This window comes from Hippoglossus stenolepis, chromosome 11, assembly GCF_022539355.2.
Source record: "Hippoglossus stenolepis isolate QCI-W04-F060 chromosome 11, HSTE1.2, whole genome shotgun sequence".
NCBI lineage: Eukaryota > Metazoa > Chordata > Actinopteri > Pleuronectiformes > Pleuronectidae > Hippoglossus > Hippoglossus stenolepis.
The window spans coordinates 20,728,591-20,869,630 of NC_061493.1; the positions used below are offsets into that span (position 1 = coordinate 20,728,591).

The 141,040-nt window shown below is 41.5% G+C and overlaps 10 protein-coding genes, 7 non-coding genes and 2 pseudogenes across 32 annotated transcripts in view; 1 reads left to right on the forward strand and 18 right to left on the reverse strand.

Moving 5' to 3' along the window:
* Positions 1-10,113: 10,113 nt before the first annotated feature.
* Positions 10,114-17,104, reverse strand: rabggtb (Rab geranylgeranyltransferase subunit beta). Its single transcript, XM_035169973.2, has 9 exons — positions 17,003-17,104; positions 16,532-16,639; positions 14,756-14,953; positions 14,525-14,630; positions 14,296-14,348; positions 14,099-14,209; positions 13,650-13,775; positions 12,935-13,084; positions 10,114-12,144 (listed from the first exon to the last, which is right to left on the reverse strand). Exons 1-9 carry the CDS (start codon positions 17,003-17,005, stop codon positions 12,004-12,006), a joined length of 996 nt encoding a protein of 331 aa, XP_035025864.1. The 5' UTR covers positions 17,006-17,104; the 3' UTR covers positions 10,114-12,003.
* Positions 17,105-17,918: 814 nt separating this feature from the next.
* On the reverse strand, positions 17,919-25,872 carry acadm (acyl-CoA dehydrogenase medium chain). The gene is made up of 13 exons (XM_035169971.2): positions 25,845-25,872; positions 25,528-25,730; positions 24,078-24,177; positions 23,440-23,537; positions 22,904-22,973; positions 22,637-22,737; positions 21,885-21,965; positions 21,481-21,611; positions 20,892-21,000; positions 20,310-20,450; positions 19,397-19,492; positions 18,919-19,167; positions 17,919-18,838 (listed from the first exon to the last, which is right to left on the reverse strand). Exons 1-13 carry the CDS (start codon positions 25,870-25,872, stop codon positions 18,767-18,769), a joined length of 1,479 nt encoding a protein of 492 aa, XP_035025862.2. The 3' UTR covers positions 17,919-18,766.
* A 1,351-nt stretch (positions 25,873-27,223) lies between these two features.
* LOC118117394 lies at positions 27,224-28,108 on the reverse strand (annotated as a pseudogene).
* On the reverse strand, positions 28,077-28,145 carry LOC118118499. The gene has a single exon (XR_004697968.1). It is a non-coding gene; the product is annotated as a small nucleolar RNA SNORD38 (small nucleolar RNA).
* Positions 28,146-28,236: 91 nt separating this feature from the next.
* Positions 28,237-29,933, reverse strand: LOC118117395 (annotated as a pseudogene).
* Positions 28,538-28,606, reverse strand: LOC118118502. Its single transcript, XR_004697971.1, has one exon. It is a non-coding gene; the product is annotated as a small nucleolar RNA SNORD38 (small nucleolar RNA).
* LOC118118505 lies at positions 28,873-28,981 on the reverse strand. Its single transcript, XR_004697974.2, has one exon. It is a non-coding gene; the product is annotated as a small nucleolar RNA SNORD46 (small nucleolar RNA).
* A 2,022-nt stretch (positions 29,934-31,955) lies between the features above and the next one.
* LOC118118037 (40S ribosomal protein S8) lies at positions 31,956-35,022 on the reverse strand. Its single transcript, XM_035170814.2, has 6 exons — positions 34,956-35,022; positions 33,761-33,867; positions 33,394-33,493; positions 32,997-33,172; positions 32,545-32,674; positions 31,956-32,107 (listed from the first exon to the last, which is right to left on the reverse strand). Exons 1-6 carry the CDS (start codon positions 34,957-34,959, stop codon positions 31,998-32,000), a joined length of 627 nt encoding a protein of 208 aa, XP_035026705.1. The 5' UTR covers positions 34,960-35,022; the 3' UTR covers positions 31,956-31,997.
* LOC118118501 lies at positions 32,804-32,872 on the reverse strand. Its single transcript, XR_004697970.1, has one exon. It is a non-coding gene; the product is annotated as a small nucleolar RNA SNORD38 (small nucleolar RNA).
* Positions 33,267-33,335, reverse strand: LOC118118503. The gene has a single exon (XR_004697972.1). It is a non-coding gene; the product is annotated as a small nucleolar RNA SNORD38 (small nucleolar RNA).
* Positions 33,602-33,710, reverse strand: LOC118118504. Its single transcript, XR_004697973.1, has one exon. It is a non-coding gene; the product is annotated as a small nucleolar RNA SNORD46 (small nucleolar RNA).
* A 2,812-nt stretch (positions 35,023-37,834) lies between the features above and the next one.
* hectd3 (HECT domain containing 3) lies at positions 37,835-44,207 on the reverse strand. Its single transcript, XM_035171324.2, has 20 exons — positions 44,091-44,207; positions 43,282-43,752; positions 42,531-42,784; positions 42,297-42,432; positions 41,977-42,098; positions 41,680-41,793; positions 41,504-41,586; positions 41,235-41,400; positions 40,948-41,029; positions 40,430-40,612; positions 40,195-40,247; positions 39,939-40,107; positions 39,744-39,857; positions 39,559-39,648; positions 39,152-39,358; positions 38,936-39,065; positions 38,657-38,731; positions 38,374-38,455; positions 38,185-38,256; positions 37,835-38,064 (listed from the first exon to the last, which is right to left on the reverse strand). The coding sequence occupies exons 2-20, from the start codon at positions 43,633-43,635 to the stop codon at positions 37,980-37,982; spliced, it is 2,571 nt and encodes an 856-aa protein (XP_035027215.1). The 5' UTR covers positions 43,636-43,752; positions 44,091-44,207; the 3' UTR covers positions 37,835-37,979.
* A 673-nt stretch (positions 44,208-44,880) lies between these two features.
* best4 (bestrophin 4) lies at positions 44,881-47,624 on the reverse strand. The gene is made up of 9 exons (XM_035169592.1): positions 47,473-47,624; positions 47,273-47,373; positions 46,949-47,182; positions 46,206-46,360; positions 46,000-46,077; positions 45,673-45,825; positions 45,502-45,582; positions 45,249-45,403; positions 44,881-45,157 (listed from the first exon to the last, which is right to left on the reverse strand). The coding sequence occupies exons 1-9, from the start codon at positions 47,622-47,624 to the stop codon at positions 44,881-44,883; spliced, it is 1,386 nt and encodes a 461-aa protein (XP_035025483.1).
* Positions 47,625-49,893: 2,269 nt separating this feature from the next.
* si:ch211-106k21.5 (SLIT and NTRK-like protein 4) lies at positions 49,894-57,898 on the reverse strand. The gene is made up of 3 exons (XM_035170978.2): positions 57,612-57,898; positions 53,675-53,822; positions 49,894-53,605 (listed from the first exon to the last, which is right to left on the reverse strand). Exon 3 carries the CDS (start codon positions 53,601-53,603, stop codon positions 52,389-52,391), a length of 1,215 nt encoding a protein of 404 aa, XP_035026869.1. The 5' UTR covers positions 53,604-53,605; positions 53,675-53,822; positions 57,612-57,898; the 3' UTR covers positions 49,894-52,388.
* A 665-nt stretch (positions 57,899-58,563) lies between these two features.
* On the reverse strand, positions 58,564-102,074 carry LOC118117554 (zinc finger protein GLIS1). 2 transcript variants are annotated; one of them, XM_035169869.2, is made up of 10 exons: positions 102,015-102,074; positions 97,714-97,872; positions 79,699-80,829; positions 75,773-75,934; positions 71,164-71,277; positions 69,025-69,139; positions 67,057-67,213; positions 62,036-62,169; positions 61,846-61,944; positions 58,564-60,740 (listed from the first exon to the last, which is right to left on the reverse strand). In XM_035169869.2, the coding sequence occupies exons 3-10, from the start codon at positions 80,602-80,604 to the stop codon at positions 60,598-60,600; spliced, it is 1,830 nt and encodes a 609-aa protein (XP_035025760.1). In that variant the 5' UTR covers positions 80,605-80,829; positions 97,714-97,872; positions 102,015-102,074; the 3' UTR covers positions 58,564-60,597. The 2 variants fall into 2 exon arrangements, with proteins under 2 accessions (XP_035025760.1, XP_035025761.1); XM_035169870.2 differs by lacking the exons at positions 97,714-97,872; positions 102,015-102,074 and adding an exon at positions 89,185-89,978.
* Positions 102,075-102,121: 47 nt separating this feature from the next.
* Positions 102,122-109,196, forward strand: LOC118117555 (heterogeneous nuclear ribonucleoprotein C). Of its 7 annotated transcripts, none has more exons than XM_035169872.1 (9): positions 102,122-102,280; positions 104,648-104,760; positions 106,331-106,599; positions 106,841-106,913; positions 107,096-107,146; positions 107,233-107,402; positions 107,539-107,655; positions 107,930-108,093; positions 108,589-109,196. In XM_035169872.1, exons 2-9 carry the CDS (start codon positions 104,756-104,758, stop codon positions 108,688-108,690), a joined length of 951 nt encoding a protein of 316 aa, XP_035025763.1. In that variant the 5' UTR covers positions 102,122-102,280; positions 104,648-104,755; the 3' UTR covers positions 108,691-109,196. The 7 variants fall into 7 exon arrangements, with proteins under 7 accessions (XP_035025763.1, XP_035025765.1, XP_035025766.1 ...); XM_035169874.1 differs by having other exon boundaries at positions 107,542-107,655; XM_035169875.1 differs by having other exon boundaries at positions 107,099-107,146.
* A 98-nt stretch (positions 109,197-109,294) lies between these two features.
* Positions 109,295-110,509, reverse strand: LOC118117557. The gene is made up of 2 exons (XR_007034693.1): positions 110,420-110,509; positions 109,295-109,960 (listed from the first exon to the last, which is right to left on the reverse strand). It is a non-coding gene; the product is annotated as an uncharacterized LOC118117557 (transcript).
* A 7,352-nt stretch (positions 110,510-117,861) lies between these two features.
* On the reverse strand, positions 117,862-133,295 carry LOC118118202. 3 transcript variants are annotated; one of them, XM_047342098.1, is made up of 45 exons: positions 133,239-133,295; positions 132,281-132,357; positions 132,151-132,201; positions 131,232-131,342; positions 131,041-131,103; positions 130,891-130,956; positions 130,526-130,594; positions 130,261-130,323; positions 130,083-130,154; positions 129,941-129,994; positions 129,784-129,858; positions 129,544-129,612; positions 129,363-129,425; positions 129,152-129,202; positions 128,936-129,004; positions 128,350-128,409; positions 128,182-128,253; positions 127,902-127,961; positions 127,692-127,748; positions 126,760-126,828; positions 126,577-126,645; positions 126,365-126,415; positions 126,209-126,280; positions 125,814-125,873; positions 125,650-125,724; positions 125,501-125,563; positions 125,351-125,419; positions 125,194-125,265; positions 124,901-124,966; positions 124,621-124,686; positions 124,463-124,528; positions 124,234-124,299; positions 124,070-124,141; positions 123,893-123,964; positions 123,741-123,803; positions 123,315-123,377; positions 123,182-123,241; positions 122,874-122,945; positions 122,699-122,752; positions 122,343-122,405; positions 122,172-122,246; positions 122,040-122,079; positions 121,802-121,853; positions 120,972-121,386; positions 117,862-120,735 (listed from the first exon to the last, which is right to left on the reverse strand). In XM_047342098.1, the coding sequence occupies exons 3-45, from the start codon at positions 132,181-132,183 to the stop codon at positions 119,074-119,076; spliced, it is 4,734 nt and encodes a 1,577-aa protein (XP_047198054.1). In that variant the 5' UTR covers positions 132,184-132,201; positions 132,281-132,357; positions 133,239-133,295; the 3' UTR covers positions 117,862-119,073. The 3 variants fall into 3 exon arrangements, with proteins under 3 accessions (XP_047198054.1, XP_047198055.1, XP_035027075.2); XM_047342099.1 differs by having other exon boundaries at positions 129,784-129,855; positions 130,891-130,959; XM_035171184.2 differs by having other exon boundaries at positions 130,891-130,959.
* A 5,423-nt stretch (positions 133,296-138,718) lies between these two features.
* LOC118118172 (WASH complex subunit 2) overlaps positions 138,719-141,040 on the reverse strand; it is a 14,001-nt gene continuing 11,679 nt past the window's right edge. For all 7 annotated transcript variants that reach the window (XM_035171123.2, XM_035171128.2, XM_035171127.2 and 4 more), the window contains 2 exons: positions 141,021-141,040; positions 138,719-140,780 (listed from right to left, as the gene is read on the reverse strand). The exon at positions 141,021-141,040 is cut by the window's right edge and continues 32 nt beyond it. In XM_035171123.2, the coding sequence (XP_035027014.2) occupies positions 139,823-140,780; positions 141,021-141,040 (978 nt within the window). In that variant the 3' untranslated portion in view covers positions 138,719-139,822. The remainder of the gene's footprint in view (positions 140,781-141,020) is intronic.

Below are 141,040 nucleotides of genomic sequence, written 5' to 3' on the forward strand. Positions count from 1 at the left end.
CTCTTCAGTTGAGGAAGTTTACAAATATTTGTATTATAATAATAGTCTTCATCATCATCATCATAACTTTATTGGTATGGCACTTTTCAATACAAGTAACAAAAATGCGTTTCTACAAACAATATGAAACTCAAACAATCATAATAATGATAATGATAAAAGTAAAATCAAATAGACATAACACGATAAAAAGCTTTTTAATAAAGACGTGATAGATAAAACTGATTCTGCTGATTCTGCTCGTCTAAACTCCTCTGACAGATTTTATCTTTTTTAATATATATTTGAATTAGGAGAAAACATTCAACCGATGATACTTTTTGTACTTTTTCTAAATAATTGTGTGTTGGGCTGGGCACAAAAAACTTTAGGACACCATCAATCAAAATCCATCAATCAAAATAGATTGTAAACTTCTTTTTAGCAAACTCACAGATTCAGCATTAACTTATCAGCATTATCATTGATTGTGAAAAGACGATAGTCTGGTAGTGTAGCCACCTGGTGAGCTTATTACTTTCTTTAGCTCAGTGTTTGGTCTCCACCAACTCCTGAAGGACATGTCTGTCTCTTTAGAAGCTGAATGCTCCTCTTGTACATCAGCTGGTTGCTAACGGTGTCACTCTGCTGCTGGTCACAAGCAGGTTTTATATAACAGGTTGGAAATTACATGTGAGAGGATTAAGAATGAACAGAAAATTGGAGCAGAGTGATTAAATGATAAGAACTTAATATTTGCTGTATAATCCTAAACAATGAGCACTGTGTATTTATAAATCAGTAAATCATACACAATGTTTGTGCAGACCACAAATAAAACAACAACCCCATAACCCAACATAACATATGACTATAGTACAGTTACCATAGTACCAGTGAAGTAACCTTATAAGTTTATAAAAGTCACAGTCTCTCATCTTTTCTCTCAGTATAATACTTTTCTTCTGAGACGTCAGCTCTGTTTTTATTAATGAATCCTGTCGGAGAATATTGATGTTATCTGCTCCTGTGGGGAGACGGTGTGCAGAGATATGAATTCAGCTCAGATATGCTGTCTGATTCCTCCCAGTGCCGGAGTCAACTGAATACAGAAGAGTGAACAGAACAGAAACCGAAAAAAAAAAAATGTTTTCGCTCAAACAGTTGAATTCTGGGCTGGAATTGGGAGACTATAATAAATAATGAAATGAGCCAAATTAGTTATTTCTATCAGTCAATTGGATCTCAGTAATTACATTAATAAAAAAAAAATTTTTGATTCCTGTACAAATTTAATTGTTTTAATGTTTCTGTTTATATCTGGGCTTGTCCTGTGTTTATCAAACTGGTTTAGGTTTAATTTAAAAATAAATCAAATAAAAATTAGCTCCATATGGTCTCATATGCTGCATAAGGATATGTTTTTTATGTTCAGTAAAGAAAAAGAGCCAATAACAAATACTAATACTAAGACCAATATTACATTAGCTGAAGTACTTAATCAAGTACTGTAAAGCCCAAATAGAGCAGTGTTAGTCTATTATTCTTCATTCGAACACGTGTGAGGATGTTAACATTTATCTGTGGTGCAAATAATAAGGAATAAATATGAAACAGATTTTTTTTATTGACTTGTCGGCGTTGTGTTAAATTTCACTTTCACATAGTTTGCTTTAATATATTATATATTATTCAATTCCTACTTTTATATATTTATTCCTTATGAATATATAAATGTGATTCTAATGTTATAATAAGATTGTTGTTCATTTCAGCTGCTATTTCCAGAAATTCAAAGATTTCACACAAATTAATCTATTATGTCACCTGATGTCTGTAAGAAGGAGTAAATAAAGTTTATTGTTCACACTCAGTGACAAACTTGTCTACTCTTCCATTAGTTTTGCTGCTGTAAACGTCTCCTCAGTGTGATTCTCAGACGCTTGATGAATACGGGCCTGGGACTAGAGGCCACCTTCAGGGTGAGAGCAGGGATTTAGCCTTTGTCTCTCGCTCTGTGTAGAAAATCACATTCTGACGACTGAATCCAATCCACCATTCACACCGTGTGTCTTTGGATTGTGTCAGAAACTGGAGCACCCAGAGGAAACTGGAGCCGTTGCAGTTTGGACGTCCAAGCACGACACAGGGAGAATCCAGGGGAGAGGATCAGGTTCAAAGAAGCTGTAAAGTGTGGAGGAAACCGTGGAGCCAGTGTGAGCTGAGTTTTAATGACTTTGTTGTACTTTATAATATTTTATCGCCCCTCGTATAATATTCCCATAACACTCCTGAAGAGAATACTACAGATCCCATAATGTGCCTTTACTATCTGCTTTACTGCAGCCGAGAGTAGTTTCTCTCCACGATTTATAACAGGGCTGCAAAAGTTATTTTTCGAAGCAATAACACACAAAAACACGATTTGAAATATATTTTAAATCTAATTCTTATGATCCACGTGTTTATACAGAGAAGCTGCAGCACATTCAATTAGCCGATGAAATATGAAGAGACCTGGTCATTGTTATTGTTCTGAGTTTATTGGTCAAATGCCATATTGCAGTTGCATTAAAAGTTAATACTCGTAAAGTTCAACTAGTTCTACATGGACAAAGGGAAGTGAACTCTCTGAAGCAGATTTATGTTTTTCCATCCATCCATCCAAATATACATTCATCCATTCATCACCACCTCTAGCTCTGACTCTAACCACTCAAGCAAATTAGAATGAAAGTAATTTGATTGTGATCAGAGGAACAGACTTCGACTCTTGGACCCCAGTGGGGAGAAGAACACAGTGGAAGCAGTCCGATGAAGAATCGATTCAAATGTGTGAGATTAGGACACAACAGAAAGTCTGAGTCCGACCACACACACACAACCACACGGCGTATTTCAGTTTGACCTGCTTCTATCGCAGGTATTTGGAGAAATTACTTAGTTTTATGATCTTGATTGTCAGAGTATTTCTACAGAAACTTTTGGAGAAGAAAAACGTGCAAACATCCCGTCTGTGTTCTTGTCGTTTTCCCGGCGCTGCTGTGCTGCCTGAGCGAGAAGCTGTGATTGAGTTGAGCTGTCGCCAGGTGACACGGCACCTTGTGTCAATAGGAATTTCCCAAGACGTCAGTCATGTTTGCAAATGAAAGAAACCAAATGAAAATTTGATATTAAAAAAATATTTGATGTACACCAACTGTAATTACTGAGGTGCCAACACGTGCAGGTGGAGGAGAGGCACACACACACACACACACACACACAGTAAACAGGTAACCACAGGCTGCTGGCACACCTCACTCCTTCTGATTGGCTGTCGGCTCATTGACTCGACTCTTTCAGTTTTCTTCTCTTGGATCTTGCCATGTGGGAAACGGGTCCTCTCGCCAAACAATAGCTCTTTTTGGGGTTATCACCAAATCTCCCTCTTTCTCTCTCGCCCTCCCTCTGACTCTCTTCTTTTAAAGCTTTTCAGAAAAAGACTAATCCTCAAACTCCGAGCAGGGATTAAACTCTCGGTGGAGCGTTGAAAGTCAAGGTCATCTGCGGAGCGTGCATCTGGAATGACCTCGGGATGATTAAGAGCCTGTGGAGGAGGCTCTCTAACCTTTTGGGATCTGATAAGGTGAAATCCTGAGGAGAGAAGAAAAAGGAAACACGACGCCTGTGAGATAAAAACACGGTTCTTGTTCGTGAGTCAGATGGAAGATCTGATGACGGACAGGTTTACATCAGGTACATCCATCAATCAGCACAATCTGAGAGGTTTTCTTTCAAAAGTCAGACGCCAATCTGGAAACAAGATTCATACTAAACACTAATGATTTTCAATAAATACATTTATACTAGTGTTTAATTAGATTAACTATAGTTAACTTATAGATTTGGGAGCAGGGCGACGCCATGACCACACCCCTGATCACCTGTGATTTTCTGATCCTCCCCCTTCATCCTCTCACCTTCCTCCTCCCTCCCTCTATTCATCCCAACCCTCATCCCCTCGTCCTCTTTTCCCTCCGTCCTTCATTCCTCGGTGCAAACGTCCATCACGTCTCATCAGGCGACGTCTGGGGCCCTGGACTCACGTCTGAGACGGTTCCATCACACTGAATCTGCCTTCATCTTCAGTATGTCCGCACGGAGCAGCCAATCAGACGACTTCCTTCACCTTCACCCGTCCCCCTCCACATCCTTTCATCTGTCCTCTGCACCCAATGCGTCCACCTCAATTAAAACCTGTAAATTACTTTTTCATTGCAAGTGAAAGCGAATTTTAAATCCTCTTACATGTGCCGCTGCATGTCGATCATTCACCTTGAATCGTCAGGAGCAACTTCACAGAACTAATTTTAACACCAGAATGTTTTTCCAAAGATTTTGCATTTAATTAAACTTACAAGGATTTTGTCTGATTAAAATCTTTAGTGTCCATTAGATACAAAGATGAGAAAACTTACATGTAAAAAATGCATAAAAACAGTAAAGTAAGAAAGTGATTAAAAATATATAAGAGCAGCTGTTCAATAATTATCCAAATATTTCAATCAAAGAAAAATGTCAACATCACAGAGGCACTGGAGGAAAAGTCACAGAGATTCATCCTCAGGGAACAATGAATGTCTGCCTGTAGTTTCATATCAGTTCATGCAGCGTTTGACTGATGGATTTTTATTTATGGATTAGCAGAAAAACTGAGATATTTCTGTTTCCACTAAAAGCTGGTGCAGCTACAACACTTAATAATCCACAGTCACTTTTTCACACGCACACTTTGAGACGGTTTTGTCGACATTTCTGCAAAACCCAGAAGAACCTTCACGGGAAGAGCAAATGAACTCATCAGACATTTCTCTGCTTCTTCATTTCACCGAGCCGCCGCTGAACGACTGATGAATAATTACCTGCAGAGATGAGAGGCAGCAGATCTGAACACGGCGCTGAGGAAGAAACGTTCCCATAGAAACTTTTTATCCCCCTCCGATGAAAAGTGTGAAAACCAAACAGCTCCAAGACCAAGAGTTCAAACCGTAATTGCATTTTTTTTACAACTGCTGTGTCTTTTTTGGGGATGTTAACGATGTGAGTGAAGACAGAAACACAGAGACTGTTTATAATACATCAGGCTGCTCGGAGGAACACGGACTTCCAGGCTCACCTCATTTATCACAGCGCTTGTTAAAGAATGGTGCAGAGCAGCGAGGATTCAGCTCAGACGTTTTTACCTCTGGGCCTTTGTCCAGAAACCCTGGACGCCACGCTGAGAGGCAGGGCTCTGATTCCAGGTTCAGAGAAGCTGGACGCCTTTGTTTGATGGTCAGCGTTGGTCTGGTTCCCAGGCCTGAGACATGATGTCCTCTCTGCTCCCTGAAACCTTCCTCCTGCGCTGACAGACGCCGACACAAAGACGCCGGTGAAGGCTCCCAGCTGACGGAGGAACGTGGATTCTCACAGTCTGTGAGAGGGGGTTTGAAGATGGGGAAAATATATTCATCTGAATTGATCAGAATCATCTATATTGTATAAATTCTTGTTTTCTTTACCCTTCATTTCAGGAGTGGGTCCTCTCTACGGAGGCCGCCATGTTTTTTACAGTAGCCCAGACTGGACAAACTAAACACCTTTTGAGTTTTTATGACAAGTGAAGGCTACCTATCCAGCTGCAACATGCAACTTCACCACTAGATGTCACTAAATCCCACACCCTGCACCTTTAATATGCAATATGAACCTTAACATCTGTGTCAATTGGACGTTTGAGCAGTGTGAACCATAACTGGCCTCGGGAAACTTCAGATTTCACAGTCACAAGTGAGGGTGCGGTGCAGTGATGGAGTCCTTAATGATGAGGGCAGCAGCAGGCGGGAGAATACTGTCCTCATGGCGTGAAGGTTTGGTCCCGAGGGAGCTGACTGGGAGAGTTTGTGTGGAGCTGTCGGAAGCAGCTCACAACTCACATGAAGTTATTTCACAGGGGAATTCAAATGTTTAACTTTTACGTATTTCTCTGTTAAAAGATGAGTGAGATGTGATGTGATGACACTGGGAGGATTTAAAACAACACTAATTAATACCAGTTTAAGTTAATCTTAAATAAACCTGCAGGAATCATATTTAAAAAGTGTAACCCACAGATTATTTGAATGTGACTCCTGTTAATGAATTCATTGATCATCTGTTAATGAATCATTCAGGGTTTAGCTGTGTAGTGTTGCTGGGACACAGGGATCCTCTCACTGCACTCGTCACATCCCATCGCCTCCAGCTACAGAAGCAGCGGCTGAGCTCCTGTCCCATGATCCTCTCTGCTTCCCGGGGAGGCTCACGAGGATGAATCATCCCGACTCCATGTGACAGATGTGTCTCCCCTGCTGCTGAGAAGAAGCATAAATGAAAATCTAATTACCACATGTCCTTGGACGTGGTGTCATTTTGTTAATGCGTGTAAGGGCTCGTGTTAAAACACACGATTCATTTATATTCATATTGTAAGTTGAACTACGACTGAAATAAATAACCTGCCGCAGTGTCGGTCCTCGGGTTAAAAATCTCATTTTCCACTTCCATTCGCCCTCAGGGAGCTTCGAGGTCATTTGATTCTCTCTCTCTGACAGAACGTCTGTTAACCAGAAACAACCTCTGATCAGCACGTGCTGGGAAATAGTCTAGAATCTGTGCTTTACTACTTTTCAGTGATTATCACAGAGTTGATGGGAGACAAAGAAGTGTCACATGATCAGGTGTCACTTTTATTTAATAGAAAAAGGTGAATATCTTAAGGTGAATTGAGTTGGAATGTGTAACTTTTCCTTTTAAAGCAGCTTTTGTTTTTATTCAGCTATAAACTATTGCTATAACTTTTTTTATAGAGTTGGATGTGAGATTAAAGACCCCAGTATATATTTGTATTCCTTTTTTACTTCATTCTATTTTTATATTTAGATATTTATTGACGGAACTAGAATTTAATTTCATTGATAACTTGTGATTTTTACATATGACAATAAAGCCTTTGAATCTTTAAATTAACTTAATTGAATTTATGCTAGTCTATGTTACTTTATTTTACTCTTTTCGTGTATTTTGTCTTCTTTCATCGTGCAGCACTTTTCTCTGTCGTCCATTTTAAAAGTGCGATAAATAAACTTGACTAAAAATCGATATTTTCTTTGTGCCAGGTTTGTCAGAGGAAATCATAACATTTGACCAAAGCCTCCGCCGCAGCAGCAGCAACCGCCCCGTCAGCAGAAAGTGGAGAAAGCTGATGGATGAAACCGTCTCCACGGTGACGGGAGGTAGATAATGAATTCACTGGAAACAAACTTTTTCTCCAAACCAGAGTTGGGCTGAAAAATCTCCACCGCGGCTGCAGGAGGTGAAAAATAACAAAAAGTGATAATAACCACAAACTGGGTGAAAAGTTGAACTCTTGTGTGGACTTTTATATAAAAAACAAACAAATAAACTATTTTTTCCACCAAACTCATGAGTCATCTCCACATTCTCACTCGGCCCTGCGGTGGTTGAGTGAAACATTTATTAAGTGATTGTCTGCCTGTGGTTTGGCTGCAGCCCCCGTGGCCGGGACTAATCCCCTGTATTTTGTGCTGAGAGATAACAAGAGGGTGACAGGACGGAGGAGAGGAGAGGAGGAGGAGGAGGAGGAGGAGGAAGAGGAGGAGGAGAAATGGGTTGAGGCTTTTCCTCACAAACAAACAGGACTGGGAGGTGGAAGCTGCGATCTGTCCGTCTGTCTTTCGGCTTCTATTTCTCTTTCTGGTTTTCTCGCTCTCCGCCTTTATCTCTCGTTCACACCTCCCTTTTTCTTCCTCTCCTCCACCTTCTGTCCTCCTCGTCATCTTCCTCACTAATGAGAGCCGGTGGGGTTTCTCAGCGGGCCCCCCCCCCACAACCAGCGTGTTTGTCTCTGCCCAGACATCAGGGCCCCACAGATTACTGCTCCTACATAAATAGACAAATTAATACTAAATTCATAGAGCTGCTCGGGCTGATCGGAGAATATCACATGACGCTGACTTCCCCCCCCACCTCAGCCCAAGGAGCGTGTCAAGGGACTTCAGGGGCCTCAGGCAAAAGAGACCTGGGGGAGTCTGACTTTGAACCCCCGTCAATCCAGTTTCCGATCTTCAAACGACTCTTTTATCATCATCTCTTTATGTCCTCACATCACCGACACTCATTTAGACACTGTCAACCTCAACGAGACCCCGACCAGGCTGTGATGGAGAGTTTCTGACCACGGTGTCGCTGAGGTCTCCTCTACGTGGACAATCATTTAATGGGCTTCTCATAAAACTGCTGTTGCTGTGGATTAACGTAATCAGCTGTTCTTGGGGGGGGCCCTCTCAGCTCAGGCCCAAGGCAATTACTTGCTTTGCCTACGCCCCTGCCCACCTCTCCCATTAACCGCTATCTGAAGGTGGTGGCTTTGTTTCTATCACGGATGCATTTAGAGGAGCAAGGGCCCCTGAGCCGCTGTCAATTAAGAGACTAGAAAGACACAACATGAACACAAGGACACATGGAAAGCCCACAAAGACAAAAGCTAATTAAAAAAGTCACAAAATTACCAAAAAAGATGCAAAACAACTGCAATTCAAAACCAAACTAACTCCTGAAAGAGACAAAAAGATGCAGAAAGACGACAAAGAGATGCGAACTAACTACAATGATGCAAAGAGACACACAACGACAACTGAAAGATGCAAAATGGTGACAAAGAGACACAGAAAAGACCCCAAACAGAAGCAAAAGGATAAATCGATGCGAAACCAACGACAAAGCAGCAAAGCGAACACAAAGACACCTGCATCATTTGCAGTTGTGCGTCTCTTTTAGCCTCTGGGCGTCTTGCTGCTGTGAAGGAGAGCTGGAATCCCACCGTCTCAAACTCCCTCCATGCCTGCAGGCTAATGTGTGCAGGTCCAGAGAGCAGCTATTTATTCATATGATTTTGTAAATGGATTGTAACTGGTTTTTTGTTCCCATTTTATTGCCACAAATAAACAAAATACTTTATTCTTATTAAAAACTTGCCTGTTGTCTTTCTAAAAGTTTCTCAACCCACCCAGAGGAACTCCCCTAAATAAAGTGCCTCCACTATCATGATGCAGTAATTAGTGCAGAGATCATAATGTTCCACGAAGTTATTATCACTTCATCACGAGTCTTGACACTTTATGAAAAGCAGTTGCTCAAGTTGTTCCAGGTAAAGTGTCATTTTCCTATCAGGCTGTGCTGTAGAGAAAGTCCTTATCTTTATTACACGCAGGGAAAACAGGTAGAGGAGAATTATCTGCCTCTAATTACTCAGACAGAACGCATCAATCTTCAGGCTGCGGTGTTATTACAGTCTGCCGCAGCGATGACACGTCGTTTCTCACTCGCCATCAGTCGTGGCATTTCTGGGGAGCGTGGAGGGATTATTACCTCAGCCTCCGAGGCAGGAATCTATGCAGATGTGATGTTTAAGTTCTTACAAGACACACAAGAGTTTAGTCCTTCCTTCTCTTCAGACCACAAACTGTTTAAATAACAAAAAGATATGTAAAATACAGAGAATATTAAATAAATAAATCATGAATTGATTAGATTTAAATCAATATGCCTTAAATTCAGTAGTTCCAGCTTCATACTCGTCATCTTGACTTGAACGACTTGTGAGAGACATTTTATTCATTACATTTGACTATTAATGACGTTTAAAATACATAATAATCAATTAAGTCATTGGGAAAATAATTTACAGACATTAGAAGTGACTGTTTCCTACAGAACAGTGTTAAATAATAAAAAAAATACATATGAGGCTAGTACTTTCCATTTATCACTATTTTGCTTTCAATCCCATAAACACTCATCTTCACTATGATCAGTTTTTTTGCTTTTAAATGAAGGTGAATGAATTTTAAAGGGTAACGCTGCCCTCTAGTGCTGGTTCGCCTGTTCTTTGAAATGTTTAAAGCCACAAACCTTGAATTATTGTGAAAAGAAAAGCAACTTTGAACAAAAACATGTCAATAAATACACAAAAATATAAAATAAAATAGGTTTAGTTAGTGTTTGTCAAACGCTCTTTAACCTCTTACTGCAAAAAAAACAAACAGAATCCGGTTGTAGAGGAAATCAAACCTTTATTGCCAAACAAGGAGAAAAATAACTTACATTAATATTCACATATGTGGATGTGCAGGAGTCGGAGCTGCAGAAGCACGAAGACGAGACCTGGTTCAACAAGATGTTCAGGACACACTTGTGGTTTTTTTTAGTTGTTTTTAAAAAATCATTTTTTTAATGATTTCTGCATAGCAACGACAACACAATAATATTTATCAGTTACGTCAATACGCGTTTCAAAAATTGTTTATAACACTTTAGATGTATGATTGTTAGTAATAAACACAACATGTATAACTTCTCCTATGAAGACATTTTATGTTATTACACCTGTGTTTAACCGTGTTGTCATTTATTATCCTGTAAACCTCCACTGATTGGTGTTAATGTATAAACCCACAACCTCATAATGTGATTAAATCATTACTTAAATGTTTACACAAGGCTTAGAAATGTTAAATAGGGGAACTGAAGCTTTAATATCGGATTAATTTCCTGTCCGTAACAACAGAGACGTCCGAGTGCAAATTAACAAGTTTAACAAAGCTAATAAATGTTAAATATTTCAAAAGCCATTTTCACAGAATCTGTTTAGTTTGATCTGAACATAAGACTGGAAATCCTCTACACACAGAGTGAAGACAGACGCAACCTTCTGCCCACAGCGGCAGCACAACCCTGCACTGATCAACATGGATTTAAATAAGCTGAGCCTGTGGATAAGACATTAAACGAACCGATGATGAGACACCATCATGTGTTCCACCTCCTCCTGTCTCCTTCCTCCAACGCTTTCCTAAATAACAATCTCTCTGTTCTGTAGAGTTTCTTTTTTTAAATCACAGTGACATAAACAGAACTGTTTTTATTTGCAACGTGTCCCGTTGTGTATTTCCAGCCGTGATTATCTCCGCCATGACAGGATGACAGATCAAAATCTACTGAGCCGGTTTCCATGAGATTCTGTGGTGTGGCGACTGACTCAAGGAAGAATCCATTAAAATTTGGGGCACATTGTTGATTTGACTGCTCTACAATAAGGATAAGAAAGTTAATAGTTCGCCCAGGTTGTTTAATTAGGAACAGGTTGTCCTGGGGAAAAGAGATGATGACGCCTTTAATCCAAAACACAACAGAAAACCTAACTTGAACCTTTCAGCTGAACTCGTCTGATCTGTCCCGCTCATGATCCGTCAACTCCCTCAAGGTTAAATGTGCAAAACTGTCCAGTAAAACTGAATCTACCTCAGTCCAAGCAGAACAAAAAGAGGAAGGAGAAGCAGCGTCTCTTCTTCTGGTCAGATAAAAAATAATGACAGTAAGAACCTCCTTGGTTTGCTGAAAAGGTGACGAGAGCAAGAAAGAGGCTGAAACATTCCCACCACTGTTTCCTGGGCCACAGATAAGTTTTCATTCAAACTGACATAATGAGCAAAAGTTAAGGAATGTTGTTTTAATGAGTTCTGGGCCTTTTCATAACAAAAGGTTACATCTCTGTCTAAGACCATTTCTCAAATTCATCCTTTTCTTGCAGCGAACCCGAGAACCCCGACATGAATAGATAACGAGCGGTTGAGGGTTTAAAGACAGAAAAGCTCCGAGACTTTCACACCTTTTCCTTAGTGAGCGGAGTCAGAAGCCTGCGTGTGAAATGTGTCTGTGGACTAAAACTAGGATGTGTGGTGGTCCTCTCTCTGCTCCTGACATCCAGCAGTGGTGGTGGCTGTGCTCAGCAGGGCAGTGTGTGTGTGTGTGTGTGTGTGTGTGTGTGTGTGTGTGTGTGTGTGTGTGTGTGTGTGTGTGTGTGTGTGTGTGTGTGTGTGTGTGTGTGTGTGTGTGTGTGTGTGTGTGTGTGTGTGTGTGTGTCTGTGATGCTGGGAAGCTGTGCTAGCTCAGGAGGTCAGGCTGCAGGCCGACTCTCTGCAGCACGTCCTCGGGCATACACAGCACTGGATTCACCGGCTTTATCTGCTCGTCTCCGAGGAGGGAGAGACCTGCGACTCCGAACAAAGTGTGGAAAGGATCCACCTGCAGAGAGGACGACGCTTGATGAGAAGAAAGGACGACGTCTGTGGCCGTTATTACAAAATGTAAGAAAAGATTGTGACACAAATTTGCAGGATGCAAAAACTAGATGATGTGCATCATGGATCCAGAAAGAAGAGATTTAATTTAAGCGATTTCTTATTAAGAGATGACAAAAAAGAAAAGATTTGATATGAAATCTGGTACTAAAGAGCTTCCTAGTTTCATATTCTTAAATGTGAATGTGAGCTGTTCTATGAGAGTAAACTGAATACAGGTTTTGGATGGTTGGTCTGATGAAAAATAATTTACATTTTGACTATTTTCTGTAATTTAGGAGAAGTTTACATGTTCTCCCCGTGTCTATCCAGGTTCTACAAGATCTGGTTATTTGGAGACTTGAAATAATCTATAGATGAAGTTTGAGTTTAATTTTCATTATTAAAAACTAAAAACACTAATTCTAAAGAACAGTATGTTACAAAATATTGAAAACGGATCAAACACATCCAGTCCTGAGGAAGTTCCCTGTGTAACTTCTGTCAGAGAACTTTCAACTCGCGCCTCTCCACTGGAAAAAAGTCTCCAGTATATGAGACAGATGGACAGAGGATAGCATCTGTGTGACGGGTGAGGAATAATAAAGAGGACATGGGGAGGATGAGTAATACTCGATGGACGGTGGAGGTGACTACAGATGAAACAGGAGACAGGATTCTGAGAGACGACAGGTTGAACGTATTTCCTCTTTTCCATTGCAGCACATGGACTGAAGTTGTGTCTGGCAGCTCACCATGTCTCCTGGTCTATCAGCAAACCCCCCCGTCTCCTCGTCCTGGCAGGCCAGGATAAACGCTCGCAGCTTGGCCTTGTCGATCCAGTGAATCCTGCCGATGATCTTCAGTGATGCCAGCACCCACCATGAGTAGCACACGTCAGGAAGCTGAGTGGGACAGTTGTAATGGTAGAAATATGTTTTACAGTGGTTGGGTGTAATAACTGAAACTTAATTAGAAAGTTTGTCGTGTTTGACGACTTTAAAGTCAAATATACACAACAATTACCACCTACAGTACATAACCTGCATTGTATTGTGAACATTAAGCCTCGTTGAGAATAACTGGTGCTGATAAATACACATTAATGAGAGATTAAGTTCTATCGGTTGCAAAAATCAACAAGGAAAAACCAAAGTGTAGAAAATCTGATCATTAAAGTTTGAAATGTGAAGTGATGATTCTCTTGTGTGTCTTTCCTTCTACGCCTTTAATTTAAGAAATGCATCATGTGTTTTCTTTGACGTGCTACATGTTTTCTATTTATAACCGTGAACGATGGTGAAAGGAAAATACTTGTCCTATTTCAAAATACTTAATTTCCCCTGTGACCACATGCTTGCAAAATGAATTCCCAACACTCGAGACGCATCAAAGCAGCCGAACGTAATCAGGAACCTGAACGCTGCTGTTTCAGTAAACATTAGGCACCGACATCTGTGCAGCACAGACCTTCTCAGGTCGTCCGTTAAGGCCTCCGGACTTCAGCTGCCTCTCGCAGAGCCACCAGCCCAGCAGGTCGGCGTTCACCTGGTGCAGCTGCCCGGTGAGCGACAGGAAGCCGGTGCAGCAGTAAATCTGACAGACACAAGGAACAAGAACAGACATTTGATTTGACAATGATTTTTACATATGACACCACTCAAGAGGAGTGGAAATGTAAAACCAGCCACGTTCCAGAGTGAGAACATTTCCACCTGTTACTGTCGGTGATTTACTCTTAGTGGAGTCAGACTCCAACGAGACCAAGCTGCAGCCTCATATTTGTGAATAATAACTCATAAAACTGACACTAAGGGGAAGCAGCAGCATTCCCTTGTTAGTTAGAACTTGTTCCTTGTGTTTAAAACGAGCTGAGACAGTAAATCTCTCACTGTCCTGTCTCACACTGCATGACTCACCTGACCAGCGTGAGACTCTGAACCAGGTCTGCAGCCAAAACCTCCATCAAAGTTCATACAGGTTAAGACGAACTCAACGGCTTTGTCCACGTTTATTTTGTCCATCTTGCCCTGAGAAAGAACAGAGGAGCGTTATTGTGTTAAAGTGTTGTTGTTGTATTGTGTATGCACCTAATGATAAAACGTAATTTACATACCAGTAATGCCAGTGTAGCAACGGCACAGAAGGAAAACCTTGTGTCGATTTCTCCTGTTAAGACAAAGAACTTTTATTATACTAAAAACTTTTATACTATTGTATTAAAAGCAAACTTTTATAGATACATGGTAACTGATGTACTATCTTTACTGATATGGACTATAATATTTCTTAAAGCAACTTTTAAGTTACATGAGATCACCAAAGTCAGACTAAACCCTGCTCACCCCATTTGTCTCCTGCAAATGAGCCGTCTTCCTGCTGCAGCCCTTTCACATATTCCACCACTTTGTCCACATCGATCGCGTCCACGTTATCGTATAGAGACAAGATCTGAGGTCATCAAAGCAAAAAGCAAAATCAAAAACCAGAAAAGACAAAACACAAGGGATCAACCAGGTGATATTATAAACCTGATGCTAACAGACAAAATCTGTTCAAGTGATCATTTGAATCACCTGGACGGCGCTGAGTGTGTAGAGCAGGTGGGGGTCGTGTCCGATGCTGGCGCTGATGCCTCCGCACTCGTGCTGACAGGACTTGATGAAGTCTGTGATCTCCTCCTGGTTCATGCGGGGCAGCTGACCCATCAGGTCCATCACCGTCAGACCCCAGTAGATACCGCTCATCCTCAGGTACTCCGACAGCGTGTACTCCTTGATGAGGGACATGACAGTAAATTAAATAGTTTCAGGTTTTAAGCCAAAACAAGACATCATCTGAAGAACTGAAGCTGTTGTCATGTGCTGTTTTTCCATTTTCTGACATTTTAGAGACTAAATGGTTAATAAAGCTGCCCTGCTTGGGAGTATTTATCAAGATGTGCCACTGCACTAGGACTTGTTTTCTGTCTTTGTCGAAATTACATTACCTTGTGTTTCTTTTACAAATCATCTTGAGGCGTTTCCCTCATGTTTACTTTGAGTTGCCTTCTTAGTTTACAGTTTTATTTGTCATATGCAGTTAAAACAGGATCAACAGAACAATGAAAGATGTTGGACGAGAAGAAACCGCTCAGCTCAGCAGTGCAATAGTTCAATTCAAATAAAAGCAGGGTAGAAAGAGCTTCCTCTAAAAAACACAACACAGAACTAAAACTATATACATTCAAAGGTGCAGTGTGACATTCGTTGCAAATGAAGTAACTACTTTAACTGTATGGAGTGTGTGTAAATAGTTATTGCACATGTGTGTGTAGTTATTGCACGTGTATGTACAGTTATTGCACGTATGTGTGTATAGTTATTGCACGTGTGTGTATAGTTATTGAACATGTGTGTGTATAGTTATTGCACGTGTGTATAGTTACTGTCCATGTGTATGTATAGTTATTGCACATGTGTATGTATAGTTATTGCACATGTGTATGTATAGTTATTGCACATGTGTGTATAGTTACTGCACATGTGTATGTACAGTTATTGCACATGTGTGTGTATAGTTATTGCACATGTGTATGTAGTTATTGCACATATGTGTGTATAGTTATTGAACATGTGTGTGTATAGTTACTGCACATGTATGTATAGTTATTGAACATGTGTATGTATAGTTATTGCACGTGTGTGTATAGTTATTGCACGTGTGTGTACAGTTATTGCACATGTGTGTGTGTATAGTTACTGCACATGTGTATGTACAGTTATTGCACATGTATATGTACAGTTATTGCACATGTGTGTATAGTTACTGCACATGTGTATGTACAGTTATTGCACATGTGTGTATAGTTACTGCACATGTGTATGTACAGTTATTGCACATGTGTGTGTATAGATATTGCACATGTGTGTATAGTTACTGCACATGTGTATGTACAGTTATTGCACATGTGTGTGTATAGATATTGCACGTGTGTGTATAGTTACTGCACATGTGTATGTACAGTTATTGCACATGTGTATGTACAGTTATTGCACATGTGTATGTACAGTTATTGCACATGTATATGTACAGTTATTGCACATGTGTGTGTATAGATATTGCACGTGTGTGTATAGTTACTGCACATGTGTATGTACAGTTATTGCACATGTGTGTGTATAGTTATTGCACATGTGTGTGTATCAGTTGTTTAACATTTTTCCAAATAAACAGGCAGGAATCCAGATGTTAGTTGTCAGTGATGAGTTGACTGTGAGTTTAGGAACCTGATTTCCAACCAAACTCGGACCCTGACAACTGTCCAGATGTTGAGCAGTGTCCATGTTTACGCAGCTGGGACCAACACTCACATAGTCGTCCTTCTTGGCGCCGTAGGCAGCGATGTAGTCCGCGTGCTTGTCCAGCATCAGGGAGCTGGGAGCGTCCGGCTTCACGACGACATCCTTCACTTGGGTTCCCTGACGTGACAGAAACACGCGACAACAATGACAACAACACACAAACTCCGACTGGCGTCATCACAACAGGACAAACTGCTGAAGCACGCGCTGCCACTGGAGAAACGAGCTCCTGCTTTAATCTCTAATGTGTGTGAAGGCTGCTTGTTGACAGCTTCAAGCTAACTGGGGGCTACATGCTAACAGCAATGCTAGTAACAGCTCAGCCTCTTTGCTAACAGCTAGCACAGATTAGCAGCTCAATTTGGACATGACGGACACAACGTTTCACTCCGCGTCCGCCATAAAGTCTCTTTGATAATAATTAACTGCAGGATAAGTTAGTATAAGTGAAATAAAGACGTAAACACAGGAGCTGCCTACCATCCTCACGCTGCTAGCATTATCCACTTCTTGTGTTTAACAGCGGCTGCAGATCAGGAAATGATGCGAAGTACTGCCCCCTTCTGTTTGGAGGGTGAACATACAGCTAGCTATCATAGGGGAGGCGGTGAAAATATAAAATCTGCTAATTTATTTTCTCTGGTCAAACTAGAGACACATTTATTCATGTTTTAATATAACGTTACAGCCTTTGAAATAAACCACAAGGTCATATAAAGGTAAGTTAAGATAGAATTTAATTAGATTAGACTAAACAAGATAAGATCTGTGTTATAGCAGCAAAGACGACACTCAGAAAAAGACATCAGTAGGTAGTTTCAAGTGGTTAGGTAATCATTAGATGTTATTTATTAAATTTGGATAAGAGGAAGTAAATATAGAAATGAGGCCTACATCAAAGCATGGACTAATAAAGTAAATGTTCTTGCAAGAAGTAGGAGTTGATTTTTATTTATTGGTACAGATTTTTATTTCCGTTATTGTTTCACAAAAAAATAACAAACGTCACAAAATCATTATCACTTCTGGACTGAATGGAGCTATAGCTGGCAAACTTTTTTAAAAAATTAGTAATTTAATAACTGGATGATTCACAGGCTGAAAATCTTCAGTTCAAATCTTCAAATCCTTGTTATGATTGTTGCCAAAAAGTGATGCTACAGTGACAAACCCATTCACAGTTAAATATTACACACTTAGTACATCTGCAGATGGTTACGTGTAAAGCTGGAGCATCTAAATATTTAATATTGGACGCTGCTGAAATGTAGAATTGCAACTGTTGAGGATTCATTAGAAAAACATTTTCAGAAAACATGCTGTTTTACATAAAATCCCAAGACACACATTCCTATGTCTCTAACAGTTTCTGATGACAAATAGATCTGCAAAGAACAAGATTGAATTGGTTTTTATTGCATGAAAAATGTGCACTGCATCCACTACGTTAGATTTCCTTCACAGACGCAGAATGACAGAAACACACAAGACACTTGATGGGATGACAGACACATAATAGAGAAATGAACGTGACGTTATCTCTGATTTTACTGCCCGTCTGAATGGAGGAGATATGTTACATGAATAAATCTTAACTGTACTAGTGATGCATTAGTGTGACCAACTGAACCTGCACCTACACCCCCGCAATGAGACAATCTCACCTCACAAAAAAAAAAAAAACAGTTGGCAGCTTCATCAACTTATTAAGTCAACTATGTCGAAGTTTATCATCAGCAACTCGTCCTCAAACAACTATAAATGATTGTATAGATTAACAATGATGGTCAAGTGACTGTGTACCGGTCTAATGCGAAATAAATACAGTATGTTTTCTGTAAAAAACACCATATTCACTTTGTTCTTGGCTGCCATTATTTACAATCTACAGAGGAGTTTTCCAACAGTTTCCATAATGTTATATATTTACATGTGATCATCTGAACGCAGGCACCTGGTAACCTGGACATGATGGTGTGGTATTCCATGACTTGATAAGTTGATGAGGATCACCCGACATCTCAATAAAACCATTAACTAAAAGGTTGTTCAAACGGCCGTCTCTACCGATACAGTCTGGATGAGGCTGAAGAAGCAAGGCAGGATGAAATAGTATTAAGGCAAACAACATTTTGCTCTGCATCCGGAGTTTAAGCGAGCAGATCTACTTCCAGGAACACGTGTTCGTATAGAAAAGTTACGACAAAAAAAAACATTCGAATGAGGACGTCAGGCGTGCAGAGTTCATTTCTTATATCTTCCCAGATGTTCTCTGGAAATAATGAGTCTTTGGATTTGAGCCGTTCCCTCGTAGATCTAAAAAGAAAGAAGAGAAATTAAAAAGGAGAGTTTTGCCAATTAACATCTGCCAACAGCGATTATGAACCATCACCCACCTGGTAGATCTTAGCGTCTCTCATCAGCTTCTCCACCGGGTATTCGCTGTTGAACCCGTTGCCTCCAAACACCTGAACAGCATCACTGGCCACCTGATTGGCGATGTCTCCGGCGAAGGCCTTGGCGATGGAAGCGTAGTAGGTGTTTCTGCGGCCCTGGTCCACTTCCCAGGCTGAGCGCTGGTACGCCATGCGGGCCAGCTCCACCTTCATCGCCATCTCAGCCAGAAGGAACGCCACGGCCTGGTGCTGCAAGACGGGAGCAGACAGAAAGCTCATCTTTGGACTTTTAACACTATAGTCACCTAATATTTAGTGGGCATGATAGCTACAGTAAAGACATAAAGGTCACAACTAATAAGCTGTTTTAAAACAGCATTCTGGAGTCACTCAAAACGAGGTGTATCTGCTCATGAAGGTCTGTGGTGTGGTTTTCTGCAGATGACTCATAAAAACATGAAGATCTGTGTGAACAAACCTCAGCGATCACTTTGCCGAAGGTCTTCCTCTCCAGAGCGTAGTTAGTGGCTTCATCCAGAGCCCTCTGTGCCAGGCCTGTTGCTCCTGCTGCCACCTGCCATGCAATTCAGATTGATTAGTCCCAAAACAGGGGAAATCGCCAGATTACAGCAACAAAAGGGAAAGTAGAAATAAGAAATAACAGTAAAAAGAAAAGAATAAGTAAATGTACATTATAAACATATAGAAATATAAAAAAAATTGTGTTAATTAGTAAACATTCATAGGCACGAATCTTCTGTCACTAAGAAGTAATCAAACTTGAGAATTTCATTTGCAAAAATTATGATGATGGTGATGAAAAGAGTTGGTGTTATTAGTCTGTATATAAGGAACATTGTTTTTCTTTAAATCTAAATATCTTTATAGAAAAGTACTTTATATTTTATTTCCACAAAAATCTTAATGTTGCTATTTCTGCTGCAAATTATGCTGTATATTAAAAGATGATCATCATGATTCCCAAGATCAATGTTTGTCTGTTGCTTTATTTGTTAGCAGGATTATGAATAAGATTATTAACAACTAAACAGATTTCTACAAAACATGACGGAAGGATGGGTCGTGGGCAAAGAAAGAACCTATTAAGTTTTGTTTCCTGTATTTTCTTCACTTTCTGTAACTTTGTGAATAATTCATGGATCATGATGAAAACAATCAGACATATTCTGGGGACAGACAGAGATGAGTGTGTGTAATTTGGTGCAGCTTGATTTTAATGGGGCTGTTTGGCTTTGGCAGCGGTATGTGCTCTACGGAGTCATTCTACTGAGGAAGAGAAAAGCTCTTACACCCAACCTGTTGGCAGAGTTTCTCTGCGATACCATTAAGAAGAGGAGGATCCTCATCACTGCTACAGATCAAAGACTTACTGGAGGCCTCGTGTTGTCAAAAGCTCCCATGGCGATTTTGAAGCCAGCTCCCTCTCCGACCAGGACGTTCTCCTTTGGTATCCTGACGTCCTCAAAGGTGATGCCTCTGGTGTCAGAACATCTCTGGCCCATGTTCATCTCCTACAAACACCACACACCTTTTTGTTTAGTATGTTTTCTGTGAGCGTAAATGACTGATACATTTTCCTATATATGCTCTTCAAAACCTACAAAACAACACCTGTATCATGTGTCCAGTGTGGAACTACGGGGGTTTTGCTCTACGCAGGTTTAACAAGTTTATCTGGATCGATTCTCTGAGGTAAGAACATTTCCTCAGTTCCTGATGATATCTGAGAGCAAATGTTAACTGATGACTAAATGAATCCGCTTCATAGAACAAGCCCCAGGAAAACTCCATTTACACGTACTGACTTCACTTTCATGTAAATATGTATATGCAGCACTGTTCAAAACCATATTGTCTGTCGTCGTCTACTCGATCTGTACATTCTCTTGCTAAACTAAATTTCACAATGATTTAAACCGTAATACGATACCAGATCATGTGGCTCATCTCACCTTCCTTCCAATCTGAACTCCTGGAGTGTCAGCATCTAAGATGAAGCCAGTGAAGGCCTTGCCGGCTGGACATTTAGGGTCTGGGTTAGTACGAGCCAGGAGGAAGTACCTGGGGAAATAAAAGATGGAGCCATGGTTAAATAACCTTCAGAGTAACACACAGATGCTTTTTGGTTTGTTATCTTTGGGGACATATACACAGTTGTGTGAAAGTGTTAGGGCACCTCTAGTCTTTGCAGAAAACCAACACTAAAACAACCTTTTCTTCAAATGTTGGTGCACTCTTATTTTATATTTTCATGAACATTAAAAACTTTAAAAAATAAGTGTGACCTGTGGAAGAATATAGGCAAATGCTTAACCAGTGCTCCCAGTTTCTATCAATGCCACCATTCTATAACATCAGGTTTATCTACAAACCAACCTGTGGTGAGATCATTGCCAGATGTTAAGTTCAATTAAGCAACATCACAATCTACATCTAGGTTTTTTTAGAGGGCCGTTGTATTATACTGTATTTGTTTATTCAAACTGCCAAGTGACTGTATATTCTTAGAATATTTCAATGGCAATATAAGTGATTACATACCAGTTAGCTTTCCCACCGTTTGTGATCCACATCTTCTGCCCGTTAACAACATACTCATCGCCCGTCTTCACAGCTCGCGTCTTGATGGCGGACACGTCGGAGCCTGCCCCCGGCTCAGTGACGCAGTACGCCTGCAGAGAACAAACCACACAGGAGCTCAGCACTGTCTGATCTGATGGAAGACAGAGTCCTACCTCTTCGCTGGAGTCACGACACAACAGCAAAATAGCACTATAACATGTGAGGGTTTATAGTTCTCCAAACACAAGAAGCTGTTTGTTAATGTCATTGTAGAACGGGTGTTAAAAACAAACTTGCCCACAGCAGAACAGTTGCAGCCCTCCTGGATACAGAAACTACAATAAAAGAAAATATATAATGATGTTCTAAAATTAAATACTTACACACATAAGAGGCTCCTCAGCCATCCTGCCCAGGTATTTACTCTTCTGTGCTTCATTGCCAGCAATAATAACAGGCATTTGCTGTGTGGGAGAAAGAAGATGTTATTGAATCACCTAAATTATGTTGGTCCCCAGTGTGGTCAAATGTGTTTCTTTTACGTGTGTGGTCTTTTTATAAATTTTAATAATCTATGCTTTTTTTATTTGTACTTCTTGCTGAGCTGGTATGTAAACAATACTCTTTATTGTTGTGCAATAAAAAGGGAATACATTCAATGTAATGCATTATACCTAATGTATATAAAAAGCCACTATATAAACTCAACAAGTAAAAAACAAAACACTGGAGTTTGATAGGAAAAGGAATTGAGTCTGTCCCTCGTTCATCCTGACCTCTGTCATCTTCCCTCTTCGTGCTCATTGATTTCCTGTCCGTCCGGTACCGTGAAAAGATAGTGGAGGAGACTGCTCTCTGATAGGTTTACAGCTATTTACCATTATTCAGGAAAAGTGGCTGATGAGGCTGCAGATAATCAGCTTTTTCTTTGGCTTGTCCATAGATATTTGCATCTGGCTAAAGTGTGTTCTGTGGCTAAGACGTACCCATATTGAGCAGGACCCACATTAAAACAGGTATCGCTGCTCTGAGAGCTTGTTAAAAAGACATTTTGATGACTCATGGTCTTTGTCTTTTTTAGCTGCAAAATGTTTGGGGGCAATGATGTTATAAATTGTAGTAAAACTCAACTTACTCCCAGAGAGTTTGCCTCGATAGCGGTCTGCACTCCTGTGCAGCCGTAAGCCAACTCCTCTGTGATGAGGCAGCTGTCGAAGATCGACAAGCCCATTCCACCTGACCACAGAGAGACAGAACACAGCAGGATGTCTCACTGTGTTTTCAAACAGACGTTTACCTGAAATAAAACAACTCCACTGACATGATTAAACAAATTAACAAACTTGAAGAGGTGTTATATCACCAGGTTTGTACATATTTGTTGAGCAAGAGAACAACATACCATAGTCCTGAGGAATGTGACTGTTCATGAGACCAAGCTCCCATGCTTTCTTGATGATGGGGAAAGGATACTGAAAAATGACACAACATGTAGGAGTTGCAGTTTATTCACATTGTGATAAATGACAAGACACCATTGATCCCCGGGAGGAAGTTAACACGATACAGCAGCACAGAGGTGGGAGGTAAAATAAACTAGAAGAAATATATTAATGAAATTAATAGAAACTAAAACAAAAAAGATGAATATGCAGCATACAGTATACCTTACATTATACAGTGTATGTGACCTGTGCAGATCTTTGTGCTAGGGCTGCAACTAATGAATATTTTATTCATTCAATTACCCAATTATTAATTAAGTAATGATTGTGGCTTTAATTTGTGCAACTTTTGAAGTATGTACTCTGCATGTATATTTTGTAGACTTTTCCATAACAACCTGCGGCTCTTAAGCATTACAGCAAATACAAAACACCCAGTAACAAAACAACAGGAAACACATTCACTGCAGCCGAACCCTTAGGATGTACTTACTTCACCGCTCTTGTCATAAGCAGCTGCGGCGGGGACGATCTCTTCACGTGCAAACCTCCTCGCCAGCTGCTGGAACTCCTTCTGCTGATCTGTCATCTCTGTGAGCCAAAGAGGAACAAGAAGATCAAAAGTGAGCAGCTTCAACGCACTTAGAAGAATGTTCTTAAAGTCCCTGATCAGTCATAGTCTTCCAGAGGATCATACTGTAACTTTGACCGTGTCTTTGGGTACATCTTCATTTTACAGTCAAAACCATCCAATATCAAAAACGTGTTGCACCAAGGTGCTGCCCCATCATGTCACTCTGACATTGAGCTAATATTAATTAACTTCATTATTATTGTGTCTGTATTAAATCATAGTAACTGTGAGAAAACTGTGCAACAAAAAAGCAAAGTTCTTATACAGGTACATATACAATGGAGCCATCTGTCCTAGTTGGACAGGTCCACACTGTTGAATCCTGCTGCATCAGTGGCATAAAGAAATCTATAAGGTTTTTACTGTCCCCTACCGGCAGGCAGTGACTATTTCAGTGTAGATAAGTACACGTGAGCATTGTTTATAAGACATTTTTGATAAATGTGAGTTTACAGTTGGGTTTACAATGAAGTAAAGGTTCAACAGCCTACACCTACCAAATGAGAACCCGAGGGATGGGGAAGGTGCTGTAGAACTGGCTGCAGAAGCACCGGAGCTCTGCAGCCGGATCCCGGACCGCACGCCGGCTCTGAGTACCTGTGAGTGTGTGGAGGGAGACATGAGCAATACATAGTTTAGGACATGTCCACTCTTTTAGTTATTTTAGTAACAAGCTCGTCAATAATTAGTTAGCCCTACTTTCAGCCTCTAATGTATAACCAATACATTTGTGAAACATAGCCAAGCAACTGTTTTCTTTAAACACTCAGCGTTCCACATACTTATTCTGTTGCATGATAAAAGATTTTAACACATTTCTCATGCTGGAGCTGTATTTCCTGTTCAGCAACCAGGACATGACAAACAATATGTTCTATTGTTATCCTTTCTGTAAAGCGGCTTTGGGCACCTTGAAAGGTGCAACACAGAGACGTTCACAATCAAATAAATAGTCACAAAAATCCTGAAAAACATCAGACAACAAAGATTAAAAACCACCATGGGGAAAGCAAGACGTAAGTTGTAGGACAGGTCATTTAAAAAAGGTGCAGAACACCTGAAACCAGTTCCACCAACACTGGTGGGAGTGTTGGGGAAATCTAAGGTGATGTAGATACTGGGATGTGAACTGCAGTGACTTGTTTTAAATGAGAAGAGATGTGAAGTGTTTCATCAGCAGAGCTTTAGAAATGACGCATGTGTTTAGACACATATTAACCTGTTATACATTTGGTTTGGTTTACATTATTACTTTGTTAGCTGCACCTAATTCCCACGGCTTTACACCTCACACTAAACCAATAGGGTTTTACAGTCTGTTCATCTTACAGCTCAGGGGCCTGATGAGATGTTACAATACTCAATACTTATGTTCAGGCATTAAAATAAACAATTGTACACTTTGTTATATGCTGGTGAATGTGTTGTGTTGTACAGTAAAAGAATCCCACTGTCCCTCTGCTTCCTGTTCAAAAGACACTGCTTGGTTTTCACACTCAACAGGTTCAACTAATCCCAAAGAACTGGGAGACCAAACCAAAGCCCTGGTCCCAGGAGGATAAACCAGGTCTGGGGTGGATGGACCCATTTGGGCCACATCAGCCCCACCAGTCCACCCAGTAGAGTTCAACCAGGACTGAATCAAACTTAAGACCATAACTAGCTAATTAATAACAGAAACAACAAAAACAATGATCCATGAGGCTGCAGTTTCTTCCTTAAAAAGGCCCTGAAGCAGATTTTAAATCATCCACCTCCACAAGAAAACACAACATTAGCTTGGTAGCTAAGTAACGTTAGCTTGTTAGTTAGTATGTAGCATCGTTTACTATGAAGGTGAACGCAGGTCACAGACACAGACAGCTGCAGTATCACCGACCACATCTATACAAACACCTTCACATGCAGTAAATAACACTGTACATCATTTAATACGGAGTCACATACCTTGTTGAACAGCATCGCTTCAACACGTCGGGTGCTCAGGAGCAGAAGTGACGGATCTCCGTGTCCTGCAGCCACATGAAGCTCCGCTCGGCCAATCACAGCAGCGGGATGGGACCACGTGACAGGTCCGTGGTGTACGTGATATGACTTTTGCCCCACTTCAGTTATCCAAGGTCCTGACGGAGTTACATGAGAGTTTACAGCTCAGTGACAGATCCCAGCACAAAACTCCACTGGGTCATCTGTGGTTACAGAGACCACACCTTTAATATTTATGTATAAATTCATGTGTAAATGTAAATTAAGTTGCTTTTTACATGGGATGATCAGGGACTTCACTGACATTACACTCAATCAACAATGGAAAATGTTCCTGTGTGTGTTCAGATTGATTTCTATATTGTTATCAATTCAATTATTTTCTTAACTATCAATATTGACATTTGTCTAAAAATGAGATAAAGACATTTGGTCCAGTAAATACTCAAACAGTTAACATTGTTAAATGACTAATCACTGACTTTTTCAAGGGTCATTTCAATTATTCATAAAGCATAGACAAATTCCCATCTGAAAGTGGTGCCCAGGTTTTTGGGGGATTCTCGATGGTTTACATCATTTGGGTGACCTTTGAGTTTCAACTTTCTGCTGCTTCTATTTAAGATTTTTTTCTGTAATACATTTGACAACTTAGATTAAAATGATACAACCAGTTTATAAATTACGACCCACTGCATCACTAAAGTAGGTACACAATGTGCTAGAGAGGTACTTGTTTACAGTAGCCAAGGACTCTGGAAGTACAGGGTGTTGAGGGTATGTAGTACTCTCTACTGACCAGGGGCTGTAACTGCATGGCAAAAATAACACCAAAAAACCCTTACAATTTCACTTGAAAGAATAACAGTAGGTGTAACAGTTTTTTCCATTTCATTTGAGAAAATTCTGTATATTTTCTGTGTACCCAATGTGAAGCACCAGTGTTAAATGGGATTGTAAATGTTACGAACCTAGGTCTGATCAACCTGTGGTGGGCCTGCCTTAGAAAAGGGTGTGTTAACATTAACTGGTTGTAGGCATTAAGTGGTTAAGGGTTATTTTCCATCTTGTCCTATGTTCTCAAAGGAGACAGTGTTTGGTTTAAAAAAGGCACAGAGGTAATAATGTCTGAACTACTGAGCAGGACAAGCCAGTCAGATTCACCTTTAGTCTCAAGTACACCCGTTATCGTTGATTACAAGGGCAAAACACTAGATGACGCTAAGGTGCACAACTGAGGTTATGTCTCTAACATCCACTGGTGGCCACCAACACCTGCTAACATACTGGTAGTTGGTAACCTAACTTGTGCAGAAGACCTTCAAAATCTGTATTCTAATATGAGTCAGATATCTTTAAGAAATTACCCTACAGCCAAGTCTGCTGTGTTGTAGTAAAATGCTCTAAAACTGGTATGAACTGTAGGCCATTCAAATTAATACCAATCATTAATGTTGCATGTGATGTTAAATTCTCTCTGCATGCCAGAATTCTTTGAAAAACGTTGAAGACCCCTGTTTTAGTCTATATTTTACACCCAGCCTCTGAAATGAATCAGACGTCCACACAGACCTTGACACATTGGTGACCGCACAGTCACAACTCAGTAAGAGTTTCAACAACAACTAAATAAAAGTAAAGCGCTGACAGCAGACAGTTTGGTGGAAAGAATTTATTGACGAATCAAAGAGCTGTACATCTATTTGCCTTTCTTGGCCTTGATCTTCCTCAAGTAGAACTCCAGCTCTTTGCCTTCCAGGAGGTAACTGTCCGCCCTACCGCACTGGCCGGGTCTGGAGGCGATGCAGGCTGCAGGAGAGAGAGAAAGACCGTCAGTGATGGATAAAGTACTTTCAACAGGCAGGTAACTGTACTCTAGACTGATGATGATTTCATCTTCTATCAAACAGGTTTTCAAGTGGAAGTTTTCCAGTACACTTTCTCCTACTCATAGCTATGTACTTATCTAGAGGCACCACAAAGTGCAAGTACAGATATTTAATTAAAGTTAGATTTATCCCAAATACGATTTGTTGGATGTCACATCCCTAAAATAATATATTCTCAATTAAAATATGTATCTTAAACATTCCCTTAAGGTAATATAAAAAAAAACAGTTATTGTGCCCTGTGCCAAATACAGAAATAAATTAGCACATGACTTGTAAAATTAGGTACAACTTCCATTCAAGATAAAAACAGGACACATCAACCAATGGGTGGCTTTCAGAAACAGGAACATTCAGGGCAACACGTATGTTTGACTCACCGAGCAGCTTTCCTTGCTGGAACTGCTCCTCCAAGAGGGGGCTGATCTTGCAGCCTTTTTACGCTCGTCGTATTTCTTCTGAGTCCTTTTTGACCTCTTCCTACTCAGGGGTCTACAGGAGAAGAGGATATGAATTAGATGGACGTGAAATACCTGCAAAGTTTACACTAATGTTGGTATCAAGTGCTGGGGGATAATGTGTATTCAAATCTGTTTCAGGTTGTCATTGTAGCACCAGGTCTTTCTCAGAGTCACTATTATCATCACTTTCATTCAGTAGCAGAACTGGACAAAGTTATCTTCATGGAAAGACGTGTGAGCAGAACGTATCAAGTAAAATTTCAATTTCCACGAAGACTTATTATTCTAGTTTAAGCTCATTGGCACAGATGCTATACAAATACTTAATATCACCAGTCTTCCCACTTACCAGCTTGGCCCTTCTTGCGTCCAAGAGGAGTGGTGTAGTGGGCCTCATACCACTGCCTGTAGGGAAGGCTGTCAACGAGGACGATGCAGTTCTTCACCAGGGTCTTGGTTCTGACCAGCTCGTTGTTGGAGGCGTTGTAGACAACATCAATAATTCTGGTCTTGCGTGTGCAGCCTGGGTACAAAAATAAAGAACTTAGGCAAATGCAGACTCACCATTGATTTTCAACTGAGTTTTGTCAAATCTCCTTAAATTCATAACTTGTAACGGTCTTTCTCAGAGTCACTGATATCATCACTTTCATTCAGTAGCAGAACTGGACAAAGTTATCTTCATGGAAAGATATGTACAGCATCAAGGAATCTGACTAATTCAAAGTAGCATTAGATGTAAACTTACATTCAGAGCCCCAGGAGAAGTTTCCAACATCTAACCTCAGAGCACGGTACTTCTTGTTCCCACCACGGACTCTCACTGTGTGGATACGGCGAGGTCCGATCTGCAGAAACAGACATATTTAATACTAGTACTATGATAAAACCTTACTGGATGTGTAGAGCATGCATTCTGAAGGCTCATGGAAAACAGTAGCACAAATAAACTTTAACGCGTGTCAGAGTAACTATGACAAGTCCTAACATTGATAGGCCTTATGATTTGAACCAAAACGATCCAAAAAAAGACCTACCTAAGGTCGGATTTTCTTCACCCACGCTATATCACATTATGAACACTTCTGTAGGTAGAAACACAGGTTTTTATTCACCTTTGTGTTTGCAGGAGGACGACCGAGCTCATACTTCCTCTTCTTGTGGTAGGGCTTGCGTTTACCGCCGGTTTAGCGGCGTTTATGCCAGTTGTCCCTGGAGATACCTGGGTGAATGAAACATAACATCAATCAGGAGGTAGATCAGCACACAATTCACAAGGTGGTCACCACATCATGATGGTTCATGCTTGAGTAATCAGTTCTCCAAGGTAGGTTTGTCCCGCAATTATAATTAGGAATCAGCTAGTAGTTTTCATCATGTTACTCAAGCAAAAAACCATTAATCATAACTTCTTTCTCCAAGAATATAAACACTTCAAGACTTGAGCTGAACTAACATGACTTGGCTGCAGGACTAAATAAACATATTATAAATTCAGTTTATATTCTCTTCTCAAATGAGGACACCAACCTTATTGATTAAACTAAGAAACCTGCCAGCAAAATAAGAGTAGCCACTAATTACAGCTTAATAGTGATGCACATCCTGGTTTTCAACTTGTGAGCCTATTGGCTAAGAAGGCCAACCACATTGCTCCTCCATGTCTTTAGCTTAAGATAAACACATTTAAAAAGCCACGTGCACCTGAAGGGAAGAAACTCTTTTACTAACCTGCGATAATATTGATCTAAATCATGTTTAACGCATAACTCCCCTTTCTTTGAGTATAACTCAGTGCAGCAGCATGACACGAGCACGACCAGTCTTGCTAGCACATGCTAACACTAGCTCTCCGTTAACTTAACGCTGATTGAACCACAACCACAGATTATCGATAAAAGGTTCGACAGCAGCGGGTTAACTGTGTTGAAATGTCCCTGGAGCTCACCAGCCTGCAAACTGGGCCCGTGTTACCGCCATACGTCCACCAGTGATCCGCTAACTCGAACAAGGCCATCGTGCCCCACATGTATCGCTAGCTTGTTAGTTAGCATGTAGCATCGTGTACTACGAAGGGGAAAGCAGGTCACAGACACAGACAGCTGCAGTATCACCGACCACATCTATACAAACACCTTCACATGCAGTAAATAACACTGTACAACATGTAATACGGAGTCACATACCTTGTTGAACAGCATAGCTTCAGCTCGTCGAGTGCTCAGGAGCAGAAGAGGCGGATCTCTGTGTCCTGCAGCCATATGTAGCTCGGCTCAGCCAATCACAGCAGCGGGATGGGACCACGTGACAGGCCGTGGTGTACGGACATTCAACACTCAATCAACTATGGAACTTTTTTTCTGTGTTTAGATTGATTTCAATAATTTTATCAATTCAAAAATGTTCTTAAATATCAATATCGACATTTGTCTGAAAATGAGATAAGTAATAAAAACATTTGGTCCAGTAAACAGTCAAACAGTTAACATTGTTAAATGACTAATCACTGACAACAGATTTTTCCAGGGTTATTTAAATTATTCATAAAGCATAGACAAATTCCCATCTGAAAGTGGTGCCCAGGTTTTTTGGGGGATTCTCAATGGTTTACATTGTTTAGGTGACCTTTGAGTTTCAATTTAATATTTTGTTTCTCTAGCACATTTGACAACTTACTTAGATTAAAATGATATAACCAGTTTATAAATTGCGACCCACTGCATCACTAAAGTAGGTCTACAACCGTAACTTGCTGTATAAGTACTTGTTTACAGTAGCCAAGGACTCTGGTGTTAAAAGGATATGTAGTACTCTACTGACTAGGGGCTGTAACTGCATGGCAAAAATAACTACACAAAACCCTAACAATTTCACTTGAAAGAATAACAGTTCTTGCATTCTTTCATTTCATTTGAGAAAATTGTGTATATTTTCCTGTGTACCAAATCTGAAGCACCAGGGTTAAATGGGATGTAGATGTAACGAACAAACGTGGCTGGAAAGCAAGTCTGCCCTGTAAGGTTTGGCTGCACGAGTTTCATTGCAACATCCACCATCAGGTTGCTCAAAGATCTGGGGATCCACAGACGAGCCCTGCAGCATCAGACCATAAAAGAAACAGCACACAGCTGCAGCTAATGGCTCTGGATCATGAGAGATCCCAACTGGACCCCAAGATGCTAGGGACCTGAACCCAGGTCTGATCAACCTATGGTGGGCCTGCTTTAGAAAAGGGTGTCCTAACATTAACTGTTTGTAGGCATTAATAAGTGCGGTAGAACATATAAGGGATATTCTCCATCTTGTCCTTAGTTCTAAAAGGAGTGTTTAGTTTAAAAAGGCACAGAGGTAATGATGTCTGAACTACTGAGCGGGACAGTCAGATTTACCTTCAGCCTCAAGTTTGGCCGTTATTGTTGATTACAAAGGCAAAACACTTGATGACGCTAAGGTGCACAACTGAGGTTATGTCTCTAACATCCACTGGTGGCCACTAACATACTGGTAGTTGGTAACCTAACTTGTGCAGAAGACCTTCAAAATCTATATTCTAGAAAGAGTTAGATATCTTTAAAAAAATTACCCTACAGCCAAGTTTGCTGCGTTGTAGTAAAATGCTCTAAATGATCTGGTATGAACTGTAGGCCATTCAAATTAATACAAATCGTGAATGTTGCATTCGATTTCAGATTGTTTCACGCTAGTATCCTTTACCTGAGAAATCCTGTGTGAATTGCATACCAGCTCAAGCGAAAAACTTTAGATCGGGTAAACTTTGATACTTTGCATTTAAGAGCCATTCATTGTTCATATACTAGTGAATGTGATATTGAGATAAGGTCAATTACTGCACCGTTTTGTTTACTTTATCACCATCGACCTAAATCAAACCCTTGAATGTTTTAGTCTATATTTTACACCCAGCCTCTGAAATGAGTCAGACATCCACACTTCCTTAACACAATGGTGACCGCACAGTCACAACCCAGTAACAGTTTCATCAACAACAAAATAAAAGTAAAGCACTGACTGCAGACAGTTTGGTGGAAAGAATTTATTGACGAATCAAAGAGCTGTACATCTATTTGCCTTTCTTGGCCTTGATCTTCCTCAAGTAGAACTCAAGCTCTTTGCCTTCCAGGAGGTAACCGTCCGCCCTACCGCACTGGCCGGGTCTGGAGGCGATGCAAGCTGCAGGAGAGAGAGAGAGAGAAACACCGTCAGTGATGAATAAAGTACTTTCAAAAAGGCAGTTAACTAAACAAACAGGTTTTCAATTGGAAGTTTTCCAGGTCACATTATCTTACTCATATCTATGTACTTATCTAGAGGCACCACAAAGTGCAAGTACAGATATTAATTTATCAAAGTTACAGATTTATCCCACATACGATGTTTGATTTCACACCCCTAAAATAATATATTTTCAACTAAAATATGCATCTTAGACATTCCCTTAAGGTAATATGAAAACCATGTATTGTGCCCTGTGCCAAATACAGAAAAAAATTTGAATATTTTAGTAAAATTAGGTAACAGAGCAACAACTTCCATTCAAGATAAAACAGATAATTTAGGGTGGCTCTCAAGAACAGGAACATTCAGGACAACACTAATATTTGACTCACCGAGCAGCTTTCCTTGCTGGAACTGCTCCTCCAAGAGGGGGCTGATCTTGGCCGTCTTTTTACGCTCGTCGTATTTCTTCTGAGTCCTTTTTGACCTCTTCTTGTTCAGGACCTCTTCCTCCTCTGGAGTCTACAGGAGAAGAGGATATGGATTAGATGGACGTGAAATACCTGCAAAGTTTACACTAATGTTGGTATCAAGTGCTGGGGGATAATGTGTATTCAAATCTGTTTCAGGTTGTCATTGTAGCACCAGGTCTTTCTCAGAGTCACTATTATCATCACTTTCATTCAGTAGCAGAACTGGACAAAGTTATCTTCATGGAAAGACGTGTGAGCAGAACGTATCAAGTAAAATTTCAATTTCCACTTAAGACTTATTATTGTAGTTTAAGCTTATTGACACAGATGCTGTACAAGTACTTAATAATATCACCAGTCTTCCCACTTACCAGCTTGGCTCCCTTCTTGCGTCCAAGAGGAGTGGTGTAGTGGGCCTCATACCACTGCCTGTAGGGAAGGCTGTCAACGAGGACGATGCAGTTCTTCACCAGGGTCTTGGTTCTGACCAGCTCGTTGTTGGAGGCGTTGTAGACAACATCAATAATTCTGGTCTTGCGTGTGCAGCCTGGGTACAAAAATAAAGAACTTAGGCAAATGCAGACTCACCATTGATTTTCAACTGAGTTTTGTCAAATCTCGTAATCTAACTTGTAAGGTTCTTTCTCAGAGTCACTGATATCATCACTTTCATTCAGTAGCAGAACTGGACAAAGTTATCTTCATGGAAAGATATGTACAGCATCAAGGAATCTGACTAATTCAAAGTAGCATTAGATGTAAACTTACATTCAGAGCCCCAGGAGAAGTTTCCAACATCTAACCTCAGAGCACGGTACTTCTTGTTCCCACCACGGACTCTCACTGTGTGGATACGGCGAGGTCCGATCTGCAGAAACAGACATATTTAATACTAGTACTATGATAACACGTTGCTGGAAGTGTAGAGCATGCATTCTGAAGGCTCATGGAAAACAGTAACACTAATAAACTTTAACGCGTGTCAGAGTAACTATGACAAGTCCTAACATTGATAGGCCTTATGATTTGAACCAAAACGATCCAAAAAAAGACCTACCTAAGGTCGGATTTTCTTCACCCACGCTATATCACATTATGAACACTTCTGTAGGTAGAACCACTGGTTTTTATTCACCTTTGTGTTTGCAGGAGGACGACCGAGCTCATACTTCCTCTTCTTGTGGTAGGGCTTGCGTTTACCGCCGGTCTTGCGGCGTTTATGCCAGTTGTCCCTGGAGATACCTGGGTGAATGAAACAAAACATCAATCAGGAGGTAGATCAGCACACAATTCACAAGGTGGTCACCACATCATGATGGTTGATGCTTGAGTAATCAGTTCTCCAAGGTAGGTTTGTCCCGCAATTATAATTAGGAATCAGCTAGTAGTTTTCATCATGTTACTCAAGCAAATAACCACCAATCATAACTTCGTTCTCCAAGAATATAAACACTTCAAGACTTGAGCTGAACTAACATGACTTGGCTGCAGGGACTAAACAAAAACAAAACATTATAAATTCAGTTTATATGCTCTTCTCAAATGAGGACATTCTTGTTTTTGTTGATTTGGCAAAAGACCTGTGTCCAGGACTATTTACCAGAAACACAAGACACCTGAATAAATCAATCATGACTTGATAAATCTAAAAACCTGCCAACAAAATAAGAGTAGCCACTAATTACAGCTTAATAGTGATGCACATCCTGGTTTTCAACTTGTGAGCCTATTGGCTAAGAAGGCCAACCACATTGCTCCTCCACGTCTTTAGCCTACAGATAAAAACACACATTTAAAAAGCCACGTGCACCTGAAGGGAAGAAACTCTTCTACTAACCTGCGATAATATTGATCTAAAATCATGTTTAACGCATAACTCCCCTTTCTTTGAGTATAACTCAGTGCAGCAGCATGACACGAGCACGACCAGTCTTGCTAGCACATGCTAACGCTAGCTCCTCGTTAGCTTAACGCTGACTGAACCACCAACACAGCCACATGCTCAGTTAAAAACCCGATAAAAGGTTCGACAGCAGCGGGTTAACTCTGCTGAAATGTCCCTGGAGCTCACCAGGCCTGCGAACTGGGAGTGAGCCAGCGAGCCGCTAACTCTTAACACGGCCGATACGCGCCGCCATCTTGCCTCAGACGTCCACAGGAGAAGAAGTTAAATTAGATAAAACCCAACAGGCCGCAGCCGAACAAGACGGAGCTAGAACAGTGTGAACAGCGTTCGGCTTTAACACAGGCGGCCATCGTCGGATTATTCCTTCGATAAAACAGCAGATGGACAAAGATTCTCCCTCCGACCCGAGCATGACAACACGTACCCATTCTCAGGCGCCGGCTAGAAAGAGGACCCGCAAAGGCTCATGGGCCGGTTTGAAGACACGTGCTCTCGCGAGAGCTGAACACACACACCCGCCCGCGCGAACGAGGTTTCGGAAACAACGTGGTGTTTAAATGATTAGGATTCAACACTGGGACTTTTTATTTCATTATAATTTAGTTATTTGTATGTTTGTTTTGTGTCTTGAACACATCGGAGGAATGTTTTTGTATTTTATTGTATTCGTTGATATCATTTCATTCGCAGTTATTGTACTTCACATTTAAATAAATACGAATAGATCTACCTTTATTAAAGAAAATACTACCCACTAAGTACTTATGCATTACCATCTAGAAATATTAATATCTTTAGCTACATTTTCGTTTTAATTGTGATAAATTAATAACACGTTGTTGTAAAGAAAAATCAATTTTCTTAAACACACATTTATGATATGATTTACATTTTGCTCAATGTTAATTTTTACAACAAATTAGTTCCTATTCATCCACATGTACATATAGATATCTAGCTATGCATACATATGTACTTACATATAAATCTACATACATTTATTTCATCTATAAAATGAAGAACCTAATTTATCCTCACATTTAAATAAATACGAATAGATCTACCTTTATTAAAGAAAATACTACCCACAAAGTACTTATGCATTACCATCTAGAAATATTAATATCTTTGACTACATTTTCGTTTTTATTGTGATAAATTAATAACACGTTGTTGTAAAGATAAATCCATTTTCTTAAACACACATTTATGATATGATTTACATATTGCTCAATGTAAATTTTACAACAAATTCATCCCTCATCCACATGTACATATAGATATCTAGCTATGCATACATACACTACCGTTCAAAAGTTTGGGGTCACAGAGAAATTTCCTTATTTTTCAAAGAAAAGCACTGTTTTTTTTAATGAAGATGACATTAAATTAATCAGAAATACACTCTATACATTGTTAATGTGGTAAATGACTATTCTAGGTGGAAACGTCTGGTTTTTAATGAAATATCTACATAGGTGTATAGAGGCCCATTTCCAGCAACTATCACTCCAGTGATCTAATGGTACATTGTGTTTGCTAATCGCCTGAGAAGACTAATGGATGATTAGAAAACCCTTGAAAACCCTTGTGCAATTATGTTAGCACAGCTGAAAACTGTTTTGCTGGTGAGAGAAGCTATAAAACTGGCCTTCCTTTGAGCTAGTTGAGTATCTGGAGCATCACATGTGTGGGTTCGATTATACTCTCAAAATGGCCAGAAAAGAGAACTTTCATGTGAAACTGCCAGGTCTATTCTTGTTCTTAGAAATGAAGCCTCTTCCATGCGAGAAATTGCGAAGAAACTGAAAATTTCCTACAACGGTGTGTACTACTCCTTCAGAGAACAGCACAAACGGGCTCTAACCAGAGTAGAAAGAGAAGTGGGAGGCCCAGTGCACAACTCAGCAAGAAGACAAGTATATTAGAGTCTCTAGTTTGAGAAATAGACGCCTCACAGGTCCTCAACTGGCAGCTTCTTTAAATGGTACCCGCAAAACGCCAGTGTCAACGTCTACAGTGAAGAGGCGACTCCGGGATGCTGGCCTTCGAGGCAGAGTGGCAAAGAAAAGCCATATCTGAGACTGGCCAATAAAAGAAAAGATTGATATGGGCAAAAGAACACAGACATTGGACAGAGGAAGATTGGAAAAAGTGTTATGGACAGACGAATCAAAGTTTGAGGTGTTTGGATCACACAGAAGAACATTTGTGAGACGCAGAACAGGTGAAAAGATGCTGGAAGAGTGCCTGACGCCATCTGTCAAGCATGGTGGAGGTCATGTGATGGTCTGGGGCTGCTTTGGTGCTGGTAAAGTGGGAGATTTGTACAAGGTAAAAGGGATTTTAAATAAGGAAGGCTATCACTCCATTTTGCAACGCCATGCCATACCCTGTGGACAGCCTGCATTGGAGCCAATTTCCTCCTACAACAGGACAATGACCCAAAGCACACCTCCAAATTATGCTAAAGAACTATTTAGGGAAGAAGCAGGCAGCTGGTATGCTGTCTGTAATGGAGTGGCCAGCGCAGTCACCAGATCTCAACCCCATTGAGCTGTTGTGGGAGCAGCTTGACCGTATGGTACGCAAGAAGTGCCCATCAAGCCAATCCAACTTGTGGGAGGTGCTTCAGGAAGCGGGGGTGACATTTCTACAGATTACCTCAACAAATTAACAGCTAGAATGCCAAAGGTCTGCAATGCTGAATTGCTGCAAATGGAGCATTCTTTGACGAAAGCAAAGTTTGAAGAACAAAATTAATATTTCAAATAAAAATCATTATTTCTAACCTTGTCAATGTCTTGACTATATTTTCTATTCATTTTGCAACTCGTGATAAATAAAAGTGAGTTTTCATGGAAAACACGAAATTGTCTGGGTGACCCCAAACTTTTGAACGGTAGTGTATGTTCTCACATATAAATCTACATACTTTTTTTCATCTATAAAATAAAGAACCTAATTTATCCTCTTTGTCATATTACAATTTTCTAAATCAAGGACGAACCTCTTTAATATTTTAATCATTTTATGATTGAATATTATTCAGGGTGATAATTCAAGATTCTGCCCTTTCATAATTAACAATGTTAATCACTCTGTATAATTACTGAGCTCTTACAAATGCAGATTTCTCTTTATTTGCTGCTTGTTTTATTTTGTGTTTTTCACCCAAAGAAACTTAAATATTTCAACGTTTTTACATAATGTTCCACTAACATTGTCAAATCTGTCACAACTTGTAAAAGCAAATTTCATGTTTCATCCACAAAACACAGAATATCATTAAAACAAACTCCATTTCCATGTTTCCATATATTTCTTTATTATATACAGCATAGATTAAATTGGCAATTGTGTAGATGTGGTGATCAACTTAGCAAGCGTTCTGCCTTCATCAGTGATTCGTAAAGTGTGCAGAGTTCATTCAGTGAAGCAGCAGAGATCATTCTTCCCAGGGGCTCATGTCTGTGTCGATGGCCACACAGTTGTACGCAGCGTATCGCAGCTTCTCCTCACAAACCTTTGCACTGCAGGACAGAAGTTATCAGACAGTTATCCACTTCATAATGTCTCAGTGTCATATTGATGTAAAGTTTAAGATAACAGGGACTGGTACGTCATAAACACAGCAGTACACATTGTTATACCTGGGATAGTTGGGTAAATAAAGAGTGGAGGAACATGTGGAGGATTGTGGAAGTGCATCTGTCGTTTCAGAGCTGAACCAGGAAACAGAAAACATTTAAAAATACATAAACTAGTAGCATAATGTTCCATGATACGTTTTATGAACAGATATCTTTATTGTTTGTGGTTTGGGATGTACGAGTGCTCACCCCTGCTTGTCAGGAAAGACGTAGATCGGCGCAGGAAGACGACTTCTACCAGTTACAAACCTCAGAAACCTGCTGCGATCCTCTGAGAAAACAAAATATGAAAACACAGTCAGTCACACATAGTTCATCGTCCTCATCTCAACAGTGATGCAGAGATCTGCGGTTTATTTTTATCACAACAAATACACCAAGACAAATGACAACCTTCATAATTAAGAAGATACAGTATGTTGTTTAGGATATTCTCTACTGTGAAGCATCAGCAAATAATCAATGAACTGACCATTGGTAAAGTTTGTCAGCGCTTCCCACAAGTACTGCACCCGGACGTCACTTTGTTCCAGGTCTTCATATCGTGCTGGTGGAGATAGAAACAACATCTTGTGTGATTAAACTTTGTCGTTGCCATTTCACCATGTTCCCAAAAGTCACATGGATTCATCACCGTCAGTAAAAGTCTCTGCAATGTATCGTGTAAACTCAATTGTTGGGTTACTTCACTCAGACTAACAGACCGACATCCCTACAGATGTGTGATTAAATGAAACATCTGGACACTCACTGAGTCGTTTCAAGGCTTCCACAGTGATCTCTGGGTCTCCACACACTTTCTTTTCCGCCTCCTGCCAGGTGAGCAGGTCCAGCACCGCCTGAGGAACCACCTTCAGCAGCCCCGCCTGCATGGCTGCAATCTGCACCACACATGATTAATTAAGTCTAACCACATTCCAAGCTGCATTATATTTAAAGACAAAGTGTCACGCTACTGAAGTCTGACCTGCTTTTTGCTCTCGTCCAGCCGAGCTTTCTGCACCAGGCGGACGAACTCGCTGCGGTCCTCGTAGCGCACGGCCACGTTACTGCCACCAGGGATGAGCTCCACCATCTGGCCGTCGCTCTGCAGGGTGGTGTACACCAGCTCCTCCCCAAACCTGAACTCATACGTCTCTTGGTCCATGTTCTCCATGGCCTCCAGCAAGTTTACCTGCAAACACACACACACACCCATATTTACCTTGAGAAAACGACTCAACAAATAGGAAGTCAGTGCAGCAGGTTAGTACCTTAGTAAGACGATGAAAGACAATGAAAATTCACAGAAATGTAAAAGGTAATCTGGTCTGCTGAGACACGGGGTCGATTGATTGACTGTCCAGCAGCTGTAAATAATGTCCATGTCCTCACCAGAACAGAGTCTACAGCAGGGAAATCTTTAGTCCAGGTGATGGCTTCCCCAGTCAGCTGCTTCCACACCAGCCCAGGCAGAGCCAAGACCTGCAGGGTCACACACAACCAAGTAAGGAAAATCAAGTCTAAGCATTCATCCAATGCAAACAACCTGGAGTAGGTGGAGAGCGAGCATCACTCACCAAGAAATCCTTTCCTCTGAGAGCAGCTCCCATGAGCTGACCGATCCACTCGTACTTGTGGAACTCTTTACAGGATGGGTTGGGGACGTAATAATCTTTGGCTTCTAAGGCGCCCTGAGGGAGCAGCAAAGGAAAGTTTAAGAAAGAAGCCACATCCAGTCTGAATCCTGACAGTGTGCGGGCAGTGATGATCACCTGGTTGGATGTGCGGCAGAAGAATGGCAGAGGCATTGGACACTCGGCTGAGCTGGGGCAGAGCTCCTCAGACATGTCGGCCAGGCTGTCTCTAAATCCACCTCCCTGGTCAATGATTCCCTCTGCGATGAACTTACACTCCCACCACTGGTCGTAGCGAGCCGGCCACCTGACAGATACAACAGGAAAGATTGAAGATTTACATTTTATTGTTCTCAACTAACAGAAAAATCTGTAGGGATCTACAAATACAAACCTATAATCCAAGATCTTCTCAAATTTGTCCGATGGCTTGAGGCCTTCATACACCTGCAAGGAAATAAATTACAATAACGGTGTTATTACATAACACAGACATTTAAATGAACAAACAACGTGATGGAAATTATCCATTGCACCAAACACTTATTTATATTTATCCATCTCAGTGTTTATGAGCAAAATATTAAGTTTCACTTTTCAGGTCAACAGTCTCTGAGTCTAGTTGTTACCTGAATGAACACAGCACTCTTGGAGGTGGGGTCCAGAGACGGGTTGTCTCTGTGCTCCATGGCCAGACGTCTGTTGATGTAGAGTCGGGGCATGAAGTTTGGTTTACTGGTCTCAGAGTCCTTCAGGGACTGAGTGATGAGAGCTGAGCGACGCTTCGACAGCAGCAGGAACTGCTTTATACTCTAGAGGGCGACAGAGAGGACACAGGTTTAAAAACCTTGTTGGAAGCTTATAAACTGAAGGAACATGATTTAGTTCCATTGAACCCTGAGAACTATATATGGAGAAGATGACAATAAGTTCTACTTTGACTTTCAGCCAATGATGTTCCAAAGAACTTTTAATTTCACATCCCTTTCAAACAGTGTTTCACAGTCATTTAATAAAGGCCACCCAGGGTAAAACCTCTCTGTGTATTGATTATAAATCTGGTGGAAAAGAACAGCTGTTTGGGGATTATTACTGCTTATGTATCAGCGACTGTATTGTATATTTTTTAAGTTTTGAGAGAACTCACTTTGACATGGTTAAAGGTTCCCAGGCTGTAGTCCCAAGCTGGCACCACGTGTGGGAGCACACTGTCCAGGAGGCAGATGAACCTGCAGAGTGAGACAGAACAACAACGATCACAACTAACCTACAGATTTACTTGCTGCTTGAATAAAAAAAAAATCTATAAAATTTCTAAAACCATCTGGACATGAACTGCACATAAAACTTGCATAAAACCAGCGACAAATACTTAACTTAATGATATTTACTACGAGTGTTAAAACACTGGCAATATGATGAACGTGGACCTACCTCTGGATGACTAATGCTCTGCGGTACAGGACGTCGGGCACGGTGCCCTGCAGACGGGGGTAGCGCACCAGGTTAGAGGACTGGAAAACATCAGCGTTCAGACCCAAGTCCCTCTCACACGACGACTTGATCTTTAAGCCTCGGATCCGGACGTCTATTCCCTCGTCTTTAAAAGCAAAGGGTTGAGAAAGACAGATTCAAATTCACAAGTGTTAAGATCACAGGAAGTATATGTCTAAATATGTACAAACAAGTACGAAATGCATTACCTCTACATTCCTCAATTCGAATTTCAATGACAGGCAGGTGGGATGTCATGTCTTCCAGTACACACACTTCTCCTATCAGGTTACTAGAGGCAGAGACAGAGCAGAGGTTATATATCTACTCAAGCATGAGCTGTGAGATCTAAGGACCTTTTAGTGAAAGCTATTTTTAGTCTCACTCGTCTATGGTGACATCACTCATTTTCTTCAAGTTGTCTCCCTCTCCTCCGAACACCGTGCACCTCTTGGGCATGTAGTTGTCGTCTGTGGAGTCCACGGTCAATATCAGCTTACTGGAGAGAGAGAAGTGAAGAAACACAGAAATGAGATGCCTCACTTGGCAAAGCAAGCAACACATCTGACAGCAGACATCGAGAAATGTGTAAATACAGCCAGCTCAGGGTTTGGATTATAATTAACAACTTTAAAACACTAAAGTTGGTTTGAATGTCTTTTGTTGCTCAGCGGCTTCTTACTTTACCACAGTGCCTCTCTTCATGTGCAGCCGGATCCAGTGTTGTCCCTGCACGCCGTCGCTCTCCCAGTAAGTTTCCGTGTCGCCATCAGTCAGACAGCTCGCTCCTCCACTGGGATCCTCCTATCAACACATACCAGGGTGTTTCTGATCAGTTTGGTTTTAATTAGGTGTTTGTGTGTGAAACATTGAGATTGACAGCTGCCTGAGACCAACAGGTTATGACTTTAATACACTTTGATTTATTCTAAGAACTTTGTCTTGAGTAGAAAATGTGAAAAATAAGAAAACAAAAAAGCCAGCAGCCCATTTGTGACTAACCGAGCATGAAGAAACATCGATGCTGGTCACGCACTGCTTCACACTCCCCAGGTTCTCATCCTCCTTCCCTATGTGGTCGTAGAAGTAGTGCACCAGGTCCTCGTCACATTCATATGACCAGGTGGGAGGAACATACCTTGAGGATTTGAGGGAAAGACATCACAACCTGCTGCTGCAGAAAAACCTCCCAACAGGTCTCCACACTTTCATTTGACTTCACACAAACTGCCTCACCTTAACTTCTGGACGGCGGCGTTGTCGCACTCAGCGATTTTGGGCTTGGCTCCGATGTAGAGCGCGTTCTCCACATCCACCACCTGCTCCCACCTGTTGCAGGGCTTGTGGTCGTAGCCGAGGAGCTGCTGCTGCCTGCTGACGGTCTCCGGCGACTCCACCGGCACCAGCCTGTCGCCTCCCTCCGTGTGTTTACACACCATGATCCAGCCTTCCTCCAGCTCCTGACCTGGACGGTGCTCCTCCAGCTGCTCCTGGAAACACAGATGGATCAATATGTCAACATGCGTTTCCACCCCCCCCATTAATAATAATATAATATAAATAATAAAAAAAACTATCAGAAGACATGGGGCGTTATAAATTGCAGCCTTTACCGGACGTTCTCCTTAAAAATACTTACACAAACACAATTATATCTAAGTATAATTTTCACTGCAGGGTTTTACTTGTAATGGAGTATTTTATTGTGTAGTATTAGACCTGTTACCTAAGGAAATGAACTCAAACCAGTAACTACCACTGACTTTTATTGTATTTTAGTATATTTTAAGCACATCCTATTCTAGTTGCACTAGTTTTGACTGTATTTCATTTTATTCTGTATTTTACATCCACAGATGTGTGTTATGTCTTAGGGGGAGGGGGTTATGTGTTTGTGTTCTTGTTATGTGTTATGCTGTGACTGTTGTGGGGCATTACATCTTGAGTGTGGTGATGATGGTGTGACTGGAACCAGGCAGGCTTGTACCTTGCTGAGTTTGACCCACAGGCCCTGGCTGTTGCAGTACTCTTCCCCCGTGGTCCGGATACACGTCCCCTTCTTCGGCTCGATGTTGTACTTGCACGTCCTCTTGCTGTGCGGGACCAGATGGGGACTCTCAAAGACCGGGACCAGTGTTTTGCCGGCCACGGATCCGCCTGCAGACGCTCCCGAGGCGGCTCCGGAGGTGGCCGACGAGTCCTTGCAGATCTTGTAGCACACCTCCCTGGGCACGTAGCACAGACACTCCGGCACCGGCTCGCTCCTCCGGAAGCTCTCGATGCAGCGGTTCAGGAAGCGGATCCTGCCGAGCAGCAGGTGAGGGTTGTCTCCCAGGGTCATGATGATGATGAGGAGGAGGAGGAGGATGATGGATGTGATGAAGGTGGTGACAGTCAGCAGCTCAGCAGGGGCAGGAAGGGGGCGTCAGCTGACATCACACCATTATCCTGGACGCTTCTGTCAAACAAACCAAAACAAAAGCGAACATTCGTGAAATCGGAAGCTTCGATGAACACGAATCAAACTCCGCGGGGTTGATTCACGTGTGACTTCGTCTCCAGAGTCTCAAAGGGTCAGAAACGAAGCTTATCAGCGGCCAAAGTTCACTGATAGAGCCGGAAAAGTTTCTGTCTTAATGGCAGGAGTGAGCACAGCTAGCGTTAGCATGGTGGCTAAGTGTTAGCCTGCTGGCAACACAACAGCCGCTAAACACGTTGCATCTGCTCAGAGGCGAAGAACCGAAACCTCTCGTGAGCTCAAACTCTCAGTGAAGTGAGGAGATGTGTTGAATTCACCTGTTTCTGGTGTCGAGGATCTGAATGAGAAGCTCGTCTGTCGCTGTCTGAGGGTTTCTCACTGCTCTCACAACGCGGAAGACGCCGTTTGACCCTCGCCGCCTCCCGTCGTTTGTGTGTTTCAGAATAAAAGTCTCGCAGGTGTTTTCTTCATTTGTACAAAGTTTACACAAAGTTTTATTAAGTCACAGTTATTTTTAAACAGATGTCTATCGTGGCTCCGTTTGACTTTTCACAGTTTTGGTTTGATGAATAATGTTTGTGAGGACGAGGCTCAAGTTCATGTTTAGTGCTTTTCAGAATAAAAGCAGGACCACGTGGCTTAAAAGCAGTCCAGCTATTACATGGTGCATTTTGAAGATTGAACACATCATGCTGCCAAATAATAAATACATAAAATAATACTATGCACAGTTTCATGAATTCAAATGCTATTTATGTTTTTCAACATGTATTCATTTGCATTGTTGTGTCTGCTTTTGTTTCTGAGTGGACCTCCATGCTTGTGTCATGTATTTAACTAGAAGTGATTCTTTTTCAGAATAAGATCAGTAATGATTGATGTGGGTGAAAGGGATCAGAACTCAAAGACACCAAACCAAATGAGTTTGTGCTGTTATGCATTCAGTGCACAGCTGTACAAAAAAAAAAACACAATAACACCAAATATGTTTTATTTCAAAATTACATTTTTGTTCATTTGAAAAAAATAAACAACAATATATATTTTATATATAGTGTGGTTGCAGCACAGGTACCAAGATGCAACTGGAGCTATGTCAGGTTAAATTCACTGGTTGTTTTCCACTGCAACTTTAATCAATAACATTTCTTGTTCTGTGAAGTCGTTTGCACTGACGTCTCCTTCAAGGGGAACATCAACATCTTCCTCCTCGTTTGGCTGTGAGGAGACATCCACCAGAGAAGGGAGGCTCCCACCACGGTTTCCTTTAGCCCTCTGCAGGAAACCGTCGGCTCCATCACCCTGGAAGCCTTTAAGAGGTAAATACTGTTTCTTTACTGGAGTGTCCGCAGGCTGGTGAATCTCCAGATCCTCCGCACTCATCCTGTGAACATGGGAGAAAGTTTAAGCTCAGGTTCTTCGCTCTTTCTGGACTGGACACAAGGGATGAGATATAAAAGTGAAAACTAATAAACCTCATGTCAAATGTGGAGCCTTTGAAAGCTGGCGTGAGAGTCTCTGCTGCTGTGGACAGGGTGTAAGGGACGGAGAAATGTCTCTGTGCCCAGTGCTTGTCCTTCTCAAGCGGAGCCAGGTTCTGGTACATATCGTCCACTGCCAGCATGGACACCTACAGGAGAGAGGAAGAGAACTGAAATGAGTCCAGTGAGGACTTATTCCAGATGTTTACAGTGGTTGTAATGGAGAGAAACCTTGAGGGGGTAAAACCTGAATGTTTCGGTCGATCAGCTGGTTGGTTTCAAAGTCATCATCGTCTTCTCCAAACGGATTGATGATCAACTCCCCCACCTGCAGAAAGGACACACAATCTAATCACAACAATCTAAACTAAATCTGTTCCTTCCAGTGATCCGTGGACCTTGATGGATGCCGTGTTACCTTGAGCCAGCCGGTGTAGAAGAAGAACTGCAGCAGAGTGAAAACAGGGACGTACATGTCCAGGTTGTGATTCTTGTATCCCTTCTCTGGGTTCAGGAATTGTCGGCCAATCAAGCAGAAGGCAAAATACGAGTAGACTGCAATAGTAACAACCTGCACAGGTGAACAAGGAGACAATGATCGGGTCAGTTTCAAAAAGTGACAAAGTATAACTGCATCTCAAACAAAAAGCTCACGATAGAGAAAATATAATGTTTTATTAAACCCATAAATACTGCAGTACTTCCAGTAGATGTAAAATACTCCTGGGTACATGGCTCTTCCTACCTGAGTGTAAACCAGAGGGATGCTTATCCAGTCATAGTGAAACAAGAGGCTGCACTTGGCTCGGTACTTATTAAGCTCCTGCAAACACAGTAGAGCAGTTAACAATATAAAGTCACGTGTTATGGTTGTATTTGATCTGTTTCTTATTTGTAGTTTATAAGATATAGTTTGTATAGTTGCTTTGTTCTTCTGCAGAATCCCCTCACATCCATCAGGAGCCTCAGAGCGATGTCGTCCCTCACGCGTCCCTCCTCTCGGGCTCTGGATGCCAGGTTTGAGAACCACGTCAGAGGCATCCAGTACTTGTTGAAATCCGAGGGCAGCGACTCAAACTTTTCCAGCTCTTGCGTCGTCATGAATCCTGGACACAGATCAGACGTGTTGATCATCAGATGTAAAAAAAAAAGTCATTCAAAGGGTTCAAATTCCACATAACTGATGGTTCCAGCTCCTTTTTCTCAACAAGAGAGTAAATTGAATATATCGACTGTTAACTGGACAGAGACTGTGAAAGAATATATTCTGCATATCGATTGGTTATTAAGAAATAATTGTTAGTTGCAACCCTAAAAAAGTTGGATTACTCCAAAACTATATTCATTACAAAAAAAGAGATATTTTAATGATTTAGCTATGAAACGTTTAGATAGCTTAAAGGAATATTACTTACTAACTCTTTACGAATTTCAAATGCAATCAGGGGTTTTCACTGTGTGAGTTTTAATTGTACTTAAAACTCTGTTTAATCACTAAAATGTCAGTTTTCTTACATTACATACTTTTTTACAAGCAAAACCATGTTGTGCAAACTAACCAATATCTCCAGGTGTTACAGAAGTGTAGTGGAATTAAAACAGGAGAATGGTTTTATTCGGAAAGGGGAAAAAAGTCTTTGAGCAAAATGTTTTGAAATGACTAAAACAGTAAGAGTTCTTAGTTTTTGTCTCACCAGCCTCCACAATGTGCTTCAACGTGGGGAAACGTTTGTGAACTCTGGTGCTTATGGAGCGGAGAATAAGAACCGAAGACAAGTTGGCGTATCTCATGAGTGTTCGCCGCAGCAGACGACCCCTCTCGTCGGCCCCGTGGACGTTTCCAGACACCACCATCATCAGGTTGTCAGGCAGCGGGAAGCTGGTGTACTGACCCCACCAACGATTGAAGGCCAGGGTCACATAGAAACCTGGAACAAATAAAGCAAAATAAAATAAGGTGACCTGCAGTGTCTTCTCATTTCACTTGTTTCAGACACATCCAGTTCAGTCACACTTACCCAGTACAAATAGAACTGGGATGAAGTTGGTGTTGGTGAACTGGTCACAGTAAAGGGCGATCCGCTCAAACAGGTCCTGCTGCTTCGGGGTGAGGAGAAACCTGTGAAGCACATAAAACAGTAAAAGACACAAACACTAAAATCCTGATCATGATTTGACAGATAGCAGAATTAAACCGATTAAAAGTGAGTTTATTTGCCTGTAAAACAAACTGAAAAACAGATAAACTCCACAGAAAGCCAGGAGATCCTTGTAGAGCAGCCGGTAGATGCTTCCTTTCCATCTGAACAGCAGCTTGGAGAAACCTCCAAACCTCACGTTGGCCACCTCCAGGGTGTAAGAGACCGTCATGTTTACTCTGCGCAGACAATTCCTGCAAAAGGTTTAAAATACATGTTGAAATTTTGCATTTTGTGATAGATAATATTAATAAATCAACATTTTATAAGATGTACCACTGATTAAAGAAAGAAAAGTCCCGATGTGTCTCACCTGTGATGCAGGTGTGTCACTGTGTTGAGTCGTGCGCTGGGAAGAGAAGTTCTTCGTCTGTTCGGTTTCAATTTAAACGTCTCTGTTGTGCAGCTATAAATTAAAGTTTTAGATTTATAACCTGGGAACCTCGCGTGTAAAGAGATACACACCTACAGGAACTGATACTGCATGGAAGCAACCTCTGTATAAAGTTGGGTGGAGGCTTCCAAATATTATAAAAGATTGATTATTGATTGATTTATATTACTGATTGATTATGCTGTGTCCAAGTTAACCCTGATATGTGTGGGCTTGCCATAATTGAATTATTTATTACTCTGCATATTATTTTATTGATTAATCAATTAATTGTTTGCTCTACAAAATGTCAGATGATAATGTCCATCACAAATAGAAGCTTAAAAAAACAAATATAAAAGATTTCTTCTTGTGTATGCAGAAATACTTTGGGGGTATAAATAGTTTTTTACTCAGATATTATTAAAAGCAATAACAATTATAACTGTTTTTTACAAACACTAAATGCAAAATACATTTAATTTTATGAAGATCTCAACTATGAAATAAGAATTAGCAACTTATTTCCATATTAGATTCCATTACATCCATTCATTTTGAATAGGAGGCCAGCTGGTTGTTGTTAAGCTTCTAAAATGAAGGATTTACAGTGAACAATATCATTTGTTTGATGGTTTATTTATTTTAAAGCATCTAAAGAATTTAATGCAATTTCATTGCTGTAATTTATATCTAATCAAATCTACTATCAGCCTGTTTCATGCCTTTAAATCTCCGTGTTTTATGCTGTTGCCGATGTCATAGTCATATTTATATTTAAGAGGTGTATTTTATATAAATTATTTCTCGACATCCAAAGTATTTGCGTTAATATATGCTTCACATGTGCTATACAAATTAACTTTATATAAATAACTGTCTGTTATCTAAGCCAATAGAACGTCCCTGCTTTAATAAAATCAAACAAATCACACACTGTTATTTACAGTTTAACCAAACATCTCTCTGCAGGCAGGTTGATTGACGGTCGATGGACAGAAGGGTCCCTCCCACATGTCTCTCAGCCTTCGTCATTGGCTGCTGTCCTCCACTCATTGTTTGTCTTTCACATGGTCAGAGCCGTCCACTGTAAATCTGACTCTTTTTTTTCTCACCAGCTGTGTTTTATGGTCTGGGTCTGTTTGCTCTGCCCTGACTGGATGTTTATGAGGCCCTCGTCTGTCCTCCACCAGAGGAGCCATCACTGTGGACTTCCCTCTTCGCCCTCTGTACGTGTCCCTCAGCTGCAGGAGGCTGATGAGCCTCACTGTTTGTTGCACTTATTATCAGCTGGTTTATACATGAGCCACAAAAATGTCTTTTCTCAATATGTGCTTCATGTTCACCTTGTAAATGTTAGTTTCCATTCCGGTCACTAGATGGCGCTCTTGTGGTGTGCAGCATTGGCTCCAGGCCTCGGGCTTCACTTTCTGTATTCATCTCATAGACAAAGACGCCCAAAGTTACTTATATTGACAGAAAACTACAGAAATAACATGTTTAAAATCTATTTACAATGTTTCTAACCATTAAAAGCCCTGATCATCTAAAAGCCACGTGTTCATTTAGTTTATTATTGCTCTAAAACCTGGTTTCATATGTGAGTGAAACTATTTCACTTCAGGAAATATTTCCACTTTGGATATCTGAGTGTGATTTCTGTGTATCAGATGAGAGGACAATGGTCGCTCTGTGATCTCGATCGAGATGAAACTCACTCCCAGATTTAAATCCATGGATACTCCAACAACAGTCATTTCCTGCCCCCAGCTACTGGATACTGGTCGGGGGCCTGGAAACCTCTGAGAACAGGTCGGCCAGAGCAGCTGCGCGCTGATCGCTATGGTAACCCAATGCACTAATTACAACTTCCCACGGTGAGTGAAATCAGAGCTCAAAAGAAAAGTAGGTTTTCAGGTAGCTGGGGCCGACCTGGGTCATTGTGGGGGCAGACAGAGCGGGGGGGCCGCAGAGAGAGATCAAGTGAAAAGATCTGGAGCAGTGAACTGGAACGACACAGTTCGGCTCCCGAACTTTTGTTGTGTTAATCATCAACGTTAAGCAGAAATCTTTGAAAGTAAAAAAGCATTTATTAATCTTTCGACAATATTTAAAGCTGTTGCATTTAAATACAATCAAGATAGTGCATCTGTCAGTACAAACATAAAGATTAAAATCAATTCTTTTATTACATGTTGTAGCAGTTCACCCATTTTCTTTTTTTACAAGGAGGAATTATTCATGTTACTGTGTATATAAAATAAAATGATGCCTTATTTCACTTTTCCAATCCCAGGATATTGGAAACACTGAGGTCATTGGTCCCTCATCATGCAATATTAAAGATCCAGTGTCTGTTGGCAGAATTTAATTATAGTATTAATAATTAAATCTCTGCTCTTATAAACCATCAAATCATGTTATTTTTGAAACAACGAGACCTTGATTTCAGACACAGGAAGCAAAAAGTGACCTTTCACTTCCAGCAGGTGATCATTGGTTTCAACAACTTAACAACTGAAAATGGACTTTGGATCATAAATAAACGAATTGACGTAATTCATGGTTTGGCTTAATGGACGCTTGATATATGATACAGTATGATGTTTAAAGACTCAAGGATAAAGAAGCATTGTTCTTGTAAAGCAGGTTAAAGCTGTGGAAGTGCGATGAACGACGTCTGAGGGCTGTTTATATTTCTTACAATTTAGCTCTTGTGCTTTTCACTTTTTAACCTTTAAACATCAAATATCTTGCAACACGTCAAAAGGGCCAACAGGGCCAAAGTTTAGTAAACGTCCTCCTGGAAGATTAAACCCTTTCCTCTCAAAATATGCAGAAATTCAAAATCTTTGGAGATATCTGTGCAGAAATCTCAACTTTTCCCTCATTTGTCCGTTCATCTTTTGACCGAAAGGCTTTGTGACATTTGGAGTGAACCTCAACAATGTTAAATAATTAAGGCTTTGATGGAAAATGTGTGCAAACCCGTCTGGAACATATTCCCCTGTCATCTAAATTCCAGGAAGCTCCACGCCCTTCGCTGCACCCTCGCTGCCTCCGTCTCACCGAACACAAACCAATTAGCCCGTCACTTCTCCACAGTCTTAGATAACAAGTGTCTGCGTCTTCATGATGATTCGTTTAGTGTAGGGTTCCTCTCCAGTGTTGTTTTGTTGCAGCACCACTGCACAGATCTGCTCTGCTTCGTCATTTTCCAGCTTATATGCACCTTTTAGTTTGCGACACAAAGCACCAGCATGATTCAGTCATGTTATACTTGCTGAGACAATGACTTATATAATTTTAGACTTCCCACCCAAGCTTCACATTCCACATTTCCTATTAAATGAACCGTGGACATCGTGATTGGATTAGTCATTGTTCACCTATATTTCTAGTTGTGCAGCTTCTGCTGGATGAGTAGGATCCAGAACTTCCTGTATGAGAAACCAGTGGACTGCATATGGGAGCGTTAAAGGAAAGTACTGGGAGAAAGCTGGTTTGACCTGGAAAATGTACAGGAATTAAAAACACGTCCTGTCCTTTGCAGACTCGATACATTAGATGTAGGTTTTCATGGCGTTAAACTGAAAAAACCCACGAATGGTGGCATTTAATTTTTTCCAGAGAGAAGAGGTGGGCCTCTTTCAAACAGTCAGTGCGTCACCTCATGTCCCACAGGAAAAGCTGTGGATTAAATCACTTCCTCTTACATTGTGATACCACAGTGGGTTCGGACCACGCTGTCTCTGTGTCGACAGCTTTTACTGACACACACACAAACACACATGCACGTATGCACGCACACACACACACGCACACACACTCAGTCTCTCTTCAGTGCATTGAAAGGAGATATTTGCATTTTGCGAAATTCACCTTGTTGAGAATTGGCCGACACAACCAGTGCGATTCTCATTGTCTGTGAGTTTGTATGCAGCCGGAAGATGACTAGCTTAGCTTAGCATAAAGACTGGTAGCAGGGGGAAACAGTTAGCGTGACTTAAGCGGCGTTCCATTAAATCTCGGAGAATTACCGACCCCTGAGCTAGCTTATTGACAATTAGCAAGCTAGCCACTGTAGCTTTTTTCATAATTCTTTAGGGAATCATGGTCTTGGAAGTTGTTAAAAAGTCTTAAATGTATTTTTTCTTGACTTTTAAAAATTAATTAATGTGGCAATAAAAAAGTGTTATAATTAATTTGATGGACTGAGATACATTGAGCCATTAACTGATCATATTTCTTAACTTGGGCAGTTCGAGGCTAGTTTTTTCCCATGTTGTCATTATGCTAAGCTAGGCTACTTAAAGGCCTCAAAAACATGGCTTCAAAAATGTTTGTATTTGTATAAAATTAAATATTACAACTAAATAAGCAATGGAGTTTAAAAACACTTGTGTGTGTGTAAGCTCTTGTGTAAAATATCAAACTTATACCAACACATGTAAAAGTTATTTTACCACAAACATGTGATGTCGCTGATCTTTACATGTAACTCAGCGAGAAAAGCTAATAATTCTACTTCCTACAATGTGGAACTCTTCCTTTAAGATGGTGTCACGAGAGGTCGACGTTCTCGTACTCCCCGTGGTCCGAGTCCTCCAGCTCGATGCCTGGAACCAGGCTGTAGTATTCAGTGGACTGGGTCATGTACGCCTTCTCCCTGTCGGCCGAGTCTTTCATCACCTCCGTCACACTGACCGTGTCCAGCTCTGTCTTGCTGACCCCGTCGGGCTCCTGGGGGCCCGGCTTCCCCTCCGTGGAGATGGAGCAGGGGAGAGACTCCACTGAGCCCAGCTTGATCTCCACTTCCTCATAGATGTCTCTGGTGCTGCCCAGAAGGGCGGACGCCGGACGTAGCAGCAGCTGGTTCTTCAGGATCCCCTCATTGACGCCGCTTCCAGGTTCCCTCTGCTCAGCGGCTGCAGGCGGATGCTTGCTGAGATGTTTCTGGCCGTTGCTGCTGGAGTTGGACGCCTTCTTCTTGGGGGTGCTGAACACAGGAGGTTCTTTCTTCCTCCTCTTCCTCCCGCAGCACCAGCAGAGCACCAAGGCGGCGAGGATGAGGAGTGGGAGCACGATGAAGAGTGCGGTGAGGCCAGCGGGGCGGCACACGTCACCGATCCTCACTGACCACACGTTCCTGTCGGCCAGGTGAGCCGGAGAGGCGCAGGTGATGTTTCCCACCAGATCCTCCAGCTTGGTGGTCCTGTTGGCCTTCCTGCCTCCCTCCAGCGCCTCCAGGAGCAAACAGGAGCAGTCCCAGGGGTTCCCCTCCAGCTCCAGCCTTCGCAGACTTGGTCTTTGCAGCACGGACTCGGGGAGGAAGCGCAGCTGGTTTCCCTGAAGGTGCAGCGTCTGGAGGCCGTCAGAGTCCTGGAGGAAACCGTCAGGGAGCTCCTGCAGCAGGTTCCCACTCAGATCCAGCTCCGTCAGGCTGGGCTGGCCGGACAGAAACCCCCTTGGCAACGTCGTTAGTCTATTATGAGCTAAGTCAACCTTCTGCAGGGTGGAGGCCTCCCTGCTGCTCATATCAACAGAGCTGATGTTACAGTTGGACAGATCCACTGTCTCTATGTTTGTCTCATTGGTAAACACAGACCAGTGCACGTGATTGAGAGCAGAACCAGAGTAGTTCAAGCAGCAGATGCCAGCAGGAACCACAGAGGGGAACTGGGACGAAAAGGTGGCTGCTGGACACACGCATCCGAAGACTAGTCCCGTCTTCACCTGCAGTGTGAAGATCAGCAGGAGACTCCACTGGGAAACCATCTCTGAAACAGGAAACACAGTCAGAAAGAGCTGGTTTATCATGTCAGAATTGAGCTTCTCCTCAGTCCTACCTGCCTCCTGGTCTCAGTGCTGATCCGCTCACTGACGCTACGACGCCTGTAAACCTAACAGCTTCTCTGAGGACTCCTGGTTGCCGTGAGGATCGTGGGAGTTGGCATGGCGACGCCGGTCACCGGGGATCAGGAGTCCAGTGTTTGGCTGTGGGAGAAGAAACAGATGCCGCTGTGACTCTGGTTTAAAGGCTGCACCGTTAATTGTCATGAGGGAGTTAAACAAACATTAGTCGATGATAAAGCTGGAGACAAACCAGCTTCAGTGTTTATACCAAGCCAAGAGAAATGTCAGGTCACAACTTGTCATATATCTATTATCTGACTGTGTACACTACATGTGGTTTAATCCTCTATCACTCAGTTTAGGATGAGTACTCGAAACATAAAGTCCAATTTGATCGAGTTACAACCAGAATCTTGGATCAAACACTCAATTCAACCTGTGATCACTCCAGAACATGTTTCTTTAGCTGTATATATTAATGTAGTGTATATTATAAACCTGCAAACAGTTTCATAACACAAAAAGATTTAACAATGCGTATGTCTTTTTAAATTATTTTGATTATTTGGAGGTGCATACTTCCTTGCATCTCTAAATTACCACTAAGGAGCAACATTATCTAAATTAATATTGTCTGACTCTGATAATCAGACCTCTATATATCTTACTCCCATATAATTATATATTTATTAATACAACATCAAATGAATCTGGAGTCAAAAGAAATTTTAAACATAAAAAGGAAATTGCTGCTTTTACTTTTTGTAAATAAATATGAAAGTAAAATGTAAAATGCAACCTGTAAATTCTACCATGATGTTTTAGTATAAATATGGATGCATTACCAATAGATGGTAACATGCACTGAGAATAAACTTAACTAGACTTTACTTTTTCTATCAGAATCATGTAAACGTGTCAGATTTAGTTTGTGCAAATAACAAACAAGACCAAAAAGCTGAAAACATGAAAACACAAATGAACAGTAGAAATAAATGAGATGTTTCAAGACTTATGTAGTAGTAAACTATAATTTTTCACGTGGTAGAAATGTGACTCATCTCAGGTTTCATTTCTAACGTGTGTCTGGTTCACAGTTCGTGACATTTGGGAAACTCCTCCCTCTGAGACAGAAAACAACTAATTGCTGGTCACTTCCTTAAGTTTCTGTGCACTTGGGTGACGCCGCCTGAACATAACAGCACATGTGGTCGACATAACCAGCGCCTGTGTTTTCCACTTGCACGTGAAGCAGAGACAGAGACAGAGTTCAGTCGACTTCCTCTTCCTCATCATCATCATCACCCACAACAGAGCCGAGAGCTGCTCGGCAGTGAGGAGGCAGGAATGTGCCGAGTCCCGAACAACAGGGTCAGTTCTTCAGTGGAGGGCTGAGGAGGACTGTGACAGCTGGAGAGTTAGTGATGGAATAGACCTGATCCCCACTTCACCTGCTGAGGGTGACACCGGTCACAGCAGCAGCAGCAGTGGAGATAAACTGACTGAGAGTCGCTGCATGAATCATATTCACAAACTAATCTCAACAAATCTCATCACAACAAGAAACCTTCAGAAGAATAAAAGAAAGTTAACATGTCTGATAATTAACTAATCGTTTAAATACCGAAATTTGCTGGTTTTCTTCGTTGTTTACGATAGAAAACAAAATATCCAAAAAGTCTAATTTCACTATTTCAACAAACTGTTTAACAGAGCAAATGTTTTTTTAAATGAACAGAGATGAGATCATGTTTGGCAGATTAATCCATAATGGAAACAATGGTTATTCGGAGCAGATGAAACAACATAGTACGTAATGAGGTGTGGCCACTAGCTCTGATGAATCATGGCCAGATACTAGAGCCCGTGTGGGAGAAAATGGGACATATGATGTAATGAATATTGTCTCTGTGAGTATTGACGCTCCTTTGCAAATATGAGGGTTAAATAAGAATCTGTCTCCTGGACTATTGACCTGCTCACGTGAAGGAAAAATCACTTTCAACCTTTAAGAAAGATGAAAAACACTGAATGAAAAGAGACTCACAGGAAAAAAGACGACGTTTAATGCTCTTTGTTTTTAAGACCAGCTGCTGATTTTCTAACCCCGACTTAAAATATCAGCAGCAACAAATGCAGGAAGTTTGTCGAAGGAAAGAAACGCTCGACCTTTATCTGCTGGTAGAAAAGATCTAATACATCCAAAATATAAAGCGTGCAGAGTATAGGAGAGTGAAGGCTGTTTATGTTCTGTAAATAGAATGATCTTGTCTTTTATGGTTTTATATGAGCATCAGGTTTTCAGTTGAGAAAGTATGTCCCTTAAACAGACAATAACTAAAGTATTATAATTAAAAAGATAAGGAAAATTAGCGTTTGTGTGTGTTTTTTAATTTGTATATTCTTTTATTTTCGTTTTAAGTCTGTTTGGCACTTTGTTTAATGATAGTTGTTTTAAACATGCTTAAAAGGACCTGACGCCTTTAATGCACAGTGTTTATTTATAGAGCAAAACACCGTATATCCTCTCACTCTGAATATATTTGCATGTTTCTCTGCACAGTGAAAACATTTTGTTCTAGCTGACGCCTCTTACTGTGACATATTCAAATCTCTTTCCCTCTGAGGAGGAAAAGGAAAAGTGTGTGTGTGAGATATCATTTGCATCTAGATCCGGATGCTTTGGTCCAAATACTGACACTTTTAGCTTGAGCTAAGTTTTGTGTAGGAGCCTGGAAGTCCGTGCAACCCTGCAGAGTCAAACTCTCATCTCGGTCTGATAACAGACGTCTAAAGGTCACGTCCGACTCTCATCTGAACCCAGGTCAGTGTCTGACAGCTGGAAAAATCTGCCTCGTGTGAGGATTCTGTAGATTTGTATGAGGCAAGCCTTTCACTGTAGACTCTGACAGATGAGTTGATCTTTGGCTTTTTTTGAAATGACAAACAAACAAGAGGCAGTGGTTGAACTTCCCAGAGCCTCAGAGCTAATGAGAGAGAAGGGTCTTCTCTTGGATCACGTCCTCTCAGGGTGTGAGAGAGAGGAGTAAGGTTTATATCTGAAGAACATGGATGATCTCACCCGCGAGCAATGTGAGTTGCTACATCCTCCCTGGCTGCAGAGCTTCCTCTGGCATAACGGTCTCCATTCTCCTCTCGTACAGATTTCAATCAGACAATATCTCTAAGTTATTGCCAGTGACGACACTGATTCTCTTAAAGTCCCAAAACTAAACGTTGTGTTGTTTAAAAGTCTAAATCTCTTATTTTTTGCACTTATTATTATGAAAATCTACTCATTTAAGGTAAAGAAAGTATTTATCTACAGTTCAGTCCATGAAAAAAATTGTTTTGTTCTCTTTAAGCCATTTTACTTACAGTATGTGTCCATGCTAAACTTAACATGCTATAACATATTTCTTTATTGAATGATGAAGCACACAAACAGAGCCAGACCGAGCACAGACACTAAAACTGAAGAAAAAATGACCATAGAGGGTTTGAGAGACTAACAATGGAAAGTTGTCTTGGTTTAAAGTCTGATTCTCAAATCTGTTGCACTTAATATAATGAAATTCTAACAATTGGACGTAAAGGAAATGGGTTGTTTACACAGAAAGCACAGGAATCCGTCATACACGACATAATCAGACAGTTTCCTGAATCGATAAACTGTGGAAAAACTAAATACTGAGATAAATGTACGCGCTCTGCTTTTCTGAAGGGTGGGGGGTGCATTGGGGGTCTTGAACCCGTGACCTTAGAGTTACTGAAATACAGTTCTGCACAAAGCAAGTTACAATCCACCATGACTGCAGAACCAAAATACTCACAGAATATAAGTTAACCTGAGATTCTATGAGTAAAAATACAAATAAACTTCCTTGAGCACATTTATTTAGGATAAGATGTGAACATGTGTTTTCTTACCCATGGTTTCCAGTGGTGCTGCAGCCCTGAGACTGGTTCTGCTTCAGGATCATCACCCTCACTCTCCTCTCTGCATCCCATCAACTGGACTGGTTCAACCTCTGCGGATCACTGGGAGTGTCTCCCTCCCTCACAGCGGAATGTGGACATGCAGCCTGCAGTCACTCTTAGTGTGCGTGTGTGTGTGTCTGTGTGTGTGCGTGAGAGTGTAGACGTGTGTGTGTGTGTGTGTGTGTAGACGTGTGTTGGTCCAGTCCCAGTTAAAGTGAGTTTACCAGCTGTTGTCAGAGTTGATCTCATCTGAGCTCAATGCAAAGTTGATGCAGCCGTGTGATGACAGAGCGCCCCCTTGTGGCTGAAACAACTGGGTCTTAGGGTGCAGCCTCGAGCTTCTTACTTGAACAAATAAATGTTCATATTTTCAAGTTGTATTCACGATACAAATATAAGAAGACGTGTCTAAAGGTTTCCTCCACGAACAATTCGATCATCATTGAGACTTTGTTAAACTCTGGTTGTTGACTTGACTTAAACATATGGCCACTAGGTGGCAGTATTAACCAACGTGCAATCAATGGGCTCAAAAACTATTGAATTGAAATCATCAAATCATCACTTCATCAATTGTCAGATAAAATATGTTGATGATTAAATTTCAATCACGTGCAATGCAAACATTTCATATTCTCCAGCAGCAGCTCTTCAATGTGAGGATTTAGCCACTTTTCTTTAGTTTTTATTGTTCATAACAGATTTTAAAGGGATATTTAAATATCTTTCTTTTTGAGATCCTGTTAAAATCTGAAGATGTCGTCTTGAAAACTACAGTTTTCTGTCATTGTGCGATAATTAACTGCTTAATTAAGAATCAATTAAATAAATGGGACTTTAATCAATTATCAGAATAAGCGTTAAAATAAAAGCAAAACTAAACGGACAACCTACCAACAAAAAAAATGTACAAACAAGTTTTATTGATATAAAAGACAGACTTTTCTTTATACAGTCTACACACTGTTCAACGACAATAATACAAAATCTCTGACTTGCTACAAAATCAGTGTAAACATTTTCTGGTCGGTCGTTGTCTGACGAGACAAAAAACACAAAGAGTGCAGAGAACTGTAAACAACGCACACCCCCCCCCCTCCCCCTTCCATGAATATGACACTGAGCGAAACTGTACAACAACAACACAAGTAAAGACACTGAAGCGACAACAGGAAATATATAAGAACTGATTATGTTTCTGGCACGATTGCTGTTATAGGTTACACATGTTTTAACGTACTTGTTGTCACGTCTCGGGACAGAGGAGCTGCTGAGAGAGGGACATAAATACTTTAGTGCTGATTTGTGTTCCCACACTGACCCTCTGTGTGTAAGGTTCATGCAGCGTGAACATTCAGACACTTGGGGGCAGCACTGCTACAGTTTCCTGTTCGATCCCCAGTTTCCTCCTGAGCAGCTGCTTCTCAGGGAAATGTCACTTCAAGCTCACACTCAAATAGATTGACGTTTTGGGAAATACCAGAATAAACACACCAGATAATCCACCTGGAAAATAATAAGTTGTTCGTTTTTTCCACTTCCACATTTAAGAAGAATTGTTTTTACATATGATGCAGTAATTATTAAGATTTATAGTAGCTGGTTGGATCATTTAATTGACTTTTGATTGGCGCGGAGAAGATGTTTTCCCTCTAATCAGGCTGTGGCTCAGGAGGTAAAAAGGGTCGTCCACCTACCAGAGGGTCAGTGGTTCGATCCCTGTCTGCATTCCAATGGGAAAATATTCAACCCCAAACTGCTCCTATGGCTGGATAACATCCTGTTAAGTGCTTTGGAAAAACTGATCTATATAAATACGTATTATTGAATTTTAGTAAACAGCAAATTAATATATTTCCCCCAAAATGTCGAACTATCCCCTTAAAGTCTTTGACTGCAACATAACGGTTCTCAACCTTTTTTAGGAACGTGACAAGATGACGCTTCCTTCAGCCACTCGTCACACCTTGTGTTCAGTGCGTCTGTGAGTCGGGAGCGTGGACTTTATATAAAGATGGACGACACGACGGCTTCTCCCTGGAGGCCGGCTGCAGTATAGGTCATAAACCCGGCCTCCTCCGTGTTAGTGGACGGGACATGGGCCAAACGAAAAGAGTCCAAATAGGCATCAAATACTTTTCTTCTCAAAGATGGTGTCTGGCGTCTGTTATCACACTGATGTTTGTTCTAGTGTTCATGTATGTTTTTAAGTTTGTTTTTAATTAGTTATTGATGCTATAAAAACAGGGTAAACACCAAGCACGTGTCAAAGGGACAGACTTTTAATTTGATATTGCAGTATATCGTATCCGTAATCTTCTGCCTTCATTTCTAGACAGTGGGATGAAGTTGTTTATCTTTATATTCAGTCTATGGTTGTGAGCCATTGAGCCAAAAGTGTTATTCTCTTTATTTTAACTTGCTCTAATCACCTAAATAGGGAAAAATAGAGAAATGTCTAAAAACTGGGTAGGATTTGTGAGCAGGATGTTCAACTATGTTATGTGTGAACCTTTAACAGACGTATTTGCTGACTTCAGGTTTTGGAGCCACTGAATTATATGAGTCCTCTCTGCTCATTTCAAATATGATTTTACCATTTCCCTGGTGTCGAAGCTGCTGATGAGGCAGAATCGACCTCACTGCTCAGAACCAGCTGCCCGGCTTCCACAAGATCAAACTGATAAACGAAGCTCATTCTATCCAGATCACAAATGCTGTGGTCATCTCTGAATAAAAAAGTCACAGCTATTTACACCATAATTTGACCAGATTTCAGATGTTTTCCACTCAGCTCTGCAGCTCAGACAGTTTGTGTTTGTACCATTAAAGCTTCTGTCAGTCTCTGCAGCGTGTGGTGGATGCGATTGTCCGTCACGCATCGTTCTCGCTGCATCCCGTGCTCGGGAAAACAAAAAAAAGCTACCGGCTGCCATCACGAGTCCAGGTAGATGGAGTAGATCTGATTGAGGCAGCGGTCGACGCCTCCCGCCTGGAACAGGAAGCTGTCGTCCGGGCAGGGGGACATGGAGTAACCGCCGCCCCCCTGGCCCTGCAGCTCCTGCAACAAGTCGAACCCTGAGAGGAGCAAGACAGAAAACGCTGTTATTCTCACAGCAGCTCAGAGAGTCAGTCTGCAGTTCCTGATCCCAATTCCTATACCTAGACTTTGCCTATCAGCTGATACTGAGCACCGATCTGGGACCAGTGCATTAAAACAACTCACATGATGTATTCTAGCAGCTGTATACTACGAACCATGTGATGATTACCTCTGGTTTATGGCCTGGCTTTGAAAAACAAATACATGTAGAGAATGAAGTATTATATTATCTGGTTTGACAGTCATAAGTGAAACAGAACACACATGAATAAGTCTCGGAATAAACAACAATTACTTCCTTTAAACATCTTGTTGAGTCTCGCACATGGTTCACATCATTGTTTTACTTGTGGGACTTTCCAGCATGAAATATGTAATATATATATATAATACTGAGGTTTTAACCTTCTCTGGTTAATGCTACGCTATTAAAAAAAACACCTCTTCTTTGCTGCTCTGAAAACATCAAAGCAAAGAAGATGATTTCCTCTCGATGGAGCCCAGAGGGTTAAAGATATTTGCTCATCACTCCCATCGTGTCATAATATCTGGGGAAGTGATGACGTCGGAGCCTGGACACCGAACTGTGTGGTCTGTTGCCGCAGTAAACATTCGGGCGTCTGACTGAAATGTTGTTTGAATACGAGGATATCACATCTTCTGGAAGACGTTTGCAGCTCTGCACTTGGAAACCGAACCAAATTAGCTGTGTGATGAACGAACAAAGAGCTGAAGACGGAAGTTTGAATCCACTTTCTCACCCCTGTGCAGCTGGATTATCATGATGATGACAGAGTGGTTGATGCAGATGTTTTCACCTCTGTCCGTTTGTTTTTTGGTTTGTAAGCAAACTACATGTGTTCAGCTGCAACATGCAACTTCACCACTAGATGTCACTATATTCTACACACTGAACCTTTAAGGTTGTTTCTTTTGACTTTTTCACTGATTTCCCAGGAAATAATTCATTCATCCTGACAAACACATGAGGCACATTTATGGAACTGATATCTGAGTGTGTGAAATGTATTGATGGGCCTTGGTGGAGGTGTGTGCTCTCCTGTGCTGTTCTAGTTTTACCTGTGGAGTGACAGGTGGAGGAGTTCGTGAAGTAACCGTTGTGTTCAAATCCTCCATCGTTGACTGGTTGAACCACCTTTCCCCCTTCGTACAGACAACCTAGGAGAACCACGGGAGGAAAACGACGCTGAATGAGAAGAGCGACATCATAACCCCGGTCGTATTGATCACATCGGCTGGAGCACGGTACCTTGCTGCTGGGACATCACTTGCTGCTGGTGGCTGTAGGGCTTCTGGTAACCCTGCAGCCGCACGTCCGCTCTGTCCGATGAGGAGCTCGCTGGGCTGACGTCAGCGGCCATGAACAACGGTGTCGGCCGGTTCCTGTTGGCCACAAAATCGCAGGAATCTGAATTACTCAACATTACGTGAGTGAAGCAAGTTAATGAGGCTTCCTCGAGGACGGATACGTGACTGACCGAGCGCAGCTGCATTTTTATAATAGTTCCTTTGCTTTGTACTTTCTGCCATTTGGCCTGAGCTCATCTTCTGTTAAACTGTTTGTGTCACATTGAGTAATACAATAGTGTGTTGTTTTTTTTGGTCTTCATTAACTTCGCCAAAAGATTTACAAACCAAGAGTCATTCAAATTGAAGTCATATATACATTTTACATTAAATACAAATACAAATACACATTGTGCGACAAATCATCTGCGTTCGTTTCTTAGTTTGCACGATTACACAAATACTACAGGACCGATTACCACGGAATTTGGTGGAAGAATGTGTTATAAGTCAGGAAAGATCCCAATAAAGTTTGGAGCGGATCTGGATCATGAGGTGGATGCAGGAATGTTTTTCTTTCTTACTTTAACATTGTGAGAAGTTTGTTTTTCAACATGTTTGTTGCTTTTTCAGAGAAGAATTCCTGGATCTTGATTTTAAAAAATCAGGCAGATTAAAGGGTCTGATATTCATGAGTGTGAGCAACTTGGTCTGGATGAAGTTGATTGAAATGTGGTTTCATGAGGGGAATGTCGAGATTCCAGTTTAACCTTTAACCCAAATCTCTGATCAAATCAAACACAGACCAAATATTTCTCAGCAGCATAAAGTAGACAAACATCAGCTGTAATTGTGGCAGCAGCTGTTGTCAAACACAACAGTGTAAATAATTAAAATCGTGTCCAAACAGCACAGTTTATATAAGTAAGTGTTTCCACCTCAGGGGGGGGGGTGATGGAGGCGGTCTTTGTGCGGAGCTGTATCCATCGCTACGCTGCAAGAATGTGCTGACTGTGCACAAACACTCTGACTCAACATGGAAACCAGTGAGTCAGTGGAGCCAAGTTCGACGAGAAGAAAGAGAGGCGGTCGAATCTCTCTCCGAGGAGATATGCAGCTGAAACCCCCCCGTGATGGTATTCGAGCCCCCTCCTCCTCCTTCAAAGCGCTCGCTCTCGTTTCATTGGGCCTGAGACCCCTCCTGGATGATGTACTGCAGCGTATTGGTCCCCCGAGGGCCAAATGGCCTTGGTTTCTGCTGGAATGGTTTCAGAGGGCTTCATAAACAAGCCAGGCCTTGTCAGAGATACTGATGGCTGCTGGCTCCGACGCCTTCTATACATGCATCCGACCAGTCATAAAAAAAAGGAAAACGATTGGAGATTTCTTTACATATCTATCATTTGTCATCCCCTGGTCTCTTTATTACCCATTTCCCATGTCAAATGCCATTACGTTTAATTTAACAGTCTTACATGGGAGATACACATTAAAAGCCAAAATTAATCAGGAGGACTTTTCGAAACCCAAACTGATATAAGTTACAGATGTCTGTGGCTTCCCAAGGTAATAAAACCCAGGCTTTGTGTAGGATTATGTAAACAAATGGGCTTTGATATAGTACGACTGTTGGAATGAATGTGCCGCGATGACGGCGAGCCCCAAGAATTCGCCGCCGCTCTAGATTCCCCTCAGCGGCCCCCTGAACCAGCAGCGCTGACCTTAACTATAAACAACCGGCTGCTCCACGGCTTGCATTCTTGCGACGTTGCAACAACATAGCTGAGATGTCTGAGTCGTGCGGTGCGTGGCCCTGCCGGGTCGATCTGTCGCTCCGTGGCCCCCGTGTGCCCAAATCCTCTCAGACCAGCATGAGCTCAGCAGTGAGGCCTGCACGCCTGGAGCGCCGGCTGTTAGCACGACCTCAGGAAACGGTTTCTCTGATCACGTTTTACCAGTTAAACCCCCGCATCACTCACTTTCCCCCCCCCTCTCTCTGACTAACCACAGCCAGCTGCCCTCCTTGCATCAGGAATGAGAGGAATCCTGCGTGGGGAATTTAAGATCGTGTGTTTATATGCACTTTATAGCGTTTTCAACCCTGCTTTTAATCCATGGCTGCTTTTTAATGGCAGCGAACTTGTGCTGGATAACAGGAGGTTTAACCAAAGGTGCCAGGTTGTGCACCCAAAAACTGATCTGGTTCCAGTTTTGGCAGAGGAGCAGCTGCTGACTGTGACATGGATTTGAGTGGATCACAGAGGATCAAGCTGAATGTATGTGGCATCAGTCAGAGATTTACTGGGATCTAACTTAGAGAACGTGGTAAACTCAGAGCTGCAGTTAAGTGTGGACAAGTCAAACCTCTCAGTTAATCCTGGTTTTTGGATCCGGTGTCGCTCTGAGCTTCTGCAAAGAAACCTCTGCTTCCTCTAAATTGTATAATAGCGTTTCTGTGAGCGTCATCCCGGTTAGTGGGTCTGTATCTGATGAACGTGTCACTCAAAAGGCTGATCCAGTTCTTCGCCTCGCCGCCGCAGAACACAAACAGTGCCCATCACAAACACTCGCTGACGGACAAGGCTCGGCGCGGGGCCTCCGATTCCCTCCAGTATTAAGCAATTAAAAGAAGTCAACACGCCTCGTCTCGGCCAGAGTAAACAGGCGCCTGCCTATGAGGTCAGAGCTCCGTGTCTACGCTGCGGAGCAAAGATAATTTACTTTCACGTGTTTAACGTCTCGCTAAGTCATTTGGGGGAAAAACAAGTGCTTGTCTGGTATTGGCTTTGGCAGGTCGACGTGTACTGTGGGCACCAGCGGGATCCTATGACATCCCTCAGCCGCTATAAAGAGACAGTGGGCAGATTGTGAGGAGTTTCACGGAGGCTCACGGAGGAGAGAAAGAAAGGCAACTTGAATTATATGAAATGTGTATTAAAAGACTTTTCCTTTTCTTTTCCTCCTAAAAACTTTTATGAAGTTAGTTTAAGGCCTTAACAAGATCCTCTCAAGTCAAGACATCCAGGTGTAATCCTGCTGCAGGTGGTATTTATATACAGTATGTATAAAGTTTTCTTAATGTTAAGTACTTTCAAGGCTATCTACTGTATTTTAGGTTTTATGGAATAACAATATTTTACAGTTTTACTACGGACATGACATCAGCTCTTGGGGAGAGCATCAGAGAGAGAGAGAGAAAAAGCAAATGTCAATAACTCTTCTAAGCAATAAAACATGTTGACATATTGGACAAATTCAGGCTAAACATTTAGAATTTCTTTAACTTGTAGGATTTTAAATTGACATAACTTATTGCTTTTAATGTTTTATCCTAATCTAGAAGTATTTTCAAGATTCATACATTTTAAAATCTGATTCAAACCAAACAACAAAATACCATTCGAGGATTCAAGGCTCTTTTTGAGCTCATTATATTTCATTAAATATACAATATGTAGGTTCACAAAAAAGTTTCAGAACAAGGTTCAGTAACTGGAAAACTTCCCGATCTTTCAGTCACATCTCATCAGTGGATGGAGACGACAAAATGCAGTCGTCTGTTCTGTACATTTCCAGAAGATTATACGTCAATGTTTAAATAATTCTTACAAAGCTTACATACATCTTTATTTTTTACACTACGTGGACATTGTGCTACATTTCTTTGTCAATGATCCGTTTTCTAAGGTCAATAATGAGCCTTCAGGTTCATCCTTTAAACGGTTTGGATTTGTTCTGGGAGAAAAAGAAAACCTCATCTCATCGCCTCCGCCAAGAACCCGAAACCCACTTGGAAGATTACACCAGAAAATATGTGCATTATATGTGAAGACTTTATATCATTTATTCAGCCACAAAAATGTTATCTTGGCCCTTATCAACACTCTTTTATTGGACACGCTGCCTTTGTTGTTACTGTGGAGACTATAAAAGTTAGTTTGCAGGCAGACCTTCAATGACCAATGATTTGGGGCCATATCGTCCACAAACTGCTGCCCTGGAGGCTTTCAGCTGAATCTTTTTAGTCTCACTTCTACTTTTGTACTTGGCAGACAGGATTTGTCTCAGTTTACAGGACACATAAGTTCTATGGCCTCCAACTACCCAATCAGTGCAACCACAAAGCCATAACTCCATCTCTGGTGATAATGTCCCTGGTTTATTCAAGAATGCATAAGCTCACATCTCTCTCCCCCTGTTTCAGGGCATGTGATTTCCAGACAAGAGGAGAAGTGACTGTGAGATCTGCAGAGTCCCAACCAAACGGGCTTTTTATGGTGTCCACGTACTTGAGGTCGAAACACGATTTTGGGGGTTTTGACATCAAGCACACGGGACATAAATGCTTCAACACAGGCCAGCGCATCGTCAAATTAGTACATTTAATAAATAGAGGATTAGGAGGCAACAGATTTCGGGGTGAATACCTGAAAATGTACAAACTCGTGCCAAGAGGAGCAGAAACCTGTGGTCGGTGTCATCTATTTTTATCTTTGGTAGAAAATAGCTCTGAATGAAAACTGCCAAATGCAAACAAACTCCCATTCAGCTCCATTGTATTGGGTTGGCAGCAGAAGGTCCAGCGGCAGATAAGTCAGAATCCTGCCAGACACCACTGAGGGTAAGCGGGTTTGCCTCTGGGTACATCATTAAATATCATTAAACTACTCTGCTTTCCAAGAAATAAAAAGCCATATAATCTGAAAAGGCAGGACAGTGAGAGAACACAATATGAGTAGATATTTTTTTATGTATATTTCTCTTCACCAGCTGTATCTCATGATTTTAAAAGTGATTTCTCTTAATGACGACTTTGGAAAACCCTGGAAAAGTCAACGAGTAAATCTCTCTCTCCTGTTAAAGCTACGGCCCGTGAGCACGGACCCCGACAGTTTCCAGGAGCCAATGTGTGTAACTGAGGGAGCTCCAGTGTTTACTGTGAATAGATAAAGAACCGACTGTGTGGATGCAGAAGGCACTCACCCCTCCCTCATGCTTCCTGGGCTTGTTAGAGACGATATCGGGCTGTTGGCGTCGAAGTTCCCCTCCAGGCCTTGGTACCTGGAGCAGGTGTCTGCGGACGGAGGGAGGAACTCTGGATTCCCCCGGGTGTGGCCGCTGCTGCTGTTTGAGTAAACACCTGAGACACAGACACAGACGTTAAAGGATCAGTTCACTGAAAACAAATGTACCAACACATGCAGAGTTCAAAGGGAGATATGGAAAGATCACAGGTTGCAGGTTGTTAGAAACTTACAATTTAACTGCTGCACATTCAAATTTGTCTTAATACACAGTTTGTTCAAAACGCTCAAATACAAATATACTCAAATATGGCTTTATACTTATAGCTACAGATAGTTAAGCTGTGGAAAAAAATACTGTACTTAAGTACATTATTAAGGTACTTGTACTGTGTGGAGGAAGAAGATTGAGTATTTGGATCTTTAGTTATTATCAAACTGAAAAATGTCTGTTGGAAACTTATAGAAAAGTTTTAAAATGAAGATGATATTTAAGTGTATGAATGTAAATTTACTGATATCAACTGCTGAGTGGCTTCTATATAGGGCTTGGTAAATTAATACAGGGTCGATTTTAGACACAGGCTTTGTTGTTCGTAACCAACAATCCAGCAAGTGCAGCTTTTACTTTCATTCTCGATTTATTGTGTTTGCCAATTGTTTTTAATTAACTTAAAGAAATGAATTAATCATTTAGTCTTTGTCTGAAGATAGTTAAAATGTTAAAAAAAATGGCAAAGGTCACAAGATGATACAAAATTACATGTGAATCATAAAATCTATATAAATAACCTCAAATATAACATATTAACATATATAACATATGAATTGTATTTCTGAGAAACCAATCCTTTCAACATTGAAACAAACAAAAGGTTTTCATCTAAGCTAATGTTTAACCTGCTTAACATGGTCGGAAATAACAGAAGCTAAAGCCTTTAGCTTTTTTCAAGTATTTGAGACCATATTAATAAATACAATTTGAAATAAATAACACAGAGAGGGGGTTTAAGAAGCTTCTGGACAAATTCTTTAATTAAAACTAGTCACCACAGACATGTGATGTAAGCCAACAGCTCAAACCTCGTTTACCACAGTTTCTCCTCTTTGAGAAGGAGCGAGCTAAACTTCTCAGAATCACCTTTAACTCCACGGGGAGGGCTTGATACTGAAAGTCGTAGTTTTTAAGTGGTGTATTTATTTGGTTTTAACACATAAACCCTTCAGCCGGGATTTCAACACTTGGCTTTGACTTTGAGTTTAAGGGCAGCTGACGATGAAAGGACGAGTCAGCATACATCCAACACACGTCCTCTCACGTGCGCTCGCAGGTACGTACATGCACACCGTGTCGGGCTCTAACGTTTGGCTGTTTCTGATAAGGACAAATTCCTCTCGGGACCCTTTCAAAATGAAACACTGACACACTTGTTTCACTCTGGATAAACAGAGTGAGTGCGTCGTTTGAGGCTGTTCCCGTCTTCTGGGTAAAACTGTGAGCAGCCTGAAGTAATACACATGGACAGCTCTGTTGGACACTCTCTGCTCCGCTCTGCCAACTGAGCCTCAATGTACCTGACAGCTTCTTGATCCCGGTTCAGCCATTGAAACGGGGGAAAGTAAAAGAGCTTGGCTGGGAAAGCGCTCTGGAGAAGCTGAAGGACAAGCGGGGAGAGGGCCAACCTGCCCGCAGTCAGTGCCCGGTAATTGGACAAGGTAAACACTGGCATGATGAGGTATCATCGAAGGAATGGAAGAGGGGGGAGGGGGGAGGAGAAGGAGCAAGTGAGGCCATGGGAGAGAACGAAAGAGACTTCACGGCCCAGGTGTTCAACCAATTACACCTTTCATTTGCGTCTCTCGTTTCCAGGGAGGCGTCGGAGGCAAGGTTTCCATTGTTTCTGCTACTGTTTCATCGTGTGCGTACCTGTGAAGTCATCTAACCCCGGCAGAGCGGAGCCGTTCCCTTGGTGGGAGGAGCCGTGGAGATGCTGCCGCGCCAGGCAGTCACTCAAAATGTCCGATTCCAGCATCGTGTGAACCTGTCAAAGGGACAGAATACAGATGTTCATGAGAAAGGTGCTCGGTACATTAAGTCTCCAGTTTCATGTCGGTGAACATGTGCGTTTGGTTGCCTGCGTGTAGGGATGAAAATAATTAAGTTAAATCCGCAGCTTAACTGCCTTTCAATTGTTTTGGGCTTTTTTTTCTGTTGGCCAAACATCTATGAGCTTACATTTTTAAAGCACTCTCTTCTCTTTTGATTACATACAGTAGATCAATTGAAAACACAGGGAGTTTTCCGCAGGCAGCTTTCTACTGTTCATTTTTCAACAACAAAAAAAAAAAAAAGAGATGATGCTTACACCAGATGCCTGGTTCTTGTTTTGTCTTGCGTTCCAGCTTCTTGAAGTACAAAATCCAAAAATCTTGTTAGGCAATCTTATTCCAAAATGTTCTAACCAAGACAATTTACTTTATTATCCGGCGTTAACAGAGGATCCCTGAGGACTTTCCAAAACAATTTATCGACAGCTCCAGGATTCAGAAGAAGCTTGTGAAGGACACCCAAGAACCACAAAAAGAGTTATGAATAATCAGCCAAAAATGTTTATTCAAACCAGTGTTTATGCCGATACAAACTTCAATAGCTGTGACACATCGGCTCCAAGAAATGTATAACCTTAAGGAGTTTATGAAGTGCATGTTTGATATTTCAAAGTCCTACTGAGCCCCACAGCAGCGCGGGGCGTGTTCGCCATGTCACAACTCACAGGCACACGTGGTTCTGCTTAAACCAAACAAGGCATGGGAGTACACACAAAGCCCCAGTGTCACTCACGGTCCATAGAAAACAAACAAGGGCCAGATAGCGCTGAACAATGGGCTCCCTATTCTGACTTCCAGGGAGTGTGTGTAATACTTTGTTTTGTTGTATTTCATCCTACTGAATCACAAACATGCTTAAAACTTTCTCCTCTTCCTCCTCCTCCTCCTCCTCCTCCTCCTGCTGCTGCCACTCTCCATCCAGTGGTTCAGGGAGTCACAGCATCTTACCCATAACCACACTGTCCTCTGAGAAATACCTTCACTACAATATAGGTCACTGTTACCCCCCCTTTTGAAAGACAATATCGTTTTTGAGCTCAAACAAACCGTCTCATTTGCCTCATTGGGGATTTCAAGATACAACGGAGGAGGAAACTTTCCATTTCCATCTCTAAGAGTCTTCATGTATTTCTCAATTTCTTCATTCTTGCTCCATCTCTTCAAAACTTCTTCTTTTCTTTCAATTTTTGTCTCATTGACGAAAATCCCGTTTCTTCAGCAAAATCCTCAAACTTAACCTGTAACTTCTAACAAACTTCTCCAGCTCTCATATATATTTTTTCTCATTCTCTGAATTGTAAATGAACCGTACTTGTGTTGAGCTTTTCCAGACTTATCAACCACTTGATAACGCTTTACGGTGACACACCATTTACCCCCTGGTGGCTGACTGCAGTATCGTTCATAAATCCTTCCTCCTCCATGTTCGTGGACATAAATAAACAGTCAATGTCATGATTGACAGCCAGGACTGACTCTTGATTGGTGAAGCGCATGTTTCGGTGGAACCTCGTTACCGCAGCACCATCCTCCCGACCACTATACTGAGTAGACTCTGGATCCAAATGAGGTCATTGGCACAAGAGGGCAGCGTTTTAATCTGGAATATTTTGGCTTTATCTCTGGATAGTGGGTGGAAGTGGGGACACGTTGTGCATCTTTACTTACAGTTGATGGTATCACTGTCCAGTAAAAGCTTTAAAACGCCCCTAAGATGCTTGAAATTAAAATAGTTTGATTAAAAATAAATGTTTCTAGTACATTTTCTACAATATTTTACTTATGGTCACTTCTTCTAAACCTGACGGCTGCTCGCTGCTGTTCTACCACATCTAATCTAATATAAATCCAGGTTTAGAGACAAGTCCAGGTTTCATATGTGTGTCTAATGCTGCTGTTCACAGGAATAATCACATTCTATGCTAATATAAATGTAAAAACACAACCGCTGTCGTACCTTGACCTCCCTCTCCTGAGGCCCTTTGTTGGAGTGAGCCTTGACGTGTTTCCGTAGCGAGCTGGGGTCGGTGTAGCGTTTGGTGCAGCCCGGGATCTGACAGGCGTACGGCTTCTGTGGATGAACGAAGTCACAACAAGGAGAGGTGAGAGACGACGGACACAAGGGGAAATGGAAACACAATGAAAATAAGTAGCTTCATCCTCCGTGAAGTTTGTAACAAGTATTCAAAGCAGCTGCGCTCCAGGTAGCAGTGAGGTGCAACCAGCACAGACCACGACTGACCGGCCACGTCTGCTTCTGTACTCAAGTCAGTGATTTACTGCATTCCTCATTTAAGCCTTAATACTGACGGACTGAGACCGAAACCTGACTTTCACTGAAACATTTTCTGCAACAAGCTCAATTTTAACCCCTGGAGAGCGAGTTTGACAAGATGAATAATGCCACAAGGCAACTAAATAAACCCCAGAAATACCAAACACATAAATCTTCTTTTTTTTAAAGAGAGGTTTTAGGATTAAGGTTTATTAAGTGGTACAAGCTGAATCATCTCCCACTAAACTAAAACTAAGCAAACATTACAAAACATGTGCTTCATAACATCTTCTTTATTATTACAACAATCATTTATACAATTGCCAGACTTTGCAAATCAGGTGACACAACTTTCACCATGAAGAAAGTTGATACGGTCACATTTGATGAGGTCAAACATAAAATATAAGTGTGACTAGAAATAATAAAACAAGTTTGGGTGATTTACATTCAGATGCATTACAGGTGTTACACTGTAAACGCAGTAATCCTGTGTTTTACAAGACAGACACATGGAGGAGAAATACTGCAAATGAGGCTATTTGGTGAGACAAACGCAGCAACAGAGACAAGATGGACGTTTAACGCAACGTGATCCTCGAGCTAGAACCAAGTATATTTACCTTTCGTCTGCGGGCTTCAAGAGAGGGAAGGAGAGAGAGGAGGAATGGTTCAGTGTTCAGCAGTAAATCAGAGCATTCATGAGGAAAACATTCAGGGGCCGCATCGTATTTGATGTGCACATTTATCTCTACCTGGAAACGCATGTGGGCAGTCGGATGTATCCCGTGCACAAAAGAAAAAGGCATTATTTTAAACCCATTAATCTTAAAATGCAGTGAGAGAAAAACCTGCTTTCTGTTACTGCTGCTTGTATTTCACAATTTTATCAAAGCTGTGAGTTTAGATGAGTTAACGAGGCCATTTCCATGAATCTAATTCCTCACAGATTTCCCCCCCCCCCCATTTCATTACTGAGCCTTCACCCAGGTGGAGTGAATTAGGTTTTCGTGAAAACACATGCGCAGTATTTACCCGAGATCTCGGAAGGTTTTAACGTACCGAGATCCGAGCATCTCAAATAAAAAATAATGGTATAAGAGCAATGCAGCAGGTTTTATATGGATAATGTTTTGCAGAACGTTGCAGGACTAATGATCAGGAAACAACTAATCGTCGTTAAACCGCTGGCTCCACAATTCAAAGACAAGATTCCAAGACTTTCAAACGTGAATCGGGACCTATAGGCCAGAATGAAAGGAATATAGGTAGATTTAAAAAGTTGTTCAACATGAGAAATTATCTCAGATAGCGCACAGATCCACTTCAGGCCCTGATGCTGCACCTCTGGACGAACACTGTGGACGTGAGCCTCAAGTGGCCCAGTTGTAAACAAGCAAATGTGGCCCAATGGCACAAAACTAATTCTGGCCACCTCTGGCCACCTCTGGCACCTCTGGCTGACATGTGGTATTGCTGTGGTTTACTTGTGGCCCAGATCTGGCAAACAGGAGCAGAGCGGCCAAGTGCCACCACTCCACGTGGTGTGTGTGTGTGTGTGTGTGTGTGTTTGCCAAACCTGGGACAAAAACAATTTTGTGCCCAAGAAATACATAAAAAGAAATCCCTGTGAAAGAAAGTGAATTTGAGGAACATTTGAGAACCTCACAATGTTCAGCCATGTTAGTAAGATGGAAAAATACCAAGAAATGACTGAACAGTTGCAGGATTAATATAGAGATAGTGTCAATACTAAAGTAAAGTTATTTTCCTTTCCTGCTTTGTTGCATTAATGTATACTGTGTCTCCCAGTGGGGGGACGTATAACAAAGTACATTTACTTACTCAGCAAATACCTGTACTCTCTGTTACATAGTTTTTGTATTTTTAAAAGTAATCAATAACGAGAATTGCAAATGATCCATTGATCCAAAACCTGAAGTGGATTCGAGACGCAGCCATTAACTAACATGACGATGTGTTTTCAGTAGCATCATCTGCATTAACATGACAGATTCTGTATTATTCTTGTGTTAAACAAAATGTACAGTAAAGTTAATAATGTAGTAAACCCTTAAATTAGGGAATAGGCTGCACATGGCAAGTACTTTTACTTACTTTTAATACTAATACGTATATTTAAAAGCAACTACTTACTTACTTTTACTACAAGTTGATGTGGGGCTTCCTCCACCACCGGTGTCTCCACTTTCTAATTTAAACATTTCACATTTCAGCCACATTGTTCCTCCGACATAGATCTTGCAACACATCCAGTTTTTCCTCAACAGTGCCCAACTTTACATGCTGGCGATGAAAATTGGGAAATATCTTGTTCTTTCGAAACTATTTCTGAACAATATTCCCTGGGAGACCAACTCATTGCTCCCGGAGTCTAAACAGATTAACTCTCAACGAAGTGCTGAGCCTGAGTCCGTCTTATCTTCGGCAAAATTTAGAGCATTGCCAAAGAAAAGTGGGTTTTTCCAGTTTTGTAAGATTAGGACATGAATATAAAAAGGTCCATGTGAGTCAGAATCAGGCAAAAATGGAAATACATAAAGCCGCAAGTCTGAATTAAAGCCTTTCTTTATCTAAGCAGTGATGTTTCGATCTTGTGCACACACCACATCCCACAGAAACTGGTGCAACATGAGTGTTAATGGATTCTAAATTCTAAAAACACATTTTCCTGTCAGGTGAGCTTCAAACCATTTATAGACACACGTCTGCGTGAGGTTGACAAATCTCTGTTATTCACACCATCAGCAACACAACACCACCATCGACACCAGTCCTCCCCTGACTGGTTGTTAGAATATATTCAGGATTTATTTACATTCAGACGTTCCTCCATCATGGCGCCAAACGTGTCTGATTCTCGGTCTGTGACGCAACTGCGCGGCCGCTATTAGCCGGCGTGAAACCACAAGAAGGAGACTGCAGCCTTCCCCGTCTTGTTGTAATAACACCGCAGTGCAACGTACAGCTCCAGCTCATCCGTGTAATGAGAGATCAGATTTTTTGGATTACTGCTAAATCCTCATCGCTTGTCAGCAGGAGTAAAAATAACTGTGGTTTATAGAATAAATTCACAGCAGTGATGCAGTTTCACAATCCTAAAGAATGTTGGGGCCGTATATCAGGCAGTGAATCGCAGAGCGCAGGGGAAGAGGGGAGCGGCGTCACTTTGAATAAAGAGGATTCCATGCACGTTAAGAGTTCTGCACATGCCTCTTATTACCTGACAAATACTTTATATCACGGAGAAATATTTCACATGACCATAAAGTGTAGTTTTACGTGTTTAACACCTACAGGAGAGCGAGGTTTTTTATGTTGTACATCTATTTTCAGACACGGTGTATTTAACATTTCTCCATGTGTCTGTCAGAGTGATCGTTCTTTCAGTGAATATTCCTTTTACTTCTATTCAGACATAAATTTAACGATCTTCTTTGATCAATGACTACAAAGGATTCATTTACTAAAGCATTAGCACGTGAGCACAGTTAAAATGTTTTACTAGGACACGATGGAGCTGATTTAACTACGTGTGCAGGTTCAAAACAATCCATCAGATTGTTTTTAAGATAATCATGTGTTTAATTAACTCACAAAGTACCAGTAACTACAGCAGATAGATAAATATAGTGGAGAAAAATAACTATCTCATTTCTCAGGTAGAAGTGACTTGAACTTCAATACAACACTTGAATAAAAGCACGTTCCACAGATGGTTGTGGGTGATTCCTTCACAGCCACAACCCTTGTTGGATATGTGAACCTGGTGCACAAGAGGGAGCAGTGGTGAGCTGAAGAAGTTTGGGTTTGGAGGAAAACGCCTTCTGTTCTCTCTCAGGCTGCAGCAGGGGCTGGATTTCATAACTTCATCTGCTGTTGAAGCCTGAATTTACAACCATCGGTGAGAGAAGAGAGAAGCTCGCCCCTGTTTCTCTGAACCCCCGATGAATCTTCCTCCTCGGTTTCATCTGAGGACGTTTGTTAGATGTTGGATTACGCTGCTCATTTTATTTGTGCTGCTGACAACATTCAATTCAAAGTTTTAAATGTTGCGTTGAAATGTTATAAGATCAAACATCGAGTTCTTTTGCATTTCACTTTTACGTGCAGCCACAAGACGGACATGTCAAATGTAACAATCATTTTAGTGGAGTTTCACTATGTCCTAAGATGCTCTGCTCAGTAATAAAACTGTCCCATGATAACAGGCTGTGTGTGAAGTGTCTCTACAGCCGGTGCAGTGTGGACGGTGTCCTGCTGTACTGACCGTGTCCAGGTGTGTCCGCTGGTGTTTGGCCCGATCACTGGAGTTGCTGAAGGCCTTGAGGCAGCCGGGATGCTGGCAGATGTACGGTTTCTCTCCCGTGTGGCTCCTCAGGTGGATTTTCAGGTTCTCCAGACGGGAGAACGCCTTAGCACAGCCTTCAAACTGAAGAAGAAAAGATAAAAAAAAAGACGAGGAGGTATAAAATCGTATTTCTACAAGCAACAGGATTTGTTCCATCTGCAGGAGTTTGGGTTGGAAGCGTTCTCTCTCTCCACTCGCTGACAAATCCATCATCATCACAGCTTCCAAGGTAAAAGTGCACCTGTTTTTTAAGGGGAAATAGAAAAAATGGCACTTCGATTGGTTTATTGCATGTTCCACCCCAAAGGAAAACCCATGTGATTCATGCGCCTGCTGCAGAAACTTCTTTGTCCACCGTTAAATAAGCAGAACTCAATTTGTAAACAGGCTTTAGACGATGCTTTGTTTTGTTTGGCTACGACCTTCTTATATTGAATAGATCCAAGTTTCATCTTCCCTCTGAAGACCACTAGGAATTAACTTGAGACGAGGAAACTTGTCACAATTTGCAGTCATTTTAGGTTACTGAATTATAAACTCAACACACACACACACACACACAGTTGGACCCAGAGGCTGAACGCACTGAAGGCCATAAACGCTTTTTAACTTAACAGAAACCCTGCCTGTCACGTTCAATCTCAGACATTTCAAATTAACTACATTTTCAAATCTGACGTTCAGGTCAGAGTTTGAAAGGGAATGTTTTCCGAGGCTTGTTTTAAATCCCTTGCAGCACTAACGGGGAACCAGAGAATATTCAGACGATCACAGGAACGATTTTTGTATTTCATTTTCAATTTCACTCTCTGGTAAGTTCCAACTTAGTTATGGGATGTGATCTTTTATTTATTTTTATCCGTGTCTTCTACGAATAAAAATAGAAATTAACATTAAATGAAGCAAATTGTTGGGTTAATGCCAATTGGAATGAAACGATTACTTTAGTGGTCTTTGAATTTGACCCTGGTCTTTACTTGAATCTGTTTCATCCATTACTGAACTAATCTGGAAGCAAACATGAATCAGGTCAGTCACCTCATTTATTTTCATAAAAACATTACTACATCAGAGTGATTATAATTAATCCACATCTTTAAAATCTCCTCCACACAACAAATAAAACGTTAAAAGGAAAACCAGACGAGCGACTGACATGTTTAAACTTTCGGCTTTAGGTCAACTGTGAGGACAAATTTGACTCAAACACATCAGTTGGACTTATTTGACAAAAAGACAATCCAGTCATGCAATCTACCACAAGGCTTCAGCTGTTCAAAAGCTATTTTAAAAGGAAAAACTCGAAATGAGGAAATACCCTCGCGTTTTTGCAGATGGTTCCTAAACAGAAACAGATTCGTAAAAAATCTTTGACGGAGCAGAAAACGGAGCGCAGCTCTATTTCAGCTCCGGTTACAGTTTATGTGCTTTGTTCCCTCGGCATTAAAAAAGAATGATGTTTCCTTTTCTTTTATAAATGATGAGAAAATGAAGACTTATCCTAATAAACACAAGGAAACTTTACATTCATCTTCCCTCTGTCTGACATTTAAAGATCAGGTCTACGGTTGATCCTGGAATTTGAGGTTTAGTTTGTTATTTCTCAACATCTGTGAGATCATTTGTCTTTGCCATGATGGTAGTTACTTTATATGTTTTTCTTTCATACTACACGTAAAGCTGCTTCTATATTGTCAATATATTGAGAAATCCCATGGAAAGACCAAAATAATCAACGTGTTGTGGTCCATGTTTCTTCTGTGGTTCCCAGCGCTCCCCGCTGAAGTTATACATCTTTAAACAATAGAATCTTTAATACATGTATTGTTTTATTTGTTTTAAGATTGAATTACTTTCTTTAGGACTTTGTGGTTTCAAGTAAATGTTACTCAGTAAACGGTGCATTTGTCTTGGACTACTTTCTGTGGATGAATACAGAGTTGGTGCTTTTGTGACGATACTTGGAGGCAGGATGGAGCCCTTCAAACTAAAAGTCTAAATATGTTGTTTGTACCTGCCCTGACGTATGGAGGCCTTTTCTGATCCTGGGGGTAAATTAACGTCAGTTGTTTTATTGACCTCCTCCCTGTACGGAGTTCTTCTTCCTCCTTCGCCAGTGGACAAGCGTCATACTCCCTGCAGCCACTAGAGGGCCCTGTCAGGTTCTTACTCAAGCGACGGATGCTGTGATGTGTTTTCCTGAGAACGGCCTCGACAGTGTGTGTGGTATTAATCCTAAATAAACTGCAGTGGCCGTGTTCAGTCAGTCTCACTTATGTGTATTTAATAGTTTCACAGTGGAGCTCTGTGGCTCGAGTTTTGGCTGCACAACAACAACAACACTTGTTACTCGGATAATTGTTGGTTTTGGTCTTTTTCGACAGTGAGAAAAATACAGAATTTCACCGGGCTTATACTTTAAATGAATCTATAAGAATGTCAATCCAGCCCCATAAATTATAAGTAATGACTCTAGCAGGGCTGGACTGGTGTTTACAGGCTGGATCACACCTGTCTCATGTGAGACTGGACATTACGAGCTGGTAAATGCGGCCGAATTCATTAACAGACACTGACCACATTCATGTGAGATATTCATTTTCCATTGCAGCACCAGGAATGACTTAATTTACATGTTTTGGCCTCAGTGCTTTATGAAAATGACATGATGTTATTCACGTAGCTCAACCGTGACTAACGACTATTTACTTTGTGTTGGTGTGGATTTAATCCTATTAATCCATTAGCAGGACACATATTTACAAGCTGGCTGCAGATTATGTCATTTTTTAATGAACAAATCCTCTTAAAGAGGAAGCGTGTTCCTGCATGAGTGAAAACTTGTGTATTAATTATTAATCATAGCTCCAGGTCGACAGCGGCCGAGTCAGAGTCACTCGCTCTCAGCGACAGCGATTTGGCACCGAACCGAACGGCATCATGGGACAGACGTATTCAAGCCGCCGTGCATTTAATGAGCCATGAGAAGTGATGCAGGTTGAGGCTGAGCTGCAGTTGGGACAGTTATTGCAGGAACATCTCAGTGAGACCTGATGTTGTCTGGATTATCTTTGTGCAGAGGACGATCAGCTGATGCTTTGAGTCTGAGCGCTGCACACACACACACCTTCCATTCATTCACCGCTGCCACACTTCTTCCTCCGCCGCCGCCATGCATGAGTAAGGGAAACCTGTTGTGAGCGGAGGAAACCGTTTGATCGTCTCACCGGCTGCTCGGTCTGAGGGAAGTCGAGAAAGTTGGAAAGGTGAGATGTGTTTTGACTGAATTAATGAAAATGGTGCTGAGCCCGGCGGTTTGATTCCTTCATGCTTTGGATGAATTTGGTTTAATGCGACTGAAAACCTCTTCCTCCATTTCTGCTGAGTCGGCTTTGAATTTAAGAGGAATCGCTACTTTCTTGCATTTTGCATCTGTGGGCAGATCAGATCTTTCTAAAACGTCCAACAGTGCATGCCCTTCAGACCTTTCTTAATTTCTAAAACATCTGCAAACACCTGAATTACACGACCACCACTAGGGGTCAATATAAATTACGGTTCACTGACATTTCATGATGAGACTCATTTCGACACAGGAACTTTTATTCCCACAGACGTTTTCAAGGAACTAAAAGATTCCTGCAGACATATAAAAAACTGAAACCGAACGCCAAGTGTGTTCCTCTCCAGTCCAACGGGTGGCGATAATGTAGACGGCTATACAACAGGTGTTTCCTAAAAATCTATCTGTTTGCAGAGGAAGGCAAAAACTTTACGGATGTTTTAATGGACAACTGACACGATAAGAGAGAACGAGAAAGACGGTCGAGCATCAATTCACTCACCATGCATTTATTGGGTTTTTCTCCAGAATGAACCCTCATGTGGATGAGGAGCTTGTAGCGAGCGTTGAAGGGTTTGTGGCGCCGCACACAGCTGGCCCAGAAACACGCAAACTCCTCCCCTTTACGCTGGTCGATGTGAACCTTCTCGATGTGCCTCACCAGCTCCTCCTGGCTGCTGTGAGCGGTGCTGCAGTCGATCCAGTGACACAGCTGCTCCTGTTGGTCCACCGGAGGGTTCCCTCCCACGGGTGCGTTAAGCTTCGGGGAGTGCAGCGGTGTCTGGGCGCTGTCCTGACCGCCATCGTGGCAGTCGATGGGCTGGCCAACATGAAACAGCTCCCCCTGCTGGTTGTTCATTTGAAACGGTTCCCTCTTACACGGCAAGAAATCGTCTGCAGGCTCCTGTTTGATGGAGAGATACTCGTCTTGTACTTTTCGTTGTTGCTGAGACGTTTTGTTGTTGGCATCAGAAAGAGGCGAGGAAGAGGCGAAAAACAATGATGAGGAGGAGGAGGTGGAGGAAACGGAGGACGAGGGGGAGCAGAACGTGGCAGACGAGCCACAGCCGGTGAGCATGTAGGACAGAGGGAGGGAGGGTTGAGGGTAACAAACGAACCTCTGGGTGTTTTTAGGGTCTGTGTGTGCTGTGATGGCAAAGTCCTCCACAGACTTTTCTATGTGGGATCCATTCGTCTTGCAGCTGAGCAAGGAGCTGAGGTCCCGTCCCAGGGAGGACAGGGACAGGGACGTCCTGGGCAGACAGCAGAGACCACCCGAATGCATCGACGACTGACAGAAGCCACCCGAAGACAGCGGCGCCTGCAGATCCTCGGCATCTTCGAACACGCTCCCAAAACCAGGGAGAGTCAGCTGGACGTCTGGAGGCCCGAGGTCGGGGGGCCACATCCTGGCCCCCGCGCTCTGACTCCCACCAAGAGATCCCCTCAGTAAAATCGTTGCTATTTATTGACTCGGGGCGACTTTAGGAATCCATTAGAGTCAAACCCGTCCACAGCATCTTTCACTGCTTAACTGTAATCGAATCAGATGAATCTCCAGCTGCGGGCGTCGTGTGTAATCTGCAGTCATTTGTTCCAAAGTGCTGCGTGGTCAGTCATCATCTCTCGTGCTCTGTGGGAGACACAAACCAAAACCCAATGAGTCACCTTCAAAGACAAAACGCACAAAGACAAAACACTCACATCAACTCTGTGACGTAGGTCGAGTGTTGGGAGGTTCCCCCATCAGTCACTGTTCTTGAAATGATGTTGTTTCTATTAAGTCGTTATTATCATAGGCTACTTCATCATTATTACTAATTGTTGCCAACTTGCTGCTGTTATTGCTAAATTTATCAACTCTTTAAAAAAGCCCTTAACGACAAATCTAACAACTTTCTGCAGAAGATCATTGCTCTGTGTAACAAAACAAGAAAGATATTCAGCCACTGACTTTTATTGCTTCGTGAACATTTTGCTTCTAAATAAAACTGATATTACAGCAACAACAGTCTCTGTTTCAAACTTTATGCACTGTTTTGACACCAGAAATAGAAAAACATCTAAATAAAGAAAAGCTCTATTGGGAATTTGGCCTTTTTAAATATTGTATAAGTGAGGACAGAGAACAAGAAGTGAAGAAACGGCCAATTGACACAACAGTGAATGTAAATATGATGCAATGACACAATGAATATGCTTATTGGCTTTTTGCAACAGTTTTCAGTTTGTACGTTCACCATAAAAGTACTAGGTTTGAATGTAGCCTTGTTTTTAGTGTAAAATCTTTGTGTGTAAAGTGACTTAGACGGATCAATTCTTGAAATGTACTCGAATTGAAGTGAAATAGTGAAAACGCACTAAGCAATGGACACTTTTTAAGGATCATAAGAACTTGGAGTCCTTCAGACCAAGCCGACGCTGACTCAGGTGACGTATTTCCCACAGATTCCTCCTGAGGCCCAAAAGATCAACACAACTATTCTCACAGATTCACTGTCGCTCCTCTGGTTTGTACGATTGATTAATTCTCCCAGTAATTGACCGAATTCCTTCCCACGCTGCTGTGAGCTGCTTTCAGCTGAACTGACTCCGGATTTATTGTGTTGTTGCAGAGCTATGACTCAGCTGTTGTGACAACTCGCCATGCTGTGAAACAGAACCCCCCCCCCCCAAAATAATGTCCCTACTCCCTCATTTCCACCCCTCGGCAACACTGCGCTCAATCGTCAACAACGAACAGAGCGAGGGACGTTTCTTTGGATGAAGTAACGCCCAAACAAACAGCGCCTCCGACCCCCGTGTCAGCAGGCTTCAATCAAACGTCTCGGACTGCGACGCTGCAGCAAAGTGTATATTTGGTTTCCTCTGAGCTGCTGTGACAGCCGGGGCTGATTCATGGCGGCCGGCATGGAGGCCACCCCTGCAGCAAACAGCCGGGCGCTGTGCGGCGGCCCGTCGCCTGAAACCTGCTCCAGATGCTTGTTAGCAGGGGACGAGTAATGGACCACATCTCTCTGCGAGCAAGTGATGCAGGACAGGGAGGCTGGAAAAATGGCGGGTCCAACAGAAGTCCGCCCCCACCGCCCCTGTCACACATACAGAAGCTCCACTGTGCTCGAGTCCTTGAGTGTTTATTGGAGGAGGCTTGATGCTCTCTGCCGTCCGCCAGATATTGATGATCTCATTTACAGCAGCATCTCTGCCACGTGTAATTAGTCATCGGAAAGATTCAATGGGATTTTTGTGAGCGCAGATATTTTACGAGTCAGAAAACAACATGGCTGCGAGGATGAGTAAGTTCTCTTCCGTAGTTATATTAGCTGACGAAGGACTCACTAAGTGTAGGTTCAGGCCCATAGTTTCCTGGTATAGTCTGGTTTTAGTTTTATGATCCTTCCAGTAAGTCGCTGGAGTTCACCCCCAGCAGAGTCATGGGAACTGTGGTTGAATCTTAATTAGAGAGGCTGCGATGTGTCTGCGTGTCAACGGGTTGAGCAGGATTAATGGTACATGTGGTTTGGTGTGTTTTAAATGTGATGATTGCAAACCAAGTACCTGTTGGCTTTGAGAGTTTAAACCAATATTAGAGTTTTGAGGGCAAACTGTGGGATTTCAGATGCAAACAAAACATCGGATTCAATCTGAGAGTAACTCTGATGAACCATCTCGTGTGTTTCCTCTAAACACCGTCACACTCTGCATGTAAACAACATCAATCCAGCGAAGCGAAGTCCAGCAGCAAATATAGCACACACGGAAAAAAAAACCTGGGGATTTGTTTTTAGCAGTGTCTGTTCACAAACCGCTTTGGTGATTTTCCAAAAAGAAGAGTCAGACAGTTAAAACTAAGAAAAGTGTCCCACAAAGCCTCAACCGAGCCAGCGAACTTTTTTAAAAGAGCAGGATCATCTCATGTGGTGTCTTTTAAAGACTCACTTGCTGAGGTTAGCTAAACACAGCTGTGGCGTCTCAGGACAAGCAAATGTGTAGTTGTCTCAACAATAAGCACTTTGGTTCTTGAATTGCAAACGTTTTGGTTGAACTGAAACATGGGAAACAGATTGACCGGCGGAACGTGAACAGGCAGTTTCCCCTCGTCCTATTCTTCCCAAATAATCCTCGCTGTTATAGAGGCGTCAGGGAGGATTTAGAGTAAACGCTGAATTTGCGTGAATGCAGGAAAATGTTAGATTCTGTCATTATCTATTTACTGTATTTAACTTACATTGTACAGAGGAATTTTGAAAATATAGAGTCTCATTGTTTTGTGTTGTGGACGAGTGAAGCAGAAGTTTGGTTCATCAGGTGCAAGTGAACGCAACTTGTCTGAGAAAATGAGCTTTTTTATCACGAGTACGAGAAAATGTTACGTTTTTTAGGGCTGCAGCAACAAATCGATATTGAATATTGACAATGAATCAACTGTGATTGTAAAACCTGTGTAAAATGTGTCCCTATAAATATTGAAGCTAGATCTTTTGTGCGCTTGAGACATATTCTGCTCATGTTCCGGTTCATAATTTTAAAATGTGTGGATTCTGGCTTTAAGAGTCATGAATCAATGTACATACAGTACATGTAGTATGTGTGTATACATGTAGTATGTGTGTATACATGTGTGTATAATGCTGCGATGAATTTACATCCTTTCAGCGTTTTCATTTGATTTACATTCTTTTCTGTGTTTTTATCGTTGGACGTTTGCTGGAGAGACGATAAAAAGATTGGGCAACCTGCACTTTAATACGTGTTTTTACTTTCTCGTAGTTTTCACAGTGTCTACTGAGGACAGAGAGAAAGAAAGACTGGAATAAATCTTCAGCAACATCTGTGCGAAGCGTGGCCATCATCTCATCGGACCTGTGTCGTTACAACAGAGATGAAGCTACGGCAAAGAATTATCACCCGGCAGCGGCTCCCCTGAGCGCGACCGTACTGAGCTCACTCTAAATGTGTTTCAGCTCATTATTTTGGGTTTTACAGCCCATAAGTTTTGTTTCACTCGCAACTGCTGAGGACAGCTGTTTCAGGGAATTGACCGGGATGAGCCCGCTGTCCGCGAGGCGACCGACAGCACAGAACGTACGCAAACAGCCAGTGAGCACTGTGGAGCATTTAGTGGCTAAAGAGCCAGATGTTCTCCTCTGGAGCTGGTGGAGACCAAAACAGAGGTAGAAATAAGAGACGGTGTTGGAGTTAAATTCATCAAGTGGACACCAACACAACTCAGAACGAAAGCTAACGTTGCTTCACATCCGCTGATGGGCAGCTGGGCAAAGGTTTGTAAGCGACGTATAGCATGTAAACAGTTTAGTTTTTGCCATTTGCAGGAAGAGGCATCGCAGATTAGCTTAAATGCAAAGGTGGCATGGTTCATGTTGTGTATATGGTAGAATACAGACCAGTTGTCAACTAATCATTATCAAAATAAGATAACTGACCCCTATGCAATTGTCATAACTCCTGAAACTGCTTTTCATTATTTATTTAGACATAAATAATGTGATATTTTCTTACGTTTAAGAGGAAAAACATGTGTCATATATCTTAGTTCCTGGATTTAAAAAAAAAAATACACAGGGACAGTATTTGTAGAAACACCCACAGGTGCAGTAGATTTCACATGAGGACAATATGTTTGCGAGAGAATAGATGCTTTGGCTGCGCACAAAAGAAAACACGTGAATTACGTAACAAGTTTCACAACTGTCGCCTGTGTTTTTATAAACAGACATGGGAGACCGGTACCATGGCAACGCAGAAAGTTGGCTGAAGGTTCATAGTTCTCACTTCTCTCTGTTTTCAAAATAGTTTAATTCTGTGAATCCAAATCCTGTTTGTTTCAGTTGGGATAATAAATCAGGATTTACGACCACTTGTTGAGCTCTTTTATTCAGGGGAAATTGAATGAATAAACCTACTTGTGATTTTCCAGCAGCCGCCTGCTTTACACTCTTACAGTTACACACCTGGTTATTTACAGTATGACCACAGACTCCTGCTGGCAGATGCTGTGCAGCTCCAAAACCACCAGCGGTGTGTGAGGGAGAGAGGAGTGTGACTTATTTCATTTTTCAAGCAGTCGAGAAAAACAAACCAGTGACCGTGTAAAGAAAACACTGATTCTCTGAGGTTTAAGGCAACTGCTGTAACTGCTGCAGCCTCCAACTTCTTCACAACGCCTCTTAATATTCTCCAACGTCCAGCTGTTATTCCCTGAGGGTAACTTTAGACACGTACTTTGGATTTCAGGGTTAAGAAGCCAAGCATTAACTGAAATGTCTGTTCGGTTATCTCTCGCTACCATCAGCAGTAAAGTTTTATAAGGCCCCGAATCTCTCACTTACATCAGTGATAAAATCTTAAAAGATACTTTTAAAGTGTTTTTCTTTCTTTACTGCAGTAATATAGTGACGTATTACGCAGTGAGCAGCCATAGTGAGGAGATGTAACTCATAATTGATCATAATTGATGTACCTCAGATTGACGTCAGAGTTTTAAAACCACAACCTTCACTCAGGAGCAGAAATCTGTCTTTAAACCTGAAAGAAAAGTTAAAGTTATCGTGAAGGTTTTATCTTTATAACATTTTTGGTCATATTGCTCAGCCACACATTGAATGCACTTCATCGTAAAATCAATATAAGCATCTGTAAGCATCACCACATGCTTCACATCTGTTCAAACATCGGTGGAATTTATGGAAACTATATTCTGTGCCAACTCATATATAAATTAAAAAGTAATAAATGCAAAAAAAAGGTAAAATGTCATGTCCTCAGATTAAACATATTTCGGAGTTCGGAGCAGAATGAGCAGCTGGATTTTCTGCAGGTCAATCAGCTGTGACTGTCACATGACGTTTCTCCAAACACGTGACGTACTTTGTGTGAAATGATGAATTTGCATCACAGCTGAGGAGCATGTTCTGTTTTTGTTCTGCCTTTGACCAGTATAGAAAAGATGTCAAGGATTTTACGACTTGTCAAATGACTTCAGCTGAGAACGTTAAAGGAGACGATCTTGCGATGGAGCCTCCGGAAACGTTTATTTATACTGAGGCTCAACCTGAAGCTGCTGATCTGACACTGAAATCTCTGCAGAGACACAGACTGTTGTTGTCTGAGGTGAACGAGACCTTTTTACTTTTTCAAAAAACAAGAGAAAATGACGCCGTCTCCACTTGAATTTGAATGTCGGGGCTTACAGACACTTAGACGACACCACAGGAGCATTATGGAGGCACTTCAAGTAGTTTTTTCTGTTGTTTTTTACATTTGAAGAAGTGGTCACCGGTTACTTCAATTGTTTTGGATTTGGCTGCAACGCTGTTTACCCCTGAAACTCCGACAGTGTTTCAAGCTCCATCTGCATCGTGGTGAGTATAATAATGAGTTCTCATTTTTGGGTGAACTCTCCCTTTAAAGAGTTGCATCAACCCTAAGCACTGAAATCCAATAAAAAATACCTCAGATGAAACGACTCCATGTTTAAGAGCTGTGAAATGTGAAAGGTCTCCAGTGAACACGGAGCCTTCAGAGACAGTTTACGTCATGTCGACCTGGAGCTGCGAGCGCGGCGTGGGTGCAGAAACACCAGCGGGCACTCAGCCCCTGCCAGGTGTACTGGGAGTCTGGGGTCTGGTTAATGCCACTGGTGAGGGCCACAGGGCTGGAAGTTGCCACCTCGTCTCTGAACCTGACGGCTCGGCGTGCCAGTCTCCTCCTCGCGGCCAAGTCTGCGGAGGGCGAGCGTGCGAAAGGTGCTGATGACAGATTTTCCAAACAAGTAGAAATCTCTGCAGCAAACCAAGCGAGCGATCGGGCGTAATGAAGAGGAGGCAACGTGAAGGCGTCTGAAGCAGCACCAGCAGCAGCGGTGCCAATAAAGACACAGCCTCAATGTCTACATGTTGAGGCTCTGCTCAAAGGAGAGTTCTGTCGAAGTGACAAAACCACTGAGCACTGTGGAAACTGAAGTGAGGAATGCGAAGCTCCGACACAAGAGGTATTACTCTTCCATCCTCGGTTATATCGATACTCCAGCTGGACGAGGCGGAGATGATGCAGGCGGCAAAAGACGACGCTCGTTGCTTTGCTGTTTTTTCCATTTTGCCAAAGTTTGAGATCCAGCGGAGTGTTTTTGACATTATAAATAACCTCAAGGCCGAGGTTTAGCGAGAGAGCCCCGTCCCTTAGAGAAGAGCTAATCTGTGAAAACCCCAGATCCAGTTCAAACGTAAATGTCAGACCAGTGTAAAAGGTTATTGAATAAATCCCACGGAGATGATACCGATCAGATCGGATCAGTTCTGGCAGCGTAGTCCGCGGTGTTCCCACTCTCTCAGTCTTGATAACGTGTTTATTATAACATGTCAGGAGGAGAGAAAGTCTCGAGCTCAACACTTTTCAAGGATGGTTGGTGTGATTACACAAAAACAAACAACGTATTTCCATGAAACCTGGTGGAAGAATGCGCGACAGGTCAGGAAAGAACCCATTACGTTCTGGTGCCGATCCCGACCAGGGGGCGGATCCAGGAATTTATTTCCTATATTGACATTGTGTGATATGTCGTTTTTTCCACATTTAGTCTTTCAGTCACACGTTCTCGATGGGTTTTGTTCATGCAGACTTCATATTAGTATTAAACAGTCCTCGTATTTTTCTTTCTTCTTCTTTAAATATGTCAACTGATGATGGACGGTTTCATGCACCTAATCCAAATTTAAATAGGAGATGTAACAATACAGAACTGAAGCTTACGACGAAATCATGTGAATTCATGATCTCACGGCTGTTGGCCAGTTTGCAATATGAAATTCTGGCATATTTAGGGGACTGATATTTGTGAGTGTGTGGAATTTGGTGCAGATTGGTTACATTTAAGGGACTTTTGGGGCCTCGGCGGAGATGACATCCACTCACGTGTAACATCAACAGTTGTGTCCACCCTGACACATTTTCATTTTTTAAACCCTGTTTAGACTCAGCGGGCTGTGACCCCGTCTGACACGATCCATGCGGCTGCACCGTGTCCCTTTGTTAAACTCTTGTTGTGTCTGCAGCGCTAAAATATCCTCTCTTATTTTGGTGAATTCGATCATTTTCATACTGATGTGTAATAACCCTGTTTGGCTATTTGTGGCCAGATAACAATTGTTTGGCACGTGTCAGATTTTGGGTCAAAGTAAACTGAACCACGCAGACTCGTGTTGCTCAAAATAAGAAACGTGTTGTGGAATCAGGATTCAGGCATTTCATCCCGGTGTGAAGTTTCTGTGGATATTAACTTTAGACTCACTGATACTCCCGGGGCTCTTCCTCTATGCTGAGATCCCTCATTCTCCAAATAGCACTTTTAGAAATGTGCAATCTCCGAGTTAACAGCAGCTGACAGTGTTTATTTTCACTGGATGGGCCTGAATATAAAAACTGGGCATTGTCCATTTTCTACTAAACTTGTTATGAGCTGTCGTCAAGATTCTCATCACTGCTTCAGGTTGAGCGCACACACACACACACACACACACACACACACACACACACACACACACACACACACACACACACACACACACACACACACACACACACACACACACACACACACACACACACACACAAGCCTGGCTCTGTCTGAATGTAAGAAACTTTAACTTTTAAAGCTCACAAATAAATATATGTTATATCAGAATTGTTTAATCCTTAGAAAGACCAAAGTGTAAAAACGTAAATTTTCCATACTGACTGATTTATACCAACACTTTGTTTTAAATTAGACTAAAGTCCTCAGAATTTCTACGAATGTAAACCTTTTTAAGACCTCTTTTTAAACAAATCACAGAATACAATTTAATATGCTATTTATTGTCCCAGTGGGCCAGTGTTAAAACCCATTATCTCATCTTTGTGTCTCCACGTCCTTTCCAAACAATTCCCTTTTCATTGAGTTACTTCTCAGACCGGCTCCGTCAGCGCTCACCTATCCCCGCGTCCTCTCCTCCTGGCCGACCTCAACGTTTACAAGCAGGTGCGAATCTGTGAGAAACCCGGGCCGAGTGCAGATGGCAGGAAATTCCAGTGAAATGACAGCGGCCCAGTCCAAACCACAAGACAGTGTGAGCGGAGCCCGTGAACCAGATACAGCCGAGCGGCCAGCAGCAGCGGCGGCGGCGGCGGCGGCCTATAGACTCCACTCGGACTCCGGCGGCCTGTCTGCCAGCGTCTTGAAATAGGAGCAGCTTCACTAGACGTCTGTTAAAACTCTTTGCCGGGGGACGGAGTCTGGTGTGGTGGGCACTGGCCGACTCCAGCGTGTCTTTCCAAACAGTTTTTGGGTGGTATTTGGTCTAAGAGAGCTTTTGAAAGTAGATTATGTTCTACATCCAGGGGTCTTTTTATAGTGTGTGCTTGGTGACTCATTAGTTTTTTAGCCAGTAGATTAGTCAGGCAACACTTTCCAGCACTCGTCCGCATGATGTCACGGGAAAATCAGTTTCACACAACAGGCACGGAGGAGCTGTGCTGAGGGGAAGAGGCAGGCCCACGACAGGGAGGCTCAAAATTATATTAAGAGCTTGATTCCATCTTATTGGCAAGACAAGTTTAAATGATCTTTTTGGCTGAATAAACTTCATCCCTGAAAACTAACTTTTACTTGATTGTTTTTTTCACTTATGAATGATGTCTTTGATTTAAGATATTATCCTGCATCATCATCTCTTGACTATAAAAATATTAAAATGTATTATTGATATTTTATTCTTTCCACACTGTTACAGGTCACCATTGATCTGTAATAACCTTCAGACCAATGGGAGCGCTCCGGTCTGCAGAAAGTTTGCTCAAAGTCCCTTGTGGACTTGATGAATTGTGGATTTGTCAGATCCCATTGACGTCCTGGGATTCTAAAGTCTGTGAATCAGCATATGTGGTGAAATCTGGACATTTGGATTTGGCCCAGCTGTTTGGTAACAGCCAGATGAAGCATAATAACTCCCACGCTCTAGTAGTTTAGTAACAACAATAGCCGCTCAGCCAACAACTATTCATTAACTGTCACAAACACAAGCCTGAATTATTCTCATCTTTAACATTTGCACAGACTCTGACTCATTGTGCTCTCACCCGACGGATGATCCAGGGATTAAACTGACCAGGGATCAGATAAACTCAGAACCACAGCTCCGAGTTCCTTGTATTTGATTGTCTATGTAGAAATCACTGATTCTGTTGAATATCTAATTTCAGTGATATTATAGACGGATGTTCACCACGACAACTTTATACGTTTAATATATTCTTTATACTTTACTATTATAAGTCAGTTTTGTGTTTTCTGCTCCTCCTATCGCCCCCAAGTGGTCAAAACGGATTAACTAAAGAGCTAAAAAAGACAAAAAGAGAAATGTGCTGCAGTTAACATACAGAGAGAGGAGTTCGACCCTGGAGAGACAGTTGATACTGATTCAGAACAGTGACACTATGGCAGAGGAAGAGATTCATTCGAGAGAGACAGATGCATTTTCAACCTTTTCAACATCTGGAATACAGAGTTTAAATCCACCTCCAGAGGTGGTTTGAGGAATCAGATTTCAATCTGTCTTAAACGCTTCTTGGATGAATTTACACTTAGATCTTCTGAGATTGGATAAAGATCCTGTTTCCTGAGTGTTAATGTGCTCACGGAGGGAATCGGCAGAAATTCACTATCGGATATTTTCATGTTAGTGAGGAAATTAACTCGGGAAGTTTCTATAAGTCACTTAAAGCTGTTGTCAGGGTTAGTTTGTGAGACTTGTTGTTTGACACTGAAGATTAAACGTGTTTGCAGTTCTTCTAAAAGGCCAAACTGGAAATATTGAAAAGCTGAGGTGGTTTTAAAGAGGAGGGAGATGCTCTGTATTTTAAATCAGGGGATAATTGAGCATATTTTCAGACTCGCTCCTCAAACCAACATTCACAGTGTTGCACTTGGATGTTCGCACATGAAGTGACAGAAATAGTTGTGTAAATATTGTAGAAAAACACGGCTACAGAGAGAAGTCCTCTCTCTCCACGGCACAGCTGCTCACTCTCTGTCTGCAGCGAGTAGAGACGTCAGCATGTCGACTTTTTATTTGTCTTTGTTTATTTACTTTTTAATCAAGCTCTGCTCTTACTGAGCATTTTAATCATTTCATCATTTGCTCTCATCTGTAACATGTTATTCTTACATTTGTGCTCTTATGTTGCTGCTTTTTATGCTGTAATTACATTTTATAAGTTTCTAGTATTGTATTATTATTTTGTTTATATTAAAGCTCTTTCTACTTTACTTTTATTTTCATTTAATTATTATAAATGAAATCTTACATGTACTACATTTCTAAAGCACATTTTTTTGTCTAAATGATTTTACAAGCTACATTCACACAGCATCTCCACACGCGGCTCTTTTTCCACCACACACAGACGTCAGGGGCAGTTTAGGGTTCAGTGTCTTGCCCAAGGACACTTCAGCATGAAGACTTAAGGGGCTGGGGATGGAACCACCGACCTTCTGGTCAGTGGATTGACCTGCTCTACCTCCTGAGCCTCAGCCACCGCATGTGTTCCCAACTGTATTCAAACAAAATCCTCCACTTTAGGACTTAAGGAAGTTAAGCAATAGTTTTTACAGTGAAGATTTAAACGTCTCTTCACATCTGTCTTGAACTCAACTATAATGAAAACATTAAAAGCTGTTACAGAAATGTTCTTATATGTTCTCCATGTGAAAACTTCACTGTAATTACTGTACGCTAAGAAAATAAACTCTACCTGTGGTATAAACAGTTAACTACTGTTAATTACAGTAAAAACCACCACAGGTGCCTGTGTTCACTTATTCATTTATGTGTAGAGAAATGGAGGAGGATGTATAAAAAGGGGAAAGATGTCCGCCGAGGCTGCGGTTGTGTCAGGCTCACGTTGTTGTGCCAAACCACGGCTAACAAATAACAATAGCTCTCTCCACAGGACAGTGAAATTAATGGAATCAAACTGCCAATTCATGTGGGATGAGAGGGGAGCGAGTGGAGCCAGGACAGTACAATAAGAAAAGAAAAAAGGCTTATTAAAAAGATTTGCACTCCAAAACACACAGTTGGCCCGGGCTGCAATCGTAACTTTACAACATGTGTTCAAGCCAAAACAACACTCTGAACTCCACAAACCAACAATCACTGAAAACCCACTGGTCAACATCGTCCCTGCGTCTCCAGCGCGGCCCCACAACTCTGAAATCCCTCTTTGATTCTCCCTGAAAACTCTGAAGTGTAAAATTCCTGCAGCAGTGGATGAAACGAGGGGAATCTGTGCCTGCACGTCTGCGGCACAGATTCTGCACAAAGTCATTAATCTTGACAGATCACTCTAATTCAACTGCTGTATTTGTTATGCTTGCATGTTAGTCTTAGGTGACTCCCAGCAATAATATTTAACTTTAGAACAGCAACTGCCTCTACATTGAGTCTGGTGTGGTGAACACGCGTCCCAAGACAAACTAAAGCAGAACATGACGTTGCTACTGGCCGTGGCTCTAAGCCCTGCGAGACATATACATTGAATTTAAAATACTAATTTCCTCGTTTTTCTTGGACTATTCCTGCTTGTTTAGCAATATCAACAATATGCTGCAATATTCTTAATTGCTGTTGTATTGATTTGATCAAACTCTCAACTCCCTCGCTGCTGCAACTCCAGCCTCCCAGTGAGGACCTCATGGGAAATAAACGAGTTAGCTTTATTGTGTTATCCTTTATAAAAGCCTTGTGTCCCCATTTCTAACATATAAACGCGCAGGGAACAGAAAATCAACAGTTTTTATCAAGCTGGATTCAGCTGAGTGAAGTGGCTTTTAAAGGGTCTTAACCTGCAGGAGTGCAAAGACAGTCAGTTTTGTTTATTTTAATAATAGATGAAGTGACTGATATGAAAGAGGCTTCTCAAAGTGACAAACCAGCTGTGACATATAAGCAGCTCTGCAGCTCAACTCTCTCTGGGTCTATTTTGAATCATTGTTTTGGTTTTACCGCCCAACACTTTCATTTTCTGGTTCGCTCTCAGCTCTCTCAAAAAGCTCTAAACCGTACGTTACCTGCTCGGCACCAAACAGCAAACAGAAAATGTTACCAGCCAACTAGTGAACACTTTGGACACTTGAGCAGCTAAGGAGCAAAATCCCATTTATTGATTTGAAGCAAAAAAACTGAGTGAATATTGGACTTACATTCATTGGATGAAGGAGTCTCACTAGAAAGAGAAGAAATGTTTTGTGCTTGAGGTGGATTTTCCACAATCTGGCAACACAAAAGTTCATCATAACTTTTTTATCACAGATCTATGACGAATAAGTGACTTGTTAACCATTAACAAATCCACTAATTAGTTTATAAACCCTGTATAAACGGTCCCTTATCAGAAAGTGGTGATGTCCACCACATTTACGTGCTGATCGGCGAAGCCTTGGAGTTTTACACACATCTCTCTCTTCCATCATTTCCTGTACATATCTCTATCTGCACGTGCATCAGTATGAAGGAAACATGGTGATTAACTTAAAGGGATTGAGTTCCCAGAACCTAAGAGAATTATTCATGGCTGCAAACATCCCAACAACTGGACAGCACAGCTCATGAAAAGGTCAGAGGCAGTGTCCCAATTCAGGGGCCGCATCCTGCGGAGGCCACATTTGAATATGATTGCAACACAGCGGTGAAACTAAGCTCCTTCAAATGCGTCCTTTCTCTTCCGAGAAACAAAGGATCCAAAGGGTGGATCATTCTGGGGCCAACCTGTAACAGGACTCATTGTGCGCCGGTGATTAATCGCTTTTCAAAAAGACACCGTGGCGGCAAACATCAAAGTCAGAGTCCGAGATCTTTAGTTTTTCACGTATCACACTTTGAGTCAATCAAATAGCTGATGGCACAAGTGTTAAATCAACAAGGGATGACAGTAGGGATTTGACGGCCAAACTGCTAATTAAAGGTACAACTTTAAGATGGTGACAAATAAGAAATCCTCCGCTGATCAGAGTCTCATTTTGGTTTCGGCCTTCGCAGTCTACACAGTCTACAGAGACGTGACCTTTGTAGACTGCGTAGACCTCGTCCTCTGAAGGATGCTGCCCCTTAATAAGGACACAGCTGATCACCTGCAACAATAAATCAACCAATTAACAACGTGAAAATCAGGTCATGCAATACTTTTCATTTAAACCTCAACACAGGCCCTAAACTTATGTCTTATTTTTACATTGTGGTGTTGGAGCTTTAATTAAAGGATATGATGAAAATCCAGCAGTAAATCAATGAATCATTCAGCCAAGAAGATGAAAAAAAAAATGTTTGCCTGAAACTAAAATATGGATTCAAACCTGAGCCAAACACACACGCACACACACACACACACACACACACACACACACACACACACACACACACACACACACACACACACACACACACACACACACACACACACACACACACACACACACACACACACACACACACTTCTTCAATACATTGGTTTTCCATTCATGTATTGTGAGAATTACCCCGAGCAAGAATCTGGAGTTTATAATCATAGCGATAAACTGCCCTCCATGTATTAACTGGAACTTCTATAATCCCACTAATTCACTGGACTGTGCTCAGAAGTAAAGTTCTGGGAGTTGTAATAAATTTTCCGAGTAAACATAATTTAAGAGGACGTTGGCCCCCGCAGTACACCGGCCATACAGCACTCACCAGAAACAATGTCGAAACCGTTACCTCCGATGCTCAGCGGGTCGTATTACCCAGCTGTGTCACCCTCGGTGTTGCAAAAGAGCTCGCACCTCTGGCCAGGAATAACATTTCTGAACCAAACCAAAACGAGCTCTGCTTGTAGGGCAATCACAGTTAATGTCCATGAAAGGTATGTGGGGACCTGGCGGCTGTGAAAAAAACACCAGGCGAACCGTTTCATCAGCGCGGTGAACACACAGGGCTGTCGAGCTCCAACAGGCAGGAGATCGGATTTTGACCAATTTAGACTCACATGGTCACAAATATTTATGTAAGAGAAAGTACATTTATTTTCTTGCCTAACACTAATACGTCCCATATGACCCGAGTCTCTGTGTGACTTCGAAACCTTCATTAAATACATTAGGTCATCTGGTTGTATGTAATATAAACACAAGTATTAAAGAGGCATTAGCGACAAGGCCTTGACTGTATATTACCTCTACTGGCCACCCGAGGGAATTACACTAATGAGTTGTTTCCATCCAAGTGTTACTTCAGTCTTGATCAAATTGCCAAAAGGAGAAGATTTGGCTCAGCAGGTGTTTCCATCAGCTGCTTTACACAATTGTTTCGTGCTGAAGTGTGGACAGAGAGAAGCTAGCCGTTCCCCCTAGTTTCCAGTCTTTATGCTAAGCTAACTACCTGTAAAGGTCTTTACTTTACAAGAAGTTACAACCTTGAGGAAGGTAACTGTTGACTTCACCAGAAGAATAAGATCCAGAGTGTGGTGCTAGAGATCAGACGTGGACAGAATGAATGGACCAGAACCGTGTACCAAAGATCAAGTTAAGATGGACACCACCTGGAAAATGGCGAGCGGTGGGGTCCACCCTGGACAGGTCGCCGGCGTATCGCAGGGCCGACACACAGAGACAAACAACCAATCACACCTACGGTCAACTTAGACTCTCCAATAACTTTACCCCATAGCACGTCTGTGGACTGTGGGAGGAAGCTGGAGTACCTGGAGAAAACATGAGAACATGCAAACTCCACACAGGAAGAACCCAGCCGGGATTTGAACCGGGAACCTTCTTGCTTCTGAACATACAGTGATAAACAAACTCTTACAACTTACCACACTGAATTCGCTGACGAAGGCCAAGAGATGCAGTTGCAGTTGAAGCGGGACCTTCAGTTGGAAAAGGATTTTGTCAAAACGCCTGATTCTAAGGTCGAGAAGGTCGAGCGTCGTTGTTTAACCTGTAGTGATCATTGAAAATCAAGAGCTGGACGATATCACAGCTGCTGTTTCTGAGGCCGAGAATGAGCTTTAAACTTTGAACACTGTCAGCGGGGGAACACCCTGATGAAGTCCATGTGGCATGACTGACAGCTCAAGAACGAGCAAGCACGTCAACGACCACATGACGAGGTTGTTTTGTTGATCCCAAGGTCAAGAATCAGCAGGAGTGTTGTGTTAAAAGTCGTTTCTCTGGCAGCGTAGCCTCATTTCATGTTACTTGTTGAATGTTTAAATATTTGCCACATGCAACATCCACTAAATTAAAGCCAAATATTGTTACGCCTCACATCTTGTATAGAACCAACGATCCGGCTTTGAGGCTCGTAATTCCACTTGAAACCCAATGACATGTTTTGAAACCGTTGTTTACATTTTGAAAAGTCAGCGATAGGAAAACAGTCCTCAAAATTTGAAATGCTTTTTATTCTTTTCTTCCCCTGGTGTGAAATCGAGGCGATCGCGCGGTGCCAGGGCAAACAATATTTCAGGGCGAAACAAATCTTGGCTCGCCCTGCTCCATCCGAGCGCTTGAACAAACAATCTGAGCATCTGTTAAAATAATCGCTGAGTCGCTGGTATTGATCAACAACCTGATCAACCCCCCCCAGTGGCATATAAGGGCAATATTGTGCTTTTACGGAACAGCACACAACTTATTTACTGCTGCTGCGACAGCCACATGAGATAGAATTGAGTAAATAATACAAATTAAGTGTGATTCAAACCTCGCTGCACACACCTCTGTGCAATGGGAACTCGGGCCCATGCCTGTGACCATAAACCCCGATTCCCCAGCACAAGCTCCATGTCAGTGATACCATGAGACTAATGATTAAAACAAGCCTCCTCATCTGTTCGACTCTCACTAAGCCAGATTTCCACCCCCTGCGCAGCACTTCTCATTCCAGCTACATTACATAAATCAGTGGACTGCAGAGGAGTGGAAAGGACGAGTCCCACAAGCAATAAGAGGGAAAAATATCACAGGGAACCATTTGGGTAAGAGTTCACTGCAGTATGTACCAGCGTGTCTAATAATTGCCTTCTTAAAAAATCCTGGTTGCACAATAAAAGCCAGTTATTGTGTAATCAGAGCCAATGACACCATCTCTTAACCAAAGGTGGAGGTTTGTCCAAGTGCTTTCTTGAGCCTGAGGATCTTTCCTCATTCATCATGAACTCTGACAGGTCAGTGTTGGGAGATGTTACTGCTCATCCACCAAACAGTGGCTCCTGTCATTATAAAGTATACTCACACACAACTAACTGCATTTAAACTGATGTATTATATTATCTGAAGAAATAAAGTGAATTCATCAGATTGGGTGTTGATGTAATTCATGAATAAAAAAGCATTCAATCTGGATGAAAGCAAGGTTTTACATCTACAACACAACAAACAGCACATGTTCCTCAGCTCGATTTTTAAAAACACAGCTCTTCTTACCGTCTCGTGTCATCGTCCACGGCTCGTGGGTCCGTCTGAGCCTCGCGCAGGCTGCACGCGGACTGTGCTTCCCACCGTCTCCGCAGCGCGCGCCCGACTGGCTGCATCTGCTCCGCTGCGCGCGTGCACTGTGACACGCACGCACACCCCTTTTTCTTCCTAATCAACAGAATGAGAATGAGTTCAGTTTATCTGTCTGTCTCTCTATCGATCTATCTGTATGTATGTGTATCTGTGTATCTGTGTATCTGTGTATCTATGTGTCTGTCTGTCTGTCTGTCTGTCTGTCTGTCTGTAATCAATTTATTTATCTATCTTTATCTGTCTGTCTGTCTGTCTGTCTGTCTATCTGTCTGTCTGTCTGTCTGTCTGATCTTCTGTCTGTCTGTCTGTCTGTCTGTCTGTCTGTCTGTCTGTCTATCTGTCTGTCTGTCTGTCTGTCTGTCTGTCTGTCTGTCTGTCTGTCTCAAAGTAAGAACAGTGCCTGCAGCTCTTTACAGCCCTTTTCATAAGAGTGAATTATTTGTTCTTTTTAAGGGAGAGCTTCGATAAACTTTATTGGCAAGTACAACAATACAATACACATATAGCCTATACATACACATAGCTGACATATGCATACACATACACATACACATACACATACACATACACATACACATATACATATACATATCACTTTCTACTGGGGAAAGTTTTACTATGATAAGTTTATTCTGAAAGAGACAAAAGTCTGTTGGTATTTTCATCATTTCACAGAAAGATGACGAGCAATAGTTCTTAACTTTAAGTGACTTGTAACATTGGATTTTGCTGGTACGGTACGAGTGACTTTAATCATAAAGACATAACTGTGTGTTTATTCAATTATGTTCTTTTGTATTTATTTATTTCTGCCCTAAAGGAGTCGTATGAGTGAAGCAACTCAGACCTGCGTGTGACTTCGATCCACGTATTGATCCCCTTTTATCAATATTTATAAAAAAACATGGTCATAAATCATTAATATTCGGTTTCAGATTTACAGTGATTTATTTTTTCAACTTCTTGATACATTTTTAATGGCATCACATAAATTTTCCTTCTTTCCTCGGGCTCAAACAAACTGTGGCATGTGTGCAGCTTAGCATTGAAAGTGAGTCCCTCATTAATCAAAAGTTTGGTGGTTGACTTTTTCGGGCCCCTGCTGATTTCATATCGAAATGTCCGTTAGTAAAACAACAAACTTACAATCTATTCAAATGTAAGCGAAAACAAATGCCAGGCAAATATATATAACCTGCTGTTTGTAGCTGCCTCTCCCCTATGATTTAATAATTTTCCTACATAATAACTGACAGTGTCTTTAGTACTTAATAGTGGGTTCATATGGGTCCTGTTTCACTTCACGGTATTTTTATTTCCAGTGGTATCCCTATAATTTTAAGCTTAGTGTGTTTGTTGTGCTCAGCATTGACCTTTTCCAGAATTTCCTATTGTATCTCTGCAATTAATAGGAAATATCACCCTCCCCTCGCTGCGTGCGCTGACATCAGTAAAGTATATAATCCTTTTCCACATTTGCAGAAATCTCATCAGAACCTGGGCATCCGGCGTGACAACCTGTCAAACGCCTGACCCTCACCTCATCCCTGTTGAGACCAACAGAAACACACGAAGAAGGCAAACAAACAGAGGGAAGCTTTCATCTGCGTATCTGATTCAACAGGGAAACTGAGAGTCTGAGTTGTATTCCTGATTCCCGAGATGATGCAAAGAGCTGTAAACAAGTCCTCTGGGACGCCGCTCAAAGCGAAACCAGATGGGGGGAAAACAATCCACAAAAGAACATATTCTCCGTGAAAAATTGAGACATTGTCGAGGGTTTCATCTCCTAACTGGAGACAGAAAACAGCTGGGACTGCTTTCTCTCAGTTGCCATCCTGTCTCTCTCCCTCCTCAGGTGCAGTAAAGTCATTCGGAAATATTAAGAAAGCCTCTTCTTCTCACTGCGGACATTTCATCTTGTCACAGCAGGGAAAGAACAGTTGTTACTAATAACATTAACAATGGCCCTGTTCTTTCCAAGTGTCCCAGTAAGACCTGACAGTGTGACAGTGCGAGGCAGCATGAACAATACAAGCACCCCGGAGCTGAAGCAGCTAAAAGGCAATTGAGCCTCCATTAACTTTATTAACTACATCTGTGCCTTTCCTACTGTGACGTATCAAAATGTCTGCGGTGAGAAAAAGCGCCTTCGGTAGAATGAGATCAACTCAAATAAACACAAATAAACTCTGAACGTGTCACTGGAAACAATGATTCAAACGAAATCAGTTTGAAATGATGATTAGTTGCAGTGAGTGTGCTCCATCCATTGTTTTTAACATGACGTTTTGAATAAGGGGTTTTGTCTGATATAATTAGGATTCTGAATGTGTAAATCCAGTGTAAATCTGAGGGGGCATTGTAATATCATTAACAGTAATAAGACACATAAAATCTGTTAGACGTGTTTTTGTTGTCTTTGCTTTTTGTCCAGTATTTGTCCATTAAAGAGAAAATTAACCCCCAACTGATTTGATGATTGTTTTATTGTTTCAGACACGTGTTGATTCTCAAATTAAACGATTAACTGGTTTATATGGAAGAGAACTGGAAATCTTTGGGGTTTTTTGATTGTTGGTTATATGCAAAACATGATTTTAACAACATAATTGACAGATTAATTGAAGGGGAGAATAGTTTAACTTCACCAGAGCCTCGAAAACGGGAATTTGGTGAACAGCCCACGATCCAAAGACATATGCAACCTGTTCCAGAGGGTGGTGAGCAGATATAGCTGCATTTCATACAGGTCACAAGATGAAGAATAATGAATATGAATGTTCACTCAATAAAACTAAACCATCATTCCCTTCTTTGTTCATCATATTTGTTACACTCCATTATCACATGAGTGACAGTTTCCTGTTTTTTTGCAGTGTTCGCAGAGTCTAGTTGGGTGCCTGCCTATTTAATGAAGTGTATCATTTAATCCTGTTTGACCAATTCTCAGAGGGGTAATGACTTTCTCTCCTCACCAGTGCCTACATGTTGGGGAATTCTGTACAAATGTCTTCCTGTGTCATTTAAATCCCAGTATTCTTGTCATGTTTTGTGGCTGTATTTGTTAGCTTGTATATCTACTTTGCTTAATGGTACCTGTACGTCGATTCACAATCGTTTTAATGACTGTTTTGCTAATATATCTAATATATATGCCCTTCTCATTGACTTTCACTCCCACGTGAGCAGTATTCCAGATATTCAACGCTCTCTGATGTAATCTGAGGAGCACATGAAAAATTCCATATAGGCAATATCTTCTTCTCCTTCTCCTACCACATACAGCTGGGCTGCACTGAGGACAGTACAATGCCTGGAGGTCACTCATGTGCTGGGCTGAACTGTTCCTTTCAAAATATTTCAACACCTGCCAAATGATTGAGTTTTTCATCAGTCCCAGTATCACCAGTCATTTATCTTTATAGCAACACTCCCCTCCCCTGGTTGAACGTGCTCATACAGCAGTGGGTCCCTCTCTCAGAAGGATGTTTAAGTACAGTGTGATTTTCATGTCAAGATCCAGTGATTTTGAAATATTGAATAACAATTTTTGTCCAAATCAGACACTAATTAGTTTCATATGAGCAGAGATCTGTTGCTTATTTATGATCCAAAGTTTCCATTTAGAAAATGTGTTTTCTATTTTTCTACGGAGACTCAACACTCACACCTCAAAATTATTAAAAGCCAATACAAGTTTAAATAAGAAAAAACAAAAAACAAAATCTCACATCTGAGAAGCTTGAGACATGAACAGTTTTGGCATCTTTGCATGAAAATGACTTAATGGATTATAATTATCAAAACGATGATCAATACATTATTATAAGTTATTCATGGTTAATTTTCTGTCAATTTACAAATCCATTAATCAATGCAATTGCTGCATCTTTAAGTGGACATACTGATAAGTTGTTTAATCAATTAACGATGCATCACAGTTCTATTAACTCTTCTTATGTTTTGTCCTAATTTGTAAAGCAAATTAAAGTTTTCAGATAATTGTAATAATGTAAAAGTATTAAAAGTAAATAAAGTATTTCTCATTTAACAGATGACATGAAAAGAAAATACTCGGGTGAAGTACAAGTACCTCAATTCTGAGTAAATGTAAAAAGTAGGAACAGAGAAACTCAGAGTTTGAATCTCTGCAGGTTTTCTGGAGGCAGGATCTTTCAAAAAAAACAAACAACGGGTGAGTGAGTTTTACTCACCAGGTCACACCGGCGCGGGCAGGGATGTCTCGCGATCCCACCCACCCACCGGCTCGGCGACCCCGCTCCCTCGGACCGCTCCCTCGACACAAACCCAGCGCGCCGCGTCCGCTGCTGCGCCATCGCCACTTAGCATCGCGTTAGCTCGGCGGCTAGAAGAAAGCTAGCTCGCTGCGCAGGGGGGGCGAACCGCCGCTGCTCCGAACGGGACCGAACTAATTAACCGATTTTACCGAGCGCCAGACATTTTACTCGTTCAGGTCGTGGTGAGTATTTTGTCCCAAGACATTTTTTAATTTTTCCTTCCTTTTTCCTTTTGTTTTTGGGATATTTTTTTCTCCACGGTGGTTTTTTTTGGTTTTTCATTTTTTTTGTTGCTGTTTTGCCAGCGGACAGAACGCGATGTGCGCTAGTAGCTAGCTAGCGAGGTAGCTAGCTTAGCTAACCCGGGGGGTGGGAGAGAGAGAGAGAGAGACGCAGAACACACGCACGCTGCTTGTGGGGGGTTTTTTTAGCAACAAAAAACAAACACGACGACGGTTTCATTTTGTTTTTCGTAGCCTTGGTTGTGGAGACTTTTCCTTTGGGACTGATGGTGGGACTGATGGTGTTTTTCTCCTCGCCAGCCCTCCAGCTAGCCACCTAGCTAGCCACCTAGCTAAACGGCTCCTCTTGGTGTGGTAGTCGCAGCTTTGTCCTGATCCCGCGGCCGATCGCAGATTATCGGCTGCACGGTTTATCAGCATTTTGCAGGTTTTGAGTTTTTTGCAAAGCCGAGGGACTGGTTCTGATTGCTGTGTATTTTCACCCCCTCCCCCATGCTTTTCTATTTGTGCTGGGGCTAGCGTTAGCCATGCCAGCCGGCTTTGAGCCCCCCCCCCGCGGCTAGCGCAAGGCCCCGTGTTTCACTGTGAAGCCTGGTGGTGGCGCTGTCGGGGCTCCAGGGCGGGTGTGTTGTGGATGGTTTAGGTAAATTGTTCACGAATCCCCCTAGACTTCTGCTTCTCCGTTTTGTTTTGGATGTGGAGTAGATTTTTTTTTTTTTTTTTTTGCACCTCCCCATGATGAAGAGTGTTTTTGTGTTTTTTGGAGGCTTCACAGTTTTGTTGCTGAACGTTGCACACACACACACACATTTACCAAAAAAACCCTGAATTAAACCTTGTTAAACTGAAAGAGAATAATGGCTGTTTATGTGTTGTCCTGATCAACCCCACGCCCTCACATTCACTCTCAGGCCGCAGGTACACACCAGGGGCTCCGGTGCACAGCAGACATTTTGACTTCCCTCAGGTAGCGGAGGTGACAAATACATCCAGTGAATCATTGGGACCCTTGAATTGAACTCAGCCGTCAGCAATGTCCTCTTAACACACGAGCTTCCTCTGCTGGGTGAAAATGTCTCGTGTGAAAAAAAGCCTCAAAGCCACATTTAGTCTTTTTCATTAGAAGCACGCTGTGTTCACAATGAGTGGAAAATACTGTCAAATTAATCACTGGATGATTGGACTGTCAGGACCAGGGCATCTGTAGATCCTTTAAACGTCCTTTAAAAGCACTTAAAAGTCACTTACAATGAGTCTGTGGACAGGTATCACTTGTATGTGGTTGTGGGCTGTTGGGAAATGTCGCACATCTATGAACCAGCACTATTACATCGAGTAGACGAGCGCTGGAGGCTTTTTGTGGAGTTGCGTATTTGTGTTTAGTAATTTTTTTTTTACTGCAATTCACAATAGCCAGCCAAACACTTTTATTGATTAATCTCCCAATCAATTCTCTGCCACTGATCTGGGTGCAGTTCCTATTAATCAAGTAATTTCTTAGAGCAGTGCAAGTGTGAAATGGAAAATGAATTGCATTCTGTTGCATTTGAATTCTTCAGATTTAGAAACCCTGAGGACACTAAAAAGACGCCCCATTAAAGTATAAAGTTATTCTGCATCCCAGCAGTAAATCTATTGTTCTCACACCCCACATGTAGTTTTGATTTATTTATATATATTTAAAATAAACCTAACCTGTAAAACATGATGCCCCTCCACTCTAACGTTCCTCCACGTTAAAGGAGAATGAAGTGAAAACATAAAGAATTGACAAAACTAGGAAGTTTAGTTACTTCAGTTGTTTGCATGAACTCTCAATTTGTCCAATTATAAACATGATTAGTCAAGTTTGTGATATTGAGAGGTAGCGTTAATGTTTAAGGATTATTTACAAACCTAGAGTTGTGGTTCAAGTTGATCCCATGACTCTGTTAAAGGGCTTCCTCTTCTCCCCTCTGACCTACAACCATACACAAACACAAGCATATCAGGTTCTACTCTTTAATTCATATGAATCTAATGGTTTTGTCTCTTTTGTGTTAAATGTGCATCTCAAGTATTATGTCACATCACATGTATATCATGAGATATTGCACTTGCACATGTATTCGGCTCAGGTTGTAGGTTGTGTGGCTAATTGGATTGGTATTTTCCCTGGCGACGCATCCCTTGTGTATTAGTAGTGTATTTGTGTTTGCCTCATCCCTGACTTCTGCACACAGACACACACTAACAAACCCAACCAGGTAAGACTTGGTACAAGATAACCCTGTCCACTTGACTGAGGTGTGTTTTCTGTCGCCTCAGTATAAATCGTGAGGGGCGAAGGTGAAGGTCGAGACACCAGCCCAAACTGAACCCAGGCCACAGTGTCAAACATCAGACAGACAGACGACAGCCCTGCACACAGACGCTATGGAGTGAGTGATGAATGTTTAGCCCCCCTGTCGGGGGGGGGGTTACTGTTGATGCCACTACTGTTGTCATGTTTTCCTGTATGAAGGCTCCCATTTCCAAATTCACACAAGGCTCCGAGCTCCCCTAAGCGTCACAACGTTCCCTGGGTGTAACATGCCCTGTTCTATAGATAGAGTCGGTCTGCTCAGCTCTACGATGCCAGAAGAATATTGTTTTTAAATCGGCAGCGAACACAAACAAGTTACACATTGTTGGTGCTTTAAACCTTTTTGTTCGGTGGGAAAATTAATTAGAGCTGCAACAATCGTCAGGAAATTAATCTGCAAGCATTTTCACAATATTTCATTCTAGCTTCTAGCTCTTCAACAAAAATAAATGCAGCTTTCAGGATTTTTCTTTTGTCAAACATGTTTTCAATTGTTGACAATACCATACCAATGCCATTTAATGATGGCGCCCTGGGCTCTGTTAGTATGTAAACATTGTCCTCTACTGGAATAAAATGGTGGTGCAATGCAGATGATACAAATTTCTAAACATGTAACGAGACTTTACCAAAGATTCAGGTAAAGAATTTTGATCTTTTTAAAATTTCTTTCCTCTAAACCACAAACTCCTCCAACTCTAAACAGGAGCCCCACCCACTGCTTTGTAAACACGATATAGATAACGTTCACACTGTTGACCTGCCCTGTGTTTCTTAATAAGCCAGTTAATATTACATCAAATCAATCAGGCGGTTATCGGCCCCGTGTTAGTCACTCAGATCTTCAAAGTCTTGAAAATGAGTCGTTTGCCTCAGAAGTTCATTAACATGCGTCTTTTTTTAGGTACAACAGTAGATAAGGATTTCAGTAAAGGTGTCAGTTGTCTTTGAAATGAGCCATACAGAATATTGTGTATAGTGTGTTTTAAAGTGTGAAGTGTTGGATCCTTGATGTCCAGATGCTTTATTGATCAGGTTAATGTTCAACCCAGTGTTCAGCTCAACATATTTACACAGTGGCACTAAATTTAATGTCCTCAAATAATGACATGTGGTATAAAGCAGCAGCAGCAGAACCTCATCAGGCATCGCTAGTACAAATAAACTGATGACAGTCTCGTCTGCTGATGTTACATCACTGCATTCTCTAAGAACGAATATCTTTTTTTGTTATGGACTAGATCTTTTAGAATTGAACTCAGTGTCTGTACGTGTATGAGTTTATTGCAGACCTCAAAAAATGCTTTTAAGTATAATCTGCCAACTAATTAAGTATAATCGTATTATTTTTTTAATAGTTATTTGTAGCTAAGACAGAAAGGACATGTTGGACATGTGCCTCCTGTTAGAACAATAACTGACCCTCAACCTCCTGCAGTTTTCTCCTTTTGTCATCAGCACTAGTTTATTTCAGATTTAACCTTTTAGTTTCCCAGGGATCCCTGGTGATCATGTGTCGTCCTGGTTCCCAGACCCTACAGCTGGAGACTCCTACACCTCAGTGACGGGAGGAGTTCAGACGGGTGAATGTTGCTCATGCACGCTGCTAAATCTGGGATTTGTCTGTGTGTGTGTCTTCCCACTAGTCGTTCACCCACCACTTCCAGCCTGATGGCCAGCAGCAACGTCACCAACAAGACCGACCAACGCTCCCTCAACTCCAGGGTCTTCATCGGCAACCTCAACACCCTTCTGGTCACCAAGGGCGACGTCGAGGCCATCTTCACCAAGTACGGCAAGATCGTAGGCTGCTCCGTCCACAAGGGCTACGCCTTCGTCCAGTTCTCCAACGAGAGGAACGCCCGGGCTGCGGTCACTGGAGAGGATGGAAGGATGATTGTTGGACAAGTGCTTGGTAAGGATACATTTTTTTAACTTTTTGAAATTGGAGGAAGAAGTAAAGATTTTACATCATCGCAAAATTCTCCCAACACCATGGCGTCCTGACATTTAATTCACTGCCGATAAAACTCCTGGCATATTGTTTTCCTGTTTAACTTTTCTGCATATTGAGTTTGGTTTAAATTAAATGTTTGATCCGTGATCTTTAGAATAAGCCATGTAATGATCTGTGGTCTTTTTTTTTTATTCCTCAGACATCAACCTGGCTGGAGAACCCAAACCACACAGGTCAAAAACCACTAAACGCTCCGCTGGAGACATGTACAGGTCACTCGGCATGATAATATACATACATTGTCACTGCTGGTACACCACAGAGCTAAAACCCACCCGACACGAACCGCCAGACTTTAGCCAAAAATACATATAATATAGAAATATATAGAAATAAACACTGTCACATCATCATATTTCCTTCCTGACACTTTTTTATTGTTCTTCCTGAACAGCAGTTCCTCATTTGACCTCGACTACGACTTTCAGAGAGATTATTATGACAGGTGAGTTAAATGTCTCCTGGTTTGAACAGAAAACACAACGATGACATCAATATGAAATTACCGATTTTTGTTGTCTTTGATCCCAGAATGTATTCGTACCCGTCCCGTGTCCCCGCTCCTCCTCCCCCTTTGTCGCGGGCCGTGATCCCGTCCAAGCGCCCGCGGGTCAGCCTCAGCGGAGGAAGCAGCCGGCGAACCAAGAGCAGCTTCTCCTCCTCCTCCAAGAGCAGCCAGAGGATTTCTTCATCCAGAGCAAGTGAGTGTTTCACTGCTTCCTGCAACATTATCCACAGCTTCATTAGTCACTTGTTGGAAAATGGGGAGGTCAGCTGCCGTAACTGGAAGCTACTTCACAGCTGTACTTATAGAGATTTATTTTTCTCATTTCTCTGAAGTGAAAGTGGATGAGCTGCAGACCATCAAGCGGGAGCTGACCCAAATCAAAAGCAAAGTGGACGACCTGCTGGAGAGCCTGGAGCGCATGGAGAAGGACCACAGCAAGAAGTCGGGTACGTGGGAAACTTTGTTTGTTTTAATGGTTTTGTCTGACCCCTGCTGGATATATTATATATCAAAAATGTTTTTATTTTCTAAAATGAAGTTAAAAGTACTTAACCAGGTATTGTGTAAAGTAAAGATTGCAGTACAGAAAGATCTGTCCTATTTCATATTGATGTAATAGTGAGACAATCACCAGATCAACAAAGGCGGCTGCTTCTTCTTAGAACTTAATTTAATATAATAAAAGATCATTTCTGAAAGTGTCTCCCTGTTTGGCAGAAGCTAAGAGCATGAAACCTGAGCCAGGAGAAGTGACTTCACCACCTCACTCGAGCAGCAAGAAGGAGGACGGGCTGAAGAGGGAGAGAGAGTGCCAGGATATGAACGACTCGGACGAGGAGGAAGATGATGAGGACGAGGATGCCGACATGCTGGAGGAGGAAGAGGTGAGACCCCATCCAGTTTCCACACAAATTGCAGATGCTGGCAGCCTCAGGTTTCATGGCTCCTCGTTGCTCACACATTACAGATAAGAGTCTCTCAGGGTTTTAATGTCAAACTCACTGCAGGAAGGAATGATCTCATGTTGCAAATGGAAGTTGCTAAATTTGGTAAAACGAGTTCTGACCTGGCTGTTCATTACATTTGTGTTGCGTCAAAGGTTTTAGTTTTAAATTTGTGTAAATGCAATTGACAAGCACTTAAGTCTCCTTGGGAACTTTTAACTTAACCCAAATAATCAAAAACAACAAACATGGACAAATACAGAGCATTGTTGCCATATATGAAAATAACAAAATCAGTTTCTGTTTCATCCGGTTAAAACCCTCAATCTTTTCCATGAAGCGTTGATAGTTCTTTAATAATATAAAGAGAGACATGTTTTTGGAGTAATCTTGAAGCTTGAAATGCGATTAACTCTTGTTTGACACATTGTGCAGGCGAAGAGGGATGATGATGATGAAGACGACGAGGAAGAGGAAGGCGAGCATGTGGAAGGTGACGATGATGGTGACAGTATCAACGGCGAAGACGACTCGTAGGCGACGAGTGGACGCCGACACGTGGAGCGCTACACGGCTTCCAATAGGAACTCGGACTCTGTTTTAACACTCATTGTAGATACAAAAGGCAAATGTGTACTCACACAAACACACACACACAAGCATGGTGCACACGCGATGTTGTCCCATTGTCCCTGAAACTGACTTATTCTTTTCTTTGTTACTTTCACCAGTTGTCCACGTTCACCGTCACAGGAATAGCTAGCTGTAGTTTTTGGTTTTTGTGTTTTTACTGAGTCGTTACTTGTCTTCAGGCGAAGGCAGAAAAATGGACACCTAATGTTCTCAGAGACGACAGCTCGACGGACATGTCTTAATGCAAGGCCCCAAATTCAGCTGCGAAATACGATTTTTAGGTTCAATGTATTTTTCCTCATCGGTGAGTTTGTTTGACCTCGTGTGTCTGTATGTTAATGTCAGTTTTTTATACTATTCCGTTTATGTTTAACTGTAAAGAAATAAATTGCAATAAAATATTAAAAGTGGTTGTGTGCTAAAGTCTGTTTTTTTTCCACAAACTTTATTGTTGATTTCTAAGGGGGTGAAAAAGTTGGTCTTTAAAAATGAAAATGACTAAACTGCATTTTGTACTTATTCACCTTTATTAAAAAAACAATTTAAATGAGGATTGAAAACATTTAATCAGAATTCAGAGTCCACTTATGAAATCAGAAACTTTTCATCAAGTTTGGTTGGTGGAACTGAGAAATGCACTGTTTTACAGTAGTTTAGTTTCCATAGTTACAGAAGAAAATTGTGAGAATCAAGCTTCTAATAATATTCACACAGCAGAGTCCTCACGGGTCCTGAGTTGTGGACCTGGCAATTTTCAAAAAGGCCTGATCCTAAATGAGGGCGAGCACAAACATGTAGCATAATAATGGTGTCTTCAGAGTAAATGTTAAAATTATAAAAACTAATAAATCTATATGCATTAAAAACATTTTATAAATTAGTCATTTTTCCACCACCAACAAAACTTTCCAAAGTCACGGGTAGGAAATTAAAGAATGATTTGGTCACAAATGCCTTCAGCTACCTTCTGTATTATCATTTGTTTTTGCTGCAGCTAAAACTCAAACTTTCACAGGTGCAAAACGTAAGACGATAAGTTAAGTTGAACATTTATACAGTTGAACACTCCTCTGTGCGTTGAACCTGCACAAATGTCTTCAGGCCACAAGCTTCCTCTGGACTCAAGCTCTGTGTGTGAAGGACAGTGCGACGACGCTCAGCAGGAGAAGCAGAGCTGCCGGAGAAAGAGAGGAGACGTCAGTCAGTGAATGTTTGTTCGTTAAACTTATCTCTCCTGTTCTTTGAGTCTGGAGCTCAGTTCAGAAAAGTCTTTAGAAATCATCACAACATCTTAAACAAATCTTCTCATTCATCTTCCCGTGGTTTAAAGACCTGAAGATTGTTTTTTGACTTTGAGAAATATCTGAGGTTAGTCACTGATTGTTCTTTGTGTTGCTCAGCATTAACAGGTACACCTCATTCTATTGTGTGTTTTGCATTGTGTTGCTGTGGAAGCAGAAACTGATGACCTAACCCTTTAAGATTCAAATTAGACCGAGTTTAAAGCTGCTATGTGTAAGGTTTTTCTCAGGTGGTGATGATGGGGGATTTTCGGTTGTAGTTGTGATTATGATTGTGAAGTCAGTTGTGTTGTGTTTGTGAACATGTTTCCGGTGGATTGTTGGTTGTTTACCATATGAGTGGAGAACGCTACTGGCTCCTGCTGTTGTTGGTGTGGCGGTGGTGGTGGTGGCGGTGGTGGGGGCGGCAGTGGGGGGTGGGGGTGGGGCGGTGGGGGCGGGGTGGTGGCAGGGGCGGGGCGGGGTGGTGGCCATCGGGTCTGCCAGGTTCAGAAGGCCGCTCTCCGTGGCGGTCTTGAACGCACCGAGTGTGCCTGAAGAATCAAACCAAGCGTGAGAACATGCAAACAGGAGCAACCATTTCATTCATGTTATTGTACAACTAACAACGAAATACAATGTGAATCAGTGATTATATTGTTGGTTTATTGTTTTTTTATCCCTGGAAAATGAAAACCGTAAATGATTTGTGTCAAATGTTTGTATTTCAATAGAAAAAAACTGAGTAAAGATGATTTCTACTCAATCTGTTGATAATAACAAATGGGACTCAAATGATTTAAAACAATCTGTGTGTCCACTCACCTCCGACAACAGTACCGGACCCCAGAAGGATCTGGAAGCTGCTGTCCGAGCTCCTGGTGCTGGTGGCGTTCACACTGGGGACTGTAAACTCGCACTGGATCAGGGTGCCGTTCACCACACCTCGGATTTCTGTCACTCGCTGAAAAGGCAAAGTGACATCAAAGTAAGATGAGCTAAGATCAAATGAAAATAAACCGAAACCTCTTGGTTCAAATCTCTGTAAGTTTATTTCAATACAATTTGACAGATGAAACTTAATCCGTGTCTGAAAGGTCGGGAAATTATTTTATTATCTGATTAATACGTTTGTTAAATATATACTAAATGCATTTTACCACAAGTAATATATAAAAAAATCTTAACCATCCTTATGTGCATGTATTTCACTTTCTGTTCATCCAGTTTCATATCATGAATGGAGGATAATTTATTTAATACACATTAGGTTACTCCTCGGTTTGTGAGGACAGGTAAGAACTCACCGTCTCCTTTGGAGTGACCATTCCGTCGGTGTTGTTGTTGTTGTTTTTCTGCAGCGTGGCGAAGAAGAACGTCCCGTTGGTCGAGGAGTTCTGAGCACAGATGAAAAGCATGGTTGTTCCCTGAGGAGAGAGGAGGAGGAGGAGGATGAGGAGGAGGAGGAGGAGGAGGAGGAGAACAAGATTTATTCCTCATGGTGAAGACAAAAGAAAATTCCAGCGTCACAAAGCGTCTTTGTTAAGGTTGGAAATGAGTCAATGATGTGATGAAACCAGACCAGACACTGGTTCAAGTTTCTAACTCTGCTTGTTGGAAACTTGTGATGAAGACTATTTTTATTACTTTTACTATGCATTGTCTGACAAAGCTCTAGTCTACAGTATGAAGATGCGCATCTTTCGGTCTGTCGATAACAATCCAAGACCCGTTGGAACAAATGAGTGGATTCAGAAGGTGAAACGCTGGAATGCTTTTACTTTGAAATGGGTTCGGAAAGTGCTGTAAATACGTTTGTGTCATAGAGAGATAAACATTGTGGTTCACAGCAGAATAAACAGAGACAATGATCTTTAACCTGATTTTTAATGTTTATCTGATGAATTTACGTCACAAACAAATGGCTGCAACACTTTCTGTATGCCTTTTCAAAATAAAAGCACTCCAGCGTTTCTGTTGATGGAATCCATTCCCGTGTTTAAAAAGGGGTTATTATTGTGAAATATTTGCAAGAGCGGAAGATGCACGGCTTCCAGGGACTTCTTTCATACAGGGCAATAATCATATTTGTGTACATATTCAAATCAAAGCCTATATGTAAAACATACAGTAGTAGGTCCTCTGCAGAACATATTGCTTGAACTGAGAAGCTACATATTTTGCATTGTAAATATGAATTGATATTAATTTGAATATCGTGCATTGAATAGAAAAAGTTACACAACTGCCCTTCTTTGTGTATATTTATTTCTTGTACATTCAGCCTTTAATGAAATGTAATGTAATGGTAGATCTCGGCTTAAGTGATCTTGGGCTCGAAAAGGCCCACTGCTCTAAAGCAACAACATAATAATAATTAAAATAAATTATTTATTTGTAAAAACTGCTTAAAGTTACAAAGTTCTTCACAAAAACATGAAAACATTTAAAATGAAATAAATACTTTCAATTAAAAGTTTAGATGAAGTTTTTGAAAGTATTGTCTTTAGAAGGGATTTAAAAGCAGCATTTAAAAAAAACATTTCTTCTTGTTGGACAGTAATGACCTGAACTGAATTCTCATTAATTACATGTTGTGTTAGTAAATGTCACAGGGCCATATTTCACGTGTGTGTTGGTTTTCTCTCTCTATGGGAACACGGATGTGGAAACAGGATATAACTTGACAGTCTGGGTGTTGTCTCTATTTGATCTGTGTAAATCTGCAAAGTGTTGGATTTGAGGAAGAGGATCTTTTACAGGATACTGCCACTGATTTGGCTCTATAAACTTTTTATTTGTGAAATGTAAAAAATATATGTATTACTTGTTTGCTTTTTTTAAACGACACTTGGAAGGATGCAGTATGGGTCTGGAAAGAGCCCATTAAAGTTTTGGTGCAGATCCAGATCAGTCAATCTCTGCTGCAGCTTGATTTAATAGGCGGAGGAATGTGCTCTGTTAAGTGCTTTGTGGGTTTTACCTCTGTTGCATTAGCAGTAAGCCCCAGTGCAATGTAACCCGATGAGTTTCCGCTGAGTTGGATGGTCACGTCTGCTCCGTTGGGAGCCATTGGGGCGGTGGCGAACGCAGACCCAAACAGACAAATGGCGTCTCCTGCAGGATCACAGTTGTCTGGTGTCGCCACACAATGTTTAGAGACGTCACAGCCTGCACGAGTGATGTTCACCTGGCAGACACACAAACAAACACACACTCACTTACAGTACAAGTCACTAAAATAAGACAATCAACAGCTTCAGTGGGAGTTAAATAAGTTTTGCTGCTGGGAAGTTCAAAAATAAACATGATACTATAGCTGGGGAGTATTTTTTTTACTCTACATGTCCAATCAAATATCCAACAGTAGAACTTGTTGGTCAAACTGTCAATATGGTTGTTCAACAAATATTCTTACAGTGTAAACAGTACAAAGGTCAATATGACACTGACGTTGATTAGGTAGAATGAAAACCAACCTGTGTATTGTTGGCAAATGATAAATGTCCGGTTCCTTTGACAGCTGGGGCCATAAAAAGCATCATGGCAGCAAAGCACAGGATGAAACTTCCTTCCATTTCTAACAGGGAGAGAAAAAAGATTTTTTAAACTTCCAACACAAAAATGTCAACATTTCTGAAAGACATTTCTTCAGTAGCAGGTTTGAGCCTATTTCCAACTACATACCTTTATCTAATATTGAATAACTTCACATGTAAACATCACAAAATCATGGTTAATGGCAAGTAACATTAAATATATAACCAGATGTTAGTGAGTATTATTTATATCAAAAATAAATAATACTATTGTGGAGAGATAAGAATAAATAGGAATCAAACTGTCTTTATAATACCTTGGGATGAAGATAATTAAATAAAACTTTTTAAAAACAACTCTTTCAGTTTTTAATCAGCTGTACACAAAAATATATTTCAGGATTTGCCCTTCTTTACCCTCTCTAATCCTCATATTTCCTACTGTCCAAAAGTAAATAGGACTCACTTCCCGTTTCTTCCTCTTTCTTTTAAATATTGTGATCACTATCAATTTAATCCTTAGAATCAACCTACTAAAAAATAATTCTGTCAATAATTAAAGAATCGAGGATAATCCAGAAATAAAGATGTGGTTTTGAAAAGGTTTGGTGGGACTTACCTCTGAGCTGTGAAAGTGACCTGTAGAGTTAAAGTGATGTTCTGAGTTCAGGCGTCAGCGCTGGTGGTGGAGATGTGGTTGATGTGGGTGATGTGGGTGGTGTGGGTGGTGTGGGTGATGTGGGTGGTTATGGGGCAGGAGGATGTATTTGCAGCATCCTGGAGAAGGTGCGGCTCTGTAAGAATTCACCTGACAACCTGTCCTGCAGGTTCGCACCTTTGTCCGAAGTGAGCAGCATCATTGCTTGCGGGAAAGTTTTTGTTGATGTCACGAAGAACTTCTGCTGGGAAATCAACAGTGAAACTTAACTTTAAATTCCATTGTTTATTTATACTTATTAAAGCACCGTTATACTAGTTAGAAGCATATATTGTAGATATTTTTGCATCCTGTCACCTGCTCATGACACTGTGTGACTGATTGAGCCAACAGTGATTTGTGATCAAAGCCGACTGTGATCAAAGTATTGGTCCACTGCGTTTTCACATTACTGTCAGGTTAGATTTTTGTCTTCCAGTAAAGAAGATTCGATCTGTTTCCTGAAATTGCGGTTTGGAAATATTTTATTAATCAGTGTTGGCCATCTCTCTCAGTTAAAAAAACCTAAGAAGACAAACTACACAATAAGTCCTTTGTTGAGCCTCTGCTTTTTCTGAGACGGATCCAATTTCCTTTTGTGGTTACGAGTGCGATAGAACAGTTTGTAACCAGGTCACCACCTGAAAAACCTGAAGAATGAATTCACCATCACGACATCCGTGTCTACACAGAAGTAAACAGCTATGTTTGTGACAGGGAGAAATCTCTATTGGAAAAAATCGACTGAAACAGATTTACTTTACCGACTGTGATCTTACAGAAGGTCTTATTCCATTCGGTGAATTTGAATTGCCTGGTTGCCCAACCTGTGCCCAGCAGGTTGGGCAACCAGGTTTCCGGATTCCACAGAGGTTTGAACAATTACCATCACGGGAACCAGTTTGACTTCACCCAAGCCGTGGTTTCTATCACCTCATGTGATCTACTGATGTTTTGAAAAGGGGAATTTTCAGCAGTAATTTGATCTCACACTGGTCACACCTCTTCTCTGTAGAAGACTTTGTGTTATCGAACGTCACCTCCTACAAAAGTAATAACTACCATTTAGTAATTCATTGAGAGTATAGGTTTTCCTAGGTGACAGAAAGGGTTTTAGGTTAAAAACGTATTTTAAATACATCTCTCAGCTGAAGTGTTCCATGAATCCCACAAAAAAACGCCCTCTCATGATGAAGTACGAGCTCCCGTCACAATAAAGGTCATTTCTTTTAGAACAGGTTTCTGTGATCCCCTTAACAAACAGACTTCAGGGTTGTGCAGGTTTGATCGTCTCCACATCAAAGTGGTTGTGTTTGCTCTCTAGGTTTGACCAAAATACACAGTTTAAAAAGAGCCGTGCCCCGAGCGGCCTGTGGTCGCTGACAGTAAAGAAAGGCCGAGGTAGCAGGTCTTAAGAAAGAGAGACTCACTTTACTCAATTCAATTGTATCTGTATGGCACTAAATATACAGTACACATCAATTATCTAAAGACACGTAGCGTAGAGAGGTCGAGACCTTTCAGTATTAAAGAGAAACAAAAAGTTCCCACAGTGAGCAAGCACTCTGCGTCGAGGGAGAGATAAACAACAGGAACAGTTGTGTAACGAGTCAGTGACTAATAAACTTCATTCAGACATTCGTGGTCCTCAGAGGTCGAATCCCACAGATTTTAGTGAATTTTTAAATTTAAATTACCTCCATGAAACGGAACATTTCGTGGTTTTGAGTGAAACGTCTCCACAGCACGTCATCGTGATTTAAGGTTCAAACATTCATGTTCTCGCAGGATAGATTGTGATACATCCTGGTTAAAGTTGCCACAGCCATTTGTGTTTCGTGCTAAAGAGCAAATGCTAAAACGCTAAGCTAAGATAGTCAACATTTTCCCCTGATGAACATCAGTAGGTTACTATGCTAACATGCTAAACTAAGATGGTGAACATTAACACGTTAGCGTGCTAACATACCAAAATAAGATGGTGGATGTGATAGTCTACCTGCTTAACATCAACATGTCAGCATGCTAACATAAAAAATGAACAAAAACATGTTAGAATGCTGATATTAGCATGTAGCTCAAAGTAGATTCATGCTTTGCAATTTTAGTCTTGGTAAAACTAAACTATTAAAAAAAGTAAGAATGTATTAATTAAAAAATTCCCATCTACAAAGAATTACAGTTAAACATGTGAATAATTTTACCAGCAATAAACCAGTGCGAGAAAATTAAAATAAAAAAATGAATAAAAATGATTATTAGTTTCTTGGGGATCTTAATAAGCATTAAGTATAAATATGCAAATGTTGTTTCACAAATGTCCAAATATTAAATCAAACCCTTAAAAGTTACAGAATAGAGGAATATAATCTTTTTGACTCTGTCAATCTGCTGTCGTCAGAGCTGGTTTCAACACGTAATCGTTCAGTGGAAAAATATTTCAGACGCTCATTTCCTTCTGGGACAAAGGCTGAAGTCACGGCTCAGGGTCCGTTGACGTAGCAAAAATGCAAAACATAGACATACCGTCTCAAAGCAACACAAGTAGAATGGAAAATAGATGCAAAGTTGACCAAAAGAAACTGAAATGACCAAAACATGACATAGGATATAAAAAAAAATCGTTTAAAAGACAAGTTAAGTGACCACAAAGAGACATAAATGGCCAAAAAGACAAATCAAGAGGAGAAATGGCTGCAATATGAGCCTTAAGAGACAAATATATATAAATTTGAGGATGCCAGAATTTAAATTCAGTATCTTTGGTATTTGAAGGTGTACTGGTATTTGTTTCCTTAATGAGTGACTGAAATAACCATTAGTTGCGGCGGAATGAGTCCCATATAGTAAAGCCACTCACACAGGAGTCATCAGGCCCCCCCCCCCTCTGAGTGCAGCTCAACCCGACTGAAGAGGTCTGATCCAACAATGACTGAAAGCACAGGGAGGGTGTGTTCAGGCTCTCGGAGATAAAATCACACTCAATAACAACAAGCTGTGTCTCGACAACTTTTCTTTTTATCAGCTTTATTTATTTATTTTTTATTCTTTTATATTTTAAAGCCAGGAAAATGAAGATTTGAGCTTCTTATATTTGCACTTCATCTTCTATTAAAAGTGATCAGGTATTTAAAATCAGTCCTCATGATCACATTTGGGATCAATTTATCTACAATCGTTTATCTTTTGTAACAAATATGGCTAAAATGTGCTTTTTCTTATTGCTTTGAAATTTGATTTGATTTCTGGAAATCATAGTCCCAACCATAGTCAGTTTATAAATGGAACCACTGGTTTTAATACGCTCCTGGTTCAGCTCTCTGCTGCTGCCCAGTGGGGATCATGTATCATGTATCATGACCCATAGCACAAAATATGAATCATCTGTCAGCTGGACTTTTAAAGTCAGTTAGTTTTATGTTCATGTTTGGAACAAAATAATTTGAATAATTTTCTTTTTTTCTTATAATCATCTGTATTATAATCAAAGGTTTATGATCAGGAGCGGGTGAATTATTAGTATTATTAGTTTAAAATTCAAAGACAAAATAGCATCACGTTTCAAGGACTAATAATTTATTTATTCAATAAGAAACCAGCACCGTAATGTTCAGTACCCATATAAAAATACACACAGTGAAAATATGAAACCTCAGTAGTGTAAACGGACAAAGTGCAACATGGCACCAGGAGTGAAACACTGTCACAGCAGGTTTTACACAAACACAAACAACGATCAGACGATTTCATCACCGATCATCATTATCGATATTTCATCTTCCTGCTGAGTTTAACTTTTGTACCTGACGACTGAACTCATACTAACTGTTTTTAGTCAAATAAAAACACTGGTCCACCAGACGACACCATACAAACACAGTATGTGGGTAGAAAAAAGGCAAGAGATGGACGTTAACCCTGAAACACCAGAAACATAGAGAAACATGTTGTGTTGTGTATCTGAGACACACGGTCAAGTGTTACCATTGCACAACATTAGTAAATCATCATTATGAGCCATTGACAAAATACTAGGAGCTTCTAAGCTGTAAATTTACACCATTTCAAGTCAGAAGGTTTTGAAGAAATCTCATTTCTTTATAGATGTTTTGGCAAAAAGTGTTTTATACAAAGCAACTCGAGGTTCAGCCATCAGCAGTAAAAAATAAAGAGGAAGATGATGTTGAACTATTTTAAAAGATTTTTGAAAATGTCTGACATTTTAGAATATATATTGACTATCTAAATATAAACTAAATTCTAAAAGCAGCAGCTTTAAAAGGCCACGCAGGGATTCCTGCTTCATCTGCTCCCTCCACAGCTATAGGAGCAAAGTATTAGTGTAAACAGCAGCGTCTCTTTCCACATCCACACATTTGATGCCAAGTAAAACTTATCAGTACAACGTCAACAACATTCAATAAGAGCTTTTGTGTGGTAGAAAGAAAGTTCCTCCTGTTAAATCAATTATCAAGGAGGTTGAGTTTTCAATCCAGTTGTTTGTTCTGAACAGATTTCCACAAAACAGAACTCAGATTGATCCTGAATTTGTTTTATCACTTTCTTCAGAATTGGATTTGTTAAAAACCCGGTTTCCTCGTTAGGTGGCTGAGAAATCTGTGAAATCTGTGTCTTCCAGGTGAAATCCCTCAAGTTTCTAAATCCCCTCTATTGAGAAACAAGTTTAAGTTAAGTTGAGTTTTCCGTCGTCTTTGTCGTTTGAGTTGTTCACAATAAATAAAGTGTCGATTTTTGTCCTCGTCCATTAAAACTAAATATAGAGTCCGTCGTCCAGCAGAGTGCCGGATCGAGGTCTGGATCCTCGTTGGCTGTGTTCGTCCTCCCTGTGTCTCTCACTTCCCCTCTTCTCTCTGTCCCTCCTCCGACTCCCTCCATCCTCTCTCCTCTTCCTCCCCTCCTCCTCCTCCTCCTCCTGCTGCTGCTGCTGCTCCACCCCCTCGCCCCCCGCTCTCTCAAACTGCCTCCTCGCGCTCTCCACCCGGCTCCCTCGGTTCTCCTCGTGCTCTCTCCTGTGGTGACTCCTCTGATGGTCGGACTCGTGGCTTCGGTGCGACTCTCTCCTCGCGTCGCTCTTTCCGGGATCCTCTTGTTTCGTCCCTCTCTCCCTCCCTTCTTTGCTTTCTCTCCTCTCCTCTCTACCCATCTCAGCCCTCCAGTCTCTCACCCCTCGCTCCTCCTCTGGCCTCCTCGATCTCTCCGTCTTGTCACTTTCCCGTCGGGCGAGTCTCTCCACGTCCTTGCTGCTGCTGCTGCTTCCTCTCTCCTTATCAGTTTCTCTCGTTTTATATTCACTCTGTCTCTCTCCGTCTTGCTTGCTTCTGCTGCTGTGCCTCCTCGTGCTCCCACTTTCCTCCTCCTTCGCTTTGCTCGCTGATTTCCCCTCATGCCTCTTCCCTTGTTCCTCCTCTCTGCTGCTCTTACTCTTTCCACTCCGGTCCTCTCGTTTTGAATCGTCCGATTTCTTCTCAACTTCCTCCCGTTCTTTGACATCCACCTTTTTCTGTTTTTCGTCCGTCTTTTTGTTTGCAGCGGTTTCTTCCGTTGTCTTGTCTCGCTTGCTCTCATAAATCCCTTTTACAGCCGTTATCCGGTTTTCCGTTTCTTTGTCTTTTTTTCTTCCTTTCTGAGATTCTTCTTTTAAGACTTCCTCTTTAGCTGCTTTGGCAATTTTCGCATTTTTCTGCTTCACCACTTTGGACATGGATTGGTTTTCTTCTTCTTCATCCTTTTCCATCTCACTTTCCTTCTTTCCCTCCTCCTTTGCATCATCATCCCCTGTTTCCTCCTTCTCTGGATCCTCTTTTTCTTTAACGCTCTTCTCCTCCAGCTTGCTTTTCAGAGTTTCCTTCTCCAGCTCTTTGTTCTTCTGCTCATCCTCGACCTTCTTGTCCAGTTTCTCCTCCATGAGGTCCAGCTCCTGCTCCAGCTCGGCCAGCTTCTTCGGATCCGACTCAAAATCGTCGTCGACCTCCACCTCCACCTCCTCGATCTCCTCGTACTCCTCCAACTCGATGCCTTCCATGGTTTTCTGCAGCTGCGTCTTGACCTTGTTCAGCTCCAGGAGGCCGTCCTGAAGGTCTTTACAAACCTCCCTGATCTTGGTGGCGAATTTGGTTTTGGCGCCTTTGTGGAGCTCGCGGGAGTCTTTGGCGAGGAAGAACACATCCAGAGCCAGGAAGAGGGCCGACATGACCCCTGTGGTGACGCTGATGGCCTGGGCGGCTTTGGCGGCGCCGCCTGCCGCGCCCAGAATCTGCACGGTGCTGATGAGTTTGTCGGTGTTGATCATCAAAGCTTTCCCAGCGCGGCCGCCCTCCTTCATCACATGCTTGATGTTGTGGTTCAGAGCCTTTTTGGCAGCACTCTGAGAATATTTTTCAAAGTCCCACTCCTCCAGGGTGTTCATACCTTCCTACGAGGGGCACAGAGACGAGAGAGGAGGGTCAACATTCACTTCACAACTGTCACATCACGGTTTCCACAGATTTCTCACCATGAAGTGCATGAATTTAAAGGATGTTCAGTCACATTTATGTCACTACAACTTCCTCACTGACGTGTAACTGATGACTTGATGACACCAGCTGAGAAACAAGCCTGAGTGAGATTCATCTAAATGTCTAAAGCACAAATTCAAGGTTTTCTAACCTGCACAAACTCCATGCACTCCCTGATGTCCGAGATCTCCTCCTGGTAGTCCTGGATCATCTTCTCCAGCTTCTTTCTGTCCATGTTGGAGTGAACCGCGTCCGTGATGTTCGCCGTGGCCGAGGTGATGCTGCCCGCCGTCGCCACGCCAATCCCCACCGCCGTGACGATGATGGAGGCACCGAATGTGAAAGGAGCCAGAATGAGCCCTGTGATCGTGGCCACGCTGCCGCAAACGCTGGCCACGCCGCCGCCCACCGCAGCCGACACCGTTCTCTTGTGGAACTGGTCGGCTGCGTCGGCCAGGGCCAGGAGCTCCAGGATGCGGTGCTGTAAGGACGCCCCCCGCTTGTTGAAAAGACGCACGAAGAGACGAGCGGCCATGTAGACACGATCGGCCGCCTGCTCCAAAGCCCTGAGGAGAGAGAGAGAGAGAGATGAGAGAGAGAGAGAGAGAGAGAGAGAGGAGAGTCAGAGCTTGAAGCTCATGAGATAAAAGGTCTCAAACAAAACAACAAGCAGGCTCCTACGTGGAGAGCAGTTTTATATTTACTGCTCTTTCATGTATCATTTCAACCTTTTATTGGCCCTTGTGTTATTGCATCTTTGAACTCAACTCAAATATCATATCTGGTATTTGAGTATTTGTCAGATATGATAATAAACAGTATTTGATTTAAACTGTTTGGCAGATTAAAAAAAATCAAGATGTTAAAATCGTCTCTGAGAAGTTGTGGTTGATATCTATTAAAAGAAAAAGTTTGTTGACCAAACAATTCACAGATGAATGAAGTGTCAAAAAAGAAATGACATTTAAAAATGATCCTTACATATCTCCATCCTCCGGCTGGAAATTGGAAATCTCGGTCCACTCGGCCCAACCTGGAAACCAGCAGCAGAGATTATAGAATTAGTATAAAAAATATAAAACAGATAAAACTAGTTTCAGGTCATTGATTGACACATGTTGATGGTGAAATCCACATTTCCTCCTGGTGGAGAATTTCCATAAACAAATACAAAAAACACGCTTGATTTCAAATGAACATTGGAAACGTTCACACTGACCTTTCACTGTGTTCCACCACTCTATCAGTTCATCGCTCTCCTGAAAACAAACACACACACAGTCCGTGAAGAGACACAACTGAGATCTTGTACTTATTAAACACGTAAACACACACGAGCACTGAAACGCACCTGCTCGGCCTGAGGAGGGTCGCCCTCGGTCGGGTACGCTGCCATCACCGCAGGCTGGACCTCCACTGTGCTCTCCTGGGAAAAACACACACACAACAGTCACACAACTTTTAACACAAGTTCTGATCATGTATTTTCTATTTTTCTATGATATAATATTCTCATGCAAACCGGTTCCGGGTTCAGCTCCTGCATCTCCACGATCTCCCCGATGATAGGCATCTTATCTGACGACTGAGCAGGAGAAAAGAGGAAGATATTCTTATATTGTTTTAATTAAAAAAACAAGAGAGGACAAAGCATTAATGTAGAGACAGGACATGTTTATCTGACTCGTATAGAATCACTCAGGACAATTTTAACATATGTTTTTGCAACGTAATGTATAGAAACCGTGCAAAACAAGGTATTGTTAGTGTATTTTAAACCTTTTATGAGCCTTTCAATCATTAAGAGAATGTTTATATTCATATCAGCATACGTATGTTTCAGATCTCGGACGCAGCAACAGGACAATCTCCACATACCTGTGAAATCTTTGGCATTTTAGGAAGAGTTTTCTTGATTCTGAAAGACACAACCTGAGGAAATCAAAGAATAAAAAGAAAGGATTAGAGTTTGAATCTCAAACTTCTGTTGATATCGGACACACGTCCTCATTAAGTAGAAATCCGTTGAGAGTTTTAGTGACGAGCAACTCACTCGTCTTTTCTTCTTGATCGTCCTCCTGCGTTTCAGCCCCCCTCCCTGTGGAGCCTCCATGTCCATGCTCTCCTGCAACACAGGGAAAACATATATATCTGTTTAACAGCCGCACAGGAACAGTCAGGTGATCCAGGAGTTCATGACTGTCTGATGACCTCACATTTATTATTGTATTTGAATCTGTTTTATGTTTTTTTTGCTCCCTCTTGACCGTGTGTACGTCCCAGATTATTCTCCATCACATTAAGAATAACTGTAAATAGAGAATAGAGAATCTCAAATGCTCAGTGCTGAAATGATCGTACCTGTGGCTCCAGAGTTTTCGGCGTCCTCCTGAATATCCCGGCAAATCCTCCTTTAGTCTCCTGTAATAAGATAAAACATGAAGCAGGAGGAGCTCACACAGTCAAACTCGTTCACTCACTGGACCAGACTCACCTTCGTGTTGCTTGAAGCTTCAATCAGGTTTTCGTTACTGGCAGACATCTCACGCTGATCCTCCTTTAAAGGAATTTAAGAAAAAAATATATATAATGCAATAATAATGTAATGTGAATTGAAAAGGCAAAGAAAAAAATCAGATCTTAATATTTGAACAAAAAACTGCAGAGGATCTTAGAAAGAGGAAGAATCTGCACATTTAGATCAAATCCTCCGAGATTCACTGTCTTCAAACATCTGTCATGAAACTGTAGAGATGGAAAACTTGGTTCCACGATGAAAAACATCTTTTCTCTGGATTGTTTTCCTTCCTGCTCCTTAGAGTCGTGTAATTATTGTGGTAAAACCAGTGAAAAGTATTCACATATACGCAGGAAACCAAATATTCTCGTGAAGGTTCAGTATTTGATGAGAAGCTCTCACCTCGGCAGCATCTGTGAGACTGTCCCAGCTGGAGGAGAGGCCCTTCGAGTCCCTGAGCGGATCCTGGAACAGTTCAAAAGTGTAAATGTGAGATTTCACCGACGTCAAAAACAAACATTCACATCCACACATGAGAAACCGAAGCAGTTCACCTTGATGGCCACAGAGCGCGGAGCTGGTTTGGGAGATTTTTTGAAGATCCCTGCAAGTCCTCCACTTTTCTCCTGACACACGTGAAACATCGACAAATTAATAATCAATTAATAATCAATAAAAGGAGAGAAACAGAATTAGTTGTCATTGACGTGATCGTCAGAAAACATTTGTACCTTCGCTGTGTTTGCTTCTAACAGGTTTTCAGTGCTGGCTGATAATTTCTTATCTTCGCCTGAGTTTGACTCCTGAACAAGAAGAAATAAGAAACAAGAAACACATTAATACACAAGTTCGGTGTCACATGATGTCGACTTTACATACAAAGTTATGACTGCACCTCGTCGGCGGCTCCCTCTGCTGCTTTTGGAGTTTTCTTAAACATCCCACTGAAAATACTTTTCTCCTGAAAACAGACGCATCAGGTTGAAATGATTTTAAAAAAACATCAGAACAAACATTTAATGGAGATAAAATATAAAGTTTTTCAAATGCACAAGTTGTGTTGCAGGCTTCATTGCATTCAGATAAACTTGTAGTGTAGTTTCGTGGCGGTGACAGTTCTGCACCTTAGTGTTCGTGTTTTCGGACAAACTGTCGTTACTCGCCGTCAGCTCCTTCCGCTCGTCTTTGTCCTGCGTGAGGGAAACAACGATGATCAGTTCACGAGCATCAGTCACCATCAGCAGACGACCACGATGCTCAGGGCGTCAACCCCCGGACTCACCTCTGCTTCCTCTCCAGGCGCTTTGGCTGTTTTCTTGAGGAGGCCGCTGAAAAGTCCACCTTTCTCCTGACCGGCACAACATGAAGATACAGGGATTGGATTAGTGAGGAGGTCAGAGGACATGAAAAGATGCAGAAGAAGACGAAAGAGACTCTGAATCTGTGGCTCTAGCTCTTTTCTAGTATTGAGTATTGTCGTATTTTGTAAATCATTGGACAGACAAGTCATTATTGACTGTGACAGAGGTCGTCTTTAGAAAACACACTTTGATGATACTGACCTCATCGAACAGGTTGTCGATGCTGGCCGATCTTTTGAATATTCCCCCGAGGCCTCCTTTCTTCTCCTGAAACACAAACTTCACTTACTTTTCTCAGTAAAATAAATTCAGAAACATAACGTATCAGTGAAGATGGAGACGAAAAACAAAGAGGAGGAAATTCATTTCGGTGTGAATCAGACGTAAACAACACAACTATTTTCTAGAATCGGGTTTAATTTCCCCTAATTGTTGTGATCAAGATAAAAAGTGGAGAAGTGCATTTGACTTTTATTTATTTTAGAGAGAAACACCTTCTGGACGGTCGTGTCCGTCAGATTCTCACAGCTTCCAGAAAACTCTTTTCCAACTTTTCCCTCCTGCTCCTGAATTCAAAACAAGAAAAACAGTCAGAACAGAATCAGCTTCATCTTATTGAGATTTTAACAATAACATCATCAGTCACAGTACCTTGTCTGCTGCAGCGCCCTCTGCTGGTTTCTGCGGCTTCTTAAACATGTTGCTGAAAATATTTTTCTCCTGAAAATAATTTGGTGAATCAGTGAACGATCTGAAAAACGATTTTCACGTTAAAGGTTTCAGCTGCATGTCCCCGCTCACCTTGGTGGAGCTCTTCTCCGTCAGGTCTTCGCTGCTGCTCGACAGCTCCTTCTCTCCTCTTTCCTGAAAAAACAGAGGAAATCAAAAGCTGAGTGAAACACGTGGTTTTATGTGACGGTTTGAAATCTCTGAGCAGACTTTTTATTCACCGGTGACTCTGACTTCTCTCCCGAGGCTTTGGGAGTCTTCTTGAGGAGTCCGCTGAACAGACCGGCTCCTTTCTCCTGACGGAAGCAGATAAGAGACGGAGCTTTAGGATGAGACGAGCGTTTAAATATGTTTAAATGTTTAGAAACTGAACTGTTTCAGTAACCTGCTTGTTCTCAGAGAGATTCTCACTGCTGCCTGAGAGCTCTCCATCAGGAGATCGATCCTGTAAAAGATTACAAGACGTGGTGAAGGTGAAAACATTAGAAATAAGGAGATGATATTTGATGAAGCTGCAGTTTCCTTGGTTATTGTTCCTAGTTTCTACAAGAATTTATTACTTTGATGGTGGAAAATGTTTTGAAACTCAAATGCAGAGTCAATCTTCATCAGATCGGATTTAGTCATAAGAAAAAAATGTCAGTTCAGGTTTGTGAGGAAAATATGAAAAGTGACAAAAAATGCAAACGTTTAGAAGTGTAAACAACAACTTGTACTTTACGTTATTATTCCTCAATTCTCTCATTTATAGGTCCATATTCTAAGAAATAAAACGGTTACCTCCTCAGACTGAGCAGCTTCTGCAGGTTTGGTCGGCTTTTTGAACATTCCACTAAATATTCCAATTTTTTCCTGAAACACAAACACGTTCACATGTCCGAGGTCCTTTGTAGAAGTTTAGTTTGAAAAGCTGCTGTTTCAAAACAAGCCTCTCACCTTGGTGTTGTTCTCAGACGGAGCTTCACTGCTGCCGGTCGTCTCAGTGTCCTGCATCAAAGGAAAAGATGGAAGTCAAAACCTGCTGCAGATTAGAGATGAATTTACTTTCTTCAACAAGTAGTGCAAAGTCAGCAGTTTAGTCAAAAGTCTGCTTTGACTCATGCACCTTTTTCAAAACACCTTTAATAAACTGATGTAACATTTCTTACTTTCTCTGTGGGAGCGTCTGCAGGTTTGGACGGCTTCTTGAATATTCCACTGAACGCACTTCCCTTCTCCTGAAACACAGGGTTTTCTTTATTTACGTTATTTAATCCTAACAATAATCAATCAGTATAGAACATGTGACTGATTTCCCTTCATTTCAGTATTGGACACGTCTCCAAACCCACCTTTGTGCCGGACGCCTCCGACAGACTGTCGCTGCTCGCTGAAAGATGTTTCTGTGCCGACAGATTCTCCTGAGACAAGAATCACATGCTCACATCAGATCATGTGATCGGTGACGTCATGCACAGTTCAAACAGTTTTTCGAGGTATCTCTGCCTCTTACATTGGGAACATACAGTGTGTGCAGGGTAAACTTCATCCCTCTGAGGCTTTTAATTACTATTTATTTAGAACAAATACATAGAACAAGGCTTGTGTATCACCGCGATCGCCATGACAACAGATCTCGTACAGTGTTTCCAGAGCACCTGTAGTTTGGCATCAAGAGCAACTGGGACTTCTGGGGCAGTTCATTGTTTTGCATATATTCAATGTTTGCTTTGTATATGGTGTCAAAGTTTTTTGATCAGATGACAGATCCACTGTATCGTATATAAAGACACAGCCATGATGAGAGATGGAAACATTAGGTGAATGAAGTGTAATGAGACGTATTTTAACTTTGACAATAAATAAAACGAGGTCATATGAGTCAGATGACGAGTCTCTAGTGTCCTGTGAGGAAAGAATTTGACTCTAACAGCCGAGGACGTTAGATTTACTGTCTCTTAGAAAAAATGTCCTTTTCAGCCGTGACCATAGGAAACATGATAATGTGCTGGGAGTCATGGGATGAGCCGGATTATAATGGAGAGCCAACCACACCCAGACGGCTCAAACCGGCCCGGAGCCAGTTCAGGTTTACAGAGCTCACCCAGTGTCACCCAGTGTCCCCCAGTGTCACCCAGTGTCCCCCAGTGTCCCCCAGTGTCACCCAGTGTCACCCAGTGTCCCACAGCACAATGAAACAGCTGTTTCTTTAGATGTAGATTTAGATTTAAAAGTGTTTATGGTCTGTTCAGAGCAGCTCCACGGAAACTACGGGTGTTTGTACCTCTCCGGTTGTTTTGGGAGTTTTTCTGAGGAGTCCACTGAACAAACCACCTTTCTCCTGCACACAGAAAGAAAACATATTGACATCAAAAGGAAGATTTAATCAAAATCCATCTCAGGAAACTTCATCTTCCAGCGACTTCAGCTCAGACGTTATGTTTGTGTGTGTGACTCATGCAGCGTCGCTGGGTGCGTCTGTCACTTCTCTCACCTTGTTGTCCGACAGGCTGTCGCTGCTGGCGGAGAGTTCACCGTGCAGCGGCGCCGCAGCCTAAACCAAAAAAATGTTACTCGACCTGTGTGAACACGAACGCTCACTACACCTACACACAGACCTGGGACCAGTTTCACAGAACAATAGTGACACAGGCGTGTTTGCAAATGTTGCAATGACCTCATTACTGCAGAACCGGAGCAGGTGACTGGTAATTCAGGAATCAGGTGCATCAGATGTTACATAACAGAATTGTAAAAGTATGTTAATAAATCACCTCCTCCAGTCGAGGCCCTTCTGACAGTTTGGGAGATTTCTTGAACATTCCACTGAAGACGCCGCCTTTCTCCTGGTACACGGAGAAGAAAAGAGAACAATGAGATACAGAAGAATTTGATGGAAATGCCAACGGACGTCCTTCTCAGTTTGTAAAACACAATCGTACTTTAGTGCTGCTGTTCTCAGACAGATTCTCGTTGCTGCCTGTCCGCAGCGACTCCTTCTCCTGAAACACAACAAGTTCAATGTTAGGTTAAAAATAAAAAAAACCCCGTTGAGGTTGAGCACAGACATCTCAGCTACGTGATCATTTCCAATAAGCAAATCAGCAACACGGCAGTTATTTAAATCTTCCTCCTGTGATGTTATGACGATAGAAAAGCAGATAAGAGACGGAGCTTTAGGATGAGACGAGCGTTTAAATATGTTTAAATGTTTAGAAACTGAACTGTTTCAGTAACCTGCTTGTTCTCAGAGAGATTCTCACTGCTGCCTGAGAGCAGGAGGCAGGAGATCGATCCTGTAAAAGATTACAAGACGTGGTGAAGGTGAAAACATTAGAAATAAGGAGATGATATTTGATGAAGCTGCAGTTTATTGTTCAAGGATTTATTACTTTAATGGTGGAAAATGTTTTGCAGCTCAAATGCAGAGTCAATCTTCATCAGATCTGATTTATTCACATGAAAAATGTCAGTGCAGCTTTCATCCAGTGATTCATCCCTTTAATAAACTGATAGAACATTTCTTACTTTCTCTGTGGGAGTGTCTGCAGGTTTGGACGGCTTCTTGAATATTCCACCGAACGCACTTCCCTTCTCCTGAAACACAGGGTTTTATATTTACGTTATTTAATCCTAACAATAATCAATCAATAAACAACATGTGAAGTGAAACACGTTCACATGTCCGAGGTCCTTTGAAGAAGTTTAGTTTGAAAAGCTGCTGTTTCAAAACAAGCCTCTCACCTTGGTGTTGTTCTCAGACGGAGCTTCACTGCTGCCGGTCGCCTCAGCGTCCTGCATCAAAGGAAAAGATGAAAGTCAGAACCTGCTGCAGATTAGAGATGAATTTACTTTCTTCACAAGTAGTGCAAAGTCAGCGGTTTAGTCAAAAGTCTGCTTTGACTCATGCACCTTTTTCAAAACACCTTTAATAAACTGATGTAACGCTTCTTACTTTCTCTGCATCTGCAGGTTTGGACGGCTTCTTGAATATTCCACTGAACGCACTTCCCTTCTCCTGAAACACAGGGTTTTCTTTATTTACATTATTTAATCATAACAATAATCAATAAATCCATATAGAACATGTGACTGATTTCCCTTCATTTCAGTATTGGACACGTCTCCAAACCCACCTTTGTGCCGGACGCCTCCGACAGACTGTCGCTGCTCGCTGAAAGATGTTTCTGTGCCGACAGATTCTCCTGAGACAAGAATCACATGTAAAATGTTGGAACTACAGTTTAAACTTCTTGTGTATTAATGTATCTGCTCTTTAATATGAGCCCAAGTTAGTTTACATCCCGATATATTTGATCAGATCCGTGTCTGCTGACGACCGGAGCTCCACATGTTGAGACTTATCACAGACTGACCTGCCCAGATGTTCCCTCTGCAGGAACCTTCGGAGACTTCCGGAGAATCCCGCTGAAAAATCCTCCTTTATCCTGCTGACGTCAAACCAGTGAGTTCACACCATCAGATACATGATAACCAGAACGTCATAATCATAAACGTCACCTCTGAGCTCACCTTGGAGGCTTCAGACAGATCATCGCTGCTGCCCGACGCGTCCTCACGTTGCTCCTGGAGACAAAAAGTTCAACATGACGATCAGGATTAAACTGTTGCTCATTTAAATCTGTGAAATTATGTCACTGGACTTTTACGTTACCTCGTCGGTCTGAGCTGCTTCTGCTGGTTTCGGACTTTTCTTGAACATCCCGCTGAATATTCTTCCTTTTTCCTGAAGCAGACACAAGTTATCACATCAGTCAAAGTAGATTCATTCTGATGAAGGTCGGGTCATCGCCACACGTTACTGTACGTCTGTGTGTACACGGTAAACTCACCTTGTGGTTTTCAGACAGACTGTCGCTGCTCGCCGACAGCTCGCTGTGAGCGCTCAGATTCTCCTGAAACAGCAACATTCACAAAAACTTTATCAGACGATGATAAAATAAAACCCAAAGTCCTAATTCTGTCCAAACTCAGCTTCCGACAGAATCAGACTGAGCTAACTTAACGTCTTCTGGATGCATCTGCACATTTCAAGCAAATAAACCTAATTCCCATAATGTAAAAACCTATTATTGAGACATTTTAGAAGCAGCTCACCTGAGCCGGAGTCTCATCTGCTGGTTTGTCATGTTTTTTAAAGATTCCAGAGAAGAGGCCTCCCTTCTCCTGTGGTGAAACACATGGGACAACATGATGAAGGAAACATGTGTAAACATCTGTTTCTATCAATGTGTTCCCATTGAAATTAACTTTTTAAACATATTTGTGGATCTTTTCTCATCTTTGTTGCACACGTGTAAAAAGCTGATTACTCACAGAATTTAAACTTTTCAACACTGTTAATCAGCTATTTGACTTTAGACTGATATAAACCTTGTGAATCTCTTTTCTTCTTCATGTAAATTACTCTGATTTCTGTTTTGTTATATGAGGTTTGCTGGAGCCAGTAAGTCGAGTCTGACCTGAGGCTGTTCAGATGTTTTCTCCTCCACTTCTTCATCTTCACGATCACTGTCTGTTTTACTGACCTGCTGGTGAACACAACACAGAGTGAACCAGCTGGAAAACATCTGGAACACTGGAAACTCTGTCTTAAATTAATTTAAACTCACCGTCAGGGAAGGATATAATTTGGGTGTTTTGCGGAACATCCCAGTGAGCAGACTTCCTTTGTCCTGAGGAACCGTGGAGAAAACAAATGTACAGTTTACCCAAATTATTATATATCATATAAAACCCCTATACAGCAGAAAAGATTAATTTATGATTTGTTTGGGACAGAAAAACATTGTTGATCTCTCACCTGTTTGGATTCTGTGTTTTTCTCCGGCTTGTTCTTCTCTTTTTCTGCAGTTTGTTCTTTCTCTGCGGCTCCGTCCTCTGAGCCGGGACCTGGACTCGGATCTCTGCTCACCTGAGACCAGAATCAACGAGATCCTCAGTAACACTTGACAAGAGGTTATATGCTTATAGATTAACAAGATTCACAACTAAACCCTCTCCAGGATTAATAAAGGATCCTTTTATAATATTTCACCTGTTTTTATTTACAGCTGCTCTGCTCAAATATAACAGGGGCCATTTGAAATGATTTCGGTGGGACAGAAAAAAACATAAAAGTTTAACTTTGGTGATAATCCAGAACTGTTTCAAATCTTTATTTATTTTCTAATCAATAAATTCAAATTAGCAAGATGCAAGAAAAGTGACTGAACCATTAAGTTTGGAAAAATCTGACAGGATTTCGTGGCCTGATTTCCAGGTTTCACACACTTCTTGAGGAATTTAGTTAGCAGTGTCCCAGGTTGGTTGAGAACCGGAGACGTTAACGGTCAAACCTCTAAACTTGTTGCCCTCAGACACCAGAAAGTAAACACCCGAAGCAAACACCAACATTGTAAAGACGTGAAAAACAATAATAATAATAATAATAATAATAAGTGGCATTTATTCCCCAACAGGCTGAGCAGCAGGTAAAGCTGAGGCTGAGATATCCCAGAGCAGAATAATGAAGGTTAGCAGATGAGTGTCATTCACAAGCAGCTGTTACCAAACCACAGATACAACATTTCAACATCTTTAAAACCAAATGAAACACAAACAGAAAACTCAGCGACCAGTAACACCATTAAAACCACTGTGCACACAGAGAGAGAGAGAAACCCTGGAACCTGCAGCCGCCACCAGCAGAAAACACTGAAACACAGCACGGCTCTTTGTACCTTAGGCGACGACTTGAATTGCAAACCTTTCATTACTCCCTTCAGACCGCCCTGTCAACAACAGTCACATGTCACCGACCGGCCGACAACAACAACACACGTACACGTGTACACAAAGAGAGACACACACCGGTTTGCTGCCAGGAGCCTGTTTGGTCGAGACGTGCCGCTTTTCTCCTCCTTGTCACAGTCGTCAAGCACATAACTCTGAGGAGGAGGAGGAGGAGGAGGAGGAAGAAGAGGAAGAAGAGGAAGAGGAAGAAGAAGAAGAAGAAGAAGAAGAAGAAGAACAAACGTTGACTTAACAAATTCCCATCAGAAAAAAAACCCAGCTTTATTAATGTACTACATCAAAAATATTATTTACTGCACTGTATTAATTTAATGTTATTCTCCGGTTTGAATGTTAAGAGAATCATGTGATGCCGACAAATTTACATCAACAGTGAATCATGAACCCACACCCACTGAGCACACACACACACACACACACACACACACACACACACACACACACACACACACACACCTACACACACACACACACACACACACACACACACACAACCTGTTCAGCTTCTTATACAAACTGACACATGACTTAATTCTTTATAAATTAATTAATTCCTTATACCTGAATTCTTTCATGTTTGTCTAACTACCAAGGAAATGTTCTGAGCAGCCAATAGGGATTCAGGGTTTGACTCGGCTGCTGAACCGACATCAGGGTGTGTGTTGTCAGAGTAGATGATGTATTAATACATGTTTAACAATTTATTATGATTTACAGGTAGAAATTAAACATTTTTACACAAATCAGAGCAGAACTTTTTTCTTTTTAATCTCAGTTTGAGCCGTTTTTCCACAGAAAGAATAAAATGATTAACTGGACATAGTTTCAAAAACATGAGTTAAGCTTCGTGTTCTTCTATTTTTCTGCTATTTAAAAATCCACTAATACTGAATGTTGTGCTCTTCATTTATTTATAGTTTAAGAATTTATATCATCATATATTATTATTAAGTTACATTAAGGTGAGTAGTATGAAGCCGAGTGTGCAGAGAAGAGTGTCAGGTGCATTTCTTACAGTGAAATTGGACGTTTTCTCCTTCTGGCTCCGTCGGAACATTCCCGTCAGGACCGGAGGATTGTTCTACAAACAAACAAAGCACAGGTAAAGAAAGAGGAAGACATTGTGCACGAGCTTCATCAATGTGGTCAGAGGTGGAAACCAGCACTTCTACCTGAGCTACCTGTTTGAAATCTGCTTCATCTTTAGGAGCAGCCGCTGGTTTGTTATTTTCTCTCTGAGGGGAAGAGGAAGCACGTTTCACTCTGACATTTATTCAAAAAGCACAAAGGAGTGTGACGTTTTATTGTTTGTGTACCTGCGTGTCCTCAGTGCGTGTCCTCCTGTGGTGGCTGCTGCTTGTTGTGTCCAGTTCCTGCACAAAAACACACACAAGAAGCCCAGAAGGTACAATAACATCAGAACATGATACTGGGAACAGGAAAGAAACACGAAACCTTCAGTTGCTCGGGGGGGGGGTTTATCTGTAAACTGTTCTCACACTCCAGCGACGCTGACTCACTTTAATCACATTTTAAAAAGTTATTATCAGCACAACGCAAACATAAATGTTCCCACAGTACACCGGGAGTCGTATTAACAGGTCAATTCAAAATGCATCGCTGGTTTCTGGGAGCTGAACCTTTTCTCTGCGTCGATGTGCAGCCAGAGGAGTTTCAGACGACTTCTCTGTTCTGTCTCTTTTCCCATCATCCTGACACAGATGGAAAAAAGAGTCAATAATCCTCTCAGGGTGTAAAAGTAAACATATGCATAGTATTCGTTAAAATCAATATAAAAGACACATGTTAAATAATTCATGTTCATGTTTAATCCAAGATGTTACGGATGTTCATTTTGGGCATATTGTTCCAACATAAATGTTTTGAAATAAATAGATAAATATCTGTAATGTAAGATTTTTAAAGATTATTAAAGTATTAAAAGAAAAATGAATATATAAACAAGTGCAGTAAATACCTCATTGTTTGTCGCTGCTGTTCTTTTTATTCTGAATTGTGTCTGAGACAGTTCCTGGACAGAAAAAAAAAATCAAAATCAAATTCTTTCACCTAAAGAGACCAATTCTCCTTATTTCCTTCTCTATATTTAGTGACTCTTATAAAACCTCTTACAAAAGAACACGTACGAACATCTTCTCCAGTAAAACCCAGACATAAAACAATCTACTGAAATGGTGCCAGATGTTTAAAGCGCGTTGGAACCACATCTGCTCCGTGGAGACTGAACCCATGAGGAAAATACTTCAAACCAAAAGCAACTTCACCTCACGACCTCCATCTTATAAAAAGGTCAAGAGGCCGACAGACAAACACAAAAAGCCGACCGTCTTCAAGGTCGTCTGCCCTGCAAATAAACCAGAGACCAATAGTTTGTTCACGTTGGACTCACAGTGTCTGAAGGTCGAGGAGGAACCACAGGAGTCGGTTTCTCTGGGTCACTTCTCTTAGTCTGGAAAGGGAATTTCTGATTTCATTATTTACACAAGCGAGTCGTACACCGAATAGAACTACTACAACAAATACACATCAGCAAACACATGAGTCAGGGAACTCGTGGAAGGTTTGATTCCCGTACCTCAGTGGGTTTCGGAGGAGGTTTAGGCTGCAAACACAGAGGACAACACTGTGTATTAGTACATATTCTGTGACATTATATCAGGATGTATTATATTTGATCTGATACAGAATTAGTGGAGCGTTTTCTGTTCTGGATGCAAAGGTTCTCACCGGCTTTGGTTTCTTTTTGACCTCTGGCTTCATCATGCACGGCTCCATCGTCCTGTGGAAACAGCACCGACAGGAACTCTGATGAATATGAATATTTTTGAATATATATTTGAAGCAGGTAACAGTGAAAAATCTCCATCTCATTGACCTAGAGCACAACATGATGTCTTTACATGTTTTAGCCGCACAACAGCACATAACTCCCAAACATATTCAATTTCACATCACGTAAAACTCAGAGAAAGAATAAAATTGAACCATTTAGAACCTGGAACTTTAAAATATCTGCTAACTTTGCTGTGATAAATTCGCGAACCTATGGAACAAGATGATGTCTCAACATGTCTTGTTTTTTACGCAGCAACAAATCAAATCTCCAATTTTGTTAATTTTACACAACAGGGGATTTAAAAAACTACAAATTCTGAGGGAACCTGCAAATATTTGATCATTTGGCTTTTTAAAAATGACTTTAATGAGTCATCACTCATCACAACAGAAAATAACTTTCTTTCAATGAGTGAATCGGCACTTAAAAGTACAACACTCTAGAATTATCAGGAGAACAGAGGTAACGAGACAGTACTTCAATCATATTCAGGAGTAGAATAAGTTCAGCTTGTACTTCATCTGGTGTAGAAACTAGACAGACGAATACTTTAATGACCCCGATCCTCCAGCATCTCACAAAACAGCCAAACACAAGAGTATAATTACAATAAAAGGTGAAAATGAATAAAAGATAAGTTCACTGCAGTGAGATGAAAGTCACCAGAACTACTACACAACTGTGACCGTGAAGAAGTATCTGCTCACGGAGATACTGACAGTACAGATACTTGAAGTAGAAGGTGAAAGACACAAGTATCTGAGTAACTGAGTGTGGAAGTATAAATACAAATTTAAAGATAAATAACTTGTGCATTTAAACAAGCGGTAAAATTATAGTGCAGCAGATGTGAGACTATTTAAAAAGAACAGGTGAAAACAGTGCAAGAGTAAAACTTAAAATATAAAATCAAATAAAGATAAACACTGGCAGCAGATCAGCAGCATTATGTAACACAATGAGAGGAATGCAGTACAGAGATACACAAAAGTAAGTTTTTGAAGTAATCTACAAGTAACTTGGAAAGTGTAGACGAGTTGTACTTTGTGTTGAGTGTTTCTATCTTCAAGTTTTCACACCAGCTGATCCTGTGTCAGTGCAGCAGCGAAACATCAGGATTAAAACACAACGAGAAACTTAGAGAAAACCCAACAACCCAACTGGTTTCCTACATGTGGAGCCTGACCTCAAAACCTGCTGAGATCCTCGGACCTGACGATGAGTTTTAACTTTCAAACTAAAAGTTCACAAAGTCAGAAACTGAGGCGGCGTGACGTCACACGGACCAGTATCACCCCCCCCACCGGACATCAGACAAAAATCAAAAAAACTCACTTTTGTTAATGGATTTGAGGAGAAGCGGCGTGAAGCGGAGGCTGCTTCACTGACATCACATTCCCAGGAGGTTTAACAACTTCTCCACACCCACAACATCTGCACACCGGGGGCGTTCAAGAGCCGCACGAGAACCCAGGAAATCAGAGCACTCCACTCACACCTCTCTGCTGTTGTTCTGCTAATCTGCAGTAAAAGATGTAGTTTTATCTCAGTGATATTAAAGCGTCAGCTCCACTAACACATGTGCTATTTTGAAATGTGTGTTTTTAATATACTACACGTATTTTAGTTTTTCAAATATTTAGATTTTTTTTGTTTGTTTTTCTTGTTTTCTAGTAAATAAAAGTTTCATTCTGGTTTTAGTACAAAATAAAATAATTTGGAATCAAATCTAACACCAGTATCCATAAATTGTAAGAAAAAACCCCAGACCAGCTGTGATATGTTGGTTTTGTTCTGTTCTGTTTTTCTTATTTCCTCATTTATATATTTAGTTTCAACATTTGAAGTTAATAAATAATGAGAATGGGGCTGGAAAAATAAAAGTTTCTTTCTGGTTTTAGCACCAAAGGGAAACATGAAGATTAAATTAACACCAGTTTCCATAAACTGTAAAAAACGGATCCACCCTCAGGTCAATATCTTTTGAAGACAAAAGTCAAAAATAATTATAATCACAGATGCTTATATTATCAGTTAGCTTATAGTTATAGAAACATGCAATATTATATATTTACAGTAAAATAAAATGCAAAACAACAACATGCAAATCACCGTTAACAACAGTTGTTCGTGCAGCTTCTACTCTCTCATCTCATGTTGCCATGTTTTGTGTATTTACCTCCATGTCGAGTAATCACAAATATTCCCCCCACTGCAGCGTTGACAACATCACACAGGTCAAACAAAGCAACTCAAAACAAACCCACACACGCCCTGAGAGCCTCTGAACCACGAGAGACACCAGAGAGACACCAGAACATGTCTGTGACGTGACACAGGGACATCCTGAGGATCAGGATCAGGAGTGGAATGTCTCACCTGGGTGTCTTCAGTCTGAGAGGATGCAGGAGCTGAGGGCTTTGTCTCCTTCCTGGTTTCTGTGGTTGGCGGTGGACTCACCTGGGAGAGGGGCGGGGCCACTCTGAGGCCTACCTGTGTCTGTGGGAGTGGAGCAGAGACTCTGACTCATGGGTTTGACTCCTGGGTTTTCAGGAGCGTCAACAACAAGAGAATGCAAACACGAGGGGAGCAGGTTTAAAAATAGAAAAGAAATAATGTGGAAAGTCAATGTGGAAATTCAACGGAATCGTTTATCAGGTTTATGATTTCACGGCAGAAATGCAGCCTGTACATCAAGTTCTATTTATTATGAATTTTCTATTTTTAATTGTAGCTGCTGAATGAATTATTTAACATTTTCAGAGAATTCATTTTTATTTCTAACTGTGTTGATTTAGCTGTTTGGTTATACTTTCTAAAATCAGTATATCTCAACATTTACCTCACAGTACTGTTGGACATCTTCACAGTGCAGGGGAAAAGTACAATTTAATGTTGTGTTTTATTGTAATTCAAACGTAGTTTTAGTTTTGGAAAAATATTGATCTGTTTTCACCAGATCAGCGTTAGATGTAAAGTTTGATATAAATAAATCTACCCTCTCGTAGGTGTGTAAAAAAAGATGTATTACTTTTCATCAATGTTATTCTTCTATCAGTTATCACATTTTTTTACCATTGAAGAAGTTAAGCCCAGAGAACTGTGGGTATTCGTCTGAAGGCTAAATTAGCAATTTAACTTTTATTATTGTAAACTTTTCAACTCTGGATTTAACTAAATGTCACTTGTTCTCACTATTTTCACAACAATCGCTCCTTTTCTGTTATCATGAATCTATCAGTACGATAGACACCATCTTCTCACGCTGCTTCAGTGATGGTAACGTTTACTCATGGGTGTGGTCGGTACACGGTGACATCACAGCTGGGTGTGGTTGAAAGAACAATGGCGTCTGCTCCAAACCCCGACCAGCAGCTTTGTGTCAGTTTGATTGATTCAGGTTCTGCTTCACTGATTCTGCTCAAGTCAACATGAAGCTACGAGTCTAGATTTTCAACAGGGAAATCCTCCTGCGTCCTTTTATCTCCAGAGTTTCTGTCTTCATATCCAAATAAAAACAGCAATTTGTGATTTCCTTCCATAAACCTTATTAACTTCATAAATACCAACTCAAGAAGTGTCTGTCGGAAGAAGGAAATTGTTCACTTTCATTTCAAGACTTTCACAAACTGCACAGATTGTGTTTCTGACTTTTTATTATCAATTTACATTTATGACACATGAAGCTCTACAGTTTATTGCACTTAAAAAGGTGTCACCAAACAACCAGATCAACCCAGAGTAAGACCGAAGAGAAATAAATATGAAGTTCAAACAGTACGGACGACACAACTCTTAGCTTGGTGCTGGCTTGGTCATTTCAGTTATACTATGACAATAAGACCAAGTTTGGAGTGAAAAGGAAAATGAGATGTTGAATTTGACACTGGTTCAAAATAATATAACACAAATTTAAAAATGATGTTAATAACAATTCGACGAAATGAGCAAATAACATGTGCAAGTTCAGTTATTCCCCTAAAGTCCCCCTAAAACCTAATGAGATGAAATATCTTTCTCCATGTGCGTAGAAATAAAGTAACAGCTACATTTACAAAGGATTGGCACTGTTGTAAGAATAAATCCATTTTTCCCAGCAGATTTAAACAAAGCTTAGTATTATTATTATTATATTAAATCAATATTATTTAAAATTAGTTATTATCATTAAGCCAAACAAATCGTGAATATCCCACATCCGATCTAAATCCTTCAGCACATGATGTGGTGAAGTGGTTTCATTCACCTACACAACTTCATGAAACACACTAATGCTACACTGCATCACACTGTATTTCTGATTATTAATAAGAAAGGCACAGCTCCCATTGAGTTTACACCATCTCCACCACTGGTCGGTAAAAGCTCCAGTGTTTCTCACATGAACCGACAAACTTTGACTCTTACAAGTCAAAAATATAAAGTCTAGAAAATATTCTGCATTTGTTTCTTTGATAAATCTAAAACAAGTTTTATCAAAATACACGATTGAATTAACATTTTGAATCCCACTCTCTGAAAAGGCGACGCAGCCGTTTGAGACGTTGGCACAGATGTGAGACTTAATCTAATCTTTATTGACCACAAATCTCACTTCCTCCTGTGAGAGAAAAATGCTGATCAGCCGTGGAGCAGACAGTTCCCTAAAAGAAAAGTTTTAGAAAACAGTTTTTCATCAAGAGTGATGTCTCCTCTTTGAACATTCAGAATACGACTGATTGTAGTTTTGAGCCGGTCCTTGTTCAAACATATTCTCGGTTTTCGATGTCCTTTTTGATGGCTTTTTTAATGCGGTCGATTTCATCTTCATCCTCATCTGAACTATATTTATATTCTTTTTTCTCGTTGTTTTCCAGATCAGCCGTTTCGTCCTCGGCGACGGCCTCCGGCGTCGTGGACTGCAGCTCCTCCCGTATCGAGTTGAGCTCCACCAGACCGTCGTGCAGCTGCGTTGCCACTTCCCTGATTTTGGCAGCGAACTCTGACTTGGCCCCTTTCTTGAGTTCTTTGGAGTCTTTGGCCACGAAGTAGATGTCCATGCCTACGAAGAGTCCGGTGAGGACGCCGGTGGCCATACTGGCGATCTGCACCGCCCTGGCTGCCGTGCTGCCGGCCACGTTGGCGATCTGAACCACACGCATGATCTCGTTGGCGTTGATGAGGATGGCTTTTCCTGCCATGGCACCGTCCTCGTAGAAGCTGCTACTGAGCACAGGGAAGTCACGGTTGTAGGCGTGTTTCTTCATCTTGAGCAGGTCGAACCTGCGCAGGTTTTCGATTCCCTGCTTGATGAATTTCAGGCACTTGTTCAAGTCCACCATCTTCACCTGGTAGTCCTCCACGATCTTCTCCACCTTCTTGCGGTCCATCGAGTTGTTGACCTGGTTGGAGATGCCGGCGCCTGCTGACGTCAGACCGCCTGCCGTGGCCACGCCCAATCCCACCGCCGTCACAATCAGAGAGGTTCCCAGGGTGATCGGGGCCAGAACGAGGCCAGCGATGGTGGCGACGCCCCCGATGGCACTGGTGGAGCCGCCGGTGATCTGAGCGATCTTGGTTTTCTTGTTGAATTTGTCCAAGCCGTCGGCGATGCTGTTGAGGTCGATGACGTGCATCCAGAGACTCTCAGCTCGCTCCGAGAACAGTTTGTTGAACACACGGATTCCTTTCTGCACCTTTTCCGCCGTCAAAGCAAACGCCCTGAAAAGAGAAAGTATGAAAGTGATCAGAGAGAAGTCGCCGTATCTAAAAATGACTTTTCTTTCCAGTCGTTGATCCAGCCAGGTGGAGACTACTGGTTTTACTGGGTTCATGAAAGACAGTTAAGACGTGGATACCTCAAAACTTTGGCACATAAAACCAAAAGGTATCAGGTTAATAACACGTATACATGGTGAAGTGAAGAGATGCAGTAAAATACATGTGTGAGCTTTCACATACTTGGCCTCTTCCTTTTCTGT

Bases quoted from the DNA above. Each gene is read 5' to 3' on its own strand.
- LOC118118202 (XM_035171184.2), bottom strand. From the start codon at position 132,183: ATGAAAGGTTTGCAATTCAAGTCGTCGCCTAAG. The intron at 124,967-125,193 runs GTGTTTCTCTCT...TTTGTGTTTCAG, and splicing joins CGGACACGACCGTCCAGAAG to GAGAAGAAAGGAGGCCTCGG. The intron at 121,854-122,039 runs GTCAGTGTGAAC...GCTGGTTTCCAG, and splicing joins GTGGTGGAACACAGTGAAAG to GTTGGGCCGAGTGGACCGAG.
- si:ch211-106k21.5 (XM_035170978.2), bottom strand. From the start codon at position 53,603: ATGGTTTCCCAGTGGAGTCTCCTGCTGATCTTCACACTGCAGGTGAAG.
- LOC118118037 (XM_035170814.2), bottom strand. The intron at 33,494-33,760 runs GTGAATAAAAAC...CTGTTTCTGCAG, and splicing joins GTCCTCCTGCAAACACAAAG to ATCGGACCTCGCCGTATCCA. The intron at 32,675-32,996 runs GTAAGTGGGAAG...CTTCTCCTGTAG, and splicing joins GCAAGAAGGGAGCCAAGCTG to ACTCCAGAGGAGGAAGAGGT.
- LOC118117555 (XM_035169872.1), top strand. The intron at 106,600-106,840 runs GTAAGGATACAT...TTTATTCCTCAG, and splicing joins GATTGTTGGACAAGTGCTTG to ACATCAACCTGGCTGGAGAA. The intron at 108,094-108,588 runs GTGAGACCCCAT...CACATTGTGCAG, and splicing joins ACATGCTGGAGGAGGAAGAG to GCGAAGAGGGATGATGATGA.
- hectd3 (XM_035171324.2), bottom strand. From the start codon at position 43,635: ATGACCCTGGGAGACAACCCTCACCTGCTGCTCGGCAGGATCCGCTTC. The intron at 42,785-43,281 runs GTACAAGCCTGC...CTGTGTTTCCAG, and splicing joins TGTGGGTCAAACTCAGCAAG to GAGCAGCTGGAGGAGCACCG. The intron at 40,108-40,194 runs GTTTGTATTTGT...TGTATCTGTCAG, and splicing joins GAGAAGATCTTGGATTATAG to GTGGCCGGCTCGCTACGACC.
- rabggtb (XM_035169973.2), bottom strand. The intron at 14,210-14,295 runs GTATGTAAATTA...GTTCTTTCTCAG, and splicing joins TTGCTACACTGGCATTACTG to GGCAAGATGGACAAAATAAA. The intron at 13,085-13,649 runs GTCTGTGCTGCA...TGTCCCACTCAG, and splicing joins TTAACGGACGACCTGAGAAG to CTTCCTGACGTGTGCTACTC.
- acadm (XM_035169971.2), bottom strand. From the start codon at position 25,872: ATGTCAGTGAAGTCCCTGATCATCCCAT. The intron at 22,974-23,439 runs GTAAGTACATCC...GTCATTTTTCAG, and splicing joins CTTATGACAAGAGCGGTGAA to TATCCTTTCCCCATCATCAA. The intron at 19,493-20,309 runs GTAAGTCTTTGA...ATTGCATGGCAG, and splicing joins TTGACAACACGAGGCCTCCA to GTGGCAGCAGGAGCAACAGG.
- LOC118117554 (XM_035169869.2), bottom strand. From the start codon at position 80,604: ATGTGGCCCCCCGACCTCGGGCCTCCAGACGTCCAGCTGACTCTCCCT. The intron at 75,935-79,698 runs GTGAGTGAATTG...TTTCTTCTTCAG, and splicing joins AAAAACCCAATAAATGCATG to TTTGAAGGCTGTGCTAAGGC. The intron at 60,741-61,845 runs GTAAAACTAGAA...TGCTCCTCTCAG, and splicing joins CTCCACCTGTCACTCCACAG to GGTTCGACTTGTTGCAGGAG.
- best4 (XM_035169592.1), bottom strand. From the start codon at position 47,624: ATGACGGTCTCTTACACCCTGGAGGTGGCCAACGTGAGGTTTGGAGGT. The intron at 45,826-45,999 runs GTAGGAAGAGCC...TCACCTGTGCAG, and splicing joins TCCCTCTGGTTTACACTCAG to GTTGTTACTATTGCAGTCTA. The intron at 45,583-45,672 runs GTAACACGGCAT...TCCTTTCTGCAG, and splicing joins TCTACACCGGCTGGCTCAAG to GTGGGGGAGTTGATCATCAA.